This window comes from Ammospiza caudacuta, chromosome 2, assembly GCF_027887145.1.
Source record: "Ammospiza caudacuta isolate bAmmCau1 chromosome 2, bAmmCau1.pri, whole genome shotgun sequence".
NCBI lineage: Eukaryota > Metazoa > Chordata > Aves > Passeriformes > Passerellidae > Ammospiza > Ammospiza caudacuta.
This window is the reverse complement of record NC_080594.1, coordinates 115504970-115620729: the sequence shown is the minus strand read 5'-3', so window position 1 is coordinate 115620729 and position 115760 is coordinate 115504970. Positions and strand designations below refer to the sequence as shown.

The 115760-nt window shown below is 40.7% G+C and overlaps 4 protein-coding genes across 5 annotated transcripts; 3 read left to right on the top strand and 1 right to left on the bottom strand.

Annotated features, from left to right (window-relative positions):
* Positions 1-331: 331 nt before the first annotated feature.
* On the top strand, positions 332-38337 carry TRAPPC10 (trafficking protein particle complex subunit 10). 2 transcript variants are annotated; one of them, XM_058822284.1, is made up of 23 exons: positions 332-505; positions 9624-9705; positions 10392-10527; positions 11566-11762; positions 13033-13228; positions 14347-14458; positions 15479-15726; positions 17930-18076; positions 19488-19602; positions 20105-20181; positions 22059-22150; positions 23265-23405; positions 24295-24407; positions 25464-25978; positions 28389-28530; positions 29758-29916; positions 30939-31168; positions 31971-32071; positions 32420-32546; positions 33249-33419; positions 34781-34958; positions 35345-35539; positions 36306-38337. In XM_058822284.1, the coding sequence occupies exons 1-23, from the start codon at positions 427-429 to the stop codon at positions 36542-36544; spliced, it is 3792 nt and encodes a 1263-aa protein (XP_058678267.1). In that variant the 5' UTR covers positions 332-426; the 3' UTR covers positions 36545-38337. The 2 variants fall into 2 exon arrangements, with proteins under 2 accessions (XP_058678267.1, XP_058678270.1); XM_058822287.1 differs by lacking the exon at positions 332-505 and adding an exon at positions 1209-1353.
* Positions 38338-40495: 2158 nt separating this feature from the next.
* On the top strand, positions 40496-55916 carry PWP2 (PWP2 small subunit processome component). The gene is made up of 21 exons (XM_058825621.1): positions 40496-40513; positions 40625-40737; positions 41444-41538; positions 41886-41985; positions 42477-42620; positions 43021-43156; positions 43582-43802; positions 44269-44412; positions 45126-45196; positions 45903-46039; positions 47118-47266; positions 47866-48013; positions 49068-49218; positions 49562-49742; positions 50687-50834; positions 51709-51817; positions 52109-52174; positions 52322-52540; positions 53544-53694; positions 54725-54799; positions 54949-55916. Exons 1-21 carry the CDS (start codon positions 40496-40498, stop codon positions 55106-55108), a joined length of 2736 nt encoding a protein of 911 aa, XP_058681604.1. The 3' UTR covers positions 55109-55916.
* Positions 55917-56617: 701 nt separating this feature from the next.
* GATD3 (glutamine amidotransferase class 1 domain containing 3) lies at positions 56618-64715 on the top strand. Its single transcript, XM_058825020.1, has 7 exons — positions 56618-56857; positions 60129-60181; positions 60806-60919; positions 61261-61380; positions 62542-62634; positions 62960-63116; positions 63723-64715. The coding sequence occupies exons 1-7, from the start codon at positions 56744-56746 to the stop codon at positions 63849-63851; spliced, it is 780 nt and encodes a 259-aa protein (XP_058681003.1). The 5' UTR covers positions 56618-56743; the 3' UTR covers positions 63852-64715.
* A 7309-nt stretch (positions 64716-72024) lies between these two features.
* Positions 72025-105934, bottom strand: LOC131554618 (V-set domain containing T-cell activation inhibitor 1-like). The gene is made up of 7 exons (XM_058800142.1): positions 105896-105934; positions 103470-103593; positions 84330-84405; positions 83860-83912; positions 77870-78211; positions 76702-76737; positions 72025-73563 (listed from the first exon to the last, which is right to left on the bottom strand). Exons 3-7 carry the CDS (start codon positions 84335-84337, stop codon positions 73460-73462), a joined length of 543 nt encoding a protein of 180 aa, XP_058656125.1. The 5' UTR covers positions 84338-84405; positions 103470-103593; positions 105896-105934; the 3' UTR covers positions 72025-73459.
* Between the last annotated feature and the right edge of the window lie 9826 nt (positions 105935-115760).

The following is a 115760-nucleotide window of genomic DNA, read 5'->3' as shown; positions in this document are numbered from 1 at the left end:
TCCCTGACTTTCACCGGCAGTCTCCGCTCAGGGGCTCTGCCCCTCAGGGGCAGCCCCGCCCCGGCTCCCCGCAGCTGCCGGGGGCCGTAGGCCGGGACCCCGCTCATTGTCCCCGGGCCGCGCTTCCCTCCATTCCCCGCCGCATTCCCCCTTTTCCGGGTTCCCCGGCGGCGGCGGCGCTCCCCGGAAGCGGTAATGCCTGCCCGGTGATCCAGGAAGCGGATGAGCCTCTCCCGCCCGCCTTCCCCTCCGGAGCGGCGCTGCGGGGACGCGGGGAAGGGGGTGGGGGGAGGCGGGGGGGGGGGGGCGGCAGCGGCGGCGCCACCCCCGCTCCGGCCCGGCCTGTCCGTCCCGTCCCAGCCCCCCGGCCGTGTTTCCATGGCGCCGGGCGGGCGGGGGAGCCGGGGCTGACGACCCCGCCCGCTCATGGACCCCGCCGAGGAGGAGGAGGGCAGGGAGAAGCCCCCCGTGATCTACACCATGGAGAACAAGCCCATCGTGACCTGTGAGTGGCGCCGCTGGCGGGGCTGGCGGTCCGGCCGGTGCTCCCGGCGGGCCCGGGGGGTGGCAGGAGCCGGTGCCTGGGTCTGGGGGGTTCCCGCAGCTCCGGGCGGCTGCAGAAGGGATCTGATGGCGGGGTTTGCCTCTTCATTGCTTCCCCCCCTTTCTGATGGCAGCGGGCAAACTTGGGGTTGTTTCTGTAGTAAATAACAAGGCGAATGTGGTACTCAGAGGTGTTTAGGGGAAGAGGGTGAAATGTGAGAATAAATGGTGAACCCCAAACTTCCTGGCAGCGAGCTTTGTGTGGCTTTGCTGGTGCTAAGAGAAGTTGCGAGGAGGCATCCTCTGCGGCGACCCCACTGATGCCTGCCCGCTGACATTACACTTTAATCTTAAACTGCTTTGGTTCCATCCCTGAGAGGGCTTAGTTAACCAGAACGGGATCCCTGCTTCCCGCTGTGAATTAGTTCTTCCAGGTGTCAGAGACAGGCAGGTGGTCCTGATGTAAAACGTGATCCCTGCTGCTCTTACAGGTATAGAGGGGTGCACTCAAAGTTCACTTAAAACAAGCACGTGGGCTGGGCTGGGCCTTAGGAAGCTTTTCTTTAACTGGAGAGGGGTCAAGCGCTGGAAGAGGCTCCATAAAGAGGTGTCTCCAGAATTCCAGAATCATGTCTCAGTCTGTCCCAAGTCTGTCAGTGTCTGAGAGATATTTGGACGGTGCTCTTAACATGCTGTACCTTTTGGTCAGCCCTGAAGTGGTCATATAGTTGGACCAGATGATCCTGGCAGGTTCCTTCCAACTGGAATACTCTTTTTTATTCTAACTACGTCCATAATGTTAATAAAAAGGTAAAGGGAATGAGATCACCATAGAGAATTCTGTTTTTTCTTTTTTAACAAAAGGTAGCCAGCGGCTGGTCTTAGTCAGAAGTATCTCTACTGATGATGTAACAAAATACATATTTGCACTTTATCACTAGAACACTGGGAATGCTTTATGTGCCTGTGAAATAGAAACTTGTTTCACAGTTCTGTGTTGTCTTATAATGGAGCAAGCATTTATTGGTTTAGACCTTAGACCTTACTTAGAAAAAATATCCAACTGTAACCTTGCAGCTGTAAAATTGTGGAACTCTGTGTGTATATATTTTGTCCAGACTATTTTATAAATGTGCTTTTTTTTTTTCTGTGTTAAACTTTTTTTCCTTTTTTTGAATGCAGTTCACAAGCTGAAGTGAACAGGATCTGTACTGAATCTTCTCTACTCACCTATTTCAAGAACTTTGAAATCCATTTCACTTTAGATTTAAATTCAGAAAAAATGTGCATATCAGAAACATCTGGAGGATGTAGTTTGCTGGTGTTTATGCTACTGTTCAGGCTGTGGGGGCTTGCTTTTTATATTTTCTGGCTTTATGTGTATTCAGCATTGGAGAGTCTCCATGTGTTGGGCAGGGGGACTTGGTGGTGCAGGTCAGTCTTCCCTGTTCCTGTATGATTTAAGCACCATTTTAGTCAGTTGAAGTACACAGAGTTTTACCTCAGGGTAAAACCTTGGGTTTTTTTGTTAGTGGGTGCTGAAAAGAACTCTGGTCTCTTTTGTACAAAGGAATTTTCAAACTTCCAAACACGAAATTTAACCAGATTTCAATCAAGCCCAGCTGTCTGATATTGCAAACAGTATTAATTTTGTGTGGTGAGTGAGCATACATTATGGTTGTAAAATGTTTTGTTCTTATCCCTATTCAGTAATGGTAGCAGCAGACTTACAAATGAGATAGGAGGTGAGCATTTAGTGTCACTTGTGTGCCTCACTCCTGGACTGAGGAAATCATTTCTATTGCCCTGGACAAGCACAACAGGAGTATCTTTACTGGTATGGACTGGAGGGGCTTGGTCTGAGACAGCCTAATTCAGGAGTTCAGGTTAATTCAGCAAAATTGCTCAGAGATTACCTCTGGTGAATGTAGTAAGGGTGACTTGCTACATTTTAAACCAAAATTTTTGATTTCGATGGGGAATGCATTTTACTGTAACTGCATTTTACTAATGCTTTAGTTTCTCTTCTTCTCTGTTCAGAGGAGAGGAGTGCTTGGAGACTCTAATATTTCAAATAAGTGCTTTCACCAATAATGACTTACTTGAAGGGAAGCTCCTCTAAGCATTTTATTGCTAAAGATTTACAGAGAGGTGAGGCTTGGCCTTCCAGGGAAAGGATTGACTAGGTGTGGGTTTGTTACAAAACACATTAAAAGCCATGGTATTAGAAACTGCTCAACAAACACAGTTTATCTTTGTCTCTGGTTCCACTTTCAGGCAGTTGGAGTTTTACTGGGATGAGTGTCCCACCCAGTGTGTTTTTATTGTGTCCCACCCAGGAGGGGCACGTGGGGGAAAGACAGACCTGTGAGAGGATGGCTGGGTTTGATTTGTGAAGTAAGAGGTTAAATGAGGGTGCTTTTCAGAACAGAGGTATTTCCTTTTGCTACAAGATTTGGATTAATCTCTGCCAGGTAAACTTTTGCATCATGAAATAACTCCTGTTAACTCTTAGGGTTTGATCCTAATAAGAGAGAACTGAAGAGGGAGTTTTGTTCCTAGTGCAACTTCTTTTCAACATTGTGCATACCAGAGTTGTTTTGTAAACTAATGTTTTTACCTGCTTGAAATAAATTTGACAGTGCTCTGAAAGGAATGCTTCTTTGGTAAAGAATGCTTTCAAATCTCTGAGTTAGTCTGTATTCTAACAGTAGTTATTTGCTATATTGGCACAACCCTTAATTCAGCACTCTGTCTACAGGCTTTGGCCTATGGGAAAAAGTGGCAGGTTCCACTGTCCTGGACATCTGATGCCAGTTGCAAATGCAGTTTTTGTCAGCCCTTCTTTCATGTTAGTGCTGTAATTTGATTATTTTGCCCTCAGAAGCTGTAAGTGAATTAGCCTTGTTTTTATTGTGTTTGCATCACTGGAGACACCTGTAGTTTTAACAGAGAGTTTTTAGGTTCATAGAATTTGACAATGCATGACCAGCTTCTGGAGACCCTTTCTCTAGGCATGCAGACAACCAACCTTATTTTCCAAGTGTAGGAAAAGTAGTGTATTCACAGAAAGCTGCTGTTCCTTTATGTGTTTTCCCTTTTCTCAGTATGGCAGCACCCCTGAGTGTTAAATCACTCTCGTCAGGTAGGACTGAGTGCCATGATGACTCAATTCCAAATTAATTTGAGCCATATTTTTTACACTGTCAGTCTTACTAGATTGCAATGCCCCTGGGGAGTTTCTGTGTCCGGCTGTGGTTCTGCTCTCTCTGGCAGGTTACTTTGTAAACTCTCAACTCATTTGTAGCAGTTTATCTGCATTGCTGCCAGACCTGGGAAGCTTACAAAGTGTTTTGAGTCATTTTACAGCTTTCTCACTGCTGTAGAAGGATTATTTTTAGCATCATTAATTTTTTTTTTTGTTTTTTTTTTTTTTTTTTTTTGCAGAGGCAAGTTGAGTGTTTGCATCAAACATCTTGAACTTGAGTAGTGTCTGTAAAATGTTGACTTTACAAAATTCTAAGCCAGTGCAGCTTGCTTTCCTAGGAAACCCAAACAATGTTGTTTCCTTCTCAGGAATCCTATTTGAAACTTTGAGAAAGTCTTTGGAGCTTCAATATAATGTTGTTGCACATTTATATATCAGCCAATAAACTCATCCTTTGGTAGCTGATTTGCACTTATATTATGAGCTCTATCCATATGAAGAGGAGGCTGGAGACTTAAGGCAATTCTGCAAAATGAAGTAATTAATAAGCTTTTCAGAGCTTTCCTAACAAGCTGTTCTTTTGTAATTATCTTCATGCAGTTGTGGAATATTCCATTATCAGCTCATAGTATCAGTTTATATTGTGTCTTTCTGTTTATATTGTGTTTGCATGTTTGCTCTCACTGTCAATAACCTGTTTTGGCACCATGGACTTTATATATAATCTTTGGAGAGAATGGTGTGCGTCATTTTTATCTGGTCCATATCCAAAATGTGCTGTGACACAGCAAGAGAAAAACCATCAGCAAATGCTTTGTAGGCCCAAGAAGAGAAAATGTTTGCAATTCTCTACAGCAGGAACAGAAAGATCAATAAAAGTAAGGGGTGGGGAGGGAAAAGGAAGAATTTTGCATCTTTTTGTGGTGAAAATAAATACTTGCAGTTAAGAATATTGTTCTGGGACTAGAGGAGCTTGATTCAAAGGTTCTTCTGTTACTAGTGAAAAATGTAATAAAAAAAAGTGCCAGGAAGAAACGAGCCCAAGTGATTAAAGTGATTTGCTGCTAGTGAGACCATTTAACAACTATATCCTATAAATTCATTTCCCCTGTTCTCAACCAGAACTCCTGCCTGCATTGTAAGTCATCACTGTTGTGTAGCTGATACATTATTCTGTGCTTAAATATTTGATTACATTTGTCATGAGAAGAAGTGGCATATACTTGTTAGTTTTAACCTGTTTTACAGATTCAGAAATGCAGAAGTGGAGTTTTGCTAAAAGGATTTTCTTCTAGTGAATCAGCTACAGTTTTTATATAGCAATTTAGCTGTATTGTGTTTTACTTTTTAGACCTCTTTTGAGTATGAATTTGAGTTAAGAGAGAGGAGGACCTTTAAAAGATGTAAATATAAAAACCTCACCAAAACTTAAGGTAGATCCACTTCTTACAGGCTAATGATTTAAGATTCATAGTAGAACTTTTTACTAGTGGAAAAGTAAGTGGGGTCAGAAAGGTGAGCAGTGAGTGATACTTGGAGATAAAACCCAAACAAAACTACACCAAAGTGTAGTCTTGGCTCTGTTTTCTTTTTAAGGTATTCAAAGCCTTTTATCTCAGTTGACTGGGCTTGTCATTGGTATCAAAGGAAAATATTTGTCTTCTTTAGTCATCTGACCTCAGGAGTTTAAAACAAAAACTGCCTGTGTAGTTAGTGGGTTAGGATGATTTCCTCTAGAGGAAAAAAAAAAATCACTGTGGTATATTTAGATACTATAGTGACAGAACCTCTTAGCATCTAAGAAGTTTGGAAAGTGTTAGGAAAAAATATATTATTGGGGATTTTGGTGGTTTTAAGCAGGCATGAACCTAATAAATGTCAATATTTTATGGTTCTTTGGTATTAGCTGCTGCAAAGAGTGCATGTCCCCCTGGATTAGGTGGTCATTCTGGTTTTCACTGTTCCTGTACAAATTTAGAGTGGAACAAGTGTCCTAGATAGGAAAGAGGAAAGGGAGGAAGGCTGCACTGATTTGATCTACCAAAATGTCAGGAAGAAAGACAAGGAGGAAAGAATCACAGAATTGTTTGGATTGGAAAAGACTTTAAAGGTTGTCCTGTTCCAAACCCCTGCCATGAGCAGGGACACCTTCCACTGTCCCAGGTGCTCCAAGCCCCATCCAGCCTGACCTTGAACACTCCCAGGGATCCAGGGGCAGGGCAGCTTCTCTGGGCACCCTGTGCCAGGGCCTGCCCACCCTCACATGGAAGAGTTTCATCCTGATGTCTAAATCTGTCCTCTTTCAGCTTAAAGCCACTGCCCCTTGTTGTGTCACTGCAGGCCCTTGTACAGAGTCCCTCTGCAGCTCTCTTGGAGGCCCTTTAGGCACTGGAAGGGGCTCTAAGGTCTCTTCTCCAGGCTGAACAAGCCCCTCTCCATAGCAGAGATGTCCCAGCACTCTGAGCATCTTTGTGTCCCTCTTCTGGTCCCACTCCAGCTGGTTTATGTCTCTCTCATGCTGGGGACCCCAGGGCTGGAGGCAGCTCTGCAGGTGTGGCTCACCTGAGTGGGGCAGAATCCCCTCTCCCCTGCTGCCCACGGTGCTTTGGAGGCAGCCCAGCACACTTTGGGCTTTCTGGGCTGTCAGTGCACATGGCCTGGCCATGCTGAGCTCCTCCTGAACCAACACCCCCAATTCCTTCTCCTCAGGGCTGCTCTGGATCCATTCTCCACCCACAGCAGTGAAGTGTTTAGATAAGTGCCAAAGGCCCTGCCCTTTGAACTTTGTCAGAAAGGAAACAGGTGCTTTACATTTCTGCTTTCAATTGTTGTGTGTCACCACTTCATGTGCAGGAGCATCCTGTACTTGGTGTGGTATCACTGAAAGAGTCTCTGTGTTCTTTCTGTGTTTGTGGGCTGTTGACATCCAGCTGGGGAGCAGATTAATTCAGACACACATGGTTTAAAAGCTGAGGTAGGTGTTCCAGGAGGTTCTCAGACTCTAATCTTACTCCCTAGTTATCATCTCTATGGGATATTTGGTCTTATTTGCCTGTAGGTTCTGAAAGATGAAACCCCTTCTCTAGAAGGCTTCTTGATTTTAATTATGATAGGATTCCACAATTACTTTTCCTTCCCATATATGCACATCCTTCCTTTTCCCTTTCAGTTGTGTCTGATAATCATTTACACTCTGGTCCCATTACTGACAACCATAGAATGGTTTTAGTGTTGAGACCAATCCACTGAAATGAATTTGCTGTGATACAGTTGAGTCATCATCATAATTTTTATTTTTCTTTATCTTTTTCCAGAGCACCTCAAACAAAACAATCCTCTCACCAGCTCACAAAAAAATGACAAAAAGTCCTAGAACAAAATCTTTGAAGTAATTCTCAGACTCCTTGGGGTTTGCTCTAAGTTTGAATTCCAGGGTTACTTGGGGAATGTTTAAATTCATATAATTCAGTCAGATACAAGCAAAAATTCCTGTAGTGGTGTTGTTTTTATTCTTTATTTTCCAATTTTTTTTTTGTATTTTGGAAAGTAGATCATAGATACTGAGGCATCAGAGGCATATATGTAGAGAGAAGAGAATGAGAATTTTGCCATGCTTGAGGTCTCTTGAGCTGTAGGAATCCTGCTCAGCACCACTCCAGAAATAGTGATCTTTTGGGACTTTCTGTTCTGGTATTTGTGCAGGTTGTGCTCTTGTCTCCCTCCCTGCAGCCCAGTAGCACCAGTTCACAATTTATTGTGCATCTGACAGCCCTAACAATTCCTTGCTGCACTTACTGGTATCAGTGCTGGTCCTGTGTTAGTGCTGTGCTGGTGTTGCCTGCTGATAACTTCATTTTGGTGTTCTTGGCTTGATCAGCTCAAACATGCTGGTTACAGTAGATACTGGGTCCAGTTGAGCAGAACATGAAATGTTGCAGCCCTTTGGGTGCTGGAAATTCGTGGTAGCAGCTTTGGTCTGTGTTCAAAGACAGCCAGTGTATTTCACATTGAAGGTCTGTTCTCACTTTTCTTCTAATCCTAGAGGGCTGTGTTGCCTTGATCATAAACCACATTCTTCTGTGTATTTGATATACCCTCAAAACCAATGCAGGAGGAAAAGCTGACTGGTTTTAAAATGAATATACCTGTTTTAAGCTGATAATGTGGTGTGTCTGTCTGAATAGCAGGGTGCTTACACATTGTCCTTTAGTTCCTCTGTATTCAGTAGCAGTCCTTTTTACTTAAGGTGTTGAATTCTGGAATATTTTTTGTGGCATACATTGAATTTTTAGGTGCAGTGTAGAAAAATTACTTTGTTATACTCCAGAGATAAAATATGTGTCTTGTTCTTTCCAGCAGATTTGGAGCTCTCAGGCTCTCATTTTGATGTGGTCATGGTGCTGCTGCTCAGTCACTAAGCCATGTTTCACTCTCTGTGGGCAGTAATGAGTTGCAAATCAATAGACTGTTCTCAGCTTGGCTCACAGAGGTGTAGCTGGGTATAAAACAGCATTAACACTATCACTAACACTTGTTTCAGTATTCATTCAGGGCATTTGTTTGTGGTCTTAAATAGCATGTGGTATGGTACACTTAATTCAGATGGCATGAAGGTGAAGGATCAAGCATAAGGTACTTTTCTCGAGAAGCAGGGCTAAAGTACTGATTGTTTTTGTTCTGTTGTTTTAGCTATTTTATGGAATTGCATTGTTGAATAATATGCTAATGTGGTCAGGCATGAGAAGAGCTGGTTTTGCTTGTTCTTGCACTTAATCAGCCTTTTAAACTTGAATTTTTTAATATACTTCTTTGTGTGGTGGTGGAATTGTGCTAGTGCTGGTAATCAAAGTACTATATGTAAGAATAATAATATATATGAGAAAACTGGGGAAAGGAGGGTGGACTAGAAAAGGGTTTCTAAGATGAACTAAAGAATGCCAAAGGAAGGTGGAGGCAATGCCTGGCTTTGTGCCTGGATGTGAGATTGGGGGGTTGAAGGGAGAAAAAAGGATGTCAGGTACTACTGCAGCTTCCAGTTCCACAGGAAGGTGAGAGGATCTTCCTGTTCTGGTGTGCAGAAAGATTGTGAAAAGGAAAACCACCAGGAAATAGCAGAATTGCCTATAAGGCTGTAAAAATCTTAATTAATGTCTTGTCCTTGTCATACCCTCCCTGAACCTAAGAGAATTTAAGAATTCTTGTTGAAAGGTTACTGGTAATACTTTTTTTTTTCACGTGTTAAACACTGTACTTTGTTCTGACTTGTGTCTAAGTAGCTCCTGTTGTATTTAATGGAGCTGTCTGGGACCTGCACTGTGTTAACAGACCTTGTGTTTCTGCAGAACAGCTTGGTAGTCAGGGAGGTGTTTTGTAGTAACAACAGTCCCAGAAAATGAGGAGAGAGGAATCATATCCAGTAAAACACAGAACATGTGCTAAACCACGTTTTCTCAGCGTAGGCCCAGCTACAGAATGATGGGAACCACTCTCTACCCAGTCTTCTGGTTTGAGAAGCTTAAATTCTGGAATATTTTAAAATATATATATTTTTTTTTTTTAACCAATGATTCCAACTAAGGAGCTGTTTGTTTTGTTTTTGGAGTTGGACCAGCTTTATGATACTCTCTTTGGTATATGGGTTATGTAGCTCTGTGGAAAATCACAATAAGAAGTTTTTAACAGTGTCTGCTTAGAAGTGTTGTATTAGGTCTTGAGAGTGACTTAAAAAACTCTAGTTCAGTGCTGGACTTCAGTTTCCACACAGCAGACAAAATTAAATGTTCTTAATAACAGCAGACCATAAGTAGAACAACATATTAATATAGATTCTATAATTTGTACATGCTAATATATTAATGGTTTTCATTTTCAGGTGCTGGAGATCAGAATTTATTTACTTCCTTGTATCCTACACTTTCTCAGCAGCTTCCTAGAGAACCCATGGAATGGAGGAGGTAAACTTACATTTTATTCAGTGATTCTGTTTCAGTGTCTGGTTTTGACCTGGGTAAATGTGTATTTGTTGTGTTCTGAGGAGTCTTACCATAAATTGAGTTGAACAGAGCAACTGACTTGAAGAAATTGGAGAAATTAGATAATCAAAGTGAATGTTGTGCACTTCAGGATGATCTTTTCAACCCTTCAACTTTGCCTAAAGAAAAATGATAGTAATGCTGTGTTTCTCTTCCTGATTTTGTGGTTTGTGGGTTTGTCTTGGTGTGCTTTGATGTACTTGGGCTGCTGTCTTCTGTGTGTGGTATGCTTTCTCCTCAATGAGAATATAGGTAGAACTCACATGGAATTAGATGTATTTCCCTTCAGAAATACATTTAATATATTTGAATGTTTTGTGATTGGAAAAAAAAAAGGGGGAATTCTCTTATTTGGTATTTTCTACTCTTCCTAGAGATACAGAAAATCTTTTACTGAAAGAAAACTGTAGAGCTTTTAGCTGCTGTTTTTCAAAAAGGAGCTTTTACCTCATTTCATGCAACACCAAATTTTAGTTGACTTTATACCAACTGCAGTGAGTGTAGTTTGTGGGTTTTCAGTGCCAGAGTATTTCAGTTTATTTCTCTTCCCCACAACACATGTTCATTTTTCTATTCTGTTCACTAATTTCAGTTTTTCAACCCTGCAGGTCTTACGGCCGTGCTCCCAAGATGATTCACCTGGAATCCAACTTTGTTCAGTTTAAAGAGGAGCTACTACCCAAAGAGGGGAATAAAGCCCTTTTGACTTTTCCCTTCCTTCATATTTATTGGACAGAATGTTGTGTAAGTACTCAGAAACACTCAAATTTAAAAATGAAATTGTTCACATAAGCATGAAAAGCAAATGAAAATAACAGCACAAGCAGAAAGTGAAAACAATTAAATCTGGGTTGCATAAGGATGCATACCTGATATATTGCTGGAAACAAAACTTAGCTTGAGCCCTTCTTGCCATAAGCAGTATCTGTTTGTAATGTTACTTGACACTAAGAGGACAGGCATTTGAATAACCTGTTTCAAGTACTTTGTCACAAAACCCCAGGATCTTACAGTGACACTGCAGTGCCACTGTGCACTTTCTTCGTAACCCAGAAATGTGGCCAGGGTAGTTCAGTTATGATCTGTTGGTGTACTGAAATCTAAATATACAATTTTTTTCTTTAGTTTCATCTTCTGTGTCTGTTAGGTACTGGTGGATGTCAGCAATTTAACTGGGCAAGATTTGGAATGTCTTAATCCTGTTTATGTCCAGTTCACTGCCTTTTGGTTTGCCTCTGTTGTAAATTAATTATCCACTTGAAGGACACATGTGACATCTGATCTATGACCAGTCAAAAAGAATCCAGAACAGTGTTAAGAATTATCTGTATTTATCTGTGTGGTACCAACCCAGAAGCAAAATAAGCTTTTAAACAGGTTGAGATTTGAGCAGTGCAGAAGGGGGAAATATCACACTTCTGTTACTAAGCGAGAATAAAACAGTTCAGCTTTGTAATTTCAAACATGTTTTTGTTGTAAAGCTCCAGAAGGTGTAAAATAAAGAGCTTCAATGATGTTTAAAAATCTTAATTTCAGTCATCTAAAGAATGATAATGTACCAACTACTATATTTGCTATTAACTGAAATACTGGAAATGAATTAAATTAAAAGACTAGAATTTTACTATGCTTTACCTCATTTGATTTTTTCAGTAAGTGAACTTACTGTCAATAATTCCATTTGAGATGTCTTTCTGTTTGCCTTCTTTTGGAACAAAACTTGCCTTTTGAAATTGTGCAGAATGTCTGTTTGATTTGATGATTCACCACTTCTCATCCCAGGACACGGAAGTGTACAAAACCACAGTCAAGGATGACATCACCAAGTGGCAGAACGTTCTCAAGGCTCACAGCTCAGTGGACTGGCTGATTGTGGTGGTTGAGAGTGATGCCAAGAAAAAGAATAAAACCAATATCCTTCCCCGAACCTCTATAGTCGATAAAATAAGGAATGACTTCTGTAACAAGCAAAGTGACAGGTGAGCATTCTTGGCCTTGCAAACATTTTCATCTTTTGACCATTGTGCTGATTTATAAACTCAGCTCAATATACAAGACATTTCTTGCTCATTTAAAGACTTCCCTTGATGTCCAGCATTCACACTGGTGGCTCTGTAAGATTTGTGCTTTGAAGGAGGCTGGCACAAAGAATAAAGGGAGAAATTTTATTTTCGGTTTTCCTGGGTTTGTGGCAGCTTTGAAATGTGTGTCAAAGAGATTTCAAATATCTCCTCCTGGCTTAGAGAGGTTTAAGGAGAGCAGTGTGATGTTAATCAGCTTTTAGACCTTCAGGGTTTTTTGTTTGCTTAGGTACTTGCAAATCTTACCAGAGTTGCAGGTAGTGGGAGTGAGGTGAGTAGGGAATATGATAGGGCTGATTTTTTGCCATTCTACTTTCTACTGTTCACTTAATCACCTTTCCACTCTGAGATAATTGACATAAGGCCAGTTTCTTCAGATGTTTTTATTCTAAGGAAATAGTAATGAATGTATGAAACTGTTCTTGCTTTCATTAAAGCCAACAAAATAGGATTTTCTAACCAGAAATAGTGTTTTACTTGGATGAGAGATTTTCCTATCTTTTGTTAATAAATTGTGATAGAAAAACTGAGGAGGGAAGATGCTCCGAAAAAGTCGATTTATTTGTAAATTAATGGGATCTGTTTATTTTCTGAGAAAAACAGAGGAAGTTTTAGCACATAGGATTGAGATATTTCAAGAATCTATTATGGATGATTATTTCAAATGAGTTAAGAAAGGCTGACTATATGTGAACTGATAGATCCTGATTTGTATTTTGTAGACTCTTTACCAGGAGTAGCTATATTTGCTGTTCTGCTGATTTGTATTGCTAGGCAGACTTTTCTAGGTTAGCTACAGCATTACTTATATTTAAGTAGTTAGAATAATGTATCCATTATTTGCTTCAAAAAAAAAAAAAAAAAGCTTTAGAGTGCTTATTCTGGGTAAAACATTTAACTCTTCTCATAAACTATATCACATGACAAAGTTTTTTAAAAGCTACCAAGCTCCAACCAGAAAAAAAAACCAACCCAAAACCCCAACATAGCTGCCTCCAAACAAACAAACATAACCCTTATCTTGTTTTTTTCCCCTCTGATTAAGGTGGATGGAAAACTAAATATTGTTCATTCTGAATTTGTCAGGAATGCTCAGTATTCAGCTGGGCATTTATATGTGAATGATGTGATTTCCTCCTCAAATAGAATTTTATCAATCTCTTTACAGATGTGTGGTACTTTCTGACCCTTTGAAAGACTCTTCCCGTTCTCAGGAATCTTGGAATGCCTTCCTGACCAAACTCAGGACATTGCTTCTCATGTCCTTTACCAAAAACTTAGGCAAGTTTGAAGATGACATGAGAACTCTGAGAGAGAAAAGGACTGAGCCAGGGTGGAGCTTCTGCGAGTATTTCATGGTGCAGGTAAGAGTCTCTTGATTTTGAAGAAAACACTTGAGTCCTAGTTTTAAAAATGGTGCTTTTTTTGTGGTTGGATTTCTGGTCCTTTTAATGTTCTGATCATTCTTTGAGGGCTGTGGCAGGAATTATGGAGACTGGTTTAAAAGCAGCATTTTTGGATCCTGTTTGCTGCAGGTTTGGGTTACCTTTCAATACAGTTAATGCAGTAATACAGTTTCCTGCTGTTAGAAAAGCAGAATCTGTACAGGCTTGTCAAAATTTTATAAACCTCAATTGAAGCAAACAAATGGCATCTAGAAAGTGTTTTAGTAGTTGATCTTGAATTTGGGGTAAATGTCCCATTACTGTGCATACACACTCAAACTCACAATTGGTGTTTAATATGAATGCTGCTGTTTACTTTGTTCAGATTGTTATCAGTATTTATAGAGGTGATGTTTAGAAAAGTGTTCATTTTGAAGTAATCCATATAGAGAGTGCCATGAATTCTATTTTTTATGTAGTTATAAATGCAATTTTGTTTTAGCTGGTTTAGAGAAAAGTAAGAACCTCTTGTTTGATAAAATTCAGTATCTTGATTCCTTTGGAATTTTCTGGTCTAGTACAATGCTGATCTCTACTCCACTGCATCCTCCTGTCTCCTTTGACTGCATGTGCTGTCTTTTGCATGGGATATATCTTATTTTGAGGCCTTTTCTATTTAGCAGTTTGCCTTTGTGTACAAAAAACCCTTTTATGATGCACTGCAGTTGATGCCTTCATGGTGTAAACTGAGAGGAAATCATCAGCACTATTATGGGAGATGAGTCTTCAGCATTTATTCATTTATTTATTTAAATGCAAACTTTTTATAGATCTATGAGCAATACCTTGTAGTGAATCAGGATCTGGATACACATCAGAATTGACTGCAGAGCAGTAGGATTTAATTTTCTTTTGTGGACCTCACTGTGTTGGGAAGAAATCTGCTCCAATGGCAAGTTTTTCTTATATATATGAAATAAAAATTAGAAAAAGTAGTTCCTGGAGCTCTGTGGATGGATGAGGACTGAGGACAGGCTGTAATACCAGACATGAATAATGTCACTAACATGTTCCCTGTATTTCTTGTGTACCAAAAGGAAGAGCTGGCCTTTGTCTTTGAGATGCTGCAGCAGTTTGAGGATGCCCTGGTGCAGTATGATGAGCTGGATGCCTTGTTCTCTCAGTATGTTGTCAACTTTGGGGCAGGTGGTAAGTGTCTGAAACTGTGAAATAAATGTTGAGTGCCTGAATTCCTTCACTGTGCTGAGCAGCCCTGTGCTTTGGGCAGTCCCAGGGAGGCTGCAGCAGGCAGTTTGTGCTTTTGTTTAATGCTGTGTGCAAACACAAGTGTCCATCAGTTACAGTCTTAACAAAATTTTCTTTCTTGTCTTGTGAGGCTGAGAAGCAATTTTTAATGAAAACCTGTGTTTTGCTGTAATGGGATGATTGTTACAACCAGAGCCCTGAACTATGAAATGACACAAGTATTGATCTGGCTGAGATACAGCTGCTGTTTTTACGGCTCACTGCTAGGTTTTTCAGTAAAGAGCTTCTTGGAAAAGTGCATTCAGCATTGCTTCAAATTACACAAGATGTTTGGTAATCACTGCAAAACTTAATAGAAATAGGTGCTTAATCTGCACTACAGAAGATTTAACTTCATTTTTGAGAAAAATTACTGTGCAAGAAGTATCAAATAGCTTTAAACTGTTTTAATGAGCTAAAGCACATGCTGTTATATAACAGCTTTAATCAGATATGTTTTATGAATCTGGTGAAAATATAGTGCAGGAGTAATTGCAGTGAAATAGATTTGTGCTGACTGATCCCAATGCAATACCTAGAAGTGGGGGCACATCCATCCATGATGGCTGAGTAAGAAATATTTTAGCAAATAAATCTTGTTTGTTTTGAACTTCAGGTAGGCTTAAGAAGTTTTAGTCTTAATTGCTAAGAAATAAATTAGAAACTGGTTGCCACTATTCTGATAACAAACATACTGTGAAGACAAAATACCTATGGGAAATGAATGTGAAATTCAGTTATCTTACCTTGCTGTGGAAGTTGTGGTGGGTTTTTGGTTTGCTTTTTAAAGCTAAGACAATAAGTCATTTATCTACGTTATAAACTTGGGAAGGACTAAGGCAGCTCACAGCCTCTGGAGGGAGGATGAAGAGGCTTTCCTAGAAAGCAGTGCTTGATTCTTGGATATTAACTTTGTTTACTTAGATGGTGCAAACTGGCTGACGTTTTTTTGCCAGCCAGTGAGGAGCTGGAATGGTTTAATTCTGAGGAAGCCAATAGACATGGAGAAGAGAGAGCTGATCCAGAACCAGGAGGCCACGCTGCTGGACCTGCGCAGTTACCTGTTCTCCCGGCAGTGCACCTTGTTAATCTTCCTGCAGAGGCCATGGGAGGTGTCCCAGAGAGCACTGGAGCTTCTTCACAACTGTGTGCAGGAGCTCAAGCTGCTGGAAGTGAGTCAGTGTCATCTGTTCCATTATGTGAATTATTTCATCCACTGATGATCTGTGGCATTCTCTGAAAAAATCCCTTCACCCAGGATTTTTCTCCTGGGAAGCTGAGAAGCCTCAGAGAAAAGGAAAACAATTCTTATCTCATTTGCTTCTCCTGTGTTTTGCTCATGTGGAATGTGTTTGGAGATTGTTTACCCACAGGTAATTGTTTCATTGGATTCTGTGTGAGTTTTTCTGACTCTTTGGCCAACTAGGGCCAAGCTGTGTTGGGACTCTGGAAAGAGTCAGGAGTTTTCATTATTATCTTTTCAGCCTTCTGTGAGTATCCTTTCTGTATTCTTTAGTATAGTTAGTATAGTATTCTTTGATACAATATAGTATCATAAAGTAATAAATTAGCCTTCTGAGTGCAGGGAGTCAGATTCATCATTCCTGCCTTTGTCAGGGCAATTCCCAGCAAATACAATCATGACCCAATGAGATCTCTCAAGTTTAGCTGCTGGTGACCTGCATTCAGTAAGGGCTGGCTGGGAGTTATCAAAATGATGCTGTAAGAACAATTGTGCTGCAGCTGATTGTGTCATCATGAGGAGATCTTTGGGAAGAAATCTGGAGACATCACATGTGGGAACCAAATCTGTTTAGTTAAAGTGTTTTAGTCTTCACCTGGAAAGTTTTTCTCTAAACTGGTAGTTATTTGCCCGCTTCTTTCATGGATTTATTACTGATCTGTTGAACTATAACTCCATAATTTAAATCTATAGCAGTGTTGTATTGAAGGAAATAAGGCAGAGTGGTTATTATGCTGTTATGCAGGCTAATCCTCTGTAACAAAAAGAGATTATTTCTGAATATCACTTGGTGGCTTACCCATGTCCTTATCCCATGGGTGCCCTGTTAGTTTTATCTGTGCCATTATAACAGCAGCTGCTAACTTTTGCCTGTCTGACATCGTGGTAGTAAGTTCCATCTGTTCATCTGCATTTAAAAACGGCAAATCTGCTTCAGATGCTTTGCTGACACCTTCATGTTTTCTCAAACTAATGTGTAATTCCCACAGATAGTATTATTTGTGTGTATTTTGTAGTTTTTTTTTTTTTTTTAATTTCCAAAGTGTAGCCTTCTAGATCTCTGAAGGCACTTCCTACAGTTCCCCTTTTGCTGCACCCCAGGTCTGTGCTGTGTCCTCAATGTTTGGAGTTTTCCTCTGCACTGTCTCTTATTTCTGCTGTTCCAGTCTTGCTGTGGTGATCCAAACTGAATGCAGTGTTCTGGCTGTGAGACAGTGACACTTTAATGTCCACAACTTGTGCTTATCCCTGTTGTGATCCTTTTTCTTAATGCAGGCAAACCTCTTAACGTGGCTTGACACCACTGAACACACAGCAGAAGTCTAAACTGCTCTCTTCTTAGGATCTTTGTATTTCTGAAAATTCTTTAAGAATTCAGATCTTTATTATTTCTTCAAGTTCATTGTGCTCATACTTTGGACTTTCCTATCCCATTAGTCACTTAGTTTATTATGGATTTTAGGACTTTTATAGTCTTTCCAAAGGGAACATTTTTGCAGGGGTTATGAACAGGATTTTGAAACACCATTATTGTGTCTGTATTCCATGTCTTCAGTTATGCTCATCTTTATCTTAATTCTTGAAAATATTTTAGTATCAGACTCTCTTGTCTTTCTCTTTTTGTGTTCCTTTGTTTGTTTTCATCTCCATTTTTAAATTAATTGTCCATGACAGATGTCTTGTCCTTCAATGAATAAGCTTATTTTTGTGAAGGAATCTTAGAGACTAATTTGTTTTCTCCAGGTTTTAACACTTCTTTACACTTTTCATTTCAGTCTCAGTTAGAACTGATGTCTCCTTAGGAAAGTAGTAGTCTATTTCCAGAAATTTATCCTAACTGTATTTTCCTTCAGCTGAATGTTCAGACTTCTGCAATTTTTCCAAGACCTATTAGTCTTCCTTTCCTTCTCTTTCATCTTGATGAATGTATCAGATCTAGTTAATATGTTTCATGAACTAATATGTATAAATTATTCAGGAGGCAGCAAGAGTTGGGCTGTGCTTTGTGTATTCTGAGAGTAAACTCTTCTAAGAGGTTTTGCTGTGTTGTATCAAGAAAAGTACTTCAGCTGAAGTATTTTCTCATCTGATGATGGTTTATTTCCCAGTTAATTTTATCTCTTCATCTCCAGGTCTCAGTTCCTCCTGGAGCTTTGGATTGCTGGGTTTTTTTGAGTTGCTTGGAAGTCTTACAGAGAATAGAAGGCTGCTGTGATAGGGCTCAAATAGATGCAAATGTTTCCCACACAGTTGGCCTGTGGAGCTATGCCACGGAGAAGGTGAGTGAATGATGTGTTGGGGTAGTGGTATTACAATGTTGAAATAGAATATTTGTTTCCGTGGAGCAAATTTTGTGCTTTTGATTATGAAATTCAGTACTGGGCTCTGTACCTGAGTCTAGTCTAGATGAGACATCCATGTTTCAAATTCCACTTAGTCTGTTCCTATGAAGGAGATGATGTTTGAGGTTGCTGCTGCTTTCCACTGCTGAAAAACATTTTAGAAAGAAGGTAAACTCCAGAAACTATTGAAATAGTCTACTGTGGTATCTGTGGATGCTTTTGAAGACCAACATCTTTTGAAGACTCACCCTTTTGTTTGCATAGCCTGTAGAATATTTGCTCTTTATTTTAATTATAGTTTGCTCATGTTTCAGTAGACTTAATAATCCTCTAATTGAGCCCTTGAGGTCCTTGTTTTATTACAAAAGCAGGGAAATGAAATTTCACCTTGAAGAGTTATTGCTAAAACAAAATGAGGGGGGTGGAGATCAGAATAAAGGAAGCAAAAAATGTTTAAAATGGCAATTGGTGCATCAGATTCTTCCCATACTCCTTACAGTTTCTAGGGAATATAAAGTCCAACATGAGCTGGAAATGTTATTTTCTTCCATCATTTTTCTAACACAAAGGGTAAAGGGAAGAATTTTAGGATAATGAGTAGCAGTAAGGTGGAACTGACCGAATGAAGAAATTTAGCAACTAGTGACAAAATTAAGTGGAGTTTAAAATAAATTAAAAAAAAAAAAGAAAAAGGTTAATGTCCACCCATTTTTATGTGACAAGCTGAGACCTTTATTCCTTTGCAGGCTTACCTCTGTAGTTGATGGAGTTTTCTAAGTAAATTAACCAAATGGCCAATAGATAAGAGCTTCTTTAAGACAATATTGTGGGTGTTGAGCCACCAGCTGCTGTCTAGAAGGGGTTTTATGGTAGTTAACTCTGTTAACACTTAGCTGTGCTAATCTCTTTTTCAGGAAGGTTTTCATCCAAATATAATACTTCAGGTGGATTTGCAAGCTGCCTGATCACTGTACTGCAGACTTGCCTGCTTCTCTTGATGATGCAATTTTCAAAAATACAGACACAGCTATTAGAAATAATCTTTGGTCATAACTGCTGAACATCTCAAGCTTTGTTTGTGTTTGTGTTGAAAACCAGAAGTATTTATTCAGATTAGGTGTTGTGCATGTAGGGATCTGTGTGTGTAGGCACATGTTCCAATATTTGAGTCAGTAACCTTTTTGCAATTTAATTCCTTAATAAGTTACTTTGAGAATAAGAGTTAATTTTGAGATCCTATAAGGAGCATAATATGAAAGCAATGAAAATGGAACAATGCAATAGAACAAGAGGAGTTTGATATTGATTTTACAGCCTATTGAAAGCAAGCATCTGCCTTCTCTTACAGTTAAAATCTCTGGGTTACCTGTGTGGACTTGTGTCAGAGAAGGGACCCAATTCAGAAGACCTTAACAGGACTGTGGATCTGTTGGCAGGGCTGGGAGCAGAACGCCCTGAAACAGGTACTGCCAGGAGTCTGGAATTCCTTCCACAGCTGCCCTTTCCTGAAATGCATAGCATAGAAATACCTTAATAATTCAAATTTTTAAGTATCCCTACAAATACACACACACACACATAGATAGAACTTTATCTCTTGCAAGTTCTTTTAATGCCTGTTTAGTATTTCAAACAACCACTGCATCTCCTTAGTGTTGCAAGTTTAAGTTTTTCCATCAATGCTCCACTTATCAGCATTTCGGTGATTGGGCTTGAACAGCACTGGATTTGAGTTAAGGTCTTAATGCTTTCAGACAAATATTTAAAATAAAATTTTTGGAAAAAGAAATGGAGAATCCTTGATTGTGTGCAGATAGCTAACCTGCACCTGGAGCTGCAAGGTGATATTAGTTTTTAGTTTTCTCTCCGCTTTCTACTGGAGAAAAAGCAGGGAAGGGATGTGGGGGGTGCTGTTCTCAGAATGTGTTTGTAAGTAACACCTCTTGTCCTGCTTTTTTTCCAAAGCCAATGCATCACAGAGCCCTTACAAGAAACTCAAAGAGGCCTTATCATCTGTAGAAGCTTTTGAAAAACACTACTTAGTAAGTATGAGTCTTGGTTATTTATATTAGTTTTGTGTGTGTTTGCACTGTAGATTAAATAGGGCCAGAGTTTTCAAACCTGAGAAGATACATTTAAAACATAAATTTGTATTTCCATGTTTTGGTATCAAAGGTTGTTTCTTGCACACTGAATACAAGGTTGATTTGTTTAACAGCTGGAACCCTGTTGGAACCCCAAGTTTCAAATATTTGCATTAACTTTAATATTTACAGTTATGAGCTGGAGGTTATTATCTGTGGGTATGTATACTTAGATATTAAAAAAGCCAATGTCATGGCTGTCATGTTCTGCTATCCCAAACTCAGAATTAACTGACTCTTTCCCAGAAAAATAGTGATGTATGAATTCAGCTTCCTTTTAAATGGTTTGGGCTTGCATTTTGCAATGAGTATTTACATGATTAAAGTTATACTGTTGACTTTTTTTATAAAAATATATAAACTGTGGGATGTCTCTGATAATAGGCTTGTACTTGGCATAGATTGATGCACAATGAGGATTTTAATATTGTGCATCTTTATTTTCTGAAATCTCCCCATCTGAGGAGCCATTGTAATGATTTTAGTTTTTTTTATTTTGCTGGTTTTGTTTTTCAAACAGAAGATTGTTAAATAAAACAAAAAACTCCTGATTGTCACAAGAATATGTTTGATTTTTTGAGGGCTTGGTTTCACAGTTTTTGTTGGGTTTTTTTTTTTTTTTTTTTAGGTTCCAACCAGTTTTGCTTGGGGTTTTTTTTCCTTAAATAATTTCCCTTTAAAATTTCTCATATTTGCATATGGCTAATAAGGTTTTCTGGAGAAAACTTGAAGGAAAATGGAACACTTTTTTTGAAACATGGAAACTATGTGATACTCAATTTTACAAAGTTTTATCAAAAGAAAAAAATCTCAAAACATTTTGTCTGAAGATATTGGGTTTCACTTTTATTCTTCATTTATTTATAGGACTAGTTGTGTGGCTGGATCACAATTAAAGTCTTGAGAGTTGCCAGCTTCTCTTACCTATTCACTTCCAGCTTGCACCTGAAGATCTCTGCTAAGCTCAGCAGTAACTTCCTAAATTTAAGAAACTGAGTGGGATCTGTAGTGTTTGCCAGAGGAATTGCCATTTCTGTTTGTGTTTATGACTGCACTTTTATGCAATGGAAATTCAGATATCAGATACACTCTAAAAGATGGTTTTCTGTGTTGTTGTCATGTAAATATGTACATTTTATGTGTAACTATATTTAATCTTGTCCTGTATTCAGTGGACAAGAATTAGTTAAAACTTACTGACACACCTAAGATAATTTATTTGCGTTTTTCTAAAAAAAATCTTCTCAGTTTGAAGCCATTCCCCTTTATCTTGTCATGATGGGATGTGTTTTTTATATTTTTACATATCTGGCCAGAGTTTATTATGGACTTTTGAAAGAATTTGGATGTTTGAACACAGTGTGTGTGTTGTAACTGCTAATTTTGTGGTAAAGGTTTGCTGCTTGCTGCTGTTATTGAAGCTTAGGGCAAGGGGAGGAAGGTAACACTTGGAAACTGTGGCTGCATTGGAGATTAAAGCCTAAAGATGAGGGATAAACTTCAATTTGGGAAGGCAAACAAAATTCCTTTAAGGCAATCTTGTGAAAATAATTATTCTGACTATAAGTTAGCATTCAGATATGGGATATGACCAGTGCAGGAGCAGTGAAGGTGACCTGTTACAAACTGCTGTGTCTTTTGTGCTCGGGGCAAATGTGACTCATTCTGGACATTTTGTTGCAGTAACTTAGTCTCTGGCTATGAGTTTGTGTGAAACAATCATACAGCTGCCAAAAATACATAAAGCTCATAATGGTTTCTTTTCTTTTCTACAGGATCTGTCCCATGCCACCATTGAAATGTACACAAATATTGGAAGAATTCGCTCAGCTAAGCTTGTGGGAAAGGACTTGGCAGAGTTTTATATGTAAATGACTCTTTAAAATGTCCTAAATGCATTGCCTTTGAAAAGGTTGAATATTATCCCTGAGGAAGATGTGCTATAATTAAGCAGGAATTTTTAAAAGTATTTTTAAATGTAAACAAACCCTATTTCAGGAAAAAAACCACAAACTAGCAATCTCTTTTATCAAACCTTAATTCTCACCTCATGATTTTGTACTTTTAACTGTTCTGTGTTCTGTGGCTTGATCCTTTCTTCTTCTGGGGAGAAAAGGCTGGGAAAGATAACTGTAAACTTTGAAACAAGTCAGAGGCCTCTTTAGTAAGCAGGCTGTAGTAAATGCAGTTGTTACCTTAACTAAATATTAAACTGCATCTATCTAAAAAAGCCAGGAAACATGTCTTTGGAGAGTAATCATTCATATTTAAAGTTATCATTGCAAAATGTTTTTTTTTTTTCCTCCTGTGAAACAGTGATTCGATTCCTGATTTCCAAATTTTTTTATTGTTTTTATCCCTGCTTTTGAAATCCACTGAGAAGACCTCCTGCATTTTTCAATGACATTTTTTTTCTTATTATTTAGTAGAATTTGGGAGTCATAAGTGGGGTTTTTTTGAAAATACGTTGGGGCATGCCTCCCACTGATATTCACTTCAGCAGTCTGATCTCCACATTGCAACAGTTTCTCCCAAATCAACTTAAATTTTTATCAGAGGAAGTAATGTTAGCTTTAAAGACTGCCATGGAACTGCTGTGTGGTGATAAAATTTTCATTGTAGTATTCTTCTGCTTTAAAATTTTTGAGGAAGCAAATTTGTAGTTAACTGTCAGAAGCTTTGGGTGGCTTTTGTTTCATTTGTGGGAGGTTCCTTCACCTCATTTGCTCTGACTTGGTATAGATCTGCATATGGAATAATGACATTAATTGCATTTCTACTTGCTGAAGTGAATTGCAATAAGGAAGGCCCATATGTTGATCTGTTACCAGAAAATTCAAGATCATAATGGTTCACTGCACTTTGTCCTGCATTTACTTGCAGTGTTCCTCCCCCATCAGCACTTTGAGAAAAGATGCAGAGAGCTTTCCTGGCTGCAAATGTTCTTACATTGCTCTGTGCTCATTTTCTCATTTTCCAAGGAGGAAGAAAGGTCCCCAGAAGGCAGAGGTGTACCTTCAAGGAGCACTGAAAACCTACCTTGCTGAGGGCTGGGCTCTGCTGGTTACACACACAAGGAAGCAGCTGGCTGAGTGTCAGAAGCAGCTTGGCCAGATAGAAAAGTATCCTCTAAGGCAGAGCCAGAACAATGAAGACGGGAAAAATGATGCTTGGGATTATTTTTCTGACATATCTCTAACTTTTATTTAACAGTAAAGACTGCCAGACATTCTGAGTCTGAGCTGAGACACCTGAGTTATTTGATACCATAGAGTGTATTTTGGGGGTTGTTTTGTTGTGCTGATTTTTTATTAGATTGTGTTCTTTTAGAACAGGATACATTATACATGTCAGCCTCCTGTGCAAATTTATTATTAGATAAAACAATGAAAGCGTTTCTAGATTTGAGCTGCAATATTTTCAAAATATTCTCACATCACTTTTAAGCACTCCTAAATTTTTCTGCTTCAGTGCAAATGCTCATAAGGAATCTGAGCCAGTAATATTGCATTCTTAGCTAAATAGTCAAGTGATCATTTATATCACCAGCATTTAAAATTTTAAAGAATGTCTTGTGACTTAGTTGTGGTAAGTGGTGCTGTAACAGCTGGCAGATTCTCAGCCAGGTAAATTGGAATAAAATAGAATACTCAAGATTATTTAGTGCTAAATGTTGGCCAGTGGGATACAAGACACTGTGTCTTTAACTTGCACAGTGCATGAATTATTGTCAAATAATGAATTTTCTATGCTCATGAATCTTTTTCGATGAGGCAAGATTGCACTGGTTAATTATGGATCAAATTTTAATAGGTCTGCTACAGAAGTACTGAGATTCTGCAGTACTCTCAGATGATGGTAAATCTTCGATTTTTTCTTTTCTAGTGGGAAGGTGCAGAGATGTAGCAGCAGGTCTTGTCTCTAAAGCTCAGAAAAGCAGTCCTTGAATGTCTTGTTTTCAAATTTGTCATTGTTGTGGGTTTCTATCTCCTGTTTCCTTAACTTCAGTAGTTATCTCCAAACAAGCAGCCTTTTAGCTGGTGATAATCACTTAACAGAAGAGGAACGCAAAAGATTTTGCCAAGAAATACTTGATTTTACCAATCAGCAAGCAGAGAACCAAGGTGAGTCTGGGTCTTGAAACTTCATCTGCTCCAGTCTGGTTGTTCCCTAAAGGTAGATGGGGAGGTGTTTTCTGATTGGGTTTGTTATTTTGTGTATAATTTCTGAACTTGTGTTTTCCAAAACATTTATAAATGTACTCTAATAAGAATAGTCAAAGATGAATGGGTAATTAACGTTTTCATCCTGAATACTGCAAAGTCTTTGTTTTCCTTCAGTTATGTTTCTCTGCTTTAGCAGCCCATAATTTACTGTATGTTGAGTTTTCTCAATTCCTAACCTATCTTTGTCTCTCAGTGCTGGCATCCAAGTGATGGTACATCCTGGATTTTGATGTTAGATCTGTGCCCATCCACTTGCAGTTTATTATTTTGTCCATCCTGTTTCCTCTCTTTATTCTTCATGCTGCTTCAGTAATATCTTCTTATCAGATATTAATCATGATTCAAATAGATATGGAATACTTCCTGTAGATCTGAACACTGCTTATTTTATATGCAGAAATATTTTATATGAAGAAATATGCAGAATTTTTTTCTTAATGATTTGATGTACCATAAGTAATATGTTACTTTAGACTTGATTCTTAATTTTAGGTGCTGCCTTAGGGTTGTTTTTTGGAATGTAGAAAAGAGAATGAAACCCCCTTGCACAGCAGAGCTGCTGGCTCAAGGCACCAGCCTGATTATTAGTTTCTTAAACTTGTACAAGCTCTGGGAAGCCTGATTATTAGTTTCTTAAACTTGTGCAAGCTCTGGTCACTTAATGCTACTGTGTTCTGTATTAGTGAAATGTCAACTTCTGCTTGGACAATCTTTCTTAATTCAGTTGTTTTTAATAGCCTGGAAATGGAAATTGTAGTCTAAGTAAAACAAATTTCAGTGTCTCTTAACTCTCATGCAAGATAAAAAATTGAAAAGCAGTGATTTGCTGAGACATAATTATTGTTGAAAAGTTGTTGATCCATTCAATTCTAGGGATTAAATTTTTAAGAGAAAAATTTTGCTCGTCTCCAGCAACGCTGGAGAATAATTAAATCCCTGTTTTTGTCTTTGCAGGTCAAAAGGTTATATTGCCTATGCACTCCTTTGCCCAGCTGAAAACTCTGCATTTTGACCCTCCAAATGCTGTTGTGCACGTGGGTGGAAAGCTGTCCATCGAGTTGACTTTGCTGAGCCAAATGCCCATCCCTGTGCAGGTGGACCAGGTCGCCATCCACGTTCACTTCAGCATCGAGAAGAACAGCTACAGGAAAACGGCCGAGTGGCTCACCAAGCACAAAACTTCCAACGGTGTCATCAGCTTTCCTAGTGAAATTACAGGCTTGCCTTTGTCCAGGAACAGCCTGCCAGCCCTGGAGCTGGCTGAAATGTACGAGAGGAGCCCCTCAGATAACTCGTTGAACACGGCAGGAATCATCTGCAAGAACGCGCACATGCTGCTGCGGCGCCAGGAGAGCAGCAGCTCCCTGGACGTGCCCTCAGGGCTCACCTTGGAGGATGGGGCTCACGTCCTGAAGTGCAACAACTTGACTCTGGAACCAGGGGACAATAAAATAACCTTCAATATTCAGGTATGTTTTTGTAGCTGGGTGGTTGTAGCACTCGTGATACAGAAACTAGAAATGCTGGCTGAGGAAGAGCTTGTGCTGGGGATGGGGAGTGGTGCCTGTTGTTGTATATACAGGTATTGCTTCCTGTCACTCTTGGATCATCCATTCCCCTTGCAGCTTTCTGTTCTCCACCATCATTTCCCTTGAAAGGATGCTGTTGTGTTTATGCTAAAACATACAGGTGACTCTTCTACTTGAAATCATTTGAGTCAACCTTCCTAAACCTATTTTAAACATCTTGACTATTGCTGCCAAAAATTGAGCTGATAAATTCATATACAATATGATGTACTGCTCATGAAGTCTGCCTGTGCTGTTGAGGTTATTCAGAATAACATCTAAAAGCTTTGATGTGAATTCTTTTTCCAGCCATTCAGTGATTGTGTGGTTAAATTTGGTTGACAGCCTTTTCTCCTCTACAGAGGGTGGTAGAATAATTTTTTTCACTTGGGGGATGTGGTGAACCTACCTGCAAGAAGTTGAGATCACCTACAAGTATTTGAATTTAAAAGATTTAGAATTTAAATTGTCCCCATTAGTCATCATCTAAGATTACTAACTTATTAGTTACTAGTTATCATCTGTGGAGTAGCAGTGCAGTCATTTGAACTGCCTACTGACCTAATTTCTGAGCTTTCTCATCCTTTCAAAGGATTGGGACAGGTTAATGGGATTTGGACCAGAGGCCTTGGTGGCTGGAGATGCCATATTCTGTAAAAATTATTCACATGTTTGTTAAAGTGGATTTCAGATGAAGAGAGCTGTTAGGGACTGCACTGACCTGGCATTTGGGGTTAGTGGGATCAGGAAGCAATTTGGAATACTAGGAGAAGAGATGGATGAAAAGCTAGAGAGAGATCTGCTTTGAATTTGTCTGGTTTTGCTGTGAATCTGGTGGCCACTGGAGGATGGACAGCATTACTTTTATAAATTTGCTATTTTCCCAACCTTCCTTGCAAGAAAAGAACTTTGCATGGGATGACTGCTCAGTGTGAATCCCACAATATAATTATTTAAGGCATGATTTACCTGTCCTTAAAGGGAAAATCTGAGCACGTTATAATTTTAACAGTGTATTATTAGATAAAACAATGAAAGCTTCTCTAGATTTGAGCTGCAGTATTTACAAAATATTTGCTAAAAATTCATTATCATTGTAGTAACACAGTGTCACTTCTATTGGATTACACAGCTGGCCAGGCGATAGAAACTGCTGACAACTTGTTTTCTGGATTTTCTTAAAGTAATGCTTAATTGCACCACTTCTGCAGGAAGAGTAATGACTGTGCTTCTGTGACCCAGAGGGAGTTTGATCATTTCTCTAGACCTTACACTGATGATTAACATTATCTATGCTGACAGCAATCTTCCAAATTTTTCCAAGCCTTAAAAGAGATCAGAAAGCTTTGTCTAAATTCTTTAGACCAATATTCCCATCCCATGCTAAGATTTAAAGTATGTGTATATTATGTATTACTTTACTCGTGTTTTTCTGGTTTTTTAGGGCTAAAATGTAGTGACTTTAATGTCAGAATGCATAATACTGAATTTCAGTCTGGATTTGCCATGTAAATAACTGCATGAGGTTTGCCTGTTGAGTTGGTACAGCTTTTCTCCATAACTTGTAGACTTATTTAATTCTACCCAGCATTGTTATTTATGCATTACGCTTGGAAAGTGGCACATGAAAAAAAGAAACATTTCCCATTCCCTAAGAGCAAATAGAATCAAGAATAAATATACTATAAGGTGTTGCAGATTTGCTTTTGTTTTTAATCTTACTGAGAAACATCCAGAATCCCATTACTCAGGGTATGGGAAGAGTTGGAAATTAAATATGTATGTGTTACTTTGTTGTAAACGTTGACTCAGGGTGTGTGGTGGGGAGTGTGTGAAATCAATAGCAGTGAAAGCTGTGCCTTAGATAAATACTGTGGGATTTTATAATTGTTTTTATGAATTAGCCAAATAAGCACAGGTGTTGTTTAGGTGCTTAAAAATGTTTTTTTATGTATGTTGCACTTTGGGGGGGAACCAACCAACAAACAAGGCAAAACACACCCCAAAGTAACAAATTGACAAAAAACTATTACATTAGTTATCCTGATTATTAGTGCTGGTTAATTATGACGTTTTCTCTTGAATCAGACAGCACTCTAGAGCTTCTGTCTTAGTGGGGCAAAAGGTGCTCCTTTGTGTAAATCTTGTCATTTACTCAGAAAACTGAGCTTTCTGAAATCTGCAATTTTAACTTACAAACCCAAAGTACCTGATAAAAATGAGATGGAAACATGCTGCTCTTTAGTAGAGGGCTTGTTCCAGGAGTATTTTCTTAAAATTAAGAAAAAAATTGAAATGTTTTTCTTCCAAGGCCAAAGAACCTGGGACATACACGCTCAGGCAGCTGTGCACTTCAGTGGGGAAGGTGCAGTTTGTCCTTCTTCACATCTACCCCATCGTGCAGTACGATGTGTACTCCCAGGAGCCCCAGCTCAAAGTGGAGCCCATGACTGGTAGGTGCAGTGGATGTGCTGAAACTGCTTTGATTCCTCTTGTGCTCCTGTGGGACTAGAGAAAGTGTTTCATGGCTTCAGTATTACTCAGTTTGCCTTACTCTGCCTTGTGAGTCCAAAATCCAACCTTGCTTTTCAAGTTACCCATCATCATGTCCTGCCAGTGATGGCCCATTTTGGACAGCGGATTCCAGTGCTTGGCTCTGGACACAGAGTGTCACTTTTGAACCCTGATTCAAGCATGCATTGTCACTGAAATATCAGGTGTGATTTGAGCTGCCACACTGACCAGAAATGAATATTTACATTTGTGATTGACTGAGCTACTTGTTGGTTGTGATCACAGGATCAGTTAGGCTGGAAAAGACCTCTGGGATTGAGTCCAGCCTATGGCCAAACACCACCTTATCACCCAGACCATGGCTCTGAGTGCCACATCCAGTCTTCCCTTTAAACACCTCCAGGGACAGTGACCACCTCCCTGGGCAGCCTGTTCCAAGGTGTATTCTCTCTTTCTGTGAAGAAATTCCTCCAAACTTAATGCTAGAGTCCCTTTGATATTTACAAGAAATAAGTAAGAAATGGGATTCTCTACTAGAGAGGATATAAACTTATTAAAAATGAACACTGAGTGCATCCATTGATTTCAGAGACAGCTGAACACTAGTTGTTGCAGTGTTTATTAAAGTTAATAGTGATTTGTTTTCAGCCTACTGAGAGTGGCAGCTGAGGAGTTAATACAAATTTTGTGCTGTCATTCCAGGTTGCAGTGTGTGGCTAAGGAAGGACAGGCATATTGGGCATAAATCAAATTAAGGACTCCTATGAAACTGATAGCTGTGATTCTGTGTGCAGACTGGCATTCTTGTTGTGCTGATCATGTAAATACAACACGTGGGTGTGACTGGAATCACAGGTGTGAAAATACACAGCTGTCTGCAACCTGGAGAACTTTAAAAGTGTAGTAAATTCTTTGGGGTAATTGTATTTCACTGAAATCTGTCTAGAGAGCTCATCCAAGCTATCCAAGAGGCAGTGGGTTTGGGCTCTCAGGTTGAAATGTGGTTTTCCCACAAGTTGTATCTGAGCTGGGTTTAATGTGTCCCATAACAGCAAAACCCCACACTTGTAAGTTACCCCAGTGTGTGACCAACTGTGTGCTAACAGGGCTTAGAGCATTGTAACCACGTGCTGGAATGTGTTAACAATTCCTGCTCTGTCCTGCAGAGAGCCTTTTGGCTGGCATTCCCCAGAAGGTGAAGTTCACAGTGACCACTGGTCACTACAGCATGAAGAGCGGGGACACTCTGCAGCTGAGCAACGCCGATGCCATGCCCATCCTGTACCACCCCGAGAGCAAGGCTGTCATCTACTCCAACACCAGGGGTAAGCAGGAACTGGAAACAATCGTCTTTAAAAGGCTCACAAGTTCAGGCATCCTGAAGCTTAATACTTACAGTATTAAGAGCACTGACACTGTCAATAGTCATTATTAAGAACAATTTTAGGGATTTACAACTGAGTACTTCAGTCTCAAATTTTCACCCTCAAAGTAGTAGTATGAATTTTGAGAAACACAACTGGACAATTTTAGTTCCATTGATGAAATCCAGAGAGCATGTGAAACTGGTGCGTCCAAGGTTGCTTGAAGTGGAATGACGAGGCTTAACAAGGTGCTTTCATGTCACAGACATCTTTTGTGTAAAATCCTTTCTTTAGGATTTTTCCCCTTTCTGAGAAGCTGTGGCTTCAGCAACAAAATGTAAACAATGGTTATCTGCTGCTGTGGAATGCAACAGGTGCACCTGTGATTGGTCTTCTGTAGATGTTTGGATTTACTGACCACTCACGGCAGAGCTTTTCTTGCTTTCTGCCTAGACACAAAACTTTGTTATTGATTCCTTTTCTATTCTTAGGGTAGTTAGCTTCTGAGAACTTTCTCTCTATTTCTTTTTACTATAGTTATAATGTAATATATATAATAAAATAATAAATTAAGCCTTCTGAACATGAAGTCAACATTCTTGTCTCTCTCTTCACCCTGAAAAACCCTTGCAAGCCCTGTAACACTTTCACTTTGTAGAAACTTGGTAAGTGTCTTATGATGGGCTAAAGTAGCTCTTTGCTGGTTTGAAGTTTGTTCTCCTCTCAGTTCTATCCTGAACATTAGAAGCCTTTTATTACATGGAATGTGGTGGTTAACTTCCTGCAGTTAAAGAAGGATAGAGCATTACTCCTGCAAAGTTAAATATTTAACATGTGCAGATTATAGCTGGTTTGAAGAGGATACTATGGAGTTTTTTTAACATGGTTTCTCATTGCTGTTTTTGCAAATATTGCTGAGAAGTGGTTATGGCACCACATATTTTTCTATTATTTTCTTTTTTTCCCATTCTACACATCTATAGAAAAGATCTCAGAGTCATCATTAAGGATTCAGTCTTCTGAGAAGATCACAAGCATCAGCTTGCCAGTGGCCCCTGCTTACCATGTGATTGAATTTGAGCTAGAAGTCATGTATTTGCCATCAGCCACACAATCTGCAGTGGAGAAGGAAAATACTACAAATAAAGAAAATCACAGAAAAAACAAAGAGAAGCAGAAACAGGACAACTGCATGGCTACTGTTGATCAAAAAGTAAGATGTAGTTTAACTTTTTTATTATGAAATGTATTTGATTGCAGGGGTAAACACTTCATAAAATAGAAGTTGTAAGGGGGAACTTGTTTGGAACTTATTTTCCTTTAAAAGACATATACACAAAAATCAAACAGAATGTTAAGATGTAAAGAAATTGTAAATATAAACAGAAATACACACTGTTGTTAATAAATTGTCAACTTGGCTAGTAATCTAACTTTTAGAGTTTTAACACAGTTTATAAAGCATGGAGGGTACCTGTGTCTTTGTAAAAGGAAGCATGGTGGTCTTTAATTCCAGCTTCTGATTCATGGGAAAGATGAAGTCATGTGTGCTGCTTCAAATTAAAACAAATATACATTAAATGCATTTTTTAAAATATTTTGAGCTTGTAGTTAATATATTAAATTATTACAAAGACATTTAAATAATAGATCTTACAGCAGTTTATTTCATACTGACCTTACTAGGATAAAGTTGTCAGAGATGCCATTGGTGTCCTTTTTTTTCTTCTATTCCTCTTCATTTTTTTTATAGTCTTTAGAACTGGGTATGTCAGTTCCTAGAGGAAAAGCTGCTTTGAGATTTCATATCCCACTCACAGGCAAACAAAAATCTGTTCTTTTTTCAGATTAGATTTTACATACTGATTTTTTAAAAAATGCTTATTTCTTCCCCTCCTGGATGCATTAGATATAGACACTTGATGAGAAAAGTTTCACTTAGAAGTAGAAGAAAAGCAAAATCATTGTGCCAAAGACAATTGCAAATAAGAACTGTGTTCCCTCTTTTCCTGTAGGTGACCATTGATTGTCCTTGGTCAATTTACTCCACTATTATTGCATTAACATTCTGCATACCCTTCAATGCCAAGCATTCCTTGCTGTCAGCTGGCAAACGGTAATGTACTCATTATTTATTTATTGTTTCTTTCTTCTTACAAAGTATGGAGCTGTGTGAGGTGTCATAACTCATATTTATAGCAGGTTTTTTTAAAAATATATAAGTTGGGCTTTCACTATCTTCCCTGTGGAAGCTTGTGCATTTCCTTTCGTGTTCTTTCATGACAATAAAACAAATTTGTGGTTTTGGAAATAGGACCACAGGATGAGCCCAATTATCCTGTTTGTGTGTAGCTTGGTTTTGTTTATTGTGAAAGAGGATGTTTTGCAGCCTTGTTTTATGGACATGGACTCTTTCAATGTAACTCCTCAGTTTTTATTGAAAAAACTGTGTTGTGTATTTCAGGAAATATGTGCAAGTCTGCGTACAGAATTTGTCAGAACTCTGTTTCCAGCTTTCAGACTACAGCCTAAAAAATTCTGCTGAGTGTACAGATTTGCAGCTGGTACCTCTCAACCCTGCATCTCAACAGGTAAAATTCATTTGCTGGTTTATTCAATTTATTCATCTTATGGTTGCAGTTTGTCATTGGGTTTTAGGAAAAAAAATCAGCTAGAGACAGTTTTCCAATTAAATACAGCTGTAAACCAGTTCAGTTGCAGAACAGTTTCTTACCACAGAATTATAGAATGGTTTGGGTTGGAAGGGGATTTGAAGATGAGCAAGTTTCAATCCCCTGCCCTAGGCAGGGACACATGCCACTAGACCAGGATGCTCAGAGCCCCATCCAACCTGGCCTTGAGCACTTCCAGGGATGGGGTATCCACAAGTATCCACAAGGGCAACCTTGAAGTTTCTTTCAGCCTTGTCTGAACATATTAAATTGTTCAGTCTTGGTGCCTAGAAAAAGTGGGTAAGAACATATTAATAAATTAATTAAATTTGACTTTTGATTAAAATATTTCAAAATATGAAATTGAACTTCACTGAATGTGAAGTGTTTCCTGTTGAAACATCTGATTCTGACAGTGAAATGGGTGCTTCCTTTTAAAAATATGTGCATTGTGAAAAAGATTCACTGTTAGTCATTTTGTCCCATATTTCCCTAATGATTTATTGAGTTTGTTTCTGTAAACTGTACCAATGCCAGAACAGACAAACATATTCATGTGTGCAATTTCCTCTCCTTTCTCAGAGGAAGGAAGCAGCTAACACTCTAAACATTCTCTTTCAGGTGGTGTACAGTAAGCAATCAATATTCTTTGTATGGGAATTGAAGTGGACAAAAGAGCTTCCTCTCTCCTTGCAGTGCCTGTTTTCAGTCAGCTTTTGTCCAGCTACCTCTGAAGAACAGTCTCTTATCTTGAAGCCGTTCACTTACGAATTCCAAGTGGAAAATTTTTTTGTAAGTACTCCCCTAAGTTATAGGGTAGCATATCTTAACTGAGTATGGTTTCCTAAGAAGTGAAAAGGAAAAATCAAGAAATATATTAGAAAAAATTGGTTTATATCATGAGGTTGATACCTACTTAGAATCATTGGAATGTCAGTTTCTGAGTGACAGAGCTGTGATATGGTGAAATCACATCCTTGCCACAGAAATGTGGTAGAGCTTAAATATGCTTAAATGTGTTCCATTTTTTACTGTTCTCACCTTCCTGGGTTGGTGCCATGGAGATTGTCTGCAGCTTACTGAGCTGCTTTTTCCCTGCTGGCTTAAGATTGTGCTCTCCGAAGCAAATTGCAATTTCCAAAATATCTTTGCTATTGAAAGCATCTGAGTAGTTTTTTACAGTGCTTGAGATGAGCTCCTCTAATGAAATATTTAGGGTTTTCTAGGCCATTATCTGAAATATTCTTCTTCCCCTTTATGGACAAACATTGTATTCCTTTGATCAGCCAGGAAGCTCATAGGCTAGGTAGAATTCCTTTAATAGGAAGTTTTATTAACATTATTGAATCTCATCTCTAAACTCAGTGTTCCCCTTTGTGATGCTTGGGTAAAAAGCAACATCATGAGAAGACTCTTATTTTTTAAATCCTTCTGTCTGTTTTCATTGTTTCTACCTGCTTGTTGCAAACTGGCATTGAGCAACATTTCAGGTGTTTGTTTGCCTAGTGCCATGTAACAAGCATTTTTGGCACCTCTATCAGCATCTTTCTGGAGTTTTTAAACACAACTTCCTGTGTGAAACAGTGGGGGTTTTCTGGTAGCAATTTAATTTTGTAGGAATTAAAAATCACTTCTTTGATGTGGGCACTGTTATTGCAGGGATTATGGCAGGAGGAGGGATGAAGTAGTTCTGTATTACTCAGAATCTGAGTGATGTGTCTGTAAAGGGAGGAACTAAGAAACTGATAAAATTTGTTTAAATAGTAAGATTGGTGTCCATTTAGGAGCATTGAAAGGCTGTGTTAAAGTATAGAAGTGAAGGAAAAAATAATATTTTCACTGCTGGTGTCAAAAATAGGTTGAATCAAGTTTGATTTGTTCTACTGGAAGATGTCCCTGCCCATGGGTTGGACCCAGATGATCTTTAAGGTCCCTACTACTGCACAGCATTCCAGGATTCCATGTTGTATGATTTTATCAAACTGAGCAAGACAATGAAGTGAACATTACTTATAAGTGATTCTTGCATTAAGAAGATTTAACAGGATGTGTCTGTTATGTGTAAAGTTGGTACTGTACCCATTGTCCAGTTCAATTTAAACACAAATAAAAGCCCTTTTTCCTTGATAACAGCACTGTTTTCTTCCTGACAGACACTGTACCATGTGAAAACTGAAATCTTCCCACCCCTGGATGCAGAGTACTGTAAAACAGGCTCACTCTGCTCCTTAGAGGTGTCCATCACCCGGCTTGTTGAGCTCTCTGAGGTTGACAGAGATGAAGCATTAACAGAATCAGATGGATATTGCACAACAAAACTTATGTATGAAGGTAAGACTATTTTTCTTAAGCATTTTAATAAATTTCCCCCTAATTTTTTCTTGACAGTGACATTTGCCAGACTTGCTGTGGCATAAATTGCTTTATTGTGGATACAGCTGCTTAGTAAAGCAGTTTTCATTTTGCAAGACTGGGAATATTTTATTTTCCCCTCATTAATCTGCCTTCCAGTGGAGTAGAAATGTTCTTCAAACTGGATGGATACATGCTTGAGGCCCAACTATGGTCCTCTCTGTGTAGGGCTGTTTTCTTACACATAAAAGCTGGCGGGCTTTTAGATGTTGCTAAAATGCAGATTTTCAAAGTGCTCTAAAACTATCCTGAGGCTTCTCCATTTTTCACAGAAGAACTTTAGTGTTTTCTCTTTATTCTTGCAGTTGTTGACAACAGCAGTAACTGGGCAGTCTGTGGAAAAAGCTCTGGAGTGATTTCTATGCCTGTAGCACCTCGAGCAACTCACAAAGTGCACATGGAAGTGATGCCACTGTTTGCTGGGCATTTGCCTTTCCCTGATGTCAGATTGTTTAAATACCTCCCTCACCATTCTGCTCACTCCATGCAGCTTGATGCTGGTAAGGCCATTTTGACCATGTGGCTATTTACAGAAATTACTCTGCTTTTCCTGTGTTCTTGTAAAGAGAAAAGCAAAGCAAGAACTACACTGACAATATATGGACCAGGTACTCACAGGTGTCTTTGCTACCTTCACTCACAGTCCTAAATTCAAACTTGCTCTAAGGGGAACTTTGAATTTGGGTTCCCACCTAAATCTCTGAGGAGGAATAATAAATGCATTGTTCTCTTATGATTCCTTTAAAGATTAGTATGCAAATCAGTTGTCACTGGAGTTATAATCAAGTGAAAACTGTTTGATAATCCTCTAATCCTGCAGTTCCATTTTCTCTAAATTGTGTGTGTCTTCATTAGCTTTGAGATTTTTTCCCTGTTTTCAAGGGATTGAATGTGAAATAAAAGAACTGCTGAAAATGTGGGCCATTCAGTTAGATGCAGAGTTGAAATTACCACAGTCATGTAGAGTATTTATCTGTACTGAGTGAAAATTCACTCATAGAAGCAACGTAACTTTTTGTCAATGGAGCAGTCAGTGTGCATCCTTCTAGCTTGTGGGAGGTCATGCCATTGAAATCTTGAATACTGAAATTCTAAACCAGTATAATTCACTCTGTTACATCTGGAGCTGGCCAAAAGTGTGCACAGACTCAGCAGAGATGATCAATAACTCTGAACATGTGTTAAGCTGACTGTCAGAGCTCTGAAATGACCTTTTAGACTTAATTGGTAGAATAAAACCCTATTTTTCCTTTTGTTTTCAAACAGATAGCTGGATTGAAAATGATAACCTTTCTGTAGACAAGAATGTGGACGAGCAGGCTGACAGCAGCAGCATCAGGAGCAGGGGCAGCCTGCACTCCACAGCCAGCGGGGAGCACAAGGGGCTGCCCATGCCCCGGCTCCAGCCCTTCTCCCCGGGCCAGGTCTTCAACAGCAGCACAGGGATGCAAATCCTGGTCATTCCCAGCAAGGACGACCACGTTCTGGAGGTGAACGTCACGTGACAGCTCGGAGTGACACCAGGAACCCCTTAGGAACTGGATCTGAAAGCACTTTATGGGATAATGACCTGCTCAGTCCTCATTGCAACATTAACTCCAGGCGTGTACTGGCCGTGGAAGCAGCAGACAGTTGTATCAATTTCAATGTACAGTGAGCCTTGTGTCAGCTAGTTTATATTGCCACTTTAGTATGTTTCGTGTCAGCTGTTGGGTTTTCTTCCTGCAGTCACATCCCTGCATCACAACAACCAACACAGGGCAACAAAAAGCAAAAAACTCCAAATCTTTGGACCACTTCTTTATTTTTGTTGGGCAGCTGAGAGATTTGTTTCATGCTTCCTACGTATTTTAGAATGTAGAGTTGGATGATGTAATTATCCAAATCTTGAATTTTTATGTAATAATTTACAGGCTTTTCCACACATGTGCCAGAAACATAACAGAGCATACAACAACACATTCACTGGTGTAACAGTTGCTTTTCTGGGTTGCTTTTATTTTGTTTGTTTGATCATTGTTAATTCCTGCCATTGCAATTTTATATTAAACTTCCATCATTTGCATACTTAGATGCATGGAAGAGCTACTGCTATAAACAATCTTAACTGAACAAAATTCCTTAATTTTCTGAGGCTTTCTCCTTCACAGAGTAGACACTGTGATGTCACATATATTTTTTTTTTTTTTTGGGTGGGCTTTGGGTTATCCTCTTGCATATTTCTTACCAAAGAAAGATATTGATAGGATTTAATAATAAATTATTTGGCTTATTGAGTTCCCAGATTAATTTCTTTTATTACCATTTCCAAGTGGCTTGGTTTGCTGCTCCAATTTTGAAGTTGGGGCAAAAATTTCACTATGATGTGATACTTGAACAGTCAACCTTTCATCATAAAGGCTTAGTGTAATTATTACTGATTAGAGGCCAGACTTGTGCATTCATGATGAAAGAAGGAGGTTGGTTTGATACAGGAAAGCTTGCAGATGTAGAATAATCGTGAAGCAAAGTTAAAACATGTAACTTAAAGAATTTCATTATTTATATCTGAAATGTAAATACAAAAAATGTAAAAAAAAAAAAAGTGTAATTTTTGTGAATGTTGCAAATTCACCTGTGACTGGAAAAATTACAACTTCTTCTGATGTCCTGCTTCTGATATTGAAACTTGTGCATTTAATGTGAGAATGACCTTTTCTACTTGCAGATCTATAATGGTGCGTTGTCAACAGACTCCACAGAGGAAACAGTCCCATGGCAAACTTGTCAGCAAAACTGAAGTGAGGAGCTGCTCATTAGACAAACTCATTATTTTCTTTTCTTCTGCTAAATTACAAAGGGGAAATAAAAAACAAACCCTCTTTGCAAAAAGAATCACAAATAAGTTGAAAAATGAATAGGCACCCTGCACTGGTCTAAACATTTTACTTTAATTTTATTTTTTATTTAAAAATTCTAATTAGATGTATAAAGTAGACCTGCTAGCTGAAAATGTTCTTATTATGCATCTTCTTTCTGTGAAGGAATGCCCTTTCTCTGTGGAAATCATACCATTTTATTCTGGATAAAACCCAAAGCATCATTTAGTGTGAATGACTGCTGGGATTCTCTGACTGGAAAAGGTAACAAGTTAGTGACTTTGACACTGCAGGTATTATTAATTCCATTTTCATGGTTTGCTATTAAATCATTTTTCACATTGTTCTGTAATATACTGTTAGATCAAACACATTGTACTAAGATTGTTTAATGAAATTGTAAGCGTTACAGTTCTAAATATACATGTTTTAAAAAGAAATCATTTTCTCTGCTCTGTGAGTTCTGTTTGGTCTGGAGGAGTGATTGCTTCATCTGTTTTAACCAAAACTGCTTTTGTCTGAAAAAATCAGATTTATTACCTGGTGTGCAATTACACACTCGAGAGAGACATTGAGTATTTATTTATTTCAGAGTTGCACAAACCTGGAGCCTCCACAGTATTCCACAAATCCAGCACACCCCTCCAGACTTTTCCTGCTGTTATTTATACACAGAAATTCAGTGTTGGCAACTTCCAAAGTACAGCCCCTCTATTATGAGTGGTTAATAATTTTCACACAAATTGTGTAATCCCAGCTGATTTCTGTGTATCCTCCAGGGAAGGGTCTTCATCTGGGCAGGGTCTTTTTGCTCTGTAGGTTTGACTTTTATAATAATAATAATAATAATAATAATAATAAGTTTACATTATTATTATTTTTATTATTATTATATCACTTACAGTCTTTTGCCAAGTTAGCAACATATACATAAGATATACATTCATATTTTGATTTACTGCATCCTTAAACCTCATTAGTTATAATGAGCTCATTAGCTCATTAGGATATCCATAACTAAGGGACACTGCTCTCTGTACCAGCAATTAATTCTCCTTCCTTGCTGATTAGGCTTGGAAGTATACAAAGATCAACCATCAAAGAACATCCTGACTTAAGTTAATTTTGACATATTTCACATTTTGCAAAACTAACACCTGTGAGTGATCCAAGGACCCAGCTGAAGGAGCACAGACAGTAAGGGTTAAATGGATTGCTAAGCCTCAAACACCAGTAACCATTCAAATGGGAAATACCAAGGTAGGGCAGCATTTTTCTGGTGCCAGTTTTGCTGTTCAGGTCCACGGTGGCCACGCAAGCCCCAGTGTGGGTGCAGAAGTGGGGTCAAGGAGCAGGCAAAGCCAAGAGAGGGGGACTGAGACCACCAGGGACCCCAAAGCAGCCCCTGACACCTTCTGGAGCTCTCCCTCAGCAGGTGCTGCGTGCCCCAGTCTTGTGTCAGACATAAAGAATTCCCTTTCTGGGGAGGAATCTGATGTTCCAATGCTAATCTGACTGTACATAACCCGAGGAACTTTTTGTTCTGTGGGCCCCCATCCCAAAGGTTCAAGACTGTGACCATCTCTCTGACCAAGGGATATCAAAATTCCAACCCCCAAGTCTCATCACTAGATCCATGGGTGGTGTTGTTTCCACTATCTACTCTTACCCATTCCTTCCCTTATGTATTTTCTTTGTGATACTTTTACAGTTTTATTGAAAATAATCAAACTGGCCACCAACATCCTCTCCACTGCAACAAAACTGCTTTAAAATAAACCTCTCACATCTATGCACTGGGCATTCAGCGTTGTTCCACTCTAATTACAGAATCTCAGAATAGTCAGGGTTGGAGTGACCTCTGGAGATCACCCAGTCCAACCCCTTGCCAAGGCAGGGTCACCCAGAGCGGTCACACAGGGCACATCCAGATGGGTCTGCAATGTCTCCAGAGAGGGAACTCTGTGTCCTCTCTGGGCAGCTGTTCCAGAGCTCCGCCACCATAAATATAAATAATATAAATATAAATGTAAATAATATAAATTCTTCCTCATGTTGAGTTGAAACTCCTTGTGTTTTATTTTACAGCCACTGCTCCTTATTCTGATGCTGGCCACCACTGAAAAGAGCCTGGCAACATCCTCTGACACCCCCTTGGGTATACTGATATGTATTGATAAGCTCTCTCAGCCCTCTCTTCTCCAGAATAAACAGGCCCAGCTCTCACAGCCACTCCAAGGCATTTGTACTAAAAAGTATAAATACTGTGATATATTTACTAAAAAGAACCAGAGCTCCCCTAGCTCGTAGCGGGTGCTGGGGAGGGCCGGGAGCGGCTGAGGGGGGCGGCGAGCCCGTGGCTGGGGAAGGGCGGAGCGATGCCACGGCCCGGGAGCAGCAGCCCCCAGTATAATATATTCCCCATAGTATAATACCGCCCGTGTCTGTCCGTCCCTTTCTCTTTCTCCTCCCTTTCTCCTCCTTTTCTCCTCCCTCTCTCCTCCCAGTCCCTCCCTCTTTGCTCCCTTCCTTCCCTTCCCCTCGTTCCCGCCCCTGGGTGCCGCAGTTCCGCGGCCGCGCTCCCCACGTGTGGCCGCCATGCGCTTCGCGTACCGGGTGAGCGCGGGCCGGGGGGCAGCCCCCGATCCCCAGCACCATCTCCCCATCCCCTTCCCCCGATCCCCATCTCCGCAGCCCCTCTAACGCTGCCCTTTCCTGCCCCCGCAGTTCTCCGGCCTGCTGGGCACCGTGTACCGCCGCGGCAACCTCAGCTTCACCCGCGATGGCAACTCCCTGCTCAGCCCCGTGGGCAACAGGATCTCCCTGTTCGACCTCAAGAAGTGAGAGCGGCGAGGGGCGGGGAGGGCACACAGGGCGGGGGTTTCGGGGGGAATAAAGCTCTGAGGGTGTTTTGGAGCCCGATCCATGGGGCTGTCCAGGATGCTCGGCCTGCTAAAATATTCTGGAAAGGGTCTGCTTTAGCATTAAAAGGTAGAAGGCTGCCAATGGAATACCTGTCACGGTGTTGTGCGGGTACACCCGTGTGGAAAATAGCAGAGCAATTATGTAAAGGTGTATTTCAGAGAGAAAAAGAAAAGGGAAGAAATAGATTTGTGTTTGATTTAGTTGTATTGTTTCTTTGTGTGCTTCTGTCTTGTATATAACAAAAATTAGAGCATCAGCAGCCTTTCGTGTGTGCCAGAGTTGTGATCGATGCTCTCTGTGCCTGTGTTCCAGTCAGGAACCTGGAATTATAAATCTGTTATGCAGAATTACAGACCATCCTGGAGCCTGGAATTACAATTCTGTTATGCAGAATTACAGACCATCCTGGGCTGGAAGGATCATCAAGTCCAGCTCCTGGCCGTGCACAGAACAACCCACCTACTTGGTGTTCATGAGATTGTGACAGCTGAACAAAGTTGTCAGGGTTTTACATTAAATTTTGTCTATGGGCTTACCAAAGGTATCAAACCATATTTCACTGACACTGATGTTCTTCCTGCATTCCTGTCCCCATTTTACTGTTGTGTGTTTTTGTTGCAGTAACAAGTGTGAGACGTTGCCCTTGGCTACACGGCTCAATATTGTGTGCGTGGGGCTCTCACGAGATGGAAGCCTTGCCATTCTAGTTGATGAAGGTACTTGCACAAAGAGACATCTGTTTTGTAAAAGAATTCAGTAAAAATGCAGCCTTGAGAGGAGGAAATCTGTATTGTTAGGTCTTCAACCTCAACACAAAATTAGAAGTGGTCTGCTTTAGAAATTGCACTATAATTTTTGGGTAAAATATCTTTATTTACAGAACTTTTTACAGACTTTGTATAGTGTCTCATAATTTGGACTGTATTTTTTTAATTTTAATAATATCAACCACACTGTCTTGAAAAGCTTTACCCCCTCGTCTTTAAGAAAATAATGTTTTCTATGATTATGATTTCTTTGGGAGCTCAGCTTTTCTCATGATCCTTTCTTTCTGCCCTTACAGAGGGAGCTGCCTTGCTTGTGAGTTTGATTGGGAAATGTGTGATACATCAGTTTTATTTTCACAAGCCAGTTCACAGTGTCAGCTTTTCCCCTGATGGCAAGTAAGTGAAGAGTGCATGCTTTAGAACAAAACAGCAGGAATTGCCCCATAAACTAGTTGTGATTATGAGGACTTCCTGACCAGTCTGGAAATGTTTCCTGTTCATGAGTGAGAGGAGATTTTGAGCTGATCAGGGTCACTTTGTAAAATTGAGAGGGGAAGACAAGAAGGAAAGCAAAGCCTTGGAAATAGAATATCCTGGTTTGAGTGTTTGAGCTTTTCTTCTGTTTTGGGGCTTTGAGAATAAGAATTTCATTATTCAACTGCAGTGATTTTTGCTGAAGGTTTTCTCTTTTATAATGCTTGTGTTGGGGGATACTATCAATCTGCAGCTACTTTGGTTTTCCTTCAAAAGCGATCAATTTTTATTGTTTCAGTAGTGCAGGAGCCCCATTATTATTGTATTGCTTCATTGTATTGCAGTCTATACTGAACAGTTCTTTGCTTTATCAGCTTTGTGTGCAATGATGTCTTTTTTCCCTCCCTTGCCAGGAAATTTGTGGTTACAAAAGACAATCTTGCTTACCTGTACCATGCTCCTGGGAAAAAAAGAGAATTTAATGCATTTGTTCTGGACAAAACCTACTATGGCCCATATGATGAAACAACTTGTATTGACTGGACTGATGATTCCAAGTGAGTTGTTAAACTGAAGTTGTTTACCTGCACATTTTGATATTTCAATACACAATGCATTTCCTTTGAATTATTGTATTAGCTTTAAAAATTCTATCTTTCATCAAAAAATACAATTAGGCAGACCAGAAAGTATAAAAAATGGCAATCAACAGTGGATTCTTATTTGAAAATGCATAGTAATTCAGAAAAGGAACAGATCTTAGGAATGTGAGCAGGGTTGACCTTTTGAATGTGTTTTAGCCCCTTCTATCTCTGCTACAGTCACCAAGCACAATTTACCACACTTGTTTGTAAAATTAAAGTGGTGACTGGTGGATTTGAGCTCAGAACATTCTCCACCCAGGGAAGAGTTTTGCAGCCCAGTGTTCTGATTTTCTTTTCTATTTTTCTGTTGCAGGTGCTTTGCAGTGGGGAGCAAGGACATGTCTACGTGGGTGTTTGGAGCAGAACGATGGGCAAACCTGATCTACTACTCCCTTGGAGGCCATAAGGATGTCATTGTTGCCTGCTTTTTTGAAGAGAACAGCCTGGATGTATGTATAATCACACAACACACCTGAATTTACAATAGTGGAAACAGAACCTTATCTATAGGTGACTGGACAATATCTCAGAATTTAGAAAATACAGAAGTGTCTTTTGATTGCTCTGCCATAATTATGTGTTTAAATTTGTTTACCCAAACCATTATAGATTTAAATGTGAAAAAATGATTTAGTTTAGCTGTGATGCTGACTGGTTATCAAGTTGCCTTTGGTCCTTGCAAAATTTTTCTGAGGGCAGGCAAATAATTCACCAGTTCTCAGGACAAGTAAAACTCCCAGTTCAAAGCACCTTGGATTCTATCCTGAGAATAGAATGCACGCTTTTTTAACCCTTCTGCAAGTCCATATTCTTATTTTTGCAGAGCACAGAGCATGGATATTGGACAATAGTAATTTGTGTGTTTGTATTTCAGCTGTACACAATTAGCCAGGATGCAGCTCTGTGTGTGTGGCAATGTGACACTGAGCTGGATGGTTTGAAGCCCATGCCCCCTAAAGATGCAGCAAAGGAAAAGAAGGCAGCAGAAGATGATGAAGAGCTGCTTGAAGAGCCCAAGGGTGAAGAAATTCATGGGAAAGCTGATCCAAGTGAAGAAGAGACTAGAAATAAAGTTAAATATTCACGTGTTGCCAAGTAAGTGGTTTTCAGTTATCAAAAATCAAAGTTGTAATGGGGATTTATTTTACTGGGCTTTTTTTTTTTCATCTGTTGTAATTATTCAAGGCAGTATAAAACTGTCCAGGATTTAGAAATTTACTGCACATCCCATTTTAAATAGTTCTGGTAGAACTTCTGTCTGTCTTACCTTGATTATATGATGGGCACTACTTGTCACCTCCAGAATAACAAGTGTAATTTTAACTGTGTAAGAAATACTGACTCATGGTGTCCTGATGTTTGGAACTCAGAAATTGTAAATGGGATCTTTACTACCCTCTCTGAGTCTTGAGGCTTTGGTTTCTTGCCAGAGGGGTTGGTTGATTTCAGGAGATGACATAAAGGTGGCTCATCAGCCTCTTTGGTGAGCTGCTTGGAGATGCAGCTCTGACAGTACCCTGTTCTTCAACATTCACCTTTTTTCTTGTTTCTTGGGTGCCAGGTATTTTTTCAATAAAGAGGGAGATTTTAATAACCTGACAGCTGCAGCCTATCACAAGAAAACACATCTTTTAGTCACTGGCTTTGCCTCTGGAGTCTTTCACCTCCATGAACTTCCAGATTTCAATCTGATCCACTCCTTGAGGTGAGCCATGGGGTTGACACTGTATTTGGTTTGGTTTTTGTGGGGGAAGGGAATAGATTTTTTTGCAGGGGTTTCATGTTTGTTTGATTGAGAACACATCATGTTAAACAGTGAAGGATGAATAAAAAAAGAGCACAAAAACCATAAAACATGACTGTCTGTTTAATACTGCAATTTGTGGAAAGACAGAAACAAAAATTTATGTAATAAATACCATATAATTCCACTCCTTATTCTGGAAAAGTTAGATCTGAATAAGGAAACTTAGGAGTTCCTGGTTGTTGGCTAGACTTTTTTAATTCTGTCCGTTTTAATATTTTCAGTTTCTTTGTAAAAAATATTAGCTGGAAAGTTCTGCATATGGAAAATTATCTGTAAATTGTGTATAAGTTGAGAAATCAAATCAGATTCTTTTCCATAACTATAGACAATTTCCATGTACAAAAAAGACTCTATTGTATTTTCTTAAACTTGGGGAGTTTCACTCTGTTGGCAAGTACATTTTTGGGATGCAGATACTCTGCCTTCATTCTGAATAAGGAATATTTGATGGTTGGAGTGGAACAAAGGAATAAACTTTGTGGTTTTTGATGTTACAGTGGTACAGAAGTTCAGTAAAACAACCAAACAACTTGTTTGAACAGTGTTAATAAATATTAGACATGAAGTTTTATCACACAAGTTTGTTTATTGGTTAATTCTCTTTGCTTCAGTATTTCAGACCAAAGGATAGCTTCTATTTCTATCAACTGCACTGGTGACTGGATTGCCTTTGGATGTTCAGGTTTGTCAGGCTTTTTTTGCTCTGTATTCATGGGAAAAATAAGGAATGTGCTGGACATGAGGCCCAAATTCCTCTTGCTAGTTTGGACTCCAAATGTGAAATAATTGATGGTCTCATATCTGTGCTGTCTAGGTTTAGTAAAACAAATATCACTAATGAGTCTCTCACAGAATTCTGATGATTCAGGAAGGTATTTTACTGATACAGGAAAAAACACTTCCTATATTTTATATAGGAAGGCTTTTAATAGAGTTAGGGAGAGCCCAGATCCCTTGTAGTAATTTCTGCCTTTGCCACATGTTGCCCATGGCATTTTACAAACCTGCCTGGATGTTCCAGTATTCCCACTCTGTCCCTAACGGTTTGCTTGAAACCCAACATTTTATTCTTATATGCAGCCCTGCTGTTCTTTCCAGCTCATTTATCAACTGGTTGATAGCATGGCTGTTGTACTATTGAAAACATTATTCCATGTAACAGCTCATGGAGGAAATTTTGGGGGAAATTGCCTTGAAGTTATAAAAGGAAAAAGCTCATACTAGTACTGAAAGATGCAGAATTCAACCTGTCTGCATTAATCTTTGGTTTGTTTTGGATTGTTTTTTTTTTTTTTTTTTTTTGACATTGCTTGCCAGTGTGTGTTTTGGGGCCTGCATTTGCAGGGTCACTGTGTTGGTGGCTGTGGTTAATCCTGCTGTGCTTACAGGTCTGGGTCAGCTCCTGGTGTGGGAGTGGCAGAGTGAGTCCTACGTGCTGAAGCAGCAGGGCCATTTCAACAGCATGGTTTCCTTGGCATATTCTCCAGATGGACAGTACATAGTAACTGGAGGGGAGGATGGCAAAGTGAGTGAGGCAATATTGCTGGAATGTGAGCTTTTAATAATGTACTAAGCAGCTTGACTTTCTATTTTATGTAGAAAGCTCTGTTACTGTAATTGGTACCTATTTTCCTTACTATAAAGTCATAATATTTTTTTCTTCTCTTTCCCTAAATGTTTTGATTTTTCTCTCTAGAGTACATATATTTTGCCTTGTTACTAACTGTAGCTGCAAATTGCATCACTTGTGCTTCCTAGTAGATGATTTTTTAATTATTACAGGTCCAGACACCATAAATGCAAAAGTAACTAATTCATCAATGTTAGTTTATTTATGGTCCCATGATATCTTGGGATGAATGAACTTCAGCCACCCAACTTCTTGCCCTTTTAATAATTGTTTTTTGATATGAAATGGATTTCAAATTATTTATGCAAGTGCAATTTTTTTTGTTTAAATGTGCCATTTCAGAAGCTTGTTATTTAAGAGAAAAATTAGCTTTTCATGGATGACTTGCATTGAAATGATAGGCTGTGTGTACAGGTGCTTTTATTTTAAAAGATGTTTTGCCACAATGTCTTGGCACATAAATGGGACAACAGTAGTAGCTGATTTCCTATTAAAACTTCTCAATGACAGAGAAGATCTGCCACTTTCTGCCATTCAGGATGAAAATTGGCCAAAACTGGGAAGTCTCAAACCTGCAGAAGGCTAAATGCATAAATTTTTTGTTCAGGAAAAAAACCTGAAACAACTGGAATATCATCTCAAATGTAACTTTTGTAATGGCTTTAGAGTTGGTTTTGAATTTGACACCTATCTTATTTGACAGTATAAGCTTGGAAGCTCAAGATGCTCACTAATGTTACTTTCCTTTATTGACTTTGTTTCAACTGTTTGTGTCTGTCTCCACTTAGATTTTTATGTTGCAAAAAAAGTTTAATGATAAGCTGTGGCCTCTTGACTGCTATTAGTGAGAGTCTTTCATGCTGTTGCTGAGTTCTATAGTTAGATTTTCTTTACTCTGCTGCTGCCTTACCCTTATTTTCTCTCTTTACTGATGATGGCGATTGTCAGAAGGCTTTTCTTGTCTGTCCTGCAGGTGAAAGTGTGGAACACTTCAAGCAGCTTTTGTTTTGTCACCTTTACAGAACACAACAGTGGTGTAACTGCTGTAACTTTCACTTCCACTGGTTATGTTGTCCTGAGTGCTTCCCTGGATGGAACAGTGCGTGCCTTTGATCTGCACAGGTAACTCTGCATGAAAGCTTTCGTGTCTCATTTAGTCCTCATCTTCCACACTCCCCCCAAAATACAGCAAATTGCTGATTGCTTGTTTGAAGTCTCATAAGGGTGAGCAGCACTGCTTTACTGGTTTTTGGTTCAGCCTTTGATTTAAATTTAGATAGTTATTAGGAATGCTCTTACTCCATCCAGTTTCTTTGAAGAAAATTGTGGAAGAACTTTCCTCAAAGAAGCTGGAAATCTAGGAAAATAATTGTCTGGCTTTACTCAAATGGGGAGAAGGCACTTTCCATAGTATAATACAGCTGTGCACAGAACTGGGTGTGTAAACAAGCCCATGTTCCTAAAAAATTGACACATGCTATTTAATAGAAGAAAGCTCCTCTGAGTATTTCTGTCTCCTACTTCTGCAGAGTTTTTCATTTTGAATCTTGTAATCATGTTGAGGCATCACATCTAATTTTATAAAAACAATATTTTTCCTGTACATAGCTTAGAAGTTTTTACAAAACAAATTAACTCCTTTTGTAAATAAACTTGTTAAACACACATTTAAATAAATCTACATAAAATGTTCTCATAATTTCTTTTCACTTTTTTAACAGATACCGGAATTTCCGAACCTTTACCTCTCCACGGCCAAGTCAGTTCTCCTGTTTAGCTGTGGACTCCAGTGGTGAGATTGTGGCAGCTGGTTCCCAGGATTCCTTTGAAATATTCATCTGGTCAATGCAGAGTGGGAGGCTGCTGGATGTAAGTCCCAGGGTGGTGGGAGAGATTGAATTTAACCCTGTGTGGATATGGTGATATTCAGCAACTTTGGGATTAGTCAGGGGGGGTTTCAATACAACATGAAGTGTTTTGTTATATTTATGTTCAAAAGCTGGAGCTACACTATGTTGCTCTCAGCATTTTTTAAATTTTATTTATTGCATTGAGCTCACCCTGAATTTGTGTGGGAAATAGTTGTTAAAATTTTTGAGTAATGAGCTCTTTCTAGTGATGAACTAACAACACCAGTGTTGCTGAACTAACACGTGGGCATGAAAGTCTTTCCCTCCTTATTCAGAGATGTTCTTTTCCACATATTTTCTGCAGGCAATGAAGAAATTGTAGTTGCTGTATTAAGACTGATACAGATTTCATGAAGGGTTTTGGTGGAGCAGAGCCGGGGGCATGATTTTTCAATTATTTTTCAATTCTTAAGCATTCCTGTACATCTTGTACAAGCTGAGGAGCTCAGTGATTCACGTATTTAATTTGGCACAGCCATGGAATACAGATCACTTCAGTAACTCAGGATATACTTGATTGGATCTCCAGAGTTTTGAGCTTAGTTTCTTTCCTTGATATTTTGTTTGAGGAGTAGGAACGCCATGAAATGAAAGTCTCTGTTACTCTTATTCTCAGTTTTTTATTTTTATTTTTATTCTGAAGTGTTATCACCTGCAAGAGTTATTCTCAGAATAATGAATTTTCAGAGCAATGACTTGGTTTTTCGCAATTGGTCTGATTGTTTTGAAAGGAGGGAGGAAATTGGCACACTGCATCCCTAAAGTGTGTGCATAGGAGTGGTTGTAGATGCCTATATCGTGGTAGCACTTCAGGGAATTTTTTTATAATTTGTAGAAATAAAAAGTTGAGAATCACTGGTGTGTATCATGCCCTGTGTCCAAAAGTGATCTCAAATGTGTGTGGACAAGTCAGGCATGGTTTATTGGCTGTATCTGGAGTTTACTGAATGCAGACTACACAGATTTCAGTTTCTTTCACCTAATTCCAGGTTATTTTTTTCTTCTCTTTTTAGGTCTTAGCAGGTCATGAGGGTCCCATCAGCAGCTTGTCCTTTAATCCAATGAAGTGTGTTCTAGCCAGTGCTTCTTGGGATAAGACTGTAAAATTATGGGATATGTTGGACAGCTGGAGAACTAAGGAGACATTCATAATAAACTCAGATGGTAATTTTTGTTTCTTTTCTCATCTTTTATCAAATATAAAAGCACTATGTAAAATATGTAACAACACAATGTGTCAAATACAGAGAGACTCATTCATGGAAATGGAAATCAAAGGTTCAGAGACTTCACTCCTGTGCTTGGTTAATAGTGCAATAAATGCTTTAATTCTAGCTCAGCTTTATAATTAACTAAACATTTGTATGTTGTCTACGGGGAAAAAGTACAGTCATACTTTTTACTCTTAAACTTTTTCTAATAGCTGAGATAAGATCCTAGAGGAATTAGGGTTTTTTCTTAGAAAAGCATCTGAGTGCATTTTTAACTGTTAATTAATTCTTTGCAGTTCTTGTTGTTGCCTTCCGCCCCGATGGCAAGGAGCTGGCAGTTGCTGCTTTGAACGGCCAGATAACATTTTGGGACCATGACAATGCAGTGCAGACTGGCTCCATTGAGGGCAGGCACGACCTGCAGATGGGGAGGAAAGAGCTGGATAAAATCACTGCCAAGCAGGCAGCCAAGGGCAAGTACGTGCAGGGGGCTGCAGTGACAAGGGGGTGCCATGCTGGGTCACTTTGGAGTTGTTTTTCCATTTGTTTTCTACATGGAGATTGCAGAGTGCATCTGTTGTTCAGATATTCCTCATTCTGAATGTTAAGAGCCTGCCTGACATGTAGATGCCTCCCTTTTGTAGCTGGCTGTGTTCTCTCACTGCTCAGCATCATTCTGAGCACGTGTTCTTTTCTCATCTGTTGGGAACTTGGGTTGCCAACGTAATATTAAGCTTCTCAGGCCAAGGTGTTAATTTGCTGTGGTTGAGGTTTTTTAGTTGATATCTTTCTTCAGAAATACTAGTGTACAACCATTAGTATGTAGAAACTATTACATTTTTTAAAGAAGGTAGTTAAAGTATGGGGTTAATTACCTGTTGCTATGCATGTGAAGTAATGTTTAAATGCAAGTTGAATTTGTGTGCTGTCAAAAAGTATCTTAGAGAAATGTTTTATTCTTCTATTCCCCCCCCTTTTTTTTCTATATTGCTTCCACTCAAAAAAAAAAAAAAAATAAAAAAAAGAAAATAGCCTTTTGGAAAAAAGTTTTAGAAAAAAGCAGTATTTTTTGCTGGTGAGATCTCAACCATGCTTTTCAAACATGCCATGGCATTGGTTTTTCTGTAGCTCTTCTGACTGTTTTTAGTGTCATGCATGATGTAGTTGAGAGCTCCTTGACTGAGCTGTGACTCAGATTCAGAAGTATGGCAGTATTTCATAAAGATGTTTTAAATTGTCTGTGATTCATAGTAAAGCACCAAATACTTTGTAGTAAATGTGTGTGTGAAGTACATACCATGTGAATGAAGGTCTCCACTTTTACCATGGAGTGGTTATTTTCTGAGTCTTCACACTGTACTTATATCTTTTAGCTCAGATGTGGCAGTGAAATTAAACTGCTTTCTCTTTTTCTTTACCAGATCTTTTACAACTCTGTGCTATTCAGCAGATGGTCAATCTATTCTGGCAGGTGGATTGTCAAAATTTGTCTGTATATATAATGTCAAGGAACAGATTCTTATGAAAAAATTCGAAATTTCATGCAACCATTCTTTAGATGCAATGGAGGTATGTGAGCACAGGAGTCTTTTTTAAATTTCCTCACCCCCACAAGACTTTGGTTTTGATATAACATCTCATTAAGAGTGATTCATGAATGTTTCTTAAAGAATGGGTTTATTTTTGTGCAGGAGAGGGGGAAGGAAATATTCCTCTTGGAACAGAATGAATTCCTGAAACTCTTTCCAGATTTGTAGTGTGCTTGTGTTGAATGGGCAGAACTCTCAAGCATACTAAGTTAGTTGGCACTAGACTTAAAGTGGAAGTGAAAATTTAAATTACCAACCTTTTGTACGAAGCTAACTCCCCAGGTGTCAGTTTGTGTTAGCAAAAAAATGAAGGATTTTTTTTGTGGACACAGAACAACATCACTGACCTTTATAAACTCTGTTTCTGAATATTGCCAAATGCCAAATTAAATTCCTTCAGAAGTAAAGTGAATTATGAAAAACACCAGAAGGGGAAAAAATTCCAGTAACCCTTTTCACCATCCCCTTAGCAGGAAGGATGATTGTTCATGTCAGGCTGTATCTGACTGTGGTTCCAAGTATTCTTTGCCAGCAGTGGTCTGTGAGCTGGTGTAGCTCAACATCTGCCTTCAAAGAAAGTGAACAAGCTGAAACAGAACTCTGGAGGGGATGGGTATTTCGAAATGGGGACCAGGGAGATCCCTAAAATCTCATTGGCAGTGTTCTGGCCACACAGCCCTTGCGTTAGCACAGTGGAACCTGCAGGACAGAAAGAGCAGGGCTGCAGCTGAGGAAGCAAACAGTGCATCTCTGGAGCAGAACAAAGTTACAATAATGTGAAAGCCAGTCTAAACTGAGCTCTGCTGTTAGAGAAGAGATTCAGTGCAGTAAATGGAACTTGCATGTCTTTCCAGGAGTACTTAGATCGGAGAAAAATGACAGAATTTGGCAGCATGGCTCTGATTGATGAAGGCGGTGGAGGTGACGAAGGTGTTGCCATCCCTCTTCCTGGAGTAAAAAGAGGTATGGCTTTGCTCTCTTTGTTTCTGTTTTTATGTGCACTGGAACCTTTGACACAGGTAAGAAGGGTTTGACTTGTTTAGCTCAGTTTTAACATCAGGATTACAAAATTTGGTCCCACCAATTAAGCTGTAGGATCTCTTGGACATGAGCTGTGCCTCCCTTACCCAGCCTTGAATTCTGCCAGGTTTTACCATGCTGCACATTATTTAATGGTAGCATCATAATCAGAGTTGATAACTAGACTGTGAACTTGTGATAAATCTGTTAAACCACTCCAAATTTCTCTTTTAGGTGACGTGAGCTATCGACACTTTAAACCAGAAATAAGGGTGACCTGTGTGCGATTCTGTCCTACAGGTTAGTACCAACAGTTAATTTGGGATTTTTTTTTAAATTCCATATAAAATATGTGAAAGAATAGAGTACTGGAGGATTATCATTACTCTTCTGTTCCCATTCTGGAACACCTCTCTTTGTTGTTTATTATTATTATTTCTCTTCTAGGACGAAGCTGGGCAGCCACCACCACAGAAGGTCTCCTGCTCTATTCACTGGACTCTGGGCTAATTTTTGATCCTTTTGAGCTGGATATTGATGTCACACCCAGCAATATCCGCAAAACACTGAGTCAGAAGGAATACACCATGGCTATTGTCATGGCCTTCAAGCTGAATGAAAAGAAATTAATTCAGGAGATGATAGAGGCTGTCCCTAGCAGTGAAGGTGAGTGGATCTGCCATGAATCAGGGCTGAGCTAGCTGTAAACAGACATGTGTTAACCAAGTTGAGGTGTAAAGGCAGACTTTTCAGTGTTAATTTATGTTTTAATTTTACCCATCTACTTCATGCTTATTTTGTGACTTCTCAGCATGGAATTTGATCAGGCCTAGAGGTGCAGGCAGAGTTTTAGAATGTCATTTCTTGGAAGCAGCTGGTGTTATGAGGGGCACATCAAGTTTAACCTGAGGCACTTGTGGCACCACATCAGGAGTACTGTGCCTGGTTCTGGGACTGACAGCACAACGAAAGACGTTGATACTCCAGAACATCTGGTGGAGAGCTTGGAAAATTATTGGAAGGCCAGAGTACAGCTGAGGAGAGGCTGTTTTAATCCACTGTTAACAGGATGTTTGTGTGCCTGTTTCTTAAGCAAAATCCGTTTTTGAGAACGGATTATATATAATGAGGTCATTTAGTTATATATGAGATTATTTTGGATGCTTCTAAATAGTGTTTCTTTGTGCTGTGCTGTTGCTAACAGCATTCAGACACTTTCTGTGTGGGCAGGTGACTTTGCTGTCTTTTCAAGTATCACTGCCTCTGATTGTTGTGCATAGCTGGTTCCACTGACTACAGCAATTTGGGTGAGGTCAGGAGCAGCAACAATAAAGTCTGTTACTTTAGAAAAGAGGAGAAAAGGGTGAAATAAAAATTCTGAAAGAGAGCTGCTGAGGAGAGTACTTGCTAGGAGGAAGAACTTGGAGAAGGGGGGGAGTTAATTTCTTGCTTTTAAACACAGTAGGTTTTGGAAGGTTCAAAGGAGGAACATTAGTCCCCTGAGAGACTGTGGTACTGTACCCTGAAATACAGCACTAAATACCCACCACTTGCCAAAGTGCTGCTTTCTTCTCCCTCCTATGCTTTCCTGTGGTCTCCTTCATGTTATTCCAAATAGTAACTCAACTCTATTGGATGTTTATGGAGTTTTATTTTCCTTTTTGCACAGTTGATGTTGTCTGCTCATCACTGCCAGACCTGTATGTGGAGAAGTTACTGGAGTTCCTGGCCTCTGCTTTTGAGACCTCTTGTCACTTGGAGTTCTATCTTATTTGGGCTCATAAGTTGCTTATGCTGCATGGACAGAAGCTGAAAACAAGGTGAGATCCTGTGAAAGTCATAATGGTGACAAGGATATTAAAATTAAAAACCTGTCAGTTTAAGGCTTTTACCTAACATTTACTGATACTCCAGATAATGCATGCACTACAATTAGAACACTTCAGTTTTACAAGTTCTGTGCTAATGATAAAAGTTACAGTTTGGACTTGATCTTAAAGGTCTAAAAAGATTTTAAAAAGTGTGTGTGACAGAATTGGAATATGTTACTGGATTTGTGAAGGTACATTGCAAAAGCATTTTTCAAATACAACAGGTAAAACTGCTTGAATTGCTGAGACAATAACTGCACAATTATTTCAAGAGTGATAGTAAGATTTGGCAGTTGTGTTTTTAAACATTTATGCATCTTAAATGTAACTGAAGGGTGATGTGAAGATACTGATTGCATTTTTACAGACCCAGCTTGTTATTATAGCTGGTAGTACTCTGCCTTCCTACAGAGTACTTCAGAACTACATGGGCCTGGTCAGTGAATTCTGTTCAGCCCATCGCTGGTATGGAAGTTTTAGATTTCTAGGAACAAAACCCTGCAAATTTACAAAGTTAAAATGGGCTAAATGAAAGGTAATCTGAGAAGGAGTCCTTCAATTTAAAAAATCAGTGCATTGTGTAACTCTTCCCTTGCTTCAACATGGGTAATAATGTTTTAGTTACTGAAATGACTGGAACAAAATGTCTCCTTTTGTTCCTGCTGAAGTTGAAGAGGACAATTTAAAACAAACTACCCGTTGTTCAGAAAGTCTTGTATCTGAAAGGAACTGTCATTGCTGCAGCAAGCAGAATTAGCTCTTCAAGATGCACTTGGACATTAGAAAAAATATTTCTCACAATATATTACTTGTATTGAGTGTAATCATTGTGGGCAGAGACCTTTGTTTCTTTAGGATTATCTTTAAAAGCTGGCATTGAAGTTGTGTGCTTGTTAGAATCTTGAGAGTATAGAAATGTTCTAGATTTCCATGTGTACAGATGAACTGCACTGCAAATTGCCTGTTTTCTCCATCCAAGGTCAGTGAAGCTGCTCCCTGTGATCCAGTTCCTCCAGAAGAGCATCCAGCGTCACTTTGAAGATGTTTCAAAACTGTAAGTATTGTTACACCTGAAAGTCCAAATCAAACACCTGGAATTATTTGGGGGATGACAGTGTGCTGTTAAAGCTTTTGAAACAGCCTTCTTTTAGAGTTGTTTTTATTTTAGGAGGAAAAACAACATTTTCCTGTTTATTTTTACAGCTGTGAGTGGAACATTTACAACATCAAATACGCCCTGGCCATTTCCCAGCAGCGGGGCATGAAACGTGCAGCAGAGGAGACACCAGGAGATGAAGAAGAGTTGGATTCTGACAGTGATTATCTTATGCAAGAAGCTCATAAGGATAATTTGAGTTCCTAATTGCTCCTTGTGAGAGGGAGAAAACCTCAGACTGTATTTTGTGCAGTGGTATTCACTGAGAATGAGTGGCCCTCATAGTGGCAGCAATTCCTAACAGTGTGATGGAGTTCCATGTGATGGAGTTTCCATGATGGAAATGTGGGATATGCCATGGATGGCACTTGGCCTCTTTCCTCTACCATTTGGCTGTAAACTTGACAGCTTTGATTTCTTGATTAACTGATTTCTTTTTTTTTAATAATTCTGATTTCAAGTAAGAAAACAAAAAAGTGTTCTTAGGGAAGTTAGAAGTACAACTGGAAGAAGTTTATTCTTCATTAAAAATACCTTGCACATTAAGTATTGTGAATTTTATAGTGCAGGCTTATCCTAGACTGACTCTGAATTTTAAAAAGGATAAAAAAATTCTTGATTGAAAATGTACTGGTCTCAACTTGTTTTAAATGTTGTTTTACTTGGATTTTTTATGTGCATATTTGTGGAACACTGTTTTCTTAGTTCTGTAACCTCCAAGCCTGATGAGATTTCAGTAATGAGGAGAAATGAGGACCTGTAGCAGCAGCTATTGGAGAAAATTTATGGGGCTTTACAGCTTGTGTTGAGGTTTGCTTGACAGCCTTGAGATACCGTAGTGAAATTTTGTTTGGACATTACCAACTGAATAATGTAACTTAAACTGTAAGAGAATGTGTTACAAATGTCATGGCTTGCTGGATTTTCTTTTAAGTTTTTATTTTTTTGATGAAAGCCCTTTTGTGTCTTTTTTTAAAATGTTGTTTATTAACACATTAAAACCTGAAACTTTTGATTCCCTCTGTTTTTGTGAATTGATGGGAGAACTGGCTCATAAGAGCGGGTACCTGAATACAAAGAATTAGGTTTGTCCTTGTAGTACTTTGAAGCCACATGCTGAAAGGGCTTTGTTAATGAAGATACTACAAATATTACCAATGATCCAGAATTTATTTTCTTAGCATATTCTGCTCTCCTGGATTTGTTTTATGGGGCTTTAAATACAAAAGGTAACTGCAATGAGGTCTCCCCTCAGTCTCTTCCAGGCTGAACAGACCAAGTGCTCTCCACATGCCTTCTCCTCAACACCTTCACCATCTTCACTGCCCTCCTCTGGACACTCTCTGATAGTTTAATACCTTTCTATTCAGCCTTTCATTCCCCATTCTGTCTGTATCTCCAGGATTGTCCCATCCCAGGTGCAGAATCCAGCACTTTTCCAGTGTTCAACCTCATAGAGATGGTGATTGCCCATCTCTCTGATTTAGCAAGGTCTCTCTGCAGGCCCTCCGTGCCCTCCAAGGACCCAACAACTCCTCCCAACTTTGCACCGTTTGCCAACTTGTTTACTTGTCCCCTGTAACTTCCTCACCGTTATCTTTTCACCCTCAGTCCCCTTCCCACCGCTGCCATTCCCAATAAATGAGGGCCGGGAAGGGAACAGGCGGCTCCCGGCCCTGAGGCGGCCCCTCCCCGCCGCCAGGGGGCGCCGCCGCCGGTGCCGCCAAGGGCGCAGCGGCCTCCGGGCGCGTCTATCCCGGTTCCCGTGGGCCTCGCTCCCCTTCCCGGCTCCTCCGCTCCCGTTCCCCGGCTCCTCCGCCGCCGCTGCCCCTGCCCTCAGCCATGCTGAGCTCCCGATGCCCGGCCCTGTGCACGGCGCTGCAGCGAGCAGTGCCCGGCGGCCTCGCTTCCTTCCACTCCTCCGCTCGGCGCTGCCGCCCCGCCCGCGTCGCTGTGGTGAGTAATGGAGGAGCGCGGGGGCCGGGGCAGCGCTGAGGAGAAGCGTTTGTCTGTCTATGTCTGTCTGTTTGTTGTTTGCTTGTTTTTCCACTGTCTGGCTCTCCACAGCCACCCTCGGCCCTGCAGCCGGGGTCGCTCCGGTAGTGGGGCCGGTGCAGGGGAGGGCTCGGCGGGGCGGTGGCCTGGGAAAGCCTCGCCTGGTGGCTGCGACCGCTGGAAACCCTGGAGAGACGCTGAAATTGTGAAGAAAAAGCTGCTTGCAGTTCAGAAACTTGGAGGAAGCCAGACCAGGAGTGGGAAACATGTAAAAATTGGCGTGTGTATAGTTGTTGGCCTGGAGCTGATTTAGGAAGAACCCCAGAATTCCAGGATGGGTCAGGCTGGAAGGGAGCACGGTGGTCACCAGGGCCAGCCCAGAGCCCTGGCACAGGGTTGTATCCAGACAGTTTTGGAATATGTTCAGTGAGGGACACTCCATAGCCTTCTTGTTGTGAAAAATGCCAATCACTTCTTTTTAAAATTTTAAAGGTTTAATTGTAATAAAATGGTTATAAAAATAGTAATATAATTACAGTCATGAAAATGTGGACAATTAGGATTTAGAACAATACGAGACAATAAAAACAAAGAGTTATGAACAGTCCAGGTACCTTTTTCTGGGCAAAATAAGCCCGAAAAAGGATACATGTTAACAGAGGATTAACCCTTAAAAAATAGCCTGTTGCACCGGTTGCATATTCATACACCTCATACATGATGCATAAATTCCATTCAAACACAGGATTCTGTCTGGTCAGTGTCAACTTCTTCCTCCGAATCCGAGCAGCATCTCAGGGCTGAGCGAGGCAGGAAGAAGTTTCGTTTCTCCTGATAATGGAGCAATAAATTCTTTTTCTCTGAAAGATTTGGGTGTCCTATGGCTGCTATCTCACTGCAAGTCCTTTCTTTAAAAAAAGTATCTTATGTGGCATAGTTTCTATTTTAACCTTATGTTATAACCTAAAACCATATTTAACACACTACTTAAGAAAATTAATACAGCATAACTTTCTAACATAGCGCACATAATATTCATTTTAATATTTGCGAAAAGCCAATCATAAACTACACATTTTTCACACTTGTCCCAGTGCTCAGTCACTGCACAGGAAAGAAATTCTTCCTCATGTTCAGGTGGAACTTTGCATTACTTTATGCCCATTCCTCTTGTCCCATTGCTGGGCGCCTCCAAGCAGTGCCTGACACCCCCATTTAGATATTTGTACACATTAATGAAGTCTCATCATCTCTTCTTGAAGCTGAACAGCTCCCTCAGCCTTTCCTTGCAAGAGAGATCCCTCACTCATCCTCACTGCCCTCCACTGAACCCACTCCAGGAGCTCCATGAATCCTTTGTACTGAGGAACCCAGGAGGATTTTACTTGAAATAGTTTATAATGTTACTGGGTGAGGTACTGGCAGTGAATGTATTTAAACTGGGTTATGCTTTTTGGCAGGAAGGGGGTAAAACATTGCAAACCCAGAAGAAAGCAAGGAGGAGGCTACAGATTGCTCAGGGAAAATCCAGGCTGTAGATGGTGTCACAAATGGATACACAGTTTTGGAGCTCAGTGGACAGTCTTTGAAGCTTGAGCTTTGCATAGTCTAGACAGCATTAAATATAACAGAATAAGAAGGCACTGCCTGCATGAAGAAATCTGTTTTGAGGCAGAATTGGTTTGGGAAAGGGCAGAATGGTGGTCCAAATGGCTAAAAAATAACCCAACAGCAATGCTGTCATTTTAGCAAGTCACAGCTTTTTAAATAGACCTGGGAAAACAAATGTGATTTTTGACATTAGTGATGTAAAATTTTTGACTGTGGTAAAAACCAGATCTATTATCAAGCAGGTACTGAAATAACAGAAGAGTTTATATTTAGAAGAGTTTACAATAATAATGTTACAGTATTTTGGTTTCACTGAGTTTCAAAAACATTTTAGAAGTGTTGCTCGCAGAGCATAACCCTAGCACAGTTGCTTGTCTCTTTATTCAGTCTAAATTAAATGAAAGATGAGAAAAAAAGTTACAAAGCAAAAGGCAACTCTTAAATATCAGAACAGGATTTACATGGACAGAAGAACATTCAGGTATCTTGCTCGTTTGGTGAAGTGATGGTGATATTTGGTGAGAACAGACACCTGGGTATTGTGACCAGAAAGTCCCCTCAAGTCTAACACTACTAGATAAGACTTTTTCAGTTGTGAGTTTCCTTTCAGTTGTGAGTTTCTGTTCATGTGTCTGTGTTTAAAAACTCTCAAGCATCAAAAAAAAAAAAAAAAACAAAACCAAAAAACTGAAGGAAAACCAGGAAGGAAGAGATTAAAGTTAAAAAAAAAAAATAATAAAAAGAGAAAGGAAAATTGACTTCCTAACAGGATTTTTTTCCTTTCAGAACAAAGAGCCAAACAAAAAGCTCCAAAAGAGTTCACCTATATACTTTCAGGATTTAGATAAACCTTTGGAATTTTTTGGTTTAGTTTCATTCTTACAATGGCTTTTGGGAAAAAAAAAAAAAAGTTTTTTATCCTTCTACTTTGTTAGATTCTCCACCTACACAAGGGTAGCTCACTGCTTTGTGCTTTTTATTATCTGGTATGTATAAACAAATTAAAAGTATTATTTCCACATAGTTAAAGACAAGTATGGCTAATATGGCATAACTGTATTACTGCATTAAAAGTGATTTAGCTGTTGATCTCTGATGCAGATGCTCAGGTAAAAGACAGCAGCAGGTAAAGTAGTTTATTTTAGGTGCCCCCTCAGAGTGCATTTCTGTCCCTCTTCTGGTGGATGTGCACCTGGATGAGGAGGTGTTTCACATGGATGTGGACACTACATAAGAAAGATAAATGACACTCAGAACAACCCACTGTGTGCCCAATAAAAACATTCCTAAGGGCAACATACCAGTTTATTAAATGTGGTATAAATGTATCAGCCAGGAAATAAAGGGTGGTTATTTCTGAGCCCTGTGATGGGTTGCTATAAATAGGAAATGCCATTTCTGCAGTCTGCCAGGTGGTGACACCAGTGCTAATAGCGTGGTGTTCACTGGCATTGTAGAAGCTTGCTTTTAAATTGTTGTGAACTATTTTTTAAAATCTTACCTTGTGAAAGATCCTGTGGGGAGTTTTGTGTCACCTGTTAATTTCTCACTAATTTCTCTGTTGTTTCTCACAATACTCTGTTGATTTCTCACTAAATACTCTGTTAATTTCTCGCTGCAGGTCCTGTCTGGCTGTGGTGTCTATGATGGCACAGAAATCCACGAGGCATCAGCGTAAGTCGCATTTTGGGAGTTTGGGCTCCACAAAAGTCTCCACTACATTGCAGCAGTTTGTTTAATTTAGCTTTGCTGTCTCTGGCTGTCAGAATTACCCTGAGAGATGAGTGATGAAGCTTTCTCACGTTTTTGTCACAGCCTAATTGTGAGCTCAGGCTGCATTCTTGTAGAACTCAGTGATTGTCCAAAGATGCAGCACCGTGCATGTGATGCCAGAACAATGAGTCTGAGAGAGACTCTCTTCAGAAACAGGAATTCAGAGTTTCAGATTCAATCTCAAGAGGGTCAAATACAGACTTAATTTTAGAACAACTTGAGTTTCTGTTCCTAGGGCTAAATCTAACAGCAGAATTGTTAATGCTTAAATGGAATTAACTCTTACTGTGAATTAATAAGAGATGTGTCACCTAGACTAGATTAAATGTTAGTGGCTATGTTAATTGTGAGATTCTTCCATAACACCTGGGGACTTGGAGAAAGGAAGCTGGTTGCCTGCTTTGGTGGGATGTGTGCTTTTCCTCATCTTTCAGAGTCAGTTGGTGGAATATTTGTAGCAGGTTTAGGGGTCAGATAAAGCCTTTCCCTTGAAGTTTTCTGCCTGTTGTATCTCCATGTTTGCAGTATCCTGGTTCACCTGAGCCGTGGGGGAGCTGAGGTTCAGATGTACGCTCCTGATGTCCCTCAGATGCATGTCATTGACCACAGCAAAGGGCAGCCAGCTGAAGCTGAGTCAAGGTAGGCCTGGGATGTGTTAGGCTTTCTTCAGATGCAGCAGCCTGTAATGGCTCTTGTAGCACTTGGCTGAATGCCTTCAGTAGCTTTGTGCCAGCTGTGGTGGTTTTCTTGGAGAGGAGGTATTACATGAGTGTTCTGGACCTGATTACATACAGTCTGTCGGTGCCTGTGTTTCCCAGCAGTAGCATTTCAGAACCTTCAATAGCTTCAGTTACTAAATACCCAAAGCAGTTCTTGCTTCCTCCCTTCCTCACCCTCCTCTTCCTCTGCAAAACTTTATTTACTCTGTTCTGTGTGCAAATGCTGAATTAATCACATTGTTTTATTTCTGGTTCTTCAAGGAATGTTTTAGTGGAATCTGCCAGAATTGCTCGTGGTAAAATCACAAGCCTGGCTAAGCTCACTACAGCAGACCACGATGCTGTGATATTCCCTGGTGGATTTGGAGCTGCCAAAAACTTGTGAGTGCCAACTAAACATCAGATTCCTCAACTAAATATTCGTAATTAACTATGCATAATCAGCCTGGCAAAGAGAGGGCTTTGGGGTTGTCCAATTGCAGCCTTTCAGTACCTGAAGAAAACGTGCGGAAAAGATGGAAAGAGACTTTTTACAAGGGTCTGGTGTGATGGTACAAGGGGCAATTGCTTCAAACTAAAAGAGAGTAGGTTTAGATGAGACACTAAGCAGCAGCTGCTTGTGTGAGGCACTGGAACAGGTTGTCCAGAGAAGCTGTGGATGTCCCATGCCTGGCAATGTTCAAAGCCAGGTTGGATGGAGCTCGGAGCAACCTGGCCTAGAGGGACTTGTCCCTGATTATGGCAGAGGGGTTGGAATGAGATGATCTTTAAGGTCCCTTCCAGCACAAACCATTCTCTCATTCTGTGAACTAAGATTCACGCAATAAAATCCATAAATGACCTTATTTACTACATATGTAACTCCTAATTAATAAGGATAACTCCTCTCAAAGTCTTCTCATTGCCTTGTTTTAAATTCTCTGAACAATGTTGATGAGAACTGAAGAGTTCAGATAATGCATAAGAAGTTCTTTTTCCTCCCCCTAGTGGTGTCTCTTTTTGGATCTGAGGGAAGTGAAGGTACAACTTTAATGGTTTCAGGTGCTTGTAGTGTTATTATTCTGTTTCTTCCTCTCTGCCTACCAAAAAATCCCCTCTTGCATCATAATTATAAAACAACAGCAGACTCAGAAAAAAAAAAGGAAACAAAAAGTGTTAGCCATGTGTAATACTGCTTATCTTGATCTTGTGATGCATTTTTGTTGGCTTGGAGAAATGTGAATGTTACTTCCCTATTCTTCTTACATATTTTTCTTCTTTGAAAAGATTGCTGTACAACTTCTTAGTAATCCTAGAAAGCTGATTTGATGATTCTCATTTTAAGATATTTTTATTAAGTAAGGGGCTTTCTGGCAGACCAAAACCTTAGAAAAAAGCCATTTTGGTTGAAGCATTAATGGTCATCTAGGGAGTGTTTTTAACCAGTTTTTTAGTAGCTGTTAAGTTAGGTATGACCCTTTGGAGCCAGTTTCACAGCAGACAGGCAAATACCTCTGTTTGTAGGTTTAAACTGAGCTTTGTGTAAGTTTCTTGTTGTGACAGATCTACCTTTGCTGTTGATGGGAAGGATTGCAAGGTGAACAGAGAAGTTGAGCGAGTCCTGAAAGACTTCCACAAAGCAGGCAAACCTATTGGGTATGTATGTGAGTTGGATGGCATTTGTTTCAAAGTGTGAGCATGGAGACAGCCTGTGTCTTGTTGAAATGTGCAGCTGTTGTTTTTAGAACTGGAAAAAGGATCTTCTGTTTTGTATCATTTGCAGCCTTTTTTTTATATTTGTTTTTCAAGATTTGTGTATGTTGGTGTTTGTCAAAGGAGAAGCTGGGGAAATGCTGAAAGGAAGTTGCCTTGTGACGTTTCTCAGATTTTCAAAGCTGTGTCCATTTGAATCATGTCAGTTGTGGGCAAGTTCTGGACTAGTGGTGTTATAGAATTGCTCTTACAGTTCCTTCTGTTGCAGCCTGTGCTGCATTTCCCCAGTGCTGGCAGCAAAGGTGCTCTCTGGTGCTGAGGTAACTGTGGGCCATGAGGAAGAGGAAGGGGGCAAGTGGCCTTATGCTGGGACTGCAGGAGCCATCAAAGAGCTGGGAGCAAAGCACTGTGTGAAAGAAGTAACCATATCCTTTCCTGGTCATTTCCATGTTGGGAGACAGCTCAGAAATGTGGCATTAAAGGAATGAACACATGTAAAATCTGTGCTTTTCCACATAGATTTTCATGGGAATGTGCAGTGGGTAGCAGATGGCAGTGGTGCAGTGCAGGATTAGAAGCTCTTCTGTACACAGCTGTGTAACTGCTGCTGTGTAACTGTACACTGGGAGTCAGAAGCTGTTCTCAGTCAGCTCCCTTAGGCACACAGTAATACACCAAGTGCTGAATGAATTTGCACATAAAACTGGTGTGGGTTACAGCTGGTCACTTCTCTTTGAGATTTTTATTTTCCTGAAGTTTAATGCTGCAGACTCTACTTAGAGACATTTGACTACCATAAGTGAATTTTGTAGGTTTTCTTGTGGTTTTGGGTGTTTCCACAGGTTTCTCATGCAGCATTTGTTTTTCTGGCAAAAAATACCTTGTCATAGCTTTGATTATAGGTTGCAGCTGTCTTTACAGCTGGATTGTATACCAGATTTGGAGGAAGTTTTATAGGATAGTGGAACTGTGAAGTTTTCATTTTGCAGGCAGCATCTGCAAGTGCTGGATTTTCCTTAACTCCTGTTTACGAAGCTCACGTGGATACAAAAAATAAGGTGGTGACCACCCCAGCATTTATGTGTGAAACAGCATTACACCATATCTTTGATGGCATTGGGGCAATGGTGAAGAATGTGCTAAAGTTAACTGGCAAATAAAAGCAGAAATGTTTTAATTTAGGATGTGGTATCAAACATATGGACCAATGGAGACCTTTGCACCTGCTTGTCCTGCTCACGCTGTAGTGAATGCTGATACAAAGCTGACTGATTCCCAGCTGCAGGGTTTTCCATGCCTTTTTGAGAGAGGGGCATTGCAGAGCACAAGGAGCCTGGCCTGAGACACAGAGGATTTTCTTGAGCTTTTCCATCTGGAGAGAGCTGACTGGATGTGTTCTGATACAAAAGTCTTCCCAACACACCAATGTCAAACCAGTTCTAAGGGGGGAAAAAGAGACTCAAGGCCCCTTTAGAAGCTGAGGGCAGATGTATTGTAGGGGTTTGGCACATGGCAACATATCTAGTGGATGAAGAATGGGAGTAGAGGAATGAATGCATGGTTCAAGGTGTCTAAGGTCAGGCCTGTGTCTGGGAAGTAACAGCCAGGGTCATCTTTTGAGGGAAAAGACATCTTCCACATCTAATTTAACTCAGTATTAATGAAAAGATTTTGTTTAAATTTCAAAGAATCCCACTTTCACAAAGTCATTCTGAACACCAATCAGCAGCAGGACACAACTGCCACAACAGCAGCACTTTGAAAAACTCATCCATTGGCCCATTATAGTTTTAAAAGATCTTGAAATGAAGAAGAAAATAAGAAAATAATATCCGCTGACGTGACGCACAACTCTAAGGACAGCACCCCGGTTAAAGCAGTTGTATGACAAGTAGTGAATGGAAAAAACAATCTCAAATAATCCTAACTTCCTCTGCTTTAGGGCAGTAAAGCTTCTCCAAAGAAGTATTATTGAATGTCTGGAATAATGATATATAAATAAATTAATTTCTGCCTTTATCTTATCCTTGTCCTTTCACTTTTGTTTGGGAGCTACCTTTGATAACTTACACTGGTCGGGACATTTTAGCAGTTCTACTTTTCAGTTCACAACTTTTGTATATTTTTTCCATATAGAATACAGCAGAATCTTCTCCACCTCTTCCAATTTTTTTGTTACCTTTCTATTGATCAGGACACAGCATTTCTCAAATTCAGACAAACAAAAAAGCAAAATGACATCCCTTACCCTGGATTACAGTTTCTCTTCCATGACAGACTTGCTGAAGTGAACCCATATGTTCAAGGGAGAATTGTATGTTTCCTAAATGAATCTACAAGACTTAGACTGAGTTGGTCTATGGCAAATGCCATTTATGGCTGAACACTTGCCAGGGGTGTGGGGTGACATTTTTTTATTGGGGTGAGTGAAGAGAAACCTTGAGTGTTAGTGTTGGGCATGCTCAGCTTCCTCAGTCAGGATTCAGGAAATAAGCATTTTTGCTTCTGGGGCCTCCTAATGATTCATTTTTTTGTCACTAAAATAAAAAAATCACATCTGGACTTAGAAGATTTGGATTTGTACTTCAGTGCTGGCACTGTTTTCTTGGGGATTTCAGAGATTGCCTGAGCAGATCACCAATTCCAGTGAGGTTGGACTCATACCCAGACACCAAGTCATTGTGGATGTAGATATGGTTCATAAAGTGGATTTTGGACATTTCTCTGAAATCTTTTTTGCTTAGCATCAGATTCTTCATTAAATTTTCAGTATCAAGTTGGTAAGAAACAGAATTTTTAATTCAGTGCAAAAACACCCCTTCATGAGCTTTGCTTGCACAAAGTGGATATTTTTAGGATCAATTTTAGTGGATATTTTAGGATCAATATGGAGAAGCTTAGCAGAGGACAGGAGGTCATTGCTCATATAAAATGCAATAACATTTTAAAGTGCATTTGTTTCCCACATCTGCAGGAGGTTTAGAAGAAACTTGTTAACTGAATAAATATCACACAACAGAAATGGTATTGAAATCCCCAGGGTGGAAGGAAGAGCAGCTGTTGTGCCTGTGTTAACATCACCTCCTGCTGCAAGAACTCAGCTCTGGGTTAAACCTTCCCATGAACTCCCCACCACAGCAGGGCTGAGGGCTGCTGGAATTTAGGGTTTCTCATATCTACAGTTCCTGGTAAGTGAAGCTGTGGTGGCACAAAGCTTCCTTAGATGCTGAATCTTCAGACTCAGGTGCCCTGAGAAAAAAGATGATCTTTTGGAGAAATTGCTGTTGCTATCAGTGAGCAGCTGTGGGAAGTTGGTGGTTGGATCACCCAGCTGGTGCCTCTTTACAGTTCTCAACTCTCTTTACCCTTTTAAAATTTCTCTCAATTTAGAGACAATGGGGTTTTTTTTAAGGGAGAAAGAATCATGCACCAGAATTGCCTTTCATTTTTAAAATTTTCTCTAATTTCCCAGTAATGTGCTGACCAGAAACCTCTGATACACACAGTTTTCAAGGATTTGGTGGTGTGGGTATTTTGGTTGTATTTTTTTGTTAAGTGTTTTTTGTTTTGGTTTTCGTTTTTGTTATCAGAAGAAAGTTGTTTAACTTGGGTGGAAGATGTAGGATTGTCATCTTGGCCTTGAGCCTGTGTAAATTTGGAGGGAAATTCCATGTGCATTTAGAGATTATTCTTACAGATTTGTCTGCAAAGCTGGGATTTTCCTTTCCTTCAGTAGGGTGGATTGGAGCTGGTGAGGGGTTTGCTGCTTTCAGCCAAGTGGACAGGAGTTTATGATTCATATCTTTTGCTAAATGCTACCAGAAATAAGAAGTGAAAGAGGCTTCTTAAAGCCTCCACCAGGAGTCATGCAATACCTGGCTTATGGATTCCTGACATTTCTTATCTTTGGGAAGCATTTAAGAGCTTTGTGCTGCTGAAAGGGAGTTGTTGTAATCGTGTTCCTGCTCTGGTTGCTTTTCTAGTGCTTGCAGGATTAACTTGCAGGGGTGGGAGGAGCTGCTGCCTCTCAGCTGTGATTCTGTCTGTCCCCTTTTGCCTCATTGAAGGTTACACACAAACCCTGTTTTGTGAAAGGTTTCTCTGCTGGTGGTTGCAGCATTCACAGATTTGGCAGCAGTGCTTTTCTCTTCTGAAAGCAGAAATGAGAGTCGGGGTTTGAGAAGCCCGTTTTGTTTTTTACCCTTTGGTTTGTGGCTGCAAGAGACACTTTTTTTGGGGAATAAAAAACCAGCAGAGGGCACTTGGTGAACAACGTTCTGTGCAGGGTTCCACTAACCCAGGCACGATATTCCAGCTGTGTGATATCTGGAACGTGGGACAGTTCAGTAGGGCAGGTTTTTGGACATTTTGGATCCATATGGAGAATAAAACAAATATTTCTTCCTTCCAGCTTCACAATAATAGCTAGGACATCCAATTCCATTGAATGGATGCATTTGTCCTGCTGTGTTAAGATTAATTTCTTCAGCACAGTTATTTATCCCCCTGAAAATATAGTAGGAAAATGTCAGTTAAGCTCTAGCCCCTTCCTGTGATATATCTATCTTGGGAAAAAAATGAAGAAAATTGTAGTGTAAAGTCATAAAGGCACACAGTGATGTTTGGAGTTTTTTTATAGGGATGGGTCTTTCCCTTTCCTTTCCTTTCCTTTCCTTTCCTTTCCTTTCCTTTCCTTTCCTTTCCTTTCCTTTCCTTTCCTTTCCTTTCCTTTTCCTTTCCTTTCCTTTCCTTTCCTTTCCTTTCCTTTCCTTTCCTTTCCTTTCCTTTCCTTTCCTTTCCTTTCCTTTCCTTTCCTTTCCTTTCCTTTCCTTTCCTTTTCCTTTCCTTTCCTTTCCTTTCCTTTTCCTTTCCTTTCCTTTCCTTTCCTTTCCTTTCCTTCCTTTTCCCTTTTCCCTTCCCTTCCCTCCTTTTCCTTTTCCTGTTTTATTTAAACACTAGTGGTGTTATGGCCAACGTTACTGAAAATGAAGGTTTGTTAGGAAGGCCTTTTTATCAGGCCTAGAGATATCCCTGGAAGGAAACACACTGTTTTTTGAAGTGTCTGTGGCTTTGCAAGCTAGCAGTACTTTATATGTGTGAATATGCACTTATAATTTTTTTCAGAATGGGAACTTAGATAATCCTCCATTTGCAAATAATTAAGAGTTGCCTTCATTCCAGGGCTTGAGACTTGTTTGACTGGATTTTTTCTTCCTATGGCTTCAAATGCCTGAGGGGAAGCTTGCTTATTGAATGGGTGAGCCTTAGCCCTCAGGAGAATTAAGGAGCTGGTATTTGGTTATTTTCTCCAGGGTGATTCCAGTGGTGGCCAACATCTCTGCAGAAAGAGAGAGAGGGGAAGGGAAGGGGGCTAAACTGGGACTATCCCAAAAGCTGAAACAGAAATTGCAGTGAGGTTTGCAGCAGCGATGGCCACGCAATTTCCTGACGCATATTTTAAAATAATCACCTTCCTTGCTTGTTTTCAGTATTTTTTAGTACTCTGCTCAACTTCTGGGTGTCAGGCTATGGAATGACTGCCCTCAGGCTTAGCTGAATTAATGGTGAAAATTCCAGTCTAGTGGATGGAGTCCCTGCCCATGGCAGGGGGTTGGAACTGGAAGATCTTTCAGGCCCCTCCAACTCAAAACATTATAAGATTTTATGATTCTGTATCAAATGTGTCTCCCTATTAATTTTCTTGCTGATCTTCTTTATGGTCCATTTGTCCCACATCACATGAAAGTAAAGGGAGCTGATAGAGGAAAGCATTAACCTGTTAATCTGGCCTTGCTGTAAACTTAGAAAAACATGATCAATCTAACTCCTGGTTGTCTCTTAGCAGTGTCACTGCCAAATATTGAAAAAAAAAATATTTGGCTTTTACAGCCATTCTTTGGCAATAATAATGTCCAAAGACCTCTTAAAAATGCAATGTAACTGCAATATAACATATTCCAGCCATATGCTCCTGCCATATGGAATATGTAGGTGTGGGCCACCAAGGTACTGCAAGTGAGAGAAGTGGAGATTACTCCTTAAATGTGTGAATTGTTTTTGTGCTCCTTAATTTTCAAAGTGATCCCTCTCATTTCCAATGAAGGTCTGGAAGACACAAGCACTGTGTGCTCCTCACATTCTGCACAGTGAGGGAACTTTCAGGACAGACCCCTCCTGTGTCATCACCCAGACAGGGAAGGACAACTCGAGGTCAGCTGGTCGCTCAAACCTTCACTCGCAGGAAATTGGAATGGTGGTTGTAGATAAGCACTGGAATGGCATGAGGTACAGCTCTGGGAAAATATAATAAACAGGGACAATTAAACATCCTAAGTGCTGCTGCAAATATGAGTCATAAGAAAGGAGAGTTGTAAACAACATTTAGAGGTCACCCAGGCTCTTCTGTAGTCACACAGCTCACACTTGTCAGGGGAGGTGCTCACACAGCACAGAGCAGCACACAGCAATAATTAAATTTAAAAACAGATGGATGATACAACAAAGAAATAAATGTTATTTTCCCAGCAATAGCACAATATGTGGACTCAAGTGTAAAAAGTTTATGCCACATGAAGCATTTAAAAAACAGGAAGGCATCAGAGTTTTATTCATATCACGGCTTTACAAATCAGTTTTAATGGGCTTGATTTACCGGTGATAATCTATTAACACCAATTACTTTCAGTAAATTTTCACAGCAGCCATAAAAATTGAGTTCTACAATTTTTTTGGAGTAAGGCTGGTAGAAATTAAATAGTATATAATACAGCTCATACGTTTATACTGGGCTTATTACTAACACCTTTTAGTTCCATATGCATTACACTGGATGTGTCTGTGTTCTTGTGCTGTTTTTACAAGGGTTTTATTTTCAAAATACACTCTGAGAATGAATACATTAGTCCATTTACATGATTGGACTATTAATATTTTTTTCAGTTAATGACCAAGAATTTATGATGCTGATAGAATAAATACCCAATAATTTGTAAAGCAGTAGCTGGGAAGTTTCTCCTGCTTTTGGCATAAAACAAACCTGAAATAAAGTGAGGAATCTTGACTCAGGTTTCTGATCTGTCAACAATGTCAGCTGGAAAAAATTGCACTGTTTCAGCTTTCTCCCCCTAAACCAGGGATGACTCTTTTCCATCACTGCACAGGTGTTGGGGAGCTCCCTGAATTTATAGAAATGCTTTGAGCTGCCTGCATCAAAAGGGCTTTGTATGGCTGGTCACTGGGAAAATGAGATTTCTGCATTAGTGTCTTCTGTGCTTAAAGCAATTGGGAACCTTGCCTCCCTTCTGTGCCATAAAGGCATTCCCGTAAAAGACTGGTTTGGGGCTGAAATTGCAAGGTTTCTTTAGCCATGCAAGTGCTACTGAAATGGATTTTCTTGTGTTTAAGTTTTCTTCTCCTTTGTTGGAGGGTACTGTGAAAAAAAAGGCAGCAGAAGTCCTCTCTTTATTCCAGCAATAAAGGTGCATCTGGGCTGGAGCACAAGAACGACCCTGTGCTACCACTCTGGATTCCTTAAATGCAATTTTAAGACTATTTGCATATTTGCTTTTGCAATTTACAGGACCTATTTACATAACAGTTTACATTACAAAACCTATTAATATTACATCTTCAGTGATCTATCAGTACCTGATAGGTTCTTGCAGCTCAATTCTTGCTGCTGCCCTTGCACCACTCATGCCCTGGCTTGGTCTCTCTTTCTCATCTCAGGCCAAGAAGCCCACAGTTTTGGCAGGCAATTTTGGCAGCTAAAAAAGATTGCCATCAGTAAGTGTAATAATTTGCAAAATTCCATGAATCTCCTTCTCCTTTCCCCCCTCACATTAATTTGTTTGCTCCAGATCCTCATTCTTAAAATTCTTGGTATTAAGGAAACAGGAACTGCTTGGCCTGGGTTCTTATGCCATATCCTGAGTGTATCATGTATGATGATACATTTCTGATAGTCTTTTCTTCTCAAAGGGTGAGGTAGAAAAAGAACTTAGAAAAAAGAAGAGAAAAAGTAATTAAAAACTAGGTGTGGAGTTGTTCTGGTTGGGTTTTTTTGTTTGTTTGTTTTTTGCTGTTTCAACTTTCTTTTGTGACTCTTGTCAAATACTCAAGAAGCATGGAAACACCACTTTAATTCCATGTAAAAGTGGAGAAAAATGCTGTTCTTAGTATAGGCTAAACCAGCATTCAACAGTGCCTGTTGATCTAGAAGGGATGAAAGGCAGAGCTGTGTGACTGATGTGGGGAGGGGAAAGGGAGGAATTGGGAGAGAGGGAGAGATTTTAGATGTCTTATGTACAGTGTAACTGGAAGGCACCTGGGATGAGATATAAACCCAAAATCTGGCCATAGTTTAGAAGAGAAAGGCTAAGAGAAAAGGTTTAAGGAAAAGTCTAAAGGGAAAGGAGGGAAGGATATTGTTAAAGGAATAAGACTCCCAAGCTCCACCAACATCTCCAAAAAAAATCCATCTGCATTGGCTAAAAGATGTGACCTTGTCTTTTTTAATGTGGCCATCAGTGCTATGATTAAGGAATTTTATAATTCCAGTCTGGATTGTTGCTACATACAGCACTATGTGGGAATGCAATTAGCACAGCTAGAGCAAATTATTCCAGGATGGGCTGTTTCGACATCCCTTTGCCTTGTGACACCCTTTGCAAAGAGGAAAGTTTGCTTCTAAAATGCACTGGCTCCTGGTTTGTTTTCAAGTGTGACACAAAACGTGGAGTTTAGTTTATAAATTACATATGGTTTGAAGTCCTGGCTCCTAACAGAGTGTTTTTTTTCTGGCAGCCCTCTGGACAGGGTCACTGCTGGCAAGGAAATTTGTCTCTAGTCTCTGTCTGGACACGTGTCCTCACACACAGCTGGTACCAAAATGTTGAGATTGTTTAACTGAACTGCCACCCCTGGGCGGATCTAAAGGATGTGTAGATGTGGCTCTGAGGGATCTGGTTTAATTTTGGACTTGGCAGTGCTGAGTTAATTGTTGGACTCAATGATCTTATCCAGCCTCAACTATTCTGGGATTCTACAATTCCTGAGAAATGCTGGGCTGCTGAAGTGGCTATCAGATTTTTAGAGGTCATGGAGTCCTTGAGATGAGGCAAGCAGTCCAGACTTTTAGGGACAACAAAACCACACAGATGTTACTTCTTAAACCTTCTAATTGCAGAGGAACCTCTCTAACTGTAGGGAGCAACTCAAATACAAATAAAGAACTCTTACAGTCCAAGCAATTGCTCTCATCAGAGTTTTTGGTTTTATTTCAGGTTTTTATATGTAATCAAATTGTGTCTTGAAAAATACACAAACTCTGAGACAAACGTTTGGAGGGTGGGACACAAAAAGACAGTCACAGTATGTACAGTTATTACAATCAAATCTCTCTGTGCACTTGGACCCCAGCTGTTCCACTGAGCTGCTCTGTACTCAGGGTAGCCAAATATCAGCTGAGCTTCACTGCAGCACCAGCACAGGCCACGTGTGGGATTTTGTTTCTCCTCCCCACCATGAAGAAAGAGCCTTTAGTTAAGAAATTCAAAGGTAATTGTCTCCTCTGTGTCCATTTTCAGCTCTGATTTATTCTGTCCCTTCCTTGCAAAAACAGTCTTGTCTCTCCAATGGAAAAATAAAAAGGTGCAACTGCTCCAAATCAGAGTGACTTTGTGCATCCTTGTGAATCATTCCCCCTGCCCGAGGCTCAGCGTGTTCAGTCTCTGCTGGTTCAGTCTCAGCTCTGTTCTCTGGATGCTTTTTGGTTGTGAAACAGGGGAGTTGCAGTTCTGGCCTGAAAAAAACTTCTGCACTGCCTCAGCCTTGTTTGTATGCAGGATCCTTTGGACTCAAGTTTTGCACAGGACACCTCTGCTACCTGAATTGAACATTTATAGAAATAAACCCCTTTAGTTTGCATAGGTATCGATTACAAGCATTCTGATGAGTTTTTAAATGGTTTTTTCCCCTCCAAAGGTACTGTTTTTAAAGAAGTAACATTGTCACAGTAACGATTTCTCATTGCACAGTTCCAGCTTAAGAATCCAGCTTTGCCATATTTCATGACAGAAAAAGATAATGCTGAATTCAGCCTTCTGAATTTTTTGGCTTGTTTAGCTGGATTTTATAGTAATACATCACTTCCTTCCTCTATATGGATATTTTTATGAACTTCCACATTCTTTCTCGGTCAGCATCACCCTTCTGCTGAAGAAATATTACATTTCTTGTGGAAAAAAAGAGTTCTTACTCATAGCCCATGACGTTTAGGAGTGAAAACAGAAGCTGAAGTTCCACATAATCAAGTTTCACAAGCTTGCCATCCTCACATTTCAGACAATGGGAGTGCTTTCCTACTTCCAGTTTTTCTGACACAGAGAGTAGTTACTCCCACTCCTCCTTTCAGTTGTCTTGAAGGACAGCAGATGAAAGGCAAAAGATCTCACTATAATCCAATCCTGGAGTTTTGTGAGCCTTTCCTCCTGTCATTAAAGCAAACCCACACAATCCAAAATAAATTGTATATCCTGGCAGCACTAAAACTGGACTCCAAGAAACAAATGCAAAAGCAGAATTGCCACCTCAGAGTTTTACTGCCCTTGGTTTTGTGGAAGACCAGAATGTGGGACGAAAACACCTAATAATGCTTGGTCTGTTCTCAGCTCTTGGAGCAGGTGTCACAGTGACCCCACAGACCTGTCCTGCCCAGAAAGGTCCTCTGGGGAGGAGAAATTCCCAAAGACAAGGTTGGATTTCCCTGTTACAAGTGCCAAAGCCCCAGGGGGACCAGGAGGAGGAAAGAGAGGGGAAGCAGAGCCAGGCTTGGCACATCCACGGAGCTTCCGGAGGGAATCTGATTCTGCTCTGAAAAATTGAAAAAGAGAAAGTCAGCATGCAAGTGATGACTTGACAGAAAAATATATTATAAGTTTGCATTACACATTTTACATGAATGGATGGAGGATTGTTTTTAAAGCAATGGATTTTGCCTCATTTTCATAATTCTCCTTTTTTGTGTCTGTAGAGAGTCCAGACAAAAAGGTCTCAAGGTACTGGGACAAATAAATTTTTCAGAGAAAAGATGCAGAAACTCAGCAACAATGATTGCAGCTTTTCTGGAGGACTGAGAGCTTTTGTTTAAAATCCTGACAGAAAAGCAACAACCAGCCAGGTGTTTACTGGGAGCTGTCCCTGCCCGTGGCAGGGAGATGAGAACTGTGGGATCTTTGGGATGCCTTCCAGCCCAAGCCACTCTATGATTTTAGGATGAAAATACATTTTCCTTCTTCCTACTCAGGGCCTGAGGGAGATGTTTTGATTAAGAGTCCATAAATAATGGGAATAAATATTAAAATATCTAGGTCACACACACTTTAGGTGGCAGCAGCACTGAGGGCCACTCTTGGTACAAAACCCACAACGTGGACCAAGGGCACAAATTACCCTTGGCACAGGTGGTACCTCCAACCTGTGCTGGATGTAGTACACAAGTAAAAAGAGATTTTCAACCCCTGAGTTAAAAAGAAGAGATTTTTTTCCTATAAGTGTTCCAAGTCCTTCTCTGTGAGGAGCAGGCTGTATATTGGTATTTATATACTGAGGGCTGTTCCTATTGCTGTGGGATCAGCTCTCAGTATCTCAGTGGAGTCAATTTATCTCTAGCCAGGGTGCTGCTCCCCTGTTCCTGGGAGGAGTTTGTGATATTAATGTGTAGAGAACAATTAAACATCAGCTGATCCTCAGTAATGCTTTGGAATAAATGTAGAGTTGTAACAACAAGCATCCTGGCCTTTTGTGTCCTCTCCCAGGCCCAGGCCCTTTCGTTTTTCCCAGAAAAAGTGTTAAACTAGTAGCTGGGAAAAATAATCCATGCAGCAAACAAACAGATATGTAGCCATAGTGAAACAGATGAAAATTGTTTCTGCTTGACGTAAAAATAGTATTTGTTGATCTGGTTGACTGCAAAATGTGAGAACTGTTTCTGTATATAATGCCTTTGTTCCCAGCAGCTCATTTTTTAATTTTCCTAAATCCCTTCTGAAATAACAGCTAATATAAAACAGATTGCCTTTCTCTCTTGCTTAAGAAATTACTGAAAATATATAAAAAAAGGGAGAGCTGTGGCTGATGATTTTCTTTAAAAGAAGTTGACAACAGGAAATATATTTTCCCTTTTTGCAAAGAATTACACTTAAAAAGTTGGGCTTTTGTTCTTTCCTCATCCCCAAGTCCCTCAAAATCCTGCAGTACAAGAACCACCGGGTGTCAAAGGTGTGTGTTTTAGTTTCTACTCCTAAAGTGAAACACTCCCCTTGTGTTTCAATAATTTATTTGTTTTCTTCCTCAATGAAAGTGCCTTTTCATTATTAGAAATAGTTTATATTCAGGGGTAGTTGTCAGGAAGGTTTTGGCTGAGTCAAACATATATACAACTATCTCCATTAAGTACAATCCACTTACATTTGGTTTTGAAAATCTTCCACTGCTTCTGCATTAAGAAGTTTGATCTTCAATAATTTCTGATTTCTTGTGGAAGGTAACAGCTGGAGATATTCTAATTCCTGTTCTATTTGCTTTTATAAAGTAATGTGAAAGCACATTATACCATATTGAATTTAACTTCATGTTTTTTAAAGGCCTTCAGGCCAGCTAGACTACCTAGCTTCGGTCTAAAAATTAATATTTCCTGTATTTTTGCAAGTTGTTTTTTGCTTGTCAGGCACAAGAACTGTTGGGGTTTGTGGGAATATTGCAGGGGCTGTTTTTTTTCCTTCTGTGTGATCATGAGATAAAACACTGGAACATTTCTCTTTCTCAGTTTCTATTTGAGTTTATGGCAGCCTAATCTGTCTGTAATGTCATAGGGTGGCTGAACTTATCACATTAAATGTAATATAATAATTACTATGTAAAGGTTCATATCTTCCAGCCCCATTGAGTAAAATAAAAACTGCTGCTGCTGATTTTATATGACAAAGTGTTGTAGGTTTAATGCCAATTTAAGATTTTGTAGCACTAATAAGAATCATTCGACTTGCAAGGAAGATTTTTAGGGAAGAAGTTACTGACAATGGTATCTAGAAACTGGACATCCCTTCTGCATTGAGTTCACTCCAGAAGTGTTTACAAATGACCTTTGTGTAGTTTCTGTAATTTATATTACCGAATGTTCTGTAATGACCTTTGTGTATTCTCTGTAATGAATAAAGCTAATGATAACATTTGCACTATATTGCAATATTGCCTTTGGATGAAGTCTACCTTAATTTCCCAGAAGGACAGTGGAGTCATTAATGGTGTGTTTGCTTTTAATATTTATTACCAAAAGGACCCCCCAGATCTCTTGACCTGGTACCTGGTAGTGTAACTTCAGAACTACCTGAGAGGAAGTGGTAGTTGGGTGGGGTTGGTCTCTTCTGCTGTGTCTCAAATCAAAGGATGAGAGGAAATGGCCTTAAATTATGTCAGGGGACATTCAGGTCAGATATTAGGAAAAAAAAAAATCACTGAGAGAGTGGTCGGAGGCATTGGAATACATTGCCCAGGGAGGTGGTGGAATCCCTATCTCTGGAAGTGCCCAGGAGGCCCCTGGATGTGGCACCTGGGGACAAACATGGTTTGGGGTTGGTGATGGTGGGGCTGGATGACCTTGCAGGTGTCTCACAGCCTTGATAACCCTGTGGTTTATCCACGGCAAGGGAATTTACAAAGGCCTTCACTCCCAGAATGGAGTGGCTTCTGTGTCCCTTGGTTTTTAGTGGTTTTTATGATGCCCAGTGTCTTTATGAGACCCCTGGCCCTTCAGCCTCCCTCTCCCTGCAGCCCAGGTCTGTCTCAGTGCTGGAGATGATTTTCCCTCTCTGGGACAGCTCAGTGAGGCAGAACAAGCACCCCAAGTTTATTGGACTTTCTCCATTCAGCACGTTTTGCCAATCTTGCCAATACAAAATAAAGCACAGGAAAATCACCCAGACACTTGCAAGTTAAGGAGTGTTGCCTTACCAGAAGGGGAAGGTGGCTCCTCAATCCTAGGTGCAGCTGGGAAAAAAACCCACAATAATCAACGTTAATTGTTTGAACCTAGAACTTTTTCTCTTTTTCTGATAATTGATCTAAGGGTTAATGTTATTTTTTTTCCTACAGTTGTCAAACAAACTGGAAGTTTAAGTATGATCGCAGAGTAATATCAAAGACACCTTACTGCTCCCAAAATTTAGATGACTGAAACATTCTGATTCTGCATTTTCAAAACATCTCTTTTTTTCATTTTGAAAACTGCAAAACATTTCACTTCAAAATTTTTTGAACAAATGTTATTTCACTTTACATTTTGAAAGCATTTTTCTCTCGAGAATTATGTGCATCTAAAGAAAGATATTAAAAAGTTTATATTATTTGAAAACAATTTTTTCCTATTTTAAGCAGAAGTAAATCTATGTGGTTGAGCATAATGAAAGTTTCCAGCTGATTTATTCAAGCAAGACACCTTAAAAATGTATGATTTGTTTTGATGTGTATCTCTTATTTTTTTTAATTTTCTTTTCAGCTGGTCAGCTGGTCAAACTCAATGCCTCATCCTTCTGGTTTCTATGCTTGTATGTAGTTCAAACATGTTTGGCATTATTCAAACATGTGTTATGGTCTCACTCATTTTCCTGAGGAGGATAAATAAAAATTCTTGTTGCATCTGTCCAGCCATGCCATCAGACCCACATCTTCCAGCTGCAGGGGGAAAGGAAAGCAGCAACTGGCTGTCATTGCTCTGAAAGGGAATGTGACCTGGACCTTGGATCCAATTGCCAGGATTAAACTTCTGCTTCACAGGCCCACGTGAAAACAGTGAAATTAACTCTGCTGCTCCTCAGGGGCAAAGTGGATCAAGGACAGTACAAACCCATAAATAACCAGAGGCTTAAATCTGGGAACATTATTGTCTCCTTAAAGGGAGGATGAAGAGGCAGGTGCCTTGCCTTTAGGAGTCCTGGAGTGCTGAAGCTGAACAAAAAGGATTTATCTTTTCTTTCTCACATATTCTTCCAACAAAAACAAGAATGAAACTGAGTGAAAAATTGCTTTAAAAATTTAAGAAATCCCTCTCAATGGCTGCATATGGCTTATCAACAAGAAATGGTGCCCTCAACTCCCTCCTCTGTACTAAAAAAAATCTTACCTGATACATTGAGTTTAATTGTAGATTTCTTTGTTTGGTGGCTCTCAGTGTGTCTGTAGATGCAGGAATATTCAGCATCATCCCCTAACTGGACATTGGAGATCTTTAAGGAAAAGTTGCCATATTTCATCTGGTCCAGAAAAAGACTGGTTCTGTCATGGAACTTTTTGTCCTGGCCGTCCAGTGAATCGTGCCCATTCTGGAAGAAGTGCACCAGCTCCTTGGTGCCAATCTGCCAGTAGAGCATGGACTTGGCGAGGGCCAGCTCTCCAGGAGGGCTGGTGGTGCAGGGCAGGACCACAGTTTGTCCAACAAATGCATGGCACGTGGTGTCCAGCTGACCTGCAATAAAGCCCAGACAGTTCCATCAGCGTGCAGCAGAGACAGGGGCACCACTTTTCCTGTAATTTGGCTCCACCACATCATTATTGCCACTCTCCCTCCCAAATTCTCCTGTTTCCAGCCAGGAGGGCCATGTGTGCTCAGAGCCCAGCCAGCTGTGTGGAAACCCAGGGCACTGGGAATATTTCTCTGTCTGCTCTGGGGTGCAGACAGAGCACCCAGGGCAGCACTGACTCTGACCCTCATCCATGGAGAAAGTTTCCCAGACTTCAAGATAGACTGGAATCCACTAAAGTGTGAAATAGATTATAGAGAGCAGTGTAGATGTATCACTTAGTATGAAATTTAAGTTTTGGGGTTTTTAGTATGTTGTGGATGGAAGCAAGATGGAGGGCATAGGGTGTTGTCCTGGGTTTCTTCTTCATGCTTCTTCTTCCTTCTTCTCCATGGGTTTGGGTGGCATTTTGTAATTGGGCAGAAAAGTCCCCATTGCAGCTCTGTGGGATCAGTTATTGGGGTAAAAGGGAAAATAATCCAGGTGTCAGTTCTTCATTGGATAGTTTAGTCTTAAAAGACCTTGTACCAAGAGATTGTTGTCATTTTGTGCCTTCTAATGAAAAGCTGCAGAACTCACAGCAGTGAGACTGTTTTACTGATAAGAAATAATAAACACCTGAGTGTGAACATGAATTACTGTCTCAAGTGCCTTCAATCCAGACCGAGAGAAACCCACAACTGAGACCCCCATACAGCAGGACAGATGCTGATATGTGCAAGTTGCCTCCACTTTGGAAGTGGGCCTTTTGCCCGAGCTTGTTTCCCCTTAGCTGGTGATTTTTCTTCCAGCTTTTGGCAATCTCAGTCTCTGGGGTTAGGTGTCTGATTTGGCTTTAAATAATAGGCCAGGTCACAAGAGGAAAAGGGGATGTAGGGAAGTGGAGGTGGGCAGATATAATGAAACAAGTTCTGGTTTTGTAGGAAGTCTGTCTGAAAAAAAGGAGAAGTGTAAAAACGGTGCTAGACCAGGAGAAAAATCCTGGATGAGTTTGTTCTCCCACAACTCCCATTATTTGGCTACCTGATCCCAATTCCCAACTTTTAAGCAATGTCCTGGGGGCTCCCATCTCCCTTTCCCTGCAAAATCTTGCAGAGGATCTGACAGAAAAGAGCTTTTTCCTGCAGGTCTGGCTTGGTGCACTCTTGCTGATGCAGGTCTGGTGGTCTCACACTCTTTGGTGTCTAGGAAAGCAGACAGAAAGAAGAGTCTGTCATTCCCACTTTAGATAAATGGTTTTTCCAAGACCTTGGGGAGACTTGGTGGCTGTCCCTGACATCAGGCAGAGGTGTTACCAACCTTCCCAACCAATTCTAGCACGTGCAAGAGCCAGGATGGAAATATCCTGCAGGTGGGCAAACAGGGGCACAGGCAGGGCAGGCAGCTGCACCCCCCTTACACACACTGTTCATTTCACAACTTTGGTGCCATTTATTTCTATAAATCCTTCCAAGTGAGCTGAAAGCATACTAAAACTCCCCAAAATGGGTGAGTCTGCCACTATCAGGTAGGACAATTCCTATGAGATTGCAGTGCCACATTTTGTAGGGTAGACTGGGTAATAAAAAAAGTTTTAATGCATTTATAAAGCACGAACAGCTAGGTATTTCCAGCACAGAATGTGGGCTTAAATTAGCATTCTGGCCAAACCTGTTGCATAAAATAATGTTATAAATTAAATGCAGATTAATTAATTTGGATGAAAAAGTTATTCCCAGCATGGAGCAAAACAAAAGCAGTGTGAGTCTGTGACTGCACCAAAAAGAAAAGCTAAAATTCACTGTGAAACAACTCAATCTGCTTCCATGGCCAAAGTTTTGTGAAGCATAAGGGGCAAGTAATTGGACTCAACATAGAAATAAATGTTTTTGGTTGCAGTGGGGTCACTCCTGAGTTCCTGGCTTGCATCAGCTCTCTGCATATGTCAGGCTAAAGACCAAAGAGAGTCCCAGTTTCCCCTTGAAGGCAGTGACATCAGCCGAGGCCCAGCCTGTCACATGCTCAGGCCTCTGTTTCCATATCAATCAGCCTTCTCTGGTGTCACACTGTGTTTATCCAGGCATGAAAGCAGAAGGAAAAGCACGATCCAGACAGCTGAATGTGGGAGCCAAGTAAATGTCTTCAGTTATAACTCTATGACCACACATCTGCTTTTCTTTGGTTTTCAGCTGAAAATCCCAGCCCAGTTTGCCCAACAATGTCAGCTTTTAGCTGAAAAAACCACATATCCCAAGATTTTTCTGCTTAGTGGTGGAAGGAGAATCCCTTTGTTGTGTGGAGAGGTGAGCCATTTGGTCATTGGGCTTTGGCCATGACAAAAAATTCTTCACAAGGTGATCAGACCTGGGAACAGGCTGCCCAGGGAGGTGCTGGAGTCACCACCCCTGGAGGTGTTTAAGGAAAGGCTGGACGTGGCACTCAATGACATGGTCTGGGTGACAAGGTGGTGTTGGTCACAGCTTGGACTTGATGATCCCAGAGGTCTTTTCCAGCCTAATTGATTCTGTGGTTCTGCAATTTTCAGAATGCATCAGCTGCTGGCCAGGATTTGCTTCTCAAAGGGCACTTGAATTATGACAAAGCTCAGCCTCCCCTGTGCTGTGCCCTCCCTGCCCTGCATGTGTCACCCTGCAATCGGTGACACACGCAGGGCAGGCAGGGCCATCAGCTGTCCCCAGCACATCCCAAGGGGCCACTGCTGCACGAGGGAGGGGATGGAGTGTCCTGAGCCCCTTCTCTGAGCTGCTGGGGCCTGGGGAAATGTTGGAACCCTGGATGCTGAGAATTTAAAACTTTCTGTGCTGAAAGGACAGAACCTCAAGAGAACACTGCATTTGACCTGAGGCCGTGGAGGAGGGTTCCCAAATGGAATGACAGAACTGGGATTGTGGGTGTTTGAATAGAAGTCTGTAATATCACAGGGTGGAAAATTTAGAGTTTAAGGGTTTAGAATATAGTAATATATATTGTGGTGTTTGCTGAGGTCCCCAGGACGAGGTGAGAGATGAGAAATCTGACTCCGTGTTCTCAGAAGGCTGATTTACATTATATTATATTATATTATATTATATTATATTATATTATATTATATTATATTATATTATATTATATTATATTATATTATATTATATTATATTATATTATATTATATTATATTATATTACTATTCTAAAACTGTACTAAAGAAAGAGAAAGGATACATCAGAAGGCTTAACAAAAATGATAATGAAAGCTCATGACTGACTCAGAGAGTCTGACACAGCAGATGGTGATTGGTCATTAACTAAAAACAATTCACATGAAACCACTCAAACATGCACCTGTTGGTAAACAATGTCCAGACCACATTCCAAAGCAGCAAACACAGGAGAAGCAATCAGATAATTATTATTCACATTTTTCTCTGCGGCTTCTCAGTTTTGCAGGAGAAGAGATCCTGGCAAAGGAATTTTTCAGAAAATATGACAGTGATAATATATAAAGCTAAGTTGGAGGTTTTAGGGCAGAGGCTGGTCCTCCTACACCTTCTGCTCCATGGGTTTGGGTGGTATTTTGTAATTGGACAGAAAATTCTGCATTGTGGGACATGAGTGATTAGATATTGGGTTAAAAGTAAAAATAGTTCAGGTGTCATTTCTTAATTGGATAGTTTTTCCTTAAAAGACCTTGTAGAGATAGATATAGGGCCATTTTGTAGCTTGTTAGTAGGATGCTGTAGAACTCACAGCTTGTAAGATTCTAATACAGATAAGAAATAATAAACATTTGAGCCAGAACACGAAATACCATCTGCAGCCCTTTCCTCCTGATCCTGACAGGGAAAGGCTGTGCTCAGCAGTGTCCCTAGGGCATGGCCATGTGTGAAAGCAGATGTGGTTCTGGCTGAGCCTGACCACGGTCAGGAAACCACAGAGGGAGACGAGAGTGCCTGAGGCTGCTGCAGGGGAAGAAGGGAGCCTCCAGAGGAGGAGGGAGAGAGACTTTCCTGGTGGGAAAGGTCCTGTCTGCAGGGTGCTGTGAGAGAGAGAGTGCTTGCAATGCATCCAAAATCCACCTCTTTTTGGATGAAGAGAAGATGATGAACAGAGCTTGTAGCTCCATTCAGAAAAATGGACAATAAGGATTCTCCCAATGAGCAAAGGAGGGAGGAAGGGTGTGGGTCCTGCCTCCTGGCTGTGGACACTGTACATTTGATACTGGTTTTAGCAGTGCACCTTTTTCCTCTTGATTCTTTCTCTGAAGGTGGAGGACAGCAGTATTTAGCATATCTGAGCTGAGCCATACCCATTCCCTCTCCTCCATGGCATGGTGTACAAACCCTGTAACGCTCCTGAGGACCCTAAAAACACCCACAGGGTTCAGCCCACCCTGCCCTTGCTGCTTCCAGCTGGTAAAATCAGGGCAGAAGGAGGCAGAAAAGGAGGCACTGCTGAAGCTGGCTGGGATGAGAGCAGGTGACTGAAATCTGCTGGAAGGAGTTATTTAATCAGCCCACCGCTGCAAGGGGTCTTTTGTAGATGGGGAGAACAGACTTCTATAAGGACTGGTACTTGACTTGCCCCCAGAAGTCTTGAGAAGAAAAGTCCTGCTAAAGTGCTGGTAAAGCTTTCCACTGAGGCTGTTGCTGCAGCAGGAGATGTGGAAGCAGGGAGATTCCTGGCCAGAAAACTGGAGTAGTTGTGGTGGCAGTTGTTGCTGAGGTGCGTACATCAGGATTAATAATGCTCATCTTCCCTATCAGGAAAGCTTTGCACATGGAAGGGGCAGTTCTCCATCTTGGAGATGAATGTTGCCACACAGCTTTCACTTGCAGTTGTAAGAAAAGTGGGATGAATTTATTTTGTGGATTTAAAAAAAATAAATGTGTTTTAAATATTGCTGAAATGTTTAAGCCTGTTAAGATGAAGTTGGATGTGACAATTTAGCCAATCTGTAAGATTCCTGTAATGAGAGAAAACTCCTGCTTCAGCAATCAAAGTGTGGTTCAGGGAAGCTCATGAAGATTGGGTTTTTTGTTCCCCCCTTGTTTTCCAGGTGAAGTGTAGCATCCTTAACCACCACAGTGGCAAATGTGAGGCACTTGCAGGTAAACAGAGGAGTCCTGACCACACACAGAGGTCTTACTACTGCTTAAACATCAATAAGGAAACTGCATCTTGTGTAAAGTTCTCTCAACAACATGCACTGGTTTATCCTTTTCATAGGGAAGATGGTATCTAATTCATGTAATGTCAGAAAGTCAACTCTGGTAGAGCTAAGCAGCTGCAAGATGGTTTGGGGTTGTAAAGGATGAGATTCCAAGTAGTCTTTAATATTATTAAAATGATAGGGTACTTTTAAGGATGTGGCAGGATAAACTTTATAGGTAAAGGTTTATGGGTCTGAAACACCTTAAATTTGAAAACCACTTCTTTTGGATACAGAAGTTTATCTGAGGGTTACAACCTGTACTTGCAAACCTTGGATTGTGATGAAATATATGCAAAGCAATGTATTCATTTGTTCTCTTTTGCTCCAAGGTTCTGCTTGCAGCTTCTGTGTTTGCATGTAAATGCCTCTGCAAATTCCTGGGTGTGCACTATGGAATATTTACCTCTGGGCAGAGAAGCAACCAGTGAGCAGGCAACCATCCAGAGAGCAGTCTCCCTAATGAGGAGGAGAGAGAAGAGAGAAAGGTCAAGTGCCTTGTTAGGTTGCTAGAGCAGAGATCAAAGACCTTTCCTCTGGTGTAATTTATGCCATCTTTCCCAGCTCCTTCCTCTGTGAAGGTAATTTGGATATGAAGCTGGGTGGGTTAGAAACCCTGGCTGGTTTTGCCATCCAGTCCTGGTGTGGGTTTTATCTGCTGCCTGTAGAACTGAGGTTTTCAGTGTTCATGATGGGCAAGGCTTCATTTGCCAGCACCAGACCTGCTCTTCCCTCCTGCCTTCACATACAATGTTAATTGCATCTACGTAGTCATAGTTTGATCTTGAGATTATTTTCTGTTGGTAATTAAATTAAATTCCCTCTGCTCCCAAATTCCTTCAGCTCCTTCACAGCCCAAGGAAAAGCATAACTTACCATTTCATTTTGTGCCTCCTAGCCCTTGGGAATCTGTCAGGAGCTTCACCAGACACGTGAGCTGCCACTTGTGTCTCTGCAAAAGAGTGAAAAACTCTTAATTCTTGTTAAAAGTGTTCCTTATAAGAGAGAACATTATTCATTTGCTGTTTTCTTTCACTTGGTGTATGTAAAACACAGGGTGTTATATAATTTCTGGGTATATATCATTTACAGTCTGTGTTTGTAGATTCACTGTGTGTTACTTTTGGTTTTTTTGCACACACTCTTGCAATTCCAAGAATGTATTTTCCTGTGTAGGACGGCTGTGACTCACAAGCCCTGCACTGACTAGCCCTGAGCTCTCAGCCCAGGGATGGGATTTTTGTTCTGCAGCCAGCTGACAGTAGAAAGTGGAGAAACCTGATGGGTGTTTTATTTGCCAGGAGGTGTAGGCACCATCCTACAAACTGCTGAAAACCACCAAAGCTGCACATTTCCCAAAAAAATAATGAGCCTGTAATGAAAACGAAAAGATTTTCTTTGAGGAGGCTTTTAAAACAGGTACTTTCTCAGGAAAAAATCCAAAATGGAGCAGGAGTGGAGATGGGAATGAATGTGGAGTTTGGGCTTCCTTTTCCTCATAGGATCTTGTAGATTAAAGAGTACAAATATCAGAGTGATTGTTCCTCTCTGTGTGCCCAGAGATGATGCTGATGGTGGAAGCAGTGTTTTATCCAGGATTCTCTTCCCACTGAGGAAGCTCTGTGTGGGGAAGGTGCTGGTGCTGTTCCCCTGCCTGTTGCTCCTGGCACAGTGTGGCTTCCTGGGGAGGGCAAGGCCTGGATTTGTGTTCTTCCCTCTCTCCTCATGGTCAAGCCCTGCTCATGAATTGTTCAACAGCCCCTTCCTTATACTCAATGCAAACCATCTGCCATCGTTGGCTTCTTTGACATTAACAGTGTGTCCTGCCTGTCTCTGCTGGACTTCTGTGGTTGCCTCCCTCCCCAGTGGAGGAGGTTTTGGGCAAGGGTGTACATTTATGGAAGTTTATTCCATATTTGTTTCCTTCCTGCCTACCTGTTGTCAATGAAACTGAGCCACTGATGGCTGCTCCTATTGCAGAATCATCGAGGTTGGAAAAGGCCTCTGAGATAGAATAACCTTTGTCAGCCAGACCAGAGTGCCACCAGTTCTTTCTTGAGCACCTGCAGGGCTGCTGACTCCACCACCTCCAGCTTAACACCCTTCCTGTGAAAAATTCTTCCTGACGTCCAGCCTGACCCTCCCCAAGTGCAGTTTGGGGCTGTGTCCTGTCATTGTTGTTGCCTGTGACAAGAGTTGAGTTTATCTGTCCTCTCAGCTTTTTGCAGATGTTCCATTCCTCATAAAGCTGCCAAAATACCAGAAGCAAATTTGTTCTGCTGGACCAGGGTTCCCCAGCAGCCTCTCCTGTCAGGCAGCAGGGAGGTCTGGCCAAGCAGATCCTGTGTGATGGTGTTCACAGGGGTTCTTGGGTGAGGGAAGAGATGGGGATCTGACTCCATGTTTCAGAAGGCTGATTTATTATTTTATGATATATATTACATTAAAACTATACTAAAAGAATAGAAGAAAGGATTTCATCAGAAGGCTAGCTAAGGATAGAATAGAAAGAATGATAACAAAGGTTTGTGGCTTGGGCTCTGTGTTCAAGCCAGCTGACTGTGATTGGTCATTAATTACAAACATCCAACATGGGCTAATCACAGATGCACCTGTTGCATTCCACAGCAGCAGATAATCAATGTTTACATTTTGTTGCTGAGGCCTCCCAGCTTCTCAGGAGGAAAAATTCTAAGGAAAGGATTTTTCATAAAAGATGTCTGCGACAATCCTGCTCTGTGGTACTGTGGCCATGTCCACTCTCTCTCTACATACAAGTGGTCCTTATGATAATCTCCTTATTCAGAAACAGCTAAACATTTCGGCATGTATGGCCAGCTAACAGGCCTTTTAAAAGGTGCAGTGGCAGCAGACAGGAATGACCCACAGGGCAGGAGCTCCTGAAAGTTCTATCATTCCTCTGGAAGGTCAGTAATTTTCTGACAGTTTTCATTCTGACTCCAGGAAAACGAGGGTGCCTCCTGGAAGTTGCATTATTATTCTGGAGCATCAGTCATTTTCTGTCAGATTTGATTGTGACTCCCGGAAAAGCAGGGTGGCTGTTCCAGCAGAGCTGGTTTGTTTGTGTCCTGCCTTTGGCTGCCTTCCTCCCACGGACTCCCTGTGGAGTTTCTGCTTCTCAGAAATGCCTCTTTGGAAGTTTTGGACTGGGGAGTGACTGAGATCAGAATTAAGATACACAATTTGGGATGTTGAGCTCTCTTGCCATCCATGTGCTGGTGTCACTTCCCCACTGGAGTGAAGCTTGTGCATAAGGACAGCAATGCAGGCCTTTTTTAAGGAAGCACAGGAATGCTTCAGATGGTCTAGCTGGAGCACCTGACCCTTGATTTAGCTGAATTCAGTGCTGTTTAGTTGAAATAACATTTCTTTCTGGTTTGAGCTGACTTAACTTGATGTTCCCAGTACCCCAAAAGAGAGATCTCTTCCTGTCTGTTCAGCTGAGCTGGTGTAAGATGTATCATGTGGATAAGCACTTTAAACTTTGTATTTTATATTTCATTTTTATTATTTTCCATTTCTGGTTTAAATTAAATGGAAGCTTGGAAACTTACTGGTTTTTCTTTCTATTTTTTTTACAAATTTAAAATTTGACCCATCTATTGGTCATTTAAATTAGCTCCAGGAATTATTTAGGACATCTTTTTCCAGAGGTTAAAATAATTAATAAAGTAAGGCTTTGCAATGAATAATCACTTCATGAAGAATTCAAATGATAATTAGTAACTCTTTAACATGCTAACCTACCTGAAATAACATTAGGCATTGGGTGCAATTAAAATATATGATTAAATTGTAAGATGTATTATTAACTTGTAAAGCATGTGATTAAATTGTAAAATTAAGATCTTCTTGACAATCTTTGTGTCAGATTGCAGCTTTTGTGTCATATCTGCAAGGCCATGTATTGAGCACGCTAGCTCAGCCTGGATTAAAATTAAATTAATCAAGTAGTGAAGTAACCAAATGTTTCCAGCAGAGCAGCAGGGCTTTGTGTCCCAAAGCAAATGGATTCCAATTGTCCCTTTGCAGTGCAGGAGGGATGGGGTGAGAAAGGGTCTAAATGCTGCTGTTGAAGGCTTAATGCTGTTGGAGCACTGAAACTCTCCGTGTGTGGTGACCGCAGAACGTGCCACTGATATCAAAGTGGTTGTGAGCTAAGTGGGCAGCACAAACTGAAGGAACTGATTTGCTTTGTCAGCTCTTCCACCTCCCCTGGCACTTCCATCCAGCACTGGGCACTGAATGAATGTTGTGCAAGGTGGAGCAGACACCAGCTGGAGAGGGCAGCAGCAGTTCTGAGAGGATTAGCCAAAATCACCCACAGATGAATGAAGGCCCCTGCCGAGGTGGAAACTTCTCATTGCGCACCTGGCAAGGCTTGGTAGCTTAGTCACTGGTAATTTTTTCAAGTATGTTTTTTATTGCCCTCCCTCCCTTGCATACCTTTGGCTTTAGAGAACAGATTTATGCAAAGTGACTCTTGTTACTGGTGCTTGTATGAGGGTTGGGGAGGCACCTTTCTCCGTGACTCTGTGAAATCCTGAGTGTTCCCTGAGCTGGAAAATGCCACCTTGCTATTCCTTACCCACATCAAGGCCATTTTCTGTCATTTCTTCAAATGCTCTCCTCTCGTGTAACCACAGTAACAGTCCTATTACATTTAGGTAAAAGCCATTAGTTAATAGAAAGCTAATGAGTGAGTTTGCAAGTGGAAATTACACTCTGGTTTCTTAGAGAAAGTTTTATGATGCAACAGCCTGTACCGAAACTGGGTAATTACTTCTGGTCTCATCTGAAAGCAACCTATAAACAACATGAGGCATCATTTACAGGCCTGTCCTGTAATTAGTGCAAGGAGAGGGATTTAGTACATTTTGGAGAGGGATACATGCTGATATATAGTCAAAACCAACAGTGGCTTCCTCTTCAAGGATTCTAGGTTCTGAAGTTGCCCTAATTTGAAAGCAATCTTCTGGCAGTTTGAGTGGTGGCAGTGAGTGTTTCTGTAGCCACCCTTGTGGCCCAAGGCAATGGGAAGGAAGGAGTGTCCTCTGCTTCCTTGGGGGACTGCCTGGGGCTTCAAAATGCTTCAAAAGGCTGCAAAATGAGCTGTGGTAACAGCTGAGTTTGGATTGGGATCCTGCTTTTCAGGTGCCCTACTGTGGGTGACTGGCCTGGTTTTCATGTTTGTTTGTTTTAGTAAACTTTATGCAGTTGTAATTCTCCGAATTTCCCTCATCTGCTGAGCACTGTGGCTCTGTGTGCAGTCACACCAGCCCAGCTGTGGAGGTGGTGGGTGGGGTGCTGCCTTTGGGCTTTCCTGTGTTTCCCCACGCTGCTGGAATTTCCCATTGCCTGTTTGAGGCTTGTTGTGGGCCACAAACAGGCTCTGGGGACTGAAAGGTTACCAAAGGCATTTCTGGTCTGAAAAGATTTTCCTTCTGGGAACAATGAATGAATGAGTAATGGTGGATGGTTTGCTCCTGGTGGAAAGCTGTAGAATCAAAGAATCATTGAAGTTGATCAAAGATCATCAAGTCCACCTGTCAACCCAGCACCACTGCTGTGCTCACCACTAAACCATGCCCTCAAGTGCCACCTCTGCACATTTTTTTGACCACTTCCACAGATAGTGACTCCATAATTTCCCTGGGCAGCCCGTTCCAGTGCTTTACAACCCTTAACTTATTTCCTGATATCTAATCTAAACCTCCCCTGCTGCAACTTGAGGCCACTTCTGCTCCTGTCACTTGTTGTCTGGGAGAAGAGGCTGACCCTCATTTGGCGACAGCCTGCTTCAAATAATTGTAGAGTGATAAGGCTTTCCCTGAGCCTTCTGTTCTTCAGGCTGAGCATCCTCAGCTGTTCCTCACCAGATTTGTGCTCCAGACCCTTTCCCACCCCATTGCCCTTTGTTTGCTCCACTGTACCACATACAGGTCCTGCAGCAGGAACTTGGAGTCTCCCTGGCTTTTAAATAAACACCATTGGTAAAGAGGAATTTATCTCTGTGCATGGAAATAAAATGTGCAGGGAAAACAGGGATTTCATTTTATAATGGATCAGTTTCCAGAATACAAACATAAATAAACACCTTCCCAAGTGTTTGAAGGAAAATAGCAAAACTCTAGAGGTGTCTGGCAAAAACCAGGCTGTGTGTGACCTTGGACACTTAGCAGGCTGGAAGCCTTGGGAATCTAGACTGTGTTCTTGATTTCAGTACAGCCATTCTAAATAGCTCTCAGACTAAACTGAGGTAGTCTGTGGCTTTGTAAAATGGGAAGAGTTTGAAGGCTCAGGGGACTGATGCTAAAAGTGGCACGTTTCGTTTCAAGTTTCAGGGGGAAGGAAGCACGCTCTTGGTATGCAAGTGAGCAGAATTCAACCCCCAGCAAATGAAGCTACAGTCTTGTGGCTATTTGGTGGTTTCATCTTAAGTCTGGCCAGATTGAATTCTCAGACAGTCAAGATCCATGGATCCAGCTGTTATTTTTGAGAAATGTGTCTGCCATCTGCTCAATTGCCTTGTGTGGAGGCAAATCCAAGAACGAGGATTTTTGTACTCGTTCCAGAGGGACGTCGTGTCTCTGCTGCCTTTGAGTGTGGGAACCCAGAACATCCCTCTGGCTGTCCAGGACAGCCAAGACCCCTGCCAGGGGGCTCAGAAGCCCTGGCACAGAGCCCAGAACACCTGTGGGTTTGATTATGACCCATGGAGCAAATTGCCAACCTTATATGAAGACCGGCAAGCCACAACAGTTTAGGTAGAATAATAGTGAAGTTATCATGGGGTGGAAAAGTAGATTTTAGGGTTTCTGGATGGGGGTTCAGGAGGCAAGATGGAGGGATCTGGGCATGTCCAGCCTTTCTCCTTCTTCTTCTTGGCCTCCATCTTCTGCTGTGATGTTGGCACTTTTGGATTGGTTTAGAGTAGAAGCTCACTGCCTAACATAGGTGATAGGTATTGGAAAGTAATTGTAAACATTGTACACAAAGTTTTTAGTGTAAAGACATAACACTGCCCCAGGGGCAGGCAGAGTGCCTGGAACTGCCCTGCTGGATGGACCTCGGCTGGATAGGAGAAAATTTTTTATAGATAAGAAACAATAAACAACCTTGAGACTGAGAAATGAAGAGCTCCAACTCATTCTTCAAGCGCAGGGCTGGCAAAAGAGACTTTGTAACTTTTCTTGGGGTCACTCTGATAAGCTAAAGATCCCAACATTTGGGGTCAGGGTTAGGCAGTTTGGCATGACATCTGTCCATAATTTTCAGTAGAGGGCTCTCATCCCATTCTCTTAAGACATGCTTGATTTTCTGTGTGAGAACTTTTGAGCATTTAACTTTTCAAGAGAATGCTGCTGCTGCACGGCAGGGCAGTGCCTTCCATTTCCTTTCTTCCTGTTGCAAAGACTCTTGGCATAGGGAGGGATTTCTTCCCTCTAAATCCCTAGGAAGTGTTCCCAGCCACACCTATCCCTGTCTCGTGTGTCCTAAGCCCTTCTGGGACTGAGTTCTGCAGATCTGACACTGTGACACCTCAGGAAGCACAGCCTAAGCAGTATAAGTGTGTGTGTGTATATATATATATATATATATATATAAAATGTATTTATATGTATATATGTGTGTATATATATATGTATATATATATGTGTATGTATATATATATATATATGTATTCCCTCCTTGACCCTTGTGCTCTTGGGTCAGATTTATTCCTTGTGACTAGTGGTCTGTGGTGGTATCATGCCCTTTGATGAAGCTTCTGGAATGAGACAGAAAAGCCCTGGTTCCTGTTTGTAAAGTCCTTCTGACAGCTCCTACAAAAGTTCTTCTTTTTCTCAATTCCTTTTTGCCTTTCTGAGAGTTTCCACTGCTCTTTGTCTTCCAGTTCCAACAAAATATATTTTTTCCTCTTTTGGTGAATAAATTATTTTTCTCAAGAATAAAGATCTCTTTCAAGAGATTAGTTATGTGAAAAAGGCACAGGAGTGTGAAGTTTTACCTGTTAGGAAAATGTAGCCTTAAAGAAGTAGCTCCCAACTGACAATGCAGAAAGAGAAAAGGATTCATTCAGCTGAATCTATGTTATGTATTTTTTTCTTATTTTGGAGGCAGTTCCTGCCTGAACATCTGCTTCTAATACTCTCTGTACAAGGGTTTATTTTAGTGTTGTTTAACCTATAGAAATATTGTGGGCTAGAATGTTAAGATAAGGATTTAATTTTTTTTCTTCACTGGGATCTTTTTTTTTCCTCTAGCACCTGCTCAAACTAACCCTTAAATCAGTGATATTGCCTGACTCTGGAGTATTCAACAACCAAGCAGCTAAGCTGATTCTTAGATTAAATTATGTAAAGAGTCCTGGAAGCATTATTAGTTTAACTCATATCAGTGAAAATGTTTGGATTAATACAACACTGACCAATACTAATACTTCTAAAGTATTAGTATTGCTCAGTGAGCAATATCACTACTTCTAAAGTACTTTTACATCTGGAGATGTAAAAATGAGACTTGGTTTTGAGGCGTGATGATCCAGTCTGGGTTACTAGCATCACTTTGGAGCAGAGAGCTCAGCTTCTCTACAAGTGTGCTACAATCTCTGAAATGATCATTTCACCTTCTTACTGACTGGATGTGTGTGAGGTTCTTGCTAGATACAAACTGGAGAGAAACCTATTGGAATAGGAGAGAAGATGGGTGAAATAAAAATACCTCTCTACCCTTCCTCTAGCCTTCCACACATGAATTATGTATAAATTATGTCAAATGGTAGGAATTCCTGAGTACACCTCCTCATAAGACAGATACAGGCAAGAAGGACCACAATGGGTTGAAATATGTGGGAAGTTCTTGCACAGTATGGGTGTGGTTGGCAGGTATTTTGTCTTGCTTTTTCTCATGGCCTTTCCCTGCAATTGCAGTTACTACTTGCCTTAAAGGGCTTTGTGCCACCTGAATTAGAGATTCCCTAAGTGAAACAATTTTGTCTTGTTAAAAATGAGGATGGAAGCCTAATCCTGTTGTTAGTCTGTTACTTGCAGAAACCTCCCTACACTGAAATATCTCCACCTAGTTTAAATTTCTTCAAATAGTTTGCAGCTCCAATATTCAACGGGCTGAGCTCCTCTGCCTGTGTGGAAATCACAGAATTATTCGAGCTCTTCCTCTGTTACCAAGCTCCCCCAGAGGGACAAGGTGCATGCACAGCTAGATGTGCACAAGGCTGGTTCAGGCTTCTTGGAAAAGCAGAGTCAAGAGGGTATTGCTGCCTGAAATGATGGAAAGGGCAAGGAAAACTCAGAGAGGATGTAACTTGATAATAATTGAGTTACTGAACACTAAGTAAGAACCCAAGGCCAGGATGGATGGGGCTCTGAGCAACCCAGTCTAGTGGAAAATGTTCCTGCCCATGGAGAGGGGCTGGAATGAGATGATCTTAAAGATCCCTGAAAACCCAGACCATCCTATGAACAGTATTGAGCTGTTAAGATTGTAAAGCTCCAAAATGATCCATTTTAAAAGTGTGGGGTTTTTCCTGTCCAGTCTGCAGCTGTCTTTCACACAGAGCCAGGATTATAAAACCCCCTTGGTAAATGTTATCAGCCCAAGGAAGGAAAGAGGAAAACTCCCTCCCTTGGAAGATTTGTATCCAGGTAGTGGATATAGCCTAATCAAAAGGGAGAGGGAGAAAGGGAAATTCTGGGGGAATTTCTTAGGAAGCAGAAGAGAAACTATTTCAGGTTCAAGAGACTGCTTTGAGCTGACAGAATAGTCAATAAAATGCCTTTATTACTTTTGTTTGATGCCTTATATAGGAGGAAGTGTAACACACAAATGCCAGAGAATTTCTATTCTCCAAAATGACTTTCCAATATTGTGAGAGCAGGGAAAATCCTGACATACAGATGTTTATTTTTGCTAGCAAGCAGCTCCAGGATTACCAGTTTCTTTTCCCTATTGTGATTCTTCTCTTCCCTTAGCTATTTTTATTTTATAATATCTCAAAAAGAGGTTCTTTCTACAAGATGTGGTTGTTAGTGATACATATAACAATCTCACCAAGCCTCAGTAGTCAATTTATTTTTTTCCTCTATCAGACTTGTTAGGATAATATATCTCATCCCTGACTTGAAATGCCAAAATAATTGTAATTATATTTCCTATCAGACAAGAAGGAAAATGTTCAGAAAATTTTTTTGTTCTACAGGAGGGAGTTAAGTATTCATCAACAAATTGATGAGCCTGACAGGTAAATGAGGCTAATTAGCAGCCTATGCACTGGATATGGAAATGCTGTGAATGGTGGGTCTGAAAATGGAACTTCAGGGTGAGAGGAGAGAAAGAAACTGAAATTAATCAAGGCAGGTGTAACTTTTGTTGGCTCTTCCCTGGAGGATAATGTTCACTTTTTGGGGACTGAGGTGACAGAGTCCCTTGCTGGAGGTTTGCACACCTGGAAGATAAACCCTGAGCACCAGAAACCACCTGAGTCACAGCCAGTGTTTTTCAGCTACTAAATGCAGTTGTTTGAACATGTTTATGAGCAACTGTTCATCACAAAGATTTAATAGACCTGGAACAAATCCTGGGGTCAATCAATGATAATAATTAGCTCACTGATGTCAGAGCTTAGGAACCCAAAGGAGCTGGTCTCTGCCTGAGCTGGTCTCTCAAGGAGCATTGCTCTCTTAAAGTAAAAGTGAAGGTGTCTGTCTGGGTTTTAATTGAGGTTTGTTTTCTCACAATTCTTGTAAAAGACCTGCAACAGCAGTTTGTGAGAACTTTTCAAGGACAGAGGAGCTGTTTATAGAGTAACTTTTCCCAAGTGGTTCATAACTTGTACTCAGTATCTCTGGTGTGCTGCTGAATTATCTCTCATACTTCTGCACGTTCCAATGGCACCTTTTTTTAAGGAAGTTAAAAACCAGATGTGTAAATAACTAAGAAATGGAAAAGCTGTTCCTTTCTCCAGGAGCCCAACTTGGCTTTTTCCATAGATGCCCATTGTGAAGCCCAAAGTATTAATGGAATACTTTGTACTAGTAAAAGGATGGACTCCTAGTGGTTCATGGGCTCTTGAACCAGTGACAAAAATAAGACTGAGAGTTGCCAAATATTGCAGGCTTAAACCTGACCCCCACTTCCCCATGGAATTGCTTTCCCAACCCCTGCTTTTTGAAAATATTTATGAAGCTGAAGCCTACACATTCTTTTAAACCTAGCTGCTCTGGTGTTGGAGCAGAAAGCTTCCAGTTGTATGGCTGTGTTACAGCCATGGTAATATTAATGTCCAATTAACTTCTGCTTGTCAGAGATGTGAACAGGACCTAAGCACAGGCCCTTAAAAATGCTTGTAAGCACTTCATGCTTCTTTTGCTAATCTGCAAATAATTGTTCCAAGTGCAGAACACCCATACAGAGATACTTTGCCCAGGTGCTGAAAAACTGTAGACTTTTGGTTTCATAGTTGAGGTGCATATTATTTTTTTTTTTGTTTGAATAAAATGTCTATAACAGTAAATTTGTGTAAATTGGAGAAGGAAGAGTGGGGATCACAAGCACTTCCTGCAGGCCCCATGATCTGGAATGTTTCCTCAATGCTCTTAAAGCTTTCAGATCTTTTTAATGCCTGGTTCAGATTTAGTTCAGCCAAATGATTTTCTATCTAGGCACCCATCTCTCAAGCATGATCAGATCTTGTCTCATTCTTGTCCCACCAGCAAAAGAGCAATTTCTGTTATTAGTGCAATAGCATTAATAGCATTTTTTTACCCCTGACTGTAATCACAGACACACAGGGAGGTGCTGGCTGCTTTTCAAAGTAAAAGGCTGGGGATTTGGAAGCAAAGCAAGGAACTCCTTTGTTTTGAACCTCTCTAAAAGACCACTTGTGTTTGCTTCCTGCTTATACATTTCTGCTCAGTACCATGGCATGAGAATGAGGTGGCATCTTCCCTTCTACCCTCTTCTGACAACAGTGCCCTGTTCTTCCCATGGCTGTGTGCATGTAAATTAATTTTCATATTACCTGCTCTCTCCTTTAGGCCAATGTGGGGGCCTGCTGAAATTTGTTTCATTATTATCATCTGTGCATGTGTCTTGGTGGGGAAGGGCTGTGTGTTACTTTTGCTTTTTCTGTGGTGGTTCAGTGCCTTGGTTTTCCTGTTGGAGACTGTAGGACTTCAGCAGGATTATTTTTTGTGAATGATCTTTTAAATTAAAGCCACACTTGGTTAAGTGTTTCTCTTCTAGAATTGGAAGATGTCCAACAGCTCTGGTTTTAAAAATCCAAACCAGCTCCTCCCATTCCAGCTCTCCCCTTTCCCCCAGTGGACAGTAAAAGGTCTCTTCCCCCAGGAGAAAGCAAAGGAGCAGTGTAAGATGGAAGCCACAATTTCTTATGCTGTCACCTTTCTTATTGCAATTTCTTTCTGTGTCTTCCCTTTCCTATTGCAAATCAGCTCTTGCAAGCCCTTATCTGGGGTAACTAGGAGAGAGAATAGAAAACCCAGCTACAGCAGCATTAGAGATGGTTTTACAAAGGATGAATTTAGAACTGGGAGATAGCAGTTGGCATAGAAATGTTTTGCATTGGGTGTTACATTCTCTGATAGACTGTGTTGAGGGAAGGCAAACTGTTGTTCCATAAGTGCTGTGAGAAAAGTGCACAGAAGTGCATGGAAAGGGCAGAGGAATGCTGGTATGGGTTCTCTGATGTCTCCTGATGTTAATGCTTTTGCTTTCTAACACAAATTCCCTGGACTCAAGAGCTGACTTTACAGAACTGTCTTAGTTTTGTCTTTTCTCTTGCCTTGAGAAGAGAATCTCTTTGGAGTTTTTTTTTTTATTATTATTATTATTTTTTGCAAGACTTGTCAAAGGGCTAAAAGGAATGTTGGGGGGAAGAGGCAGGAATTGAGCAGGTGTTTTGCTTTATCCCACAAACCTTCCTCTTCTTAAGAAACCAGGTTGTGAACTGTTAATTACATCTTTGTGCAATTGGCTGGTGCTAATCTTTGAGTTGGGATAGAGTGGGAAAAGTTAAGCCAGTCCTTGAACTTAACAACTGAAGTTCACAACCCAATATGTAAATTTATTATAGCTTCCAAGAACTAGGGGGAGGATATAATCCTAAAAGTTACTGACTTTTAAAAAAGTTTTTAGTTTGCTCTCCTAAGGTGAAATGGTTCAGTGAGAAGGGAGCTCTGATAATGAACTGTCCCATTGCTTCAGAGGATGCTGATTTTGGTTGTAGCCACATAACCCTCTCACCAGTGAGTATGTTTAATACCAGAGAGTCCTGAAAGTAGGACACAGCTGAAAATAGGCTGGAGAATGAATATCTGAAATCAGCCAGATGGTATCAGGCTAATAAATTCTGCCCAGATGTCTTGTGTTGCAATAGCATCTGGTGGTCACTTTGTAGTGGGTGGCAGGGTCATCCTGGGGGGCCATAGGGTCATCCTGTGGGCTGTGCTGTGGTCCCTTTAGATATGGCCCTGGGCTCAAACAAATTACCTTAGCAGTGAGTCACTGGATCAGCTGTGTGAGATTGTTTTCTAAAGAAAACTTACTGGCTATGCAGGCAGCTGCATCTACAGCAGGGAAGAAGCACAAGGGTTGCTGCTGTCTTGTCTTTTTTGCAGTATAGAGTGCACCAAATGAAATCTTTCTCAGCTTCAGAGATGCCAAACAGCATCTCTTTTAGATGCTTATGCTGTTTGGAGCATGTTGGTAAGCACTGGCTTGGAAAGAAAGAGCAGCAGTTTGTGCAGAACCACAAGGTTTCATGCTGTGAAAGATCAGCCCAACCTTTTTGTGGTTCTACACTTTCAATGTAGGAAATTCCCCTGTGAAAGTTTTAGGTGATCTTTGTTTTGCAGACTATTTTCAACTAGCCCTGAAGTGGAAGTTGAGGGTGTGAAATGCACGACCCACATAAGGCTTGAAAATTCAGCAGAGCATTGCACTGCCCCACAGCTGAGTCTTTAGTGCTTGCCTTTCCCCAAATGACTGAGCCCTTTTCTTTCCAAAACAGCAACATTTACCTTCACCAGTGTTGTTGAGGGGTCTTGACAGTGCTCTGACTGAAGCACTCCTTGTGTGACATCTCCTGCTCCCAACACTCATCCTTGCCTTGAACTCCTGTTCTTTCCTTTCCATTGATCAACACCCTGTGAAATATCTTCTGATGCTATCTCACACCAGATGTTTTTCCCCTAGGATGATCCAGTGCAATGGCAGGAACAGGCTGTAGCGCCACAGTTGTGATTGGTATCTCTGGGTAGCTCCAGGAGCTGTTCCAGTGCCACAGACACAAATCTCCTCTGCCACAGTAGCCTGTGGCACATCTGCTTTGGCAGCCTCTGAACCCTTGGCTGGAGTTTTGCACAAGTCATGAGGTTTTGCATCACCTAGATGACAACTGTTCTTTGGAAATCCAGGAAAAATGGGTTGGAGCACTACAGTGATTGTGTCTGTGGCAGTGATTTTGGAAACACTGCTAAATACTTGTATTATATGGCAGCTAATTTCTGGTTGGGTGCATGATGTGTCTTGGAGCATAAAAGGCAGAAAGATGCACTGGGTGTTCTAGCCATGTCGAAAATCAACGGGGTGTGTGAGTGGAAATCTCTAATACCACCTAAGAACTCTGAATCCTTGGATATCTTCTCCTGGAATACCAGAGAAGCAGTGTCATTCGTGAGGCCATCCATAACTGAGTAGGAGGTTATGGCTGTGTAGTGTCAGGGCCAGCCTTCTCAAAGGTTTCTGTGCTCACATTTCCCAGAGTCATGACAAAAACATTGAGCATCCAAGCTGTTATAACTTTGAAACTGGTTGCTTTCAAGCTCCTCTGATATTCTCTGCTTTAGTGATCTCCTGAGGTACAAATGGACCTGAATCAGAGACAGGATCTCAGCTTTCTCTCCTGTCATTCTCACTATAACTATAAGAAGAACTATGAGAACTATAAACACCATTGGATAGCCCTGTTCTCTGGGAAAGCAAGATGTATAAAGTATCAGTTGAAGGAACTGTGTTCCTTCACATTCACTTCACATTCTACACTTTTTTTTTTGTACACAGAATAAGACACATGTGAGATCGCTGTTTATATCTGGGTTTCTCTAGTTAAGAATGCTTGCTGCACTTTCCTTAGAAAGGACTACCTTCCTTTATTCTGTTCTTGCACAAAATGTTTAAAATCATAGGCCAAATACGTTATTATTTATCCACATGCAAAATAGAGGCAGGACCATGTCTGGCTGGGCTCTTTTGGCATCTCGTAGTATGCTGTGGATATTTTGTTTGGATGGAAGGAATGTCCTTTTTTGCATGTCTTAAATTACTTTCCAGTGTGTTTCCAATACACTGAAAGTGTGTGAGAGTCAATCTCTCATAAAACACAATATTATTCAATGCACAGCTGTTGCTACCAAAGTAAACAATTGATTTTTCTGCTTTGCCATCAGATTCTGGGGAAGTAGGCACTTCTGGGAGATGTCTAACAAAGCCGTAGCCTGGAGGATTTTTGTCATTGCAATGTGCTAGGCAGATGTAGCAACTATTATTACAGACAGATGTGGCAACTGAGTGGGTCTTCCTATGGGTGGGAAGAGATGTTTTCCCTGATGTTTTCCACAGCTGGACTGTCTAAATTCACATCCTCTCTTGCTATCAGCTCTTCATGAAACCCCATTTTTTCGATGAGCCCAAAGCTTGAGTTCTGAGTAGTTGTGGTAAGAAATGGCCAGACTTGGGCCTTTAGAAATGACTAAACTTGAGGTGAAAACTGCACAGAAACATTGATTTGGAAAGGCAGGAGTCATTCTCCAAATTGTCTTTGCTTATTGCTAAAAGGAGCTGATGCATTCAATGGGAACTTGATTGATCCTTGATAGGAATGTGACAATGACCTACTTCTTACCCAAACTGCATCTTGTAACTTCAGCTGGGGCAGTGGGGAGGAGTGTTGTGTGGAACTTCTGTGCAACTTATTGCATCCCTAACTCTCGAGGGAAAAGGGATGTGATGTCCTCAGATGGGAAAGTACCAAGTGCTAATTGAATAGCTATGGCATTTTGCATATTTTCCAGGCTGCTGTCAAACATCTTAGGGCCTCATTATAATGCAGGCAAACAAAGAATTGTGTTTGCATCTTCAGAGCACTATGGAATGGCATTAAGTATTAAACACCACAGCTGCCCTTTCTGCAGACACAAATGTCCATTTGTGAGAATATATAATGGAACAAGTTTGGGTTTATTTCCTCCCCTTGCTAGCACATTTGTGTTAACTAGTTTTTATTTGGTGTGATTTGTCCTGTGCTTTAACTGACAGCTGTCAAATAAACTCCTAGCTTCTGAGTTCAATCCAAGGGAGAAATGATCTGTAGGAAGCACTCCAGGTATGTGAAGTTTACATGACCTAGTTTTGAAGCACTTCCTCAGAGCACTCACAGAAATCTTCTCTAGATGTTAACATGCTGATCCCATATTTGTGGTTCAGAGCCCTTACATTCCTGTCCTGCTACCAGATGGGATTTGAAGAGCCTTGTTAAGTTTGTCTCTTTCAATGCCCCAGATTGTGAGGAAATCAAAGCTGACCTCACTGCTTCTAGGACTGTTTATTTAGAGGACTTAGAGTGTTATATGTTGGCCTTTTTATAATCATTCAAGATGTAAACCATCGTTTGAGAGATTGAATTGGCAACTGAAGGACAGTGAACACCTCAGAGCAGCTCTGAAACATAACACAGGTTTCAGAAATTGAAGCTAATCCTATTTCTATGCAGTTTTTCAGGGACAGCAAAACGTCTGGGCCTTGCAGCCCTGTTCAGGAGCCGCCCAAGATGAAATACCTGCCCTGACCTAACCAGAGCAAGACATGGGGCATCTCTGATCCAAGAAGAAATATCTGCCCTGGCCTAACCTGACCAAGACATCGTGTGTCTCTGGTCCAAGATGAAATATCTGCCCTGGCCTAACCAGAGCAGGACATGGTGTGTCTCTGGTCCAAGATGAAATATCTGCCCTGGCCTAACCAGAGCAGGACATGGTGTGTCTCTGGTCCAAGATGAAATATCTGCCCTGGCCTAACCAGAGCAGGACATGGTGTGTCTCTGGTCCAAGATGAAATACCTGCCCTAGCCTAACCAGAGAGAGACACGGGGTGACTGATCCAAGATGAAATCTGTGCCCTGGCCTAACAAGAGCAGGACATGGGGTGTCTCTGATCCACACCTTGCTGGCAGGGAGTCAGTGGTGGCCTTGCCATGATTTTTGCGTTACCTCCCTCAGCCCTGTCTCTTACAGTTGCTTCATCCCCAAATCTCTGCATTTTATGGCCTGCAAATGCAAGGCACACCGGAGATAAATTTCCATTTATCCTTGGAGATAACCCTTCACATGAGGGCTATTTCTGAGTGAGAACTTTTTCGTGCATCTCTCAACACAGAAGAGTAGGAGAAAATAGGAGCCAAGCTAATAAAACTGAATTTTAAGCAAGGCCGTCCTAAGTTAGATCCTTCTCTCTCTTCTGAGGTGTGGGGCACATCTGTGGCTGGGCTTTGTTACACATGTCAAGCCAGCAAATCTGCACTGACTGGGATCAGCTCCTGCAGGTCACTCTGCATCTAAATTGAGTTGTTCAGCTTCAGTGAGAGCAGTATTTGGAAAACACCTGTAATAAAATGGTCTCTTTCCGTGACCACCATGAAAATTGTAGCCACAGTGAGGTTCTCAAAAGGTGAAATGAACTGTATGGAGGATAATCTTTGAGGACAGAAGTTTCCCATGAGGAAATTCAAAGATCCCCTAGGTAGGCCTACCATACAACCCTGCTAGCTCTTTAATTAGGTGTTTTGCTTTTTGGTTTGAGACTCTACAGGTTTCATCCTGGCACTCATGCAGCTCTATCCTGGTATAATAAAAGGAGTTTGTCCTCAGCAAGGCACTGCTGCTTTCCTTGGCTTTAATAGATCCCAAGAGTGGGCCCAAGCAATGTTTATGGAATTAGGCTTCCCCAGGGTACACTTACTGGATAGATGACAGCACTCTAGTACAAATCAACACACTGTTTTCTGCTTCATTCCTCTGTGGTGAGTGAAGAAATGGGGGAGGAGGCAGTAAAATGTGTTACAGCACAGGGACTTTCATGGCTCCTAGGGATAAAATGAAATAAATTCTGACCCCTGACTCTCTGGCTTGGCATAGCTGTCCTGTAGAGGGGACCTTTCCAGGAAAACCTTTTAGCCCCAAAGCTTTTAATTCTGTGCCTCTGCTCCCTTTCCCAGCAGAGGATTTAAAAAGTACAAGAGATGCAACACAGCATGGGGACCCCAGGGAGCTTTCACTCCCATCCTCACATGTCATTGCAGAATTTTTGTAGAGAAAAAAAAATCCTTCCTCATCTTAAACAAATCATTCTGTAAAAAATATTGATTTTGTTATAGAAGACAGTTGAAGCTCTGATAGATTCTATTCTATGGATCCTATCACTGTGGGCCTTTATATTCATACAGGGTCATGCTTTGCTTTCAAAAATATCTGTGAAGTAAAAGTGTAGTGCTACCTATAGTGCTGCCAGAAAACTTGGCTTGCAGCCTGAGAAATCAGAATCATCACTGTGGGTGACTGAGTGAGGAGTGTATGGGAGTGAATTAACCATGGAATGGCCCTTGCTGGATCTGTGATAGAGCTGGAAAAGAAGTGACACTCCTGTCTCCGTTTCTTCTCACCTTGTGGGTTTCTCAAATGCTTCTGGGCATCTCCTTTTTTCCCTTCATTGTTGCTATTACTAATTAAAGAAAATGTCATCCTCTGGATAATACATTGCATTTGGGTGAGAAGAACAACCAAGTTTAAGGTGGTCTTGTCTAGTATATGGAGTTCTGTGTGCTCTTCCCTTTCCTGATGTCAAAATGAATCAGTCCTCTTCGGAGATACAATGGGAGGGATCTGCTTGGCTTTAGCTCTGATCTCTCTCTATGGTGGCATCAATCATTGGCTTGGCAAGACTATTGATAAAGGATCTGAAAGCAATTTTGCTTTTACAGAACTTAAGCACATGCCAATGTAGAACATGGGGTGCTCAAATGTTAGAAGAGAAGCCAGAGTTGGAGATTACATTTAAATGCACTTAGCTGAGAAATGTGTTTGGACTGTACAATTAATTAACTATATTCATAAACTGATGGGAGGCCAAAAAAAAATCAACCAAGCAGTCTCCTGAGTCTCATTTAGAGTGCTCTTTTCAGCAGCCTTGCAAGGAAATTGTAAGTGGAATAAAATAATATGGAAAATGGCATTGTAACATGTGCACGAAGTGGTGTGAGAGGAAAATACATGCAAAACTAAGTTGTGGAAAGAATTTTAAAAATTAGAACCCTATAGATTATGACCCATAATAGTTATCTAGATCAATAATTCACCTTTTTTCTCCATCCTTCCCATTCTCTAATAAAGTTGCATTCTTCAACTACACCAAGCAAAAGCTGCATTACACCACTCACCAGTGTTCTTTTTGTACAGAACAGAACTGAATTTGGAGTGAAACTTTGAGTATTGGAGTGATGCAATGAACAATTGGCCTTCAGCATGTGGAGTTCATGCCCATGCAATGCTCCAGCACTTCTCCAGCTCCTGTCAGTACAGACACTCCTGCACCACACCTTGCTCTGAGGTGAAGATTTGCCTCAAGGTATAGAGGTGCTGTTTTAAAAACATGTGAGCAGATGTGACCTGAAATCAACGAATGGAACTCTCTGAGGCTCAGGCTGCTTTGAAAAATATGACAGCAGGTACACTCACAATGTGTACACATCCCCAAATGGCCCTGAAAATTGTCAGTGCTCAATGAGCACAGTCACTGAGGTGTGTTCAAGTGTGTGTGTGTATTTAACTTAAGGTAGCAGAAAAGTATCTCATTGCTCAGAGGACAGTTTTATGCATTTTCCTCTCCTTCCCTTATTTCTCTCACCTGTTGTTGAACCAAAGCTCAGTCATGGGCATGTCCCAGCTCCTGGACTGTCACCTTTGGTGGCTGTTCAGGGATGCTCAGCTTCCACAGGAGGCAGGTGCTTTGTCCTGACAGGGAGGGAGGGCTGTAACACAGATCAGAAAAGGAAAGTGAGAAGGGTGTGAAAGAAAAACCAGCTAAACTCTTTCAAAGGAGTCTAAATACTCATCATAGAATGATTTGGAAGTGACCCTGAAAGATCATCTTGTTCCAACCTCCCCTGCCATGGGCAAGGACATCTTCTACTACACCAGTGACACATCCAATCTGACCTGGATGCTTCCAAGGATAGGGCATCCACAGCTTCTCTGGGAAACCCATTTTAGTGCCCTACCACTCTGACAGTAAAGAATTTTTTCCTTGTATGCAACCTCCATCTACCCTTTTCCAGTTTAAAATCATTGTTGTTTGTCCTGTCACTACAGGCCTTGGTAAAAAGTCTCTTTTTTAGCAGCCCCTGGAAGGCCCCTCTGAGATCTCCACAGAGCCCTCCCCAGGCTGAACAACCTCAATTCTCTCTATCTGTGTTCAGAGGGGTGGTGTTCCAGCACTGATTGGTTCTGTGGACTTTTTCGGGATCTGCTCCACCAGGCTTCTGTTTTATGTTAGCAGAAAACTGTAGATAAGTGATAAGGTGGGGAAATCCAAGAAGGCCCCTAAAGAGCTCACTGCACCTGTCTATTGGCTTTTTTTTCTTTTTTCCTTAAAGAATATATATGTTTTTTTCTTTTACAGAATGAAATGTTCTTCTCCCACCCATCCCTCACCTCCCACCAAACACTGAGTGGCTTTTCTGGAGATAAAATGTGCAGAACTGGTAACTTTTCTCCCAAAAGATCAGTCTCCTGAGTGTAGTATATACCCATGCAATCTTTTTTTAGGGCTTTCCCAATTGGGGAAAGCCTAACAGAATTATTTGTAACACTCATCTTGCCAAATATTCCAATAACCTGGTCAGTATTACAAAAAGAGCACTAGGAGCGGAAAATTTCCTGTCATCTCCTTTCCCTTTCCAGAAATAGATAAATAATTTCTCTGGAATGAAAAATATGTGCTGATTTCCACATTTGCACTACTTACACTAGTGTTACCAAGATAAATTCAAAAAAATGGCAAGTTTTGATTTAATGAGAACTGAAATCTATAGCTCTGTCATTTCACTTCTTCCTCAGGATTCACTTTTAGTCAACTGGTGAAACATTTCTATTTAGCATGCAAAAAGGCAAGATCACCTAGCATGAGCTGGCTCTTGAGGGGCGTCTGAGTTCCAGGTTCACATGGAGGAGGTGTGAGAAATTGATCTTTGTGGCATTTGTTGCTCTGTACTTCTCTCAGGTGTCTTTCTCCTGCCTTCCTCTGTCCCTGCATTAATTTGGTGGGTACAGACAGTCCCCTCTAAAGGCAGCAAGGTGCTACCAAGAATAAAATTAGATTTTAAGATAGGAAAACTGTTTTAAATGCCTTGTTCTAGGGATTGGCTTGTACATCTATTGCTGCGTAGGTTTTGTGGTTTGTTTTTTAATTAATCTAATATAAATCTGTCAAAATCAAGGCACCGGGTTTCTCTGGAGCCTTTGTGCAACAGAATTTGTTTATTTTTATTTTATTTTTTTTTTCCAAACTCCACCACCACTTGTAATAGAAACCACAGTGACTCAGTTTGGGAAAACCCTCCTGTGCAGTTGTTTGCTCTTTCTAGTCTTGTCACTCTTACACTTGACTTCTTCACTACCTGCAGCCTGCACCCTGGGACCTCTTGCCTTCCTTTTTAGCTGCTGTTACTCTGCAGATTGTGAACAGAGACCATTCAGAACCTGAGGAGCCACCCAGAGCTCTCTTTCTGTCTGGCTGCTGAATGTCCTGAGCCTTTGCTCCCGCTCAGGTGACATTTTGAGGCAGCAAGTGTGATTTGATTGTTTTCAGCCTGGTGTTTGTCCCCTGAATTTCACAAAACTCCCTGTTCAGTCACTTGTGTCAGTGTGCCACTTTAATGGCTAAGGAAAAGCAAAAAGATGAGAGCAGAAATAAAGGCAAAGTGGTGCTCAGTGAGAAAACTAGTTGGAAATGCCTTTTGTTTTAGTGGTGGCCTCACTTTCCATCCTGCAGTCTGAGCACACACACCCCAGCTGGGAGCCAGCACAGGGGAGAGCAGTTACACAAATAGGAACCCCCTCAGTCTGGAGATTTTCTTCTCTGGAAAACTGTTGCTTATGACAAAGAATAAAAAAACAACCCCCCAAGCCTAATCCACATGGTTTCTTTTTCATTTTCACCCATGGAAACGTCATCTGAAGCAAGTGCAAAAGACCTCAGCCAAACACCATAGCCCAAATACTGAAATTTTAGCACTTTCTCATCCAATATAGAAAACTTGATCTCTTGCTTACCTCTGTGGGATCTCCCTGTGTCCCTCTGCCCGTGCTGAGATCCAGACGTGCTGCTGCTGCAAGGAGCTCCTGTGTGAATGAGGAAGTTCTGGAGCAGGGCAGGATGTAAGTGAGCAGTGACTCAGAGAATTCAGGGGCTGTTTCTCCAGCCAAGCTGAGGAATACATGGAAATATTGTCAGCTCTCACCATAGCCTGTGCAGCTGACACAGGCTCTTGCAAACTACCAATCGAAAAAGCTGAGGAGTTACCACTTTACCAATAGAAAAAGCTCAGGATCCACCTTTGATCTTTTCCCAGAATTTAGCTATTTATGATAATGCAGCCTTCAGATATTGCAGTTCCTTCTAGGAGGACTGCCTACATTTTGCCTTATAGTTAAGCATTTCTTTGCATGAACGTGCTGCTTGAAAATGTTCAGAACAAGGATTTTGCCAGTGTTTCTGAAACAACTTTTGTCTCTCAGCTTAAGCAGGCACTTGAGACTTTGCTTAGTTCTTTCTACTGAGGAAAAAAATAATTAAAAAACTTTTATCTTACATTAACATCAGTCAAAAGTGATTGTATTTGGTTTCCTTTACAGCTGAGCACTGACCCTACCCCTCGCAGTTTCTAAGCATTCCTTTCCAAACTCTACAGTGCCAAAAAAAGCTGTTTCTTTTATTTGCTCTGCAATCAAGCAAAGCTTTTTTCCTGGTTCTCTGCTTCTGATGTGCAGGTTCTGAGCAATATTCACCCCTTATGTTTTCAGCCAGCCACGGCAGAAGCCTTTCTTTTTCTCCTTGAGAGCTCTTGCATGTCGCTGAGCTGTGGGTCTGGCACGATCTGCTGTTGCATTTCATAAAGAAAATTATGTTTTCCTTTCAATGGGCATTTGCTGCCAAGGGCATTTTTTCACAAGGGTGGTTTGGTTTTTGTTTTGCACATAGTTGCATAATTGCATAATTCAGCAATTGTGGAAAAATATGTTTGGTGTATTCTGTTCAACACTTATTCAAACTCTGGTTTCTGGGTAGTCTCTCTTGCATTGAAATGAATCCTCTGACATCTCCCTTTATTTACTTTACAGCTGTATACACACACTTCTTAATTCACTATTAGTGTTGAAATTTACATTATATAAACATGCCATAAAATACATACCCATTGATTTGAATTAGTATACAAAAGTATTAAATAATATTTACTCTTGAAAAGAAATAATAGAAATACAACCACTGTTCTCATTTATCTCAGCTCCTTCTCTGCTTGGGTTAAGTCGAGAGTTTGCTATTTAATCATGCTGGAAGAATTTAAATATTAACATGTAACACTCATACAAAAAATTACTTAAACTTTAGAATAAGCCTGTTTGGTTTTTGTTACTTGTTTTTATTTTTGGGGTTTTTTGGGGGGGTGGTTTTTATTTTTTTTGGTTTGTTTTTTTTTTTTGTATTAAGCTAGAAGTTAAGTAATTGAAAAAAGTCTAGAAAATCATCTTTCATTATACTAGAAAATAAACAAAGCCACTCACACTCTATTTAACTGTTTTAAAAGGAAGACTTAGCAAATCAGTCAGCTTGATGGTATTATTTGAGCAATATGTAATTTCTCACTCAGATAGGGCTGTAATGGATTTGCTCATTCTCCCCTGTGGCAGTGATAATCCAGACTATTTCCTGAGGCACTTCACTTTTGGAAAGCTTTGAATGTCTGATGCAACTCACATTTAGATGTGCGGAAGACAGAGCAGGGGAATAAACTTGAGAGTTTGTAGAAGTTATTTTCTCACTAGCACTGAAAGACAGAAGTGGAAGGCTTCCAATACTAGAATTCATGATTAAGTACCAAAACCATCTATGGCTGCACTAATGTCAAGAGAAAGTTGTATTTGTGGTTTTTTCCCCCCTCATTCTCTTCTGAGAGCTACTCTTTTGGAAGATCCTAATCCTACTCTGAGAGCTCCTCTCACAACAGCAAAAGCATTGTCCAAGTTAACTCGTTTGCTGGAATCTGACTCAGAAGTGCCATGTCCTGCTCCAGATGAAGAAAATCAGTCCATAACAGAGATTAAGGATGTGACCTTAATGCTTCATAGGTTAATTCCTTCTTTACGTGCTTTGAACAAGCCTAAATTTAAACTATCGGCTGAAGTAATTCCCCTGTGTGTCCGGTGATTCCAACAGCCTTTTCCCCTACATCCCTTTAAAGTTCTGTGTCTTGAAATACAAGTTTTTCTTATGTTTTGTCTTCCAAGTGCCCTGCCTGGTGATTAAATACCTCTTAGCAAAAAGCCTCATGAGGATGGAAAGGCTGCTGTGTTCCAGCTTTGTGTTTAGATACCCTCTGTGCCTTGCATTATTTTCTCATGTTATTGCTGTGGGGGAGGTAGCAGGTATGGATCACCAATCCATTCTTTCAAAACCTCTCAGCTGTGGGGTCCCGGTTGTGGGTTTCTCTGGGTCTGGGTTGAAGGCACTTGAGACAGCAATTCATGTTCAGACTAGGCAAAATATTGCCTGCAGGCTGAGGGAGGTGATCCCTTCCCTCTCCTGAGCACTAATGAGGGGAATTTCTGGAGTTCTGGGCTCCCCCATACAATAAATATATCAATCTAAAGGGGAGATAGAGTAGATAGGTGTTTATTATTTCTTATCAGTAAAACAGTCTCACTGCTGTGAGTTCTGCAGCTTTTCATTAGAAGGCACAAAATGCCCAACAATCTCTTGGTACAAGGGCTTTTAAGACTAAACTATCCAATGAAGAACTGACACCTGGATTATTTTCCCTTTTAACCCAATAACTGATCCCACAGAACTGCAATGGGGACTTTTCTGCCCAATTACAAAATGCCACCCAAACCCATGGAGAAGAAGGAAGGAGAAGCATGAAGAAGAACAGGGACAACACCCTGTGCCCTCCATCTTGCTTCCATCCACAACATACTAAAAACCCCAAAACCTCAATTTCTCACCAAGTGACACACCTACACTGCTCTCTGTAATCTATTTCACACTTTTGTGGATTCTGGTCTATCTTGGAGTCTGGGAAACTTTCTCCATGGATGAGGGTCAGAGTCAGTGCTGTCCTGGGGGTCAGGGCACCCCAGAGCAGACAGAGAAATATTCCCTGTGCCCTGGGTTTCCACACTCAGCATACAAAAATACAGGAGCCACATACACTTGTGGACATTTAATGGTCTGGATGAAGGCTGTGGGTCTGGTGGGCAGGGCCATACAGTTTTAACTCAATTTGATTTTCAGTGATAAATACAAAGGAGTCATACTGATCTGTGGTGACCGCTCACCAGGATAAACCTTTCCAGTGTGTGGTTGAGCTTTGGTTTGGAGTTGATTTTTGTTGGGGATGATTTTTTTTTCCAGGCTCATCAATGGCTCATGTGATAGAAGAGATGTGCTGTGATTGCTGAGTGTTCCACTGAGCATAGTCAAACTTGGAAGAAAAATTAAGACTTGGCAGCAGTGCAATGCTGGCTTATAATTGTTTATCTTGACAGAAAGAAAAGACTGAAAGAAATATTTTTCTCTTTCTAGCCTTCCTGTTCTTCCAACATTTTCCTATTAAACTTAGCATGGGTTGAGTGACCTGAAGGAGAGTGCTGTTATAGCTGTAAGCTTTCAAAACCCAGCCATAATTTTTCCACAGAGTGGTTGAACTTGGAAGAGACCTTTGTAAGTGATCTGCTTCTGCTCCCCTTCTCAAGCCAGGTCACCTACTTGATCTTCAGACAGAGCCTTCTGTGTGGGCCCATTTCCTCTGCAGAGAGCCTGGCTCTGTCCTCTTTGCGCCCTCCCTGGAGGCATTTCCATACTCTGATGGAATCCCACCTGAGCCTCCTCTGCCCCAGCTCTCTCAGCCTTTCCTCACAGTCTCTTCAGCATCCTTGTGGCCCTTCACTCTCTCCCCTTTAGACTGATATATTTATTGTATGGGGGAGCTCAGAACTCCAGAAATTCCCCTCATTAATGCTGAGGAGAGGGAAGGGATCACCTCCCTCAGCCTGCAGGCAATATTTTGCCTAGTGCAGCTCAGGATGCCTTTAACCTTCTTTGCCACAAGGATACAGTGCTGACTTGTGTCCAACATGGATCCTTTTTTTCTCTTCTTGAAGACAAGGGTGATGTTTGCTCTCCTCTACCTCTCTGGCACTGCTCACAATTGCCATCATCCATCAAGGATTATCCAGAGTGGCCTTGCAATGATGTCTCCCAGCTCCCTCAGCACTCATTGGTGCACCCCATCAAAACCTTGAATGGATCAAAATCCAGGTGGATTTTGGTTTTTTTTTAAAACTCATTTCTGCATGCTCAGACAGTGTCTCTGTTCCTTCCATGTTATCCACCCCTGTTCCACCCTCTGCCTGCTTCCTTTTGTCAGGATCTCCTTGTTCATCCTTTCAGGCCTCTTGATATGTTCTTGCTTGTTGTTTTTTTTTTGGCTTCCTACACATTGCAATGAAGCAAGCACAGAACAAAACCTTGTTGAGACAAGCTACCAAGCCCACACAAATCCTTATGCTGGCTCACTTACTACAGGCCATTGTCTAAAAATGTCTTGCTGGTTTTCAGTCCCTGGGGCTCCTCACTTCAGTGTTTGGAGATGTTCACATGATCAGTACCTTTGTCATGCTGCTTTTAGGGTGTCTAAATGTGCTTTCTCCCCTCTATTGGCTATATCCTGCATATTTGCTAAAAGGTTTCCAACGAAAGCAAAATACAGCCTGCTTTTCCGCAGAACACATCTCTCTTTTTTTTACCAAACGCAGTTGCCCACACATCTGCTAATTCAAACACTGTGAATCAGATGCTTTCCAAAATCAGAGCCAGACTGTTTTCATCACCTATAAGTGAATTGATGGAAGAATGAATAACTTATATATTTTAATTTCCTGTATCTGGAATTTAAACTTGCATTCAGCTAAGTACTGGTGCAGACTGGTCAAGGGACTTGTGTATTTTCATTTGGTGGTTATATAGCATGTTGAAGCCTTGCAATATTCTTTTTTCTAGTTGTTTATTTCCTCTCTTCTTGTGTTTGTTAACCAAATGGCTCCTAAGCCTGCTGGCAGAATTCTCCAAAAAATGAGTATTTTTTTGCCTGTTCATCTCATATTGGTGATTGTATCTGGTATAACTGATAAATGTGAGTTTTTCTCTTTGCCCTGCCCCCATTTTGTTATCAGATTAACCAAATAATACATAATAAGACAATCTCAACCAAGCCCTCCTCAGAAGGAAAATGCAAACTCCATTTGTCATTCTGAACAGAAGACAGCAAGGTTGTTTGGGTAAGGCAGTACAGACCAGCTGCATCTTGTCCTGCCCACCTTCTCTGCTTCCTGTTGATAAACCTTAATCCTTCTCCAGTTCAGGTGGAAACCAAAAGACTTCAAATGAGGCTAGTGAGCACCTGAATCTGTGTGCTTTATTTGTCATTTTGGATTTGGCTGCAGAGTGGGGCTTTCCAGCCCTGGTTGTGCCTGCTTTCCCTGGTTTCCCCATGTTTAGCCTGCTTTCCCTGGTTTCCCCTAACCTTTTGTGGTTAGGACTCTCACCCCAGGGTGAGGGCAGATGCAGACATATGAAGAATTAATGAGTTTTCAAGCTGGCTTTTGAACCACTTGAGCACCAGTGGGAGACCTTTCCTGGTGCAGCCATAGTAGCGAAATTGAAGCAGTGTGTCCAGTTGCAAAGGAGGAGGTGACAGCCAGCAGCATTGCTGTCCAAGAGATGTGCAAGTCCTGGCAATGGGAGACACTTGGCAAGAAATGTGCATCTGTTACTGAGGCCTGATGACCTGAACATGCCAGCAGGCATGGGAACAAAAATTCAGCTTGACTGTGAGAAAGGAACGAATGTGAAGCTGATCTTTGCTACTACTTTTGTCAGTCTGATCCTTTAAGTGATAAAGCTTTTGGGTCAATCAATTAGCTGTTTGTTGCGCTCTGAATTCAGTTCCCCCCTTTTTTCAGGGTACCCTGCAGTGGGTGGCTGCCCAAGGACTCAGGATCTCAGACACTCAAGGGAAGATTTGTATTTTTCTGTAAAGGTGTTGATGCTTGTATTTGCCTCAAGGCTTCTGGATTTTCCTAGGGAATAGCAGCAAGCACTGAGAGGTGTTGGAAATGTAATTTTCTCCATGTATGGTTGCTTTTCTCCCAGCATAAGCAAGACATAAAATAGACTATTTCAGCTGGGCAGGGCCTGCTTTAATCAGGTGGGGGGAAGTCTCTGCTCAGCCTAGAAATGTGCAGGGAGCACACCCACCTTTTGAAGGGTATTTAACATTCCAACCAGCTCATTTGCAGCTATAATAGTATTTGGGGGTGTAACTGGGTTCCTCTCTGGGCCTGTGAATTGTGTAAGTCAGGAATTGAGCAGAGGTACCTGGGGGAGGTTCAGCACAGTCCCAGTGTGAAAAATGAATATTCTATGACTGGCTTTTCTCAAATATTAAAGTGAATATTATATGTGTTGTGTTAGAAAGTAATGCCGTATTAATTATCTTAAGTAGTGTGTTAAATATAGTTTTAGGTTATAAAAAATGTTAAAATAGAAGCTATGCTATGTAAGATACTTTTTTTAAAGAAAGGACTCGCGGTGAGATAGCAGCCACAGGACACCTGAATCTTTCAGAGAAAGAGAATTTATCGTTCCATTATCAGAAGAAATGAACTTCTTCCCACCTCAAAGGCGCTCTCAGGGTTCAGAGGAAGAAGTTGAGGACGACCAGACAGAATCCTGTATTTGAATGGAATTTATGCATCATGTATGAAGTGTATGAATATGCAACAGGCTATTGCTTTCAAGAGTTAATCCTTTGTTAATGTGTGTCCTTTTTTGGGCTCGTGCTGCCCAGAAAAATGTACCCAGACATCTGTAATTCTTTGTCTCTATTGTCTCATGTTGTCCTAATTCAAACTGGCCAAATTATTATTACTCTAATTGTATTACTATTTTTATAATAATTTTATTACTATTCAACTTTTAAAATTTTAAAAAGAAATGATTGGCATTTTTCACACCCCGCAATGCCATCTGCAGTCCTCCAGTGATGCAACTGCTTAGTAAGGCTCATTATAGGAAAGGTTCTTCCATTTCATGGCAGGGATACCACGAGATCCAAGAACAAAAAGTCCTACAGCTTGGTTTATGCTGTCAGAGCTATGGTCTGTGCTGTCCTGCGAGAGCTTTGTCAAGCCTGACGTGTTCATTTTTGAACGACTGCAGATCCAGCCACTCTTGTTACATTTTGTAGAGGGTTTTTTTGTCTCTGAAGGGTTATGTGTTAATGTGAATGTTAGCAAGCAATGAAAGTGCCCATTCTGCAGTTGTTAATGGCAGTCCTTTACCCCTGGCCTATCAGAAGTTGGTCTAATAGTGGGGAAATTGTTAAATTCAGCAACACTTGCTGTGCTGTGAGTGTCCAAAGGCCCTTAAAGCAGCACCTTCCCTGTGGCTGTGACCCACAGGGACAGCAAGGTGAGCAGGGACTTTGTGATGGGAGAGGTATATAGCAGCAAATCTTCAGATCTTGGAACTCATCTTATCTAAAAATCAAAATTTATTTCTAAATTTCGTGATAGAAAGCACAATTTTTCCTAGTGTGAAAGTTCAGGCAGGCCCTAATAGCTGTCTGTAATTAACTTGCTGGTATTCTGCCAGCCTGTGGGGAGCAGCTCCTCAAGAGGGCAAAAAATAGTCTGTGCTGTCTTGGCAGTGAACAGGGACATGAGCTTTGACATGTTGGTGTGCGGGGGAGATGACAGGAATATCAATCTTCCCTACTGTGCCAGTACCAGTCATTGGTTTTTCTGGGTCTGGATTGAAGGAACTTGAGACAGTAATTCTTGTTCAGACTCAGGTGTTTATTGTTTCTTATCAGTAAAACAGTCTCACTACTGGGAGTTCTGCAGCTTTTCATTAGAAGGCACAAAATGCCCAACAATCTCTTGGTACAAGGTCTTTTAAGACTAAACTATCCAATGAAGAACTGACACCTGGATTATTTTCCCTTTTAACCCAATAACTGATCCCACAGAGCTGCAATGGGGACTTTTCTGCCCAATTACAAAATGCCACCCAAACCCATGGAGAAGGAGGAAGAAGGAGGAAGAAGAAGCATGAAGAAAAAACCCAGGACAACACCCTGTGCCCTCCATCTTGCTTCCATCCACAACACACTAAAAACCCCAAAACCTCAATTTCTCACCAAGTGATACACCTACACTGCTCTCTATAATCTATTTCACACTTTTGTGGATTCTGGTCTATCTTGGAGTCTGGGAAACTTTCTCCATGAATGAGGGTCAGAGTCAGTGCTGCCCTGGGGGTCAGGGCACCCCAGAGCAGACACAGAAATATTCCCAGTGCCCTGGGTTTCCACAGCTCCCCAAAAAACAAACAGTCTTACTGAAAGCAGTGACATTCCAGTTGTGTTTGCATCCAGCCTGTGGCAGTCCTGCCACCCACATAAGGATGCTTTGGGATCCATGTGCTTTCTTGCTTATCTCCTTGCAAAATTTGACCAGCATTTGACACACTGCTGAATTTCACTTTATCTCTGCTCAAATACACTTCTGCATGTGGCTGCTTTGTGCTCCCCTCTCAGTTGTGCTGAGTGCTTGCATGGAGCTTCCCACTGAGATAGATCAGAGAGATGTTATAAAAGTGTTTATTGGCAGGCTGGGTGCTCTGCCCCATCACCTGGCAGTGCAGAGATTGAGATTACAGGTTGCTTTGTAAAAGGTGTAGTGAGAGATCAGTAAAACTGCTGGGCTGTAAAGCCAGGCCTGTGTAGGAGGGGTTTAGGGTCCATTGCCAGCTTCTCACCTGATTTCTGCCCAGGTGCAAAAGGTCAGTGGTTTTGGTGTTTGCTACAGCATTGCCTGGAGACTAAACCAAACAATTCCTTTCCTGTCCTGCCCTTCAACCACACCCCAAATCTTCTGAAATATGTTCAGGCAGAGGCACACCTCTTGTGCCTGGGATCTCTTGTGGCTGTAGTGTGCTTCAGCCTGAGCACCTGTGACCTGGGAACAATAAAACCAGGTTTAATGCAAAAGTTGATAAAGTATGAAATGAAGGAGGTGTTTGACACATGGATTATCTACTACTGTTTCCCAAGACTTGAAGGTCTATTGATGCAATAAATGCAGCCACAGACTCTGGTGGATTCCTTTGGCCAAGTTTTCTGTTTCTGAGGAACCATTTTTTGACTTTGTTTAGAAATCATTTTTTACCCAGATTATGTTGTGATTCAGTAGGAATTTCTCAAAAATGAAGCTGAGACACATTATATGAAGTTGGTCTGCAGTTAACACGTTGCCAAAAATGCTGATGAAAGGCACTGACACACTCTGTGCATGCCTGATAGTCTTTGGTTAATCATTCCAGCTGGCTAGAGTGTATGTTTGGTAGCTCTTCTTTATGGGCTATTTTAAATAAAAATAAATTAAAAACCAATCTGTTCCCCCCAGAAGCCTTCATCTCCTGAGGACTGGCAAATTGTCACTAAAAATAAATTAAATACTAATAAATTTCCTCCACAAGCCTTCATCTCCTGAGGACTGGCAAATTGTCACTGGGCTGGAGCAGATTAAAATATTTTCTTTTTTTCCCTCTTGCTTTCTTGTTCCTCCTCTCAGTTGGATTGAACTGTCCCATACAAAACAGCAGGGGCAGGCAGCTGTCTCATGGTAGTCACGAAAAATGCAACTTCAAATAATGAACAGATAATTTGAAGTTAAACAGAACAGTTGTGTGAAGTTTGGGGGTTAGTTATTTATCTGTTTAATTATGTATTATTTTATTTTTTCCTGCTCAAAGGCACTTACCCCTCAGCAGTGGGGTGTGCCCATGATCCCT

Bases quoted from the DNA above. Each gene is read 5' to 3' on its own strand.
- TRAPPC10 (XM_058822284.1), top strand. From the start codon at position 427: ATGGACCCCGCCGAGGAGGAGGAGGGCAGGGAGAAGCCCCCCGTGATC. The intron at 19,603-20,104 runs GTACTGCCAGGA...TTTTTTCCAAAG, and splicing joins AGCAGAACGCCCTGAAACAG to CCAATGCATCACAGAGCCCT. The intron at 32,547-33,248 runs GTAAAATTCATT...ATTCTCTTTCAG, and splicing joins TCAACCCTGCATCTCAACAG to GTGGTGTACAGTAAGCAATC.
- PWP2 (XM_058825621.1), top strand. The intron at 42,621-43,020 runs GTGAGTTGTTAA...TTTCTGTTGCAG, and splicing joins GACTGGACTGATGATTCCAA to GTGCTTTGCAGTGGGGAGCA. The intron at 43,157-43,581 runs GTATGTATAATC...TTTGTATTTCAG, and splicing joins TTGAAGAGAACAGCCTGGAT to CTGTACACAATTAGCCAGGA.
- GATD3 (XM_058825020.1), top strand. From the start codon at position 56,744: ATGCTGAGCTCCCGATGCCCGGCCCTGTGCACGGCGCTGCAGCGAGCA. The intron at 60,182-60,805 runs GTAAGTCGCATT...CCATGTTTGCAG, and splicing joins GAAATCCACGAGGCATCAGC to TATCCTGGTTCACCTGAGCC. The intron at 63,117-63,722 runs ATATCCTTTCCT...ACTCCTGTTTAC, and splicing joins ACTGTGTGAAAGAAGTAACC to GAAGCTCACGTGGATACAAA.
- LOC131554618 (XM_058800142.1), bottom strand. The intron at 78,212-83,859 runs GTAAATATTCCA...GCTTTATTGCAG, and splicing joins GGTTGCTTCTCTGCCCAGAG to GTCAGCTGGACACCACGTGC. The intron at 76,738-77,869 runs GTAAGATTTTTT...TTTTTTTCCCAG, and splicing joins AATTAAACTCAATGTATCAG to CTGCACCTAGGATTGAGGAG.